Source organism: Geotrypetes seraphini, chromosome 12 (genome assembly GCF_902459505.1).
Source record: "Geotrypetes seraphini chromosome 12, aGeoSer1.1, whole genome shotgun sequence".
Taxonomy (NCBI): domain Eukaryota; kingdom Metazoa; phylum Chordata; class Amphibia; order Gymnophiona; family Dermophiidae; genus Geotrypetes; species Geotrypetes seraphini.
The window spans coordinates 66,762,770-66,884,665 of NC_047095.1; the positions used below are offsets into that span (position 1 = coordinate 66,762,770).

The following is a 121,896-nucleotide window of genomic DNA, read 5'->3' on the forward strand; positions in this document are numbered from 1 at the left end:
AACTTCACTGGGCAACACTGAATATTGAGGGTTATTGCACGATGCATAAGGTTAACGTTTAGCCTCTAACACTATCCTGCTGTCCACGGAGAACCTACGTTACAGGTAAGTAACTACACTTTATTCAGCAGAGATAACTGGTTATCTCACATTGCTTAGTCACGGTTAGTTGGCTAAATGTTTTTTTAACCACTCAGCGGCCATTTCTGGTTGCTTAAATAGCTTCGAATATTGGGGCTGCATTTTGGAAGATGAGAGAGAGCGGGCATTGGACCGGGGTGAAGGCAAGGGAAGGACATCCCGGCCCACAAGAGCCCTATGAAGTTATGGAGCCCAGAGCAACTGCCCCGTTTGTCCCCACCCCCACCACCCCCTGACACCGGCTCCTGCTTACACTCACACAGTACTTTTTGCTTTGCTGAAACACGAGTACTAGCCTTCAAGCAGAACCTTGTGCACACGTATCGAGAAGGCTTACCCTGATTATCACGTACGTTTCTGCACACTTCTGATTTAGCTTATTGCATGGAGGAGCAAAACTTTCTCATCACATTTACATTTGAAAAGCCATATTCTCAGCCCCTGGCACACAGCTCTGACACATGGCTTTCTTTGTCGCCCCCTAGTGTGCAAAAGAGCATTTTACAGATTCAAGTGTTGCCTGAAGTGAAAAGTAGGATCACACTTACTTTTCTGTGATCATGTGTAAGCTTTCCTGGTGACAGGGAAAGGGTGGAATTGAGAGAGGGGGAGGGGTGATTTTATAAAATACCAACCAATGTGCCTACCACCACATATACATGCTGTATATACCCTGTTTCCCTGAAAATAAGACCTATCCCAAAAATAAGCCCTAGCACGATTTTTAAAGATGCTCCCAATATAAGCCCTACCTCCAAAATAAGCCCTAGTTAATATCAACCCCTGAATGTCCCTAACACTAGTGCTGCCTGATTTACTGAAAAAAAATTGGACTCATCGATTCAGCGACGCCCACCCCTGCTACTTTAGGAGGCCTCGGAGTGGAGGTATGTCAGTCTCACAGTGGGAGGGTCAGTGGGGTTCTGCTGCACAGGGGGATGGGAGGGAGGGATAGAAAGATACTGCACAAGGGGAAGGGGGGGAGAGAAAGGAAAGAGGAAGACTCGGGGTGGAGGAAAGGAAGGGAGAGAGGATTGTTGTACATGAAAAAAATAAGACATCCCCGAAAATAGGCCCTAATGTGTATTTTGGAGCCATTATTTTCATTCCCTTCTGTAAAGGGATGTAAATATAAGAAATTTCAGGAACGACTGCTATCTTTTCAGGTAGCCTTATGGACTAGGGATTTAATTCACAGATTCACATTCCCAAATTCGTATCAACAATTTTGACGTGCCTTAAAGACGTATCTTTTTAGGGAATCTTTCGGAAGTTAGATATTGGATGTTTATTCATTTGTATTATTAGTCTTTGTGAACCGCATAGAACTTAATGGTATTTGCGCTATACAAGTGCGTTTTATGTTATGTATACGACACTGTCTTATTTTCGGGGAAACACGGTAGATAACTAGAACTATTATGTAGCAAGTGTAGATGTGACAGCTGCTTTCTTTCGGATAATTTGATAAATACATATGTGAACTTCCATTATCAGTCCAGCCTTCTTTCGATGTGAACCGCCTAGAAGTCATTTGACTATGGCGGTATAGAAAAATAAAGTTATTATTATTAATAACAGAACTCACTTTATGGGCAGACTGGATGGACCTTTCAGGCCTTTAACTGCCGTCAATTACTATGTTATTCTGTTAAACGGCAGAGGACGATGAGGATGTGCAGAAGGACCTTATGAGACGAGTCAACTGGTCCTCTAAATGGCAGATACGCCCAAGCGGTGGCATAAAGGGGCAGAGACGTTTTTCTCGCCAAACCCTTCCAATTCATTACTGTCAAAGCCTGTTTTCTAGACAAATATCTCCGTATACTGCTCATCGGCAGTTCAGCTAGATCTCAAGGGGGCCTATTAGAGGCGTGGTTTGGGCGGGTCTATGACCTGGACTTTTTTTCTGCCATAACTGAACATTTTTGAATACGTCTAGGGCACAAGTTAGACGTTTGGGTCTAGACTTGTTTTAATAAGTTTCAAGTTTCGAGTTCATTAGGATTTCATATACCCCCTATCAAGGTTATTTAAGCGGTTTTTACAATCAGGTACTCAAGCATCTATCCATCTAACGTACCTGGGACTATGGAGGATTAAGTGACTTGCCCAGAGTCACAAGGAGCAGCGCGGGGTTTGAACCCACAACCCCAGGGTGCTGAGGCTGTAGATTCAACCACTGCGCCACACATGTCTCCATAATAAGTGTCAAAAAAGTGCCCAAACTGACCATCTGAGCACCAAAGGGATCTAAGCATGACCCCCTGACACTCCACCAGTGGTCAACGAACCCTTCCCACCCTCCAAAGATGTAAATGGAATAGCACTGTACATACCTGTGGTGCAGTGGTTAAAGCTACAGCCTCAGCACCCTGGAGTTGTGGGTTCAAAGCCAAGCTGCTCCTTGTGACCCTGGGCAAGTCACTTAATCCCCTCCATTGCCCCAGGTACGTTAGATAGATTGGGAGGGGAAAATGCTTGAGTACCTGAATAAATTCATATAAACAGTTCTGGGCTCCCCTGGGAGAACCGAATAGAAAATTGAATGAATAAATAGTGTGAAAAGTTTCAGCCTCTGGTAACCAGAGCTGGTATTGTGACATCACAATGCCTCATTCCACCAATAAGAGCCAACCTCATCAGTGATGTCACAATGGCTTGATTGTCCTATACTTGGCCCACTTTTAGTACATTTTGATTTCTAGAGTGGTGCAGTGGTTAAAGCTACAGCCTCAGCACCCTGAGATTGTGGGTTCAAACCCACGCTGCTCCTTGTGACCTTGGGTAAGTCACTTAATCTCCTCATTGCCCTAGGTACATTAGATAGATTGTGAGCCCACCGGGACAGACAGGGAAAACTGCTTGAGTACCTGAATAAATGCATGTAAACGGTTCTGAGGTCCCCTGGGAGAATGGTATAGAAAATTGAAATAGTGTGACAAGTTTCAGCCTCTCATAACCAGAGCTGGTATTGCTTGTCCTGGAAATGAGCTATGAGAAACAGATCTATGTTTTGGATCTGATGAGTACTTATACTGGGAGTGGCCACTGTTGGAAACATTATACTAGGCTCAATGGACCTTGGTCTTCTTTAGCATGGCTTTTCTTATAAGCTAGTGGGAACTGAATAATGGAAAGGCCAGTAGGGTGAAAGGAAAACATTAGAAAGGACTTAGTTATGAACATAACTGGGTCAGACCAATGGTCCATCAAGCCCAGTAGCCCGTTCTCAATGTGGCCAATCCAGGTCAACCCAAGGAGTAGCAATATTCCATGCTAGCGATCCAGGGCAAGCAGTGGCTTCCCCCTTGTCTTTGTCAATGACAGACTATGGACTTTTCCTCCAGGAACTTGTCCAAACCTTTCTTAAAACCAGCTACGCTATCCACTCTTACCACAACCTGTGGAAATGAATTCCAGAGCTTAACTATTCTCTGAGTGAAAAAAATGATCCTCCTATTGGCTTTAAAAGTATTTCCCTGTAACTTCGAGTGTCCCCTAGTCTTTGTAATTGTTGACGGAGTGAAAAATCAATCCACTTGTACCCGTTCTACTCCACTCAGGATTTTGTAGACTTCAATCATATAGTCTGTGGGTCGCCGGGGTGCTGGTAAATTGTCCAATTTGAAAATGAGTTTCACGGAGGTCTACCATAATCCTATCCAATCAGTCGTAGGAGAACGCGACTGACACATGTGCAGAATAGCTGAGTTGCAGGGACTTGCAACTCGCTTATTGATCTGTATTGCGATATGTTTCATAAAAGTGAGGAGACCTTTTGGGCCTGTTCAAAAAAGCCAATGATTCTAATCTACCGGGCGCCTCTACACTATAGGTAACATATAACAGAGTAAATGACGGCAGATAAAGACCTGAATGACCCATCCAGTCTGTCCATTAGTTATACTCATTAGAAAATACATGATTAGATGAACTTGTCTCTTCTTTGATATTTCTGGGCCGTAGATTATAAAGTCTGGTTCCAAATGCTGACGTTGCCATCTAATCAAGCCATTGTGACATCACTGCTGAGGTTGGCTCTTAGGCATTGGTGGAATGAGACATTATGACATCACAATCTCAGCTCTGGAATGTTGCTACTGCCAGGTAACATAGTAAATGACGGCAGATAAAGAGCTGAACGGTCCATCCAGTCTGCCCATTAGTTATACCCATTAAAAATACACGATTAAATTAACTTTGTCTCTTCTTTGATATTTCTGGGCCATAGACTGTAAAGTCCACCTAGGGCTCCTTTTACGAAGCCGCGTTAGTGGTTTAACGCACGTAATAGCACGCGCTAATTTGCCGGCCGTGCTAGCCGCTACTGCCTCCTCCCGAGCAGGCAGTTGTTTTTCGGCTAGCGCAGGGGTTAGCACACGCTAAAAAGTCACGTGCGATAAAGCCGCTAACGTGGCTTCGTAAAAGGAGCCCCTAGCAGGGCAGGATTAACCAATAGGTCAAGTAGGCATGTGCCTAGGGCCCGAAATGGTCAGGGGGGCCCGATGAAGGAAGGCATCAACACTGTTTTTTCCACACGGCGATGGGCCCTTCCAGCATCGATCGGCAACGCGGGCCCCACCCAGATCGGCAACCCCCCCCCCCCCATTGACGGAAAGTAAGACAAGCAAGCAACGCGGGTAAGAAAGGCAACGGGAACTGTAATTTTGCAAGTGGTGCTGCTTGCCCAAAGCTTCCCTCTGACGCAGCTTCCTGTTTCCGCCTGGGCGCATGGTGGGGTGGGGCGGAGCAGAGGGCCCAGTGTACTTGTGTGCCTAGGGACCCTTAATGAATTAATCCTGGCTTGGCCCCTGGTCTTGTCCTAGGTTCCAAAGTTGCCATCTTTAAGCTCACTCCAGCCTATCCAAACATCCTGTTTGCAGGATATCCACCATAAAGTCTAGCCAGTACCATCCTCATGTCCCCATTGCTGCCCTCCCCAGCCCATCCTACACCAAATCACCACATATGAGACACAGACCGTGCAAGTCTGTCCAGTACCGGCCTTAGCTCTTTAATTGACATTCTTTGTTTCTAATTAGAGATTAGAGGTAAGAAGCTAAAAGCACTGATGTCCTAAAATCTTTGCTCAGATTGCTTCAGGGAAAGCGAGTTTCACAAATAGCTGCTTCCTGGTTTGTTCCCCCAAGAAGACATCCTTTGCAAACAGGACCCGTAAATGCCGAAGGAATGAGAAGCTTGATTCCTCACTCTAATACAGAGCAGCATAACAAAGGGCTGGACCCCCTGCCGCCATGTAATTTCACGCTGAGGAGCCTGATGGAGCTTCCTATGGACTGATCCTTTATGGATCACAAAACTCCCTTCCCCTTGCATTGAGAGGCCTACAGCTTATGCCATTAACGCTCCTCATGCAGGAATACTCAGAGGCTCGTCACCTCCCCAAGGAGCTGATGAATTCCTCAGAAATAACAAAAAAAAAAACAAAAAACATTATAACATACATATTTGAATGGCTCTGAAATAGGCGCTTTTCAGTTTTAGCTTTTTCTGTCTGTAATAGTGTTTGCTTTTTTTTTTATTCACACTGGAATGAAGACACTGTAAATTGTGTTGGGCCAAGGTTGAATGCAGTAATGGGGAGCATAAGACATCCCTACTCCCCCTTTTCCAGTCCAGATTTGTGGCCTTTAGGACAAAGCTAACAATAGACTACTGGGTTATTTGACATCATAGAAGTGCAATCCTGGATTAACCATTAACCTAAATAAGTATGTGCTTAGTGGGGTTGCCAGATTACCTCTTAAAAAAAAAAAAAGGGTGCCTGGCCCTGCCCTGCTCTGCCCCCAAGCCCCGCCTCATTCTGACTCTAGCTCCGCCCTGTCTTGCCCCAGCCCTGCCCCCAGCTGAACCTCCTGCCTCCTTCCACGAGATATGGAGGGCCTCTGCGCATGCACCGATGTTGACATGATGACATCACATGCATGTGTATGTAAATATGATGTCATCGCATCGACATTGGTGCATGCGCAGAAAGCCTCCAGACGTGGCCCTGAGCACGGGGATTTCCAAAACCTGGATAAACTGCTGATTTTGGGAAATCTCTCCAGGCATCTGGATAGTCCTCTAAAAAGAGGACACGTCCGGGTTTTCCTTGATGTCTGGTAACCCTAGTGGAGTAAGTTTGGACGTATTTGTTTCAAGGTATTGGAAGCCTCATCCCAGAATATCTCATGGAATCTTTTATCATTACCAAGTTTTTTGGCATTGGAGGAATCAATTACATCTCTTATTTTTATTTGAGAGTTGGGAGGTTCGAGGTTCGCCTAAAAAAACTCGTCTTTTTATGGACGTTTGGGATCCTTATATTCAGAATCTTTCACCAAAAATACGAAGTTTGGTTATCAATGATTTATTATGAAAATTAGGTTTAATAATTACATTCCAGTTATTTATTTTAATTCTTTATTTTTGTCAACTTTCATCCAGGGGGAGGGATTTCATTTAGGGGAAGATAGTGGGTAGGGGATGGAATTAAAGGGGGGTGTAGATAAGATTGAATTAATTCATATGGAAATTAAATTTGAAAGAATGATTTAAATTTGTATGAAATATTATTGTAATTCTTATTGTATTGAATGTATTTTTGTATTATCCTATTGTACTGATTATTTGATTCTTTCAATAAAAATTGTTATCCATATCATCACCAACTCCAAACATTCTAGGAAATCTCGTGCATTATTCTCTTTTCCATCTGTTAAATTCCAGAAGTGTCTTTTCAAGCGGCTTTACAGGCTAAGGATCTGAATTACTTATTTACATCTTCTAACTCTTACCAATAGTATCGACGTGCTTTAAAAAAGACATCTTTTTATTGAATCTTCTGGAAATGAGATATCTTGTGGCTGTATTCATCTGTATTCTCTATCTTTTGTCAACCGCCTAGAACTTAGCGCTATGTTATGTTCAAAATCTGATGAAGAGCACAGGCTGTGGCAATGCAGCAAACATGAACAGAAAGTTCATAATTCCTGCAAAATAAAAGACAGGGTGACAGGAGCACTTATTTCCTGAGGCAGTGGAACAGCAATTCTGAGTACAGCCGGTGGGACAGAGGCACGCAACCTGTGACCTGAAATTAGCAGGCTGCCTGCCTTCCTCTCTATAATTCTTGATGAAATAGGTACAGGAAAACAGAGTCATAAACCTGTATTAGATGTCACCCTTCCGAGAGAAGGAGTCCCAGAAGAAGAATAATTCCAGATAGTTAATCCTTTATTCATTACCCACTAGAACACTACAGAAACGCCCCTGGCATGGCTCAAGTTAAGAGTGAGTAATTTTTCTGTTGTAAGCATGGACTTTGTGGGGGCAATATCTTTCATCCTGCAGCAGACTGGAGCGTGGACAGAGGAGGACGGTGCTAATGAATCTGTGTCTTAAATGTTCTAGTATTCAAGACTTTTAGGGACTGTGGCATACTATATTGGAACAGAAGACATTAGCATGTACTGTATGGCTATGATCAGTCTGCATGTACATGTAAATGAGGGGACATCACATGCAAATGAAGTGTTAGCCCCATGCACAAGGATTTACTCTTTCTTCCAGTCACTCCCCCCCCCCCCCCCTCATAACTTTTAATCCTTTCCCTCTGTACCATCTCTTTCCCCACCCTGGCAGACACCAGATATCTAGCCTCCCAAACCACTGGCAAAATTACCCTTCAAATAATGCACATTCTCCATGAAAAAGTGCACCCCACCTCCTATTTCTCCAGAAGAAGGGATTACCATTCAGATAGTTCTAGCTTAATTGGCAGAAAGGAAGTGGAGGAGAGAGATCAGAAAATGGATCAGGATAGGTTTGGTCTATGTCAGGAGTAGGCAATTCTGGTCCTCAAGAGGCAGAGCAGGTTTTCAGGATATCCACAATAACTATGCATGAGGAGGCAGTGAATGCAAATCCATCTCATACATATTCATTGTGGATATCCTGAAAACCTGCCCTGGCTCCGGCTCTTGAGGACCGGAATTGCCTACCCCTATGTTGATAGAGGGAGGGGGCATGAGAAAGGGCTTTTGTAACCCCTTCCTGCCCATATCAGTTCTGGGAGGGTTACTTAACTAATAATTGTGGTTGACGGGTCCAGGTTGCAATCGGTATCAAGGGGGGGGGGGAGGAACGTTGGCAAAACAATCCATAAACTCCACTGGAATTGAATTAATCAGTCAGGGCCAGAACTGAGCTTCTGAATCAAACAGTTTATTTAAAAAAAGAGTCTTTAAGCAAAAAAACAAAATGAAAGACAAAGTCACAAGAGGAAAATATGGACAGAGATCAAAACTAAGAGGAAGCGGCCCTGATCCTAATAGAGACTCCGCTTTCTTTCTGTGCCTCTTAAGCAGCTCCAGGAGCTGGTTTAAACCAGTGGTTCCCAAACCTGTCCTGGGGGACCCCCAGCCAGTCAGGTTTTCAAGATATCTCTAATGAATATGCATGAGAGAGATTTGCATACCTGTCACTTCCATTATATGCAAATCTCTCTCATGCATATTCATTAGGGATATCTTGAAAACCTGACTGGCTGGGGGTCCCCCAGGACAGGTTTGGGAACCACAGGCTTAAATGAATGCTCTCTGCCAGAAAAGCCTCTCTCTTACCCCGGCAGAAAACTTCCCTCCTGCCCCCATATGGGAGCGCTAGACAGATTCCATTCAAATCCGAAACTGTCCTCCCCTCCAGCACACATTAGCCCTGGAGAAGGGTAGGACCAGCAATCCTCTCCTTAGACCAGTGTCCTTAGGCATCAGTCTGAGTTAGTCATGCTTCCCTGGGGAATTAAAAAAGTTACAGAAGGAGGGAAGGGTTAGAAAAACAGGCAGGGCAAGCTAGACTCAAATCTGCCGGTGAGACACCCAAGGGACAGCTCCCAGGGAAGGCAGTGGAAGCAGAAAACTTCCTAGGGTTTGCACGCTGAAAGGATCCTTAAGAGCGACAGGGATTTGCAAGGGGAAAACCAGGATCAGAAGAAGGGATCTAAAACCGCACGTCCTTAAAAATCTGAGGCCCGTGCATTGACAAGTCCGCCTTTTAGCTTATTCCACCGCTTTCCCTGCAAGCTCAGCTCAGGCCCCCCTGCTCTGCCTTCCCTAATGGCTAAGGAGGGAGGTGGCGCACCGTGACTTAAATTAGCCCGATCGTCCCTTCCTCCAGATCTCTCCCTCCGCGCCGGTTCCGAGAGCCCCCACAATATGACACTGGATGGCAAATAGCTGGGTATCGGTGGGGAAGTTAAAAAATGTGTGCAAAGGTCTGCAAAGCATCTGACCTCGCGGACCTCACGGATCTGAACTGCACATCTTAAAAATCTGAGATCTGACAGACCTCTATGACAATTTAGCTCTGACGGATCCTAATGCTTTTCCCTCCCTATGCTGAGACTAGCGGCAAAACATTTGCCCTGAGGTCCATGCCACTTTTAGTCTCAGCCTAGGTTCTGGCTCTGACAGACCTCTATGACATTTTAGCGCTGACGGATCCTAATGCATTTCCCTCCCTATGCTGAGCCTAAAAGTGGCAACGGACCTCGGGGCAAAAGTTTTGCCACTTTTAGTCTCATCATAGGGAGGGAGAAGCATTAGGGTCCGTCAGAGCTAAATTGTCATAGAGGTCCGTCAGAGCCAGAAACCATAACTGGCGCGGACCTCAGATTTTTAAGGACGTGCGGTTTTAGGTCCGCGAGGTTCGTAAGGTCCGTGTTTTACCCCTTCCCCGTTCTCTGTTTTTTTTCAGTTCTAACGAGGCGCTGCTGGATAATGAAAGTGGAAACGAGGGATTTTAAGGCAGAAAACTGAAACAACAAAGCCATCGTAAGTTAACAGAAAAAACATTCTTGTACCTAAAACCAAGGTCCCATTAAAACGTAACTATTATTTACACTTCTAAATCTTAAATCCATTAACAAAAGCCACTTAATTCAATTACTTTCCCTGGCTGATGCTGTTAAATTATTGTAGCAGAATAATTCCCCCCCCCTCCCCTCATCTGCTAGTGCCATTGTGCAGAGCTAATGGGGTAATGTGGAATGGTGACTGACCCCGTTGACAGCTTTATGAGAATTTAATAAAGCGTAGCCGGGATCAAATGAGAAATTACAACCCCTGTGCAAAGCTGATTCTCTCCTCCACATCAGCATTTTCACTCCGAGGTATTGACAAGTCCAAGCTGATCTCATCGCTCAACTGGAAAGACGTTTCTACAAGAGCTGAATCTGGGAGCTTTTTACAAGGTGGATGCCAAGATCGCCCTACGAGAGGTCAGCAGACGGAAGGGGCAGTGAAATCTTAGCTGCTACGAACATCACCATGATGGAACACCACCCCCCACCCCCAAACCAGCTGTACGTATGCCACACTCTGAGAAGCTATTTCTTAGACTAACTGGTCTGGTATATCACCCATAATACATTTTTTAAATTCTGTACTATGCTATAAATTCAAAGCTTTTCCTGGGGAAGGTGTTCACTGATTCTGATAAGTTCTTTATTGGGCGGGTGGGGGGGGGTGGAATTTTGATAGGTACTAGGCTGAATAACTGGCACTGGGATCTACAGAATGAGCCAAGAAGACGATCTTCATTTTTTTTTTTTAATAGAATCTTTATTCGTTTTAAAAATTACAATAAGTGTGACAGCAAGTTAAAACATTTTAACATTAAATATATCACTTAATATTCAGCAATAATTCAAATCATATAATATTATCTCCCTCCCTCCCCACCCTTTCATAATAAATATAAAATATAAATACCATATGATTTCCATATCATTCCTAAAAATTACCCCACTCCCTGAATATCTAACTTATAAATTTAAGAGAAAAATGATATCTATTCATTACAAAATTTTGTTAATGGCTCCTAGACATCTTGAAATTTCCTTAAATACCCTTGCTGTGTAGCTATTACTCTTTCCATTTTATATATATGGCATAACGAGTTCCACCCAAAATTATAATTCAGTCTACTCCAGTTCTTCCAATCACAAGTAATTTGTTATATGGCAACCCCTGTCATTATAAGCAAAAGCTTATTATTATTTGAAGATATCTGACTCTTTGCCCTCATTGACATGCCAAATAATATCGTATTATAGGTCAATGCCACCGGGTTTTCTAATAAACAATTAATTTGGCCCCAAATTGATTTCCAAAAAGCCATAATAAATGGACAATAGAACAATAAAAGGTCTAAAGTCCCTGCTTCAAGATGACAATGCCAACATCTATTAGACTTAGAGCAGGGAGCTGTAAAAAACCACAGAAGAATTGGACAAAACTGAAGGGAAAGACAAGGCTCAAGTGAGGCTGAAGCTAAGAGGCCATCACCCTGTGTTCGTGGGCATTCATTCACTAGTAATTTGCTGGGAAGGGCACACATGAAAACATGAATTGCCAGACTGGGACAGACCGAAGGCCCATCATGGCCAGGATCCTGTTTCCAACAGTGGCCAACACAGGTCCCAAGTACCAGACAGAAACCCAAAGAGTAGCAACATTCCAGAGCTGAGATTGTGATGTCATAATGCCTCAATCCACCAATGCCTAAGAGCCAACCTCACCAGTGATGTCACAATTGGTTGACTGTCCTATACTTGGCTCATATAAGAACATAAGAACTGATGTACTGGGACAGACCAAAGGTCCATCAAGCCCAGTATCCTGTTTCCAACAGTGGCCAACACAGGTCCCAAGTACCAGACAGAAACCCAAAGAGTAGCAACATTCCAGAGCTGAGATTGTGATGTCATAATGCCTCATTCCACCAATAGCCTAAGAGCCAACCTCACCAGTGATGTCACAATTGGTTGACTGTCCTATACTTGGCTCATATAAGAACATAAGAACTGATGTACTGGGACAGACCAAAGGTCCATCAAGCCCAGTATCCTGTTTCCAACAGTGGCCAACACAGGTCCCAAGTACCAGACAGAAACCCAAAGAGTAGCAACATTCCAGAGCTGAGATTGTGATGTCATAATGCCTCATTCCACCAATGCCTAAGAGCCAACCTCATCAGTGATGTCACAATGGCCTGATTGTCCCGTACTTGGCTCACATAAGAACATAAGAACTGATGTACTGGGACAGACCAAAGGTCCATCAAGCCCAGTATCCTGTTTCCAACAGTGGCCAACCCAGGTCCCAAGTAGTAAAACAGATTTTATGGTGTTTAATCTAGGAATAAGCAGTGGATTTCCCCATGCCATCTTAATAATGAATCATGGACTTCACTTTTAGGAAATTAGCCAAGCCTTTTTTTTTTTTTAACCCTGCTAAGCTAACTGATTTTCACCACATTCTCCGGCAATCAATTCCAGAGATTATAGTGCAAGCAATAGAAGGATGAATTCTAGAGTTTACACGTGTGAAGAAATATTTTCTCTGGTTTGTTTTCAATCTACTACCTAATAGCTTCATCGCATGTCCCCTAGTTCTCGTATTTTTGGAAAGAGTGAACAAGTGACTCCCATCTACCCTTTCCAGCCATGTAGCTGACTTATCGGGTTTTTTTTTATGTTCTCCAGCGGCTTACACGCTTTTGTGTATCTCACTTCAAGTCTGGAGCCTTTCATTTAGATGTTTTAAGGGCCTCAGCACCATCCTACTGGATTGACTCCTTCTCCCCTGAGGCAAGCTTCTTACTGGGGACCGAAACACGGACTGTGTCGGGTGAAAAAAGGACTTTGTATTTATGAATCTATACAAGCATTAGTTTGTATTTATGATTACATTCAATAAACCAGAGGTCTCAAAGTCCCTCCTTGAGGGCCGCAATCCAGTCAGGTTTTCAGAATTTCTCCAATGAATATGCATGAGATCTATGTGCATGCACTGCTTTCAATGCATATTCATTGGGGAAATCCTGAAAACCCGACTGGATTGCGGCCCTCAAGGAGGGACTTTGAGATTCATGGCCTATAGTCTTAGCTGTAGCTTTCAGCTAGTCATCGTTAGCAGAAGTCATGTCAAGATAAGTCCATCTAATAAGAAAAATACTGCATGGAAATTAATGAACAGAGAAGTCAACCACCACAGTTACTAATTAAACAGAGAGGGTGTGCGGTCAGCCAAGGACTTTCCAGGGGAAAGGCATCACCATGCCACTGCTGAATGGCGTCCAGAGCGACAAATAAGCTCTTGCCACATGGTAGGGCTAAAATAGGCACGTGCATGCCCGTTTCAGAAGGAGAATAGAAGTTTATGTTCTAGAGCACAGTTAAAGACCACAGTCCTTGAGGGCCACAACTCGATCGGATTTCAAGACTTCCATTGTATGCAAATTGATCTCACTGTGGAAATCTTGAAAATCCAGGCTTTGTTGTGTTTGCCCACTCCTGTCCTACGTCAAGGGCAGGATTTACAGCTGCTTCTGGGGATGTCTAGGTTTTACAAAAATGCTTGTTTTGCGTAGCAGTCAACTGGAGAGATTAAAGGAGGTCTCACCATTATTCCCCCCAGTGATTTTTGTCTATCCTGAAAGTAATACTGGCAGCTTGGGGAAACATAGATATGCCAGTTTCTAAAGCACGTGTACGAGGAGGTGCTGAAAGGTTCTCAGCCCAATCAAGAAGAGAATGACATGGATATGGTTCAATCAATGATCTGAAACAACGTCAAAACAGAGAATTTTGTTTCTGCAAATTGGCATTTAATGAAATAAGACAACCCTCTTTTCAGCCACAGTAGCAACATAACGCTCAGAATTTAGGAAGTTGGTTGGTTGGGCTGAGAACTTTTCAGCACTCCTTCGTATGTAATAAAAGTGAGCCAAGAATAGGACAATCAAGCCATTGTGACATCACTGATGAGGTTGGCTCTTATTGGTGGAATGAGGCATTATGACATCACAGTCTCAGCTTTGGTTGCCAGAGACTGAAACTCTTCACACTACCAGGGGATGCTGAAAAGTTCTCAGTCCAACCAAGAAGAGAATGACGTGGATATGGGTCAATCAATGATCCGAAACAATGTCAAAACACAGAATTTTGTTTCTGCAAACTGGCCCTTAACGGAATAAGATAAATACTCTTTTCAGCTACGGTGGCAAAATAATGCTTAGAATTTAGGAAGCTGGTTGGTTGGCCTGAGAACTTTTCAGGACCCCCTTGTATGTAATAAAAGTGAGCCAAGTATAGGACAATCCAGCCATTGTGACATCACTGATGAGGTTGGCTCTTATTGGTGGAATGAGGCATTATGACATCACAATCTCAGCTCTGGTTACCAGAGACTGAAAGTCTTCACACTACCAGGGGGTGCTGAAAAGTTCTCAGTCCAATCAAGCAATGTCTTTGCATGGAAAAACAATTTTTGGAGACTCCGTTGCGTTTGGAGTCGGAAAAAAAAAGAGTTTGATTGGACATTTTGAAAACATGTTTTGAGCATTTTAAGTGCAATGAGAATGACTTTTTTTGTGGTGTTTTGTGACTGTGGATGAGACTTGGGTTCATCGCTATATGCCTGAGACAAAACAACAATCCAAACAATGGACTACAAGAGACGAACTGACTTCGAAGAAAGCGAAAACATCTCTGTCAGATGGGAAGGCGATGGGATTTCCATGAGATAATTTATATTGACTATCTGGAAAAGAAAAAACCCGTTAAAAGTGAATTCTATGCTGGCTTATTAACATCTAATTGCTGAAATCAAGACAAAATATGTCCTCATTTGACCAAGAAGAATCTTATCTTCCACCAGGACAATGCACCAGCTCACACATCAACAAACGCGATGATGAAATTGCATGAATTGCAATTTAATTCCCCATCCACCGTACTTTCCGGATTTGGCCCTGTGCGACTTATTTCCGAACCTGAAAAAATGTCTTTCTGGGAAGAAATTTTCTTCACATTCTGCAGTTATAGATGCTGTAAATAGCTATTTTTTTTTCCAGTTTAGACGTTTTATATTTTACTGAAGGCATGAATAGTCTGGAAAAACGGAGCAAATGTATTGAGTTAAAAAGTGAAAAATAAATTTCATTTCCCGCCCTAGAAATGTTTTCTTTATTAACCTGGAAACTTCTCAGTTGAGTTAGGCACTGGGAGGGCTAAGGCAAAGTTGTGCTTCGTAGAGGAAGGTGAACAAGGGCTTTGCTTATCCAATCACCGCTAAGCTGGTTTGGTTCCAGGATTCCTTAGTTGCTTCTATGAAGCTAGCTCAGCAACCTTCTCTAGGACCCTGGCGATAGTTGATGGAAATCTCCTGAAGAATTTATTTTATTTTTCTTTCCAGCTTATGATTTATCTTTAATCTTATCTATTGTTTTGCCTTTTGTCTTTGTTTTGTTCTATTTCTATCATTTAAATTTCTCCAGAATTCTACTGTTCAACGGCTCCCCCTTCTGCTTCTATTCCTTTCTCTCCTCTCTTCTACCTTCCAAAGTATTTAGATCAATGCTGTCTTGTTAAAATGTTTATTTTATTTTTATTTTTCCTCTAACTCTACTTTTCACTTCTCTATTACCCTCCAGGTACTTTAGTTAGATTGTGAGCCTTCGGGACAGTAAGGGAATTTTTCAAGTACCTTTCTTATTTCTAATCTTAATGTATATTTTCTGTAAACCGCTTAGAACCTAACGGATGTAGCGGTATATAAGAAATAAATTACATTACATTACATTACAAGAACAAGTATTTCTCTCTGTCTCCAAGTGGATGGTGGATCAATCTTGCAGCTTCCTCTTGGTGGTTTCCTTCTGACTATAAAACAACTCCAAGTACTCCGCTAGCATTTTCATCACCCTGAAATACTTGTTTTCCACTTTAAAACTATATTGAACAAGGTATCAACTCTTTCCCTCTTGCACTCCATCCCCCACATGCCTCTTATCCTACCTGCTAATGCTAATCTTCTTCTCGTCTGTCTGCTCCATCTAGAGCGCTTTGGTATGTCCTGTTGAGTCTACTTGTTCGTGATGTGCTCTGTCTCTGGGGTACTGTGGTATTGGGTGAAGGCCCCTTGTTGTAGTCCATCTATGCATTTTGGGATATTTCTTTGAAATACGTAAACTTATGTTTATTGTTTGCTCTCCTGTGTATCTTATGTCAATCAGGTTTTCTATTCCACCTTTACCTATTCGGTTCAAGGTCGGACTTCATTACAAGAGGTTGGGTCAGTTGGACAGATTGACACAGGCATTCAATAGAGTTGCTAGTACAGGTGGATCAGTGCAATTACTAATACAGTTGGGTCATAGTTACAACTCTATAGTTACAAGCACAAGTAGGTCTTTCTATTTCATGTATTAGCAAAGGTGGAAAGAAGAGGAAATGAGAGCCGGCATGCTTAAAAGGTGAAGGGAAAGAGGCTACTAGAGGCAAAAAATCATCCTTTAAAGAATGAACATAAGAAGCGCCATCTCCAGATCAGACCGTCAGTCTATCAAGTCCGGCAATCCGCACACGCGGAGGCCCAGCCAGGTGTACATCTGGCGTAATTTTTAGTCACCCATATCCCTCTATGCCTCTCGTAAGGAGATGTGCATCTTGTTTGCTTTTAAATCCTAGGATGGTCGATTCCGCTATAACCTCCTCTAGGAGAGCATTCCAGGTGTCAACCACTCCTTGCGTGAAGCAGAACTTCCTGACATTTGTCCTGGACTTGTCCCCCTTTAGCTTCATTCCGTGTCCTCTTGCCCGTGTCATATTAGACATTGTAAATAATTTTTTTTCCTGCTCTATTTTGTCGATTCCTTTCAGTATTTTGAAAGGAATTTGAATGAAGAAAATAAGAAGAGACACAAGCACTGGCAAGTTAGGTGCAAAGCACTGATAAAGAAAACTAAGAAACTATATGAAGAGAAACTTGCCAAAGAGGCAAAAACTCATAACAATAATTTTATGTACATCAGAAGCAGAAAACCTGTTAGGGAATCTGTGGGACCATTGGATGATTAAGGAACAAAAGGGATGCTAAGGGAGGATAAGGCCATAGTGGAGAGACTGAATATATTCTTTGCTTTGGTCTTTACAGAAGAAGATGTATGAGATCTACCTGAACAGGAAATGGTTTTCAAGGGTGATGATGTGGAGGAACTGAAAGTAATCTTGGTGAATCTAGACGATGTACTAAGTCAAATCGACAAGTTAAAAAATGATAAATCACCTGGACCGGATGGTATACATCCCAGGGTACTAAAAAACTCAACCATGAAATTGCTCACCTGCTGTTAGTGATCTGTAACCTGTTGTTAAAATCGCATGTAGTGCCTGAAGATTGGAGGGTGACCAATGTTACGCCGATTGTTAAAAAAGGGTTTCTAGGGGAGATCCGGAAAATTACAGACCGGTAAGCCTGACTTCAGTGCCGGGCAAAATAGTGGAAACAATTATAAAAAATAAAATTGTGGAAACACATAGACAAACATGATTTAATGAAACGGAGTCAGCATGGGTTCAGCCAAGGGAGATCTTGCCTCAGCAATTTGCTTGACTTCTTTGAAGTTGTAAATAAATATGTGGATAAAGGTCAGTCAGTTAATGTACTATATCTAGATTTTCAGAAATCTTTTGACAGAGTTCCTCATGAGAGGCTCCTGAGAAAATTAAAGAGTCATGGGATAGGTGGCAAAGTTCAGTTGTGGATTAGAAATTGGTTATCGGATAGAAAACAGAGGGTAGGCTTACAAGGTCATTTTTCTCAATGGAGAAGAGTAAACAGTGGAGTGCCACAGGGGTCTGTATTTAGACCGGTGCTATTTAAGTTATTTATAAATAATCTGGAAATTGGAATGACGAGTGAGGTGATTAAATTTGCAGATGACACTAAACTGTTCAAAGTTGTTAAAACATGTGGATTGTGAAAAATTGCAGGCAGACTTTAGCGAATTGGAAGACTGGGCGTCCAAGTGGCAGATGAAATTTAACGTGGACCAGTGCAAAGTGATGCATATTGGGAAAAAGAACCGCAATCACAGTTACCGGATCCTGGGGGTTAGCACCCGAGAAAAGGATCTGGGTATCATTGTAGACAATACGATGAAACCTTCCGCCCAGTGTGTGGCGGCAGCCAAAAAAGCAAATAAGATGCTAAGAATTATTTAAAAAGGGAGGGTTAACAAGACTAAGAATGTTATAATGCCTCTGTGTGATCTCACCTAGAGTACTGCGTTCAATTCTGGTCTCCTTATCTCAAGAAAGATATAGCGGCGCTAGAAAAGGTTCAAAGAAGAGCGGCCAAGATGGTAAAGGGGATGGAACTCCTCTCGTATGAGGAAAGACTAAAACGGTTAGGGCTCTTTAACTTGGAAAAGAAACGGCTGAGGGGAGATAGGAGTGAAGTCTACAAAATCCTGAGTACAAGCGGATCGATTATTCACTCTGTCAAAAATTACAAAGATTAGGGGACACTCGATGAAGTTACAGGGAAATAATTTTAAAAACAATAGGAGGGAATTTTTTTCACTCAGAGAATAGTTAAGTTCTGGAGCGCGTTGCCAGAGGATGTGGTAAGAGCGGATAGTGTGGCTGGTTTTAAGAAAGGTTTGGACAAGTTCCTGGAGGAAAAGTCCATAGCCTACTGTTGAGAAATACATGGGGGAAGCCACTGCTTACCCTGGATCGGTAGCATGGAATGTATTTGGGTTTTGGCCAGGTACTAGTAACCTAGATTGGCCACCGTGAGAATGGGCTACCGGGCTTGATGGACATTTGATCTGATCCAGTAAGACTATTCTTATGTTCTTATGTTAAGTAGGTCCTTGTTGGTTCTTTTTGTTCTCTTGTAAACTGCCAAGAACTTTGGATTGTGTGGTATATAAGTATTAAATAAATAAATTATGGGATTTGATATATGCGGGTACTTTCTCTGTCCTTAGTAGGCTCACAATCTCAGTTTTCTACTTGGGACAACTATCGCCCCATTTCGCCCCTTCCCTTTTTATCCAAGCTACTTGAATGTGCTGTTCACCGCCATTGCCTGGACTTCTTCTAAGTCAGGGGTAGGCAATTCCGGTCCTTGAGAGCCAGAGCCAAGTCAGGTTTTCAGGATCTCCACAATAAATATGCATGAGATAGATTTGCATCTCAAGGAGGCAGTGCATGCAAATCCATCTCGTACATATTCATTGTGGATATCCTGAAAACCTGACCTGGCTCTGGCTCTCGAGGACCAGAATTGCCTACCCCTGTTCTAAGTCCATGCTATTCTTGAGTCACTTAAATCAGGCTTCTATGGAAATTGCCCTTATTCAACTTTCTAATGACCTGTTCCTGGCCAGATCCAAAGGTCTCTACTCTATCCTCATCCTTCTTGATCTATCTGTTGCCTTCAATACTGTTGATCATCACCTACTCCTCCATACATTGGCCTCGCTGGGATTCCAGGGTTCTGTTCTCTCCTGGTTTTCTTCCTGTCTCTCCCATCACACTTTCAGTGTATGGAGTGGAGATCCTTTGCCACTGCTATCCCACCATTTAATCATTGTACCCTAAGGCTCTGTCCTGGGACCTTCCCTTTCCTCCCTCTATATCCGCTCCCTCGGTGCTCTGATCTCCTCCCATGACTCCCAGATCTACCTCTCCACACCAGATATTACTACAGGAATTCCTGAGTCTCAGCCTGCCGGTGCGACATTGCCACCTGGAGGTCTCACCGCCTTTTAAAACTGAATTCGGTTAAGACCGAGAGCCTTATCTTTCCACCTAAACCCGCCTCCCCCCTCTCTTTTTCTGTGGACAACACTTTCCTCCTCCCTGTCTCTTCAGCTCGTAACCTCAGGGTCATCTTTGATTCCTCTCTCTCCTTCTCCATTCAGATCCAACAAACTGCTAAAGCCTGTCGCTTCTTCCTCTATAATATTACCAAAATCTGACCTCTTCATTCTGAGCACACTACCAAAACCCTTATCCGCACTCTCATCACCCCTCACTTAGACTACTGCGACTTGCTTCTCTCAAGTCTTCCACTCAACCATCTTTCTCCCCCTCATAATTCTGCCGCACGACTTATATTCCACCAGAGCCGCCATGCTCATGTTACCCCTCTCCTCAAGTCGCTTCATTGGCTCCCCCTCCGTTTCCAAATACAGTTCAAACTCTTCTTTTTGACCTACAAATGTATTCACTCTGCACTTATCTCCCTCTATGCTCTCACTGTGAATGCCATTCATCGGGTAAGTCCCTCCCATCTGCACCCTTCTCCTCCACTGTCAAATCGACTCTGTCCCTTCTATCTTGCTGCACCATGTGCATGGAACGGATTGCCTGAGTCATTACGCTAGTTTCTGTCTCTAGCAGTATTCAAATCCAAGCTAAAAGCCCACTTTGGGGGGGGGGGGGGCACTGCTTTCAACTCCTAACTCCCACTCACCATAAAACAGCCATGTCCATCCTTTCATTCTCTCTGCAATAAACTGTCTATTACATGTTAAATCTATAGCACTGTGTACGCCTTTCCGTTGTATAAAAATTATATCTAATAGTAGTAGTGAAGTGACTTGCCCAGAATCACTAGCAAGGAGCTGCAGTGAGAACTGAACAAGGTTCTCCAAGATCTCAGCCCACTGCACCAACCACTAGGATATTCCCCCATAGGCTATGCCAGCCACAGAGCCTCAGGAGATACACACATGACATTTGAAAGGAAACTGCAATGAGAGGGCCTAGGATGAAGTGAAGAGGTGATAGGCTCCGGGGTAATCTAAGGAAATACTTTTTTACAGAAAGGGTGGTAGATGCGTGGAACAGTCTTCCAGAAGAGGTGGTGGAAGCAGAGATTGTGTCTGAATTCAAGAGGGCCTGGGATGGGCATGTGGGATCTCATAGGGAGAGGAAGAGACAGTGGATGTTGCAGATGGGCAGAATGGATGAGCTATTTGGCCTTTATCTGCCATCATGTTTCTACGTTTCTATTGCTATAAAGCTCTATGACCTCACAATGCAGGTGTAAAGAGCCTTAGCCTATAGGAAGAGGAGATGCAAATGTTAAGAGCCTTAGCCAATAGGGAGAGGAGGAGATAGTGGATGCTGCGGATGGGCCATTTGGCCTTTATCTGCCATCATGTTTCTATTGTTATAAAGCTCTATGACCTCGCAATGCAGGTGTAAAGAGCCTTAGCCTATAGGAAGAGGAGATGCAAATTAGAGAATGACACGGTGACGGTTTACCCGCGGCCACCGCATTTAAGCCGCGGGTCACCGCCGAAAACGGGGAAGAAAACTAGCAGTCGCTGCGGTGACGGGGACAAGGCCATTCACCGACCGCAGAAACGGTGAACAGGTTTGTCCCCGCGGGCCAATGTACCCCCTTCTAGGAACCGCTATTTACCTGTGTTTCACCGTGCTCCTCATTTGTCAGATCAACCCTTCCTGCCAATCGCAGCAGAAGGGTACCCAACCCCTCCTGCCGGTCCTCCCAATGGCCTCCCCTAAGATCGCCGGCAGGAGGGTACCCAACCCCTCCTGCTGGACCCCCCCCCCAACGAACCCTCCCACCCCGGAACCCCCTTAGTCTTACTTTCCAAGTTGGACCGGACAGCTCCTCGCTCGTCTGGCCAGCAGGCCTGCCTCCGTCCAAATGAGGCGGGCCCGCCCCTCCCCTCCCCTGCCTAACCCACAGGATCCTAGGGCCTGATTGGCCCAAGCACCTAAGGCCCCTCCTATAGCGGGAGTGGCTTTAGGTGCCTAGACCAATCAGGCCCTAGGATCCTGTGGGTTGGGCAGGGTAGGGGCGGGCCCGCCTCATTTGGACGGAGGCAAGCCTGCTGGCCATACGTGTGAGGAGCCGTCCGGTCCAACTTGGAAAGTAAGACTAAGGGGGTTCCGGGGTGGGAGGGTTCGTTGGGGGGGGGGGTCCAGCAGGAGGGGTTGGGTACCCTCCTGCCGGCGATCTTAGGGGAGGCCATTGGGAGGACCGGCAGGAGGGGTTGGGTACCCTTCTGCTGCGATTGTCGGGAGGGCCGTTGGGGGGGTCTACAGGAGGGGTTGGGTGCCCTCCTGCCGTGATCGCTGGGGGGAGGGGAGACTTGCAGCCGTAGCCGCGGTCACTATGCTAATCACGGCAGGGAGATCTTTGCCGCGATTAGGTACAGGATTGCAGTGGCGGTGACGGGGCGGTGAATGGGGTGGCAGTGGCGGTGACGGGGCGGTGAAGAGGATGGTGAGACGGGGCCGGGGCGGTGACGGGGATGGTGAGACGGGGACGGGGCGGTGACGGGGATGGTGAGATGGGGACGGGGCGGTGACGGGGACCAATTTTTTCACCGTGTCATTCTCTAATGCAAATGTTAAGAGCCTTAGCCAATAGGGAGAGCAGGAGATAGTGGATGCTGCAGATGGGCAGACTGGATGGGCCATTTGGCCTTTATCTGCCATCATGATTCTATGTTTCTATTGCTATAAAGCTCTATGACCTTACAATGCAGGTGTAAAGAGCCTTAGCCTATAGGAAGAGGAGATGCAAATGTTAAGAGCCTTAGCCAATAGGGAGAGCAGGAGATGGTGGATGCTGCAGATGGGCAGACTGGATGGGCCATTTGGCCTTTATCTGCCATCATGTTTCTATGTTTATAGGATTCTAAAAGTTATAGGGGTGAGTGTGCTCCTTGCCACACTCCACCCAGACTCTGTCCATGTGAATGCCCACCTGCAAAATATGTCCTATTGAAGATATGCTGTACTTACAGAATAGCATGTAATGGTAGGCCCTTTGGGGAGGGGGCTGCAATCAGGGGAGGTGGGGGTCTTGATTGGGGATGGGGGTCTTGAATGAAGGACTTGGGGATGTGATGGGGGGGAGGGTTGAAATTTGATTGGGAGGAGAAGGAGAACAGCACAGGCCCTGTGCTGCAGATTTGAGACATGATGCTCCCAAGCTGCTGGCACTGCCATCCTGGGTTCATAAAGCCCAGTCTCCTGTTTGCAATGGTGGCCAACCTGGGTCACAAGTTCTTGGCAAAACCCCAAACAATAGCAACATTCCAAACAAAATCCCAAAGAGTAGCAAGATTCCGGAATCCCAGAGAGTAGCAAAATTCTAGAATCCCAAATAGCAGCAACATTCTGGAATCCCAGAGAGTAACAAGATTCTAGAATCCCAAACAGTAGTAACATTCCATGCTACCGATCCTAGGGCAAGCAGTGGCTTCCCACCCATCTGTCTCAATAGCAGACTATGGCCTTTTCCTGGAGGAACTTGTTAAAACCAGCTACATTAACCAAGGTCTGGAAAGTCCGTGCTGGCTTCCCAATTTGTTCCCTCTGGCAGTGCCATCTCTGGTCTTCTGTTCACCTCTTCACACAGAGGGGTCTTGTATTCAGTCCTTAGCTTCCCTCTCCTAGAGCTGTAGGTACAGATTTGCTAACCATTTCCCAGACTGCCTCCACTTCTCCCGCATGTTGTATTCACGTCTGAGTGGTTTACAATAATTAATTTAAAATATTCAAAGTAGCAAAAATGGGATGAAAGTTATAATGCTCAACAGAGATGAAAAATAAAGGAAAGAACAGTTATCCAAGTTATGTCCCCGAAAAAAGCTCACCTTGATTCTTATTGCCAACACTGCTGTGATAAAGCTAGTCATTATTAAAGATTTTATTAAAGACATAAGTTTTCAGTAATGCTTCCATTCGAAGACATAAAGGTAAATTGTCTAAAGCGAGGGGTCGATTACTGAAAATACAGCACTTCAAGTGAAATCCAAACTCATTTTGCAGAAAGCAGGGATTTGAAATAGACGCTGTGGATCTGCTCTACAGTTACTGGTGGGGACAAAAGGATTAATACTCTTAAAAGGACACAAAACCCCAGATGAGGTCTCCACCTGAAGCCCTAATTACTTGTATCCTGCTCACATGCACACCTGCATCAGTAACAAAGATGACGGAAGTAAAAATAAATATATATATCTGTTCGGCATGGCCAGATCTGATGGACCTTATACTCAAATCCATGAACTCATTTAAGAAATACCTCAAATAGTGCTTAGCCAGGTCCATTTAAGGATAAGTCTTGTCACCCAGCTGTAAAACAGCTTCTTTACCATTTGACAAACTCTTTCTAGTAAAGCGGTGTATTTGCTTCCTGCACGTTGACCCCTCTCTTGAACTCAGAAATATTGTACATTCTGCTTGTATTTGAATTTCAAGGCGGAGGCGCCCTCCAGTGGCCATGTGTAACCTTTCATCTGGCACCATTAAAGGGGGAGAGTTGGTGAACTGGAGAGCAGTTGTCGATGATGTCAAGAACAAACTTTATGCACACTTTGTTCTTCCAAAATTGAACTAGAATTTGCTAACCTATAGATGGGAAATTTACATAGGTGGGGATTTGCAGAGGAAGAGGGTGACAGTTTTCTCTTTCCCTCCATACCTCACCTGCGTTCACCTACAGGTACATGCACACACTTTCTACCTCGTTCCTTCTTCCATAGCTCCAACCTACCTACGACTGCCAACTTTTTTGAAAGAGAAAAACCTGCCACCAGCCTCACCTATGATTGCCAGATTTCCTCTTTTACAAAAAGAGGACACTAGGCCCCGCCCCATTCCACCCACAACCCCGCCCCATTCTGCCTTCAGCTCCGCCATGTTCCGCCCCCCAGCCCCGCCCCACACACAAACCTCACTGAGCTTGGGGCCGCATCTGAAGGGCCTGCACAGATATCGCCGCGGTGATGTCATCACGCATGCATGCATCGCGCCGATGTTCACGCAATGAGCAGAGGCCCTCCAGATGCGGCTCCGAGCTCAGTGACTTCCAAAACTCGGACAGACTGCCGGGTTTTGGAAATCCCTCCGGGCACCCGGACAGTCCTCTAAAAATAGGACATGTCCGGGTTTTCCCGGCTGTCTTGGAAACCCTAGCCTCATCCGTAGTCTTCCCCTGCCGCACCCTCCTCCTCCCCTGGCCTGTCCCCAGCAAAGAACTGCAACGAAGGCGGTAGTGTAGGCTTCAACCTTTCGTTTTACAGTGACAGCGGCACACACTCGTGATTCTTAGTATCAGATGTTCAACATTTCACTAAAGCATCTGTAATAGAAGAATATGAACATTGTTTAGTGATTCTCTCCTTATGTTCAGAAACTCCCCTATGTTTCCTTGTTCAATATGCTCCCTCTGTGTTCATATCCTTCCCCATGTTATGTGTGTTGCCGCTCTGGGTCCCTATTACCCTCTTCACTATCATCATCCCTGTTTCCTTATCCTCCCATGTCCAGCATCACCCCTCTGTGTCCTTGTCCCTCTGCTCCCCCCATGTACGACATCTCTGTTTTGTGTTCAGCATTTTCCCTCTGTTTCCATATGCCACCTATATCCAGCATAGTTTCATAGTTCACAGTAGAGAATGACAATGGGAAAAAAAATTATCACCGTTCCCGCCCCATCCCGTGAGCTCGTCCCCATCCCTGCCCTGTCCCCACGAGCTCGGTCCCCGTCCCCGCGAGCTCAGTCTCCGTCCCCACCCTGCAAACTGTCAGATCCCACCCGCACAAGCCTCAAATATTTATGATTTTATACTGAACTTATTTTATTAAAGTATAAAAAAGACAATATTCTGTATAATTGTCATTTTATAAACACAAATAATACAGAGCAAGGATCAACAAAACCCCTGTTTTCCCTCCCTTTCACAAATATCCCCTCCACTATTGTGAAAACTGAACAAACCAAATTACTACAGAATGCTACATAGAAAAATCAGTCACACATGGCGGGAATAATGTTAGGGGAGAGCAACTAGGGCAACTGCCCCCTGGTCAGAGAGAGCCCTAAGCCAGCTGGAAGCTAAAGAAGCACTGCCTGGGCTTTGCGGTCCCAGTTATGTCTAATACAAGCTCTAGCAGGATACATATTTCATATCTGAAATATTCTAATCACAAAATATAAAATAAATTAATTTTTTGCTACCTTTTATTGTCTGGTAATTTTATTCTTCAAATCACATTGGTCTCAGGCTTTGGCTTTGGGTTCCTTCTCTCTTCATCGTGGCATGGCTCGCTTCTGAAGATAAAATAGGTGCAAGAAGAGCTGGGGAGGAGATGCCGAGTCTGACATGGGCGCAATTTTTTTTACCACAGGAGCAAGACTTTTCACTGCTCCCGCAGGGCGGTGAAAGGTCTTGTCCCCATTCCTGCGGTAAACCAGTTGCATATGTCTCCGTTCCTGCGGATTTACTGCGGTGACCACGGTTTACCGCGGTAAACGGTTACTTGTGTCATTCTCTAGTTCATAGTTTATTAAAAATTTGATTAAACGCTTAACATAACATTCAAAGTGTTGTACAATTAAAAGCTAAATTATAAAATATAAAATAGGGGAACAAACAACAGATGATAGACATAATTGTCATACAATTGGACATACTTGACTGGGAAAAGGCGATTGTTAACAAGAGGGGAAAAAAGGGGTAGAACTACAATTGTTAGGCAAAGTAAACAGAAGGATAACACAATAGGATATGGGGAGGAAGGGATTAACTTCAAAATTAAAAGACTAGAGAATTTAAAAAACTCATTCGTAGGCACCCTTAAACAGAAAATACTTTAAACTTCTCTTGAATTTGTCCAAACTCTGTTCTGCTCTAATGAAAAGTGGGAGAGAATTCCAGATTAAAGAAGCAATAACTAAAAAAATGGTGACTCGACGAGTGCAAATTATTTTGAGAGAAGAGACGTTAAGGCTATGTTGATAGGCGGACCTTAGTGTTCTGGGAGGATCGTACGGTATTAAAATTCTGTCTAGGAAAGTGGGGGCATTAGTCTTTTGAGTTTTGAAAGTTCATAAGGCAATTCCTGTGTGTCTCTATCTCCTTGCCAAGCATCGCTCCTCTATGTCCTTGTCCCTATGCTCACTCTATGTCAGCATCTCTGCTCTGTGTCCCTCCCCATGTCCAGCTTCTCCCCTTTTTCTCACTTCTCCCTCTTCTGAGGCTGCCACCTTTCTTCCCTCCTTCCCCGGTGGTCCAGCATATCTCTCTCTCTCTCTCTCTTTCTCCCTTCTTTTCTTCCCCCCACCCCCGGCAACCATGGCTAAAGCATCTCTCCCCCTATTTTTCCTCCACCTTCCATGGCCTGTAATATCTCTTCCTGTCCATTCCCTTACTTCCTTCTCTCCCCTCAAAGGATCCAAAATTTCTCCTTCTTCCTCCCTCTACTCCCCACTCTCTCATGGGTCCAACATTCTTCCCTCTTTCTTTCCCCCTCCATTTCCAGGTCCTTCAAACTTGCCTCTATCTCCCAGGATCAGCAGCAGCAATTAACTCAGGAAGTCTCTGGCGATCACTGGAGACTTCCTTCTGCTGCATCCGCCCATGCAGATGCAGGAAGTTGAGTCAGAGGAGACAGGATGCAGCAAAGTGAAAGCTTCAAAGTCAGACATGAGCCTGCATTTAAAGGGCTCATACAGCGCTTGGTACTTTCATAGCCTTGGGCTCAGTTCAGTGGGAAAAGAAAGAAGAGAAAATGCTGGCCAGGGGAGAGGAGATTCTGCTCACCTGGGGGTATTAAAGAAAATAAGAGATATTGATTACTTGGGGGGGGGGGGGTAAAAAGAGAATGGTGGCCACCTGGAGGGGATAGGTAGGGGAAGAGAAGATACTGAATTATGAGGGGAGGAGGGAAGGGCTTTTAGCCATCCTAAGAGGGATGCACATTGAAAGTTTGCCTATGATACTAGACTCATTTGGGCTAGCCTATTGTGTTAGATGTGAGTTTTCCCAATGGGCGTCCATGAAATTATGGATGCGCCTACAAAGTGACATCCACATCCTTTGGACATCTATGTGCCAATTATCGCTCGTTAAGACCCTTAAATGGTTCATTAACCACTTAGTTTGGACGCCTAAGTCCCGCTCAGTGTTAAGCGGGATTCAGGCCTTTTGTTCAAATTGAAATCTGCTGGTTGTCTCGACATCTCATCTGCCTCTGTTATGGGCTGTATGGACTTTCTCTGTTGTGGCTTGTGGTTTCCTTTTTCTATCACTCTTCTTGATTTAAGGATACTTTGCGTTGAAGGCAATTTTTCCCTCTAACTTTTTATAAATATAGGCCTGACTTTAACTCAGCCTCCAAGCCCTTGTACCAGCAAAGAGAAAAGCTCGAGAGAGCTGGTAAACGTGCTCCTTTTTGCAGCCCTTCACATGCATCACTTCATTTTCAGTTCTACCAGAAGCCATTTCTCAGGCGGTAATGAGGTTTGCTCGTGCCCTGGATTCCTGGAGGCAGAAATCACTGCAGAGTATTTGGGCACTAATTAAAGTGTGTAAGTGCTAAGCATCCCTAACTTCAATTCTTCTCCGATTAAAAATGCAAATGGTTATTGTACTGATACCAAGGAGCGTTTATCTTTAAGATATCTCAATAGTTCAGAACATAATGATTGTAGATAGAAGCTATTGTGACTGAGAGTCCTTCTTCTAGAACTGTTTGCAAAGCTGTACATAGCAAAGTAAGCAACATAAAACCATCCTGTATGTCCAGTAAAGCGAAATAGGACTTGATATACTGTCTTTCTGTAGTTACAACAAAAGTATTGCACAGTGCAGGGACTTATTTTGATATGGATGCAAAAGTTGAACACAACGGAAACAAGACAGAAACAAGATTGATTCATTTGAGCTTTGGTGCTGGAGAAGGATTTTAGGCGTGTGTGGCGCAGTGGTTGGATCTACAGCCTCAGCACTCTGGGGTTGTGAGTTCAAACCCCGCGCTGCTCCTTGTGACCCTGGGCAAGTCACTTAGTCCTCCATAGCCCCAGGTACGTTAGATAGATTGTGAGCCCACCAGGACAGATAGGGAAAATGCTTGAGTACCTGATTGTTAAACCGCTTAGATAACCTTGATAGGCGGTATATAAAAACCTAATAAACTTGAAACTTGACCCTCGGCCACAAGAGGGCACCCGCTCAAACTCAGGGGCAGAAAATTTCATGGCGACACCAGAAAGTATTTCTTCACAGAGAGAGTGGTTGATCATTGGAACAAGCTTCCAGTGCAGGTGATCGAGGCAGACAGCGTGCCAAACTTTAAGAATAAATGGGATACCCATGTGGGATCCCTACGAGGGTCAAGATAAGGAAATTGGGTCATTAGGGCATAGACAGGGGGTGGGTAAGCAGAGTGGGCAGACTTGATGGGCTGGAGCCCTTTTCTGCCGTCATCTTCTATGTTTCTATGTTCTCTGTACCTTTTCTAATTCTGCTATATCTTTTTTGAGATGCATTGACCAGAAATGCAAACAGTATTCAAGATGTGACTCAAGTGGGTTCCAAAGTGATGGGCTGGATCAGAAAAAATAAAAGATGATGAGTGGAGAGCCTCAGGGTTCATTTGTGGGCCTGTCTCTGCTCAATTTCTTTGTCAGCGATATTGTAAAGAGATAAGGAAAAGTTTAACTTTTTGGCCATACGAACAAGAGCAGGAGAATACCCAGACCTATATTTTTGTGTGGGCCTAGGGGTGGACTGGGTGGGCATGGCCCACACATTTCCTCTTCAGCATTTCCCCCTCCTCTCCCTCAAACGGTATACATTAATACCTTGGCTGGCAGGGATCTCCAAGTCCTTTCTGGAGCCTCCCCATGCTGTCTAAATTTCAGGGCAGTCAGTGTTATCCTTCCATCCTCCAACGTTGAGAACCCCCATGCATGCTCAGTTCATGCTGCTGACTGCCCTGGGAGGCTCCGGAGAGGACTCTTTAGCTGGCGGGGCTTGGGGGATCCCTGCCATTTACACTAACAATGTACACTGCCCAAGGAACTTTTTCATCAGTTCTTAACTTCAGTCTTAAAATATCCAGAAACCTCAATGCCTCCTTTACAGAAATTATACTATCTAAATACTTCCAAATCAACGACTCAGGACTTAGAAAATCAACAGACTGAATTAGATATTACAAATATTCTTGAGTCCTCATATTCCGAAATCTCTGAAAGGGCTACGTTGCTTGTGACCTTTGGCTTCTTACAAGACAAAGAAGCAGTTCTTCGTTTATTCTTTAGGACTGAGAATGTTGAATTTTATGGTTCAAGAATAGCTATATTTCCTGCTGTTTCCAAATGGACGCAATTGCTTCGTAAAAAAATTTCTAATGCTACGTCAATCTGTATTGGGGTTAGGAGCTACCTTTCAGCTGCGCTTTCCATGTAAATGTTGTATTATTTGTCAAGCAAACAGATATGTTTTGTATGAACCCGATCAACTGCAATTTTTCTTGGAGGGTAAAGCGGCTTCCGTATCCCCTCAGATGCCCACCGAAGTCACCAACCAGACCGTATATTTAATATACAATCGTTGTGCTTTGTGTTTATCTTATGAATATTGTTGGTTTCTTGTTATAATCAGCTATCCCTGATTTGTGCTTGATTCTCTCTCCTTAGTTGTGGACTGCTATCATAATAATAATAATAACTTTATTTTTGTATACCGCCATACCTAGAAGAGTTCTAGGCGGTTCACATTGGTTAGAACAAATTACAAGCGGTTACATGCCAAATTCATCATAGAGTTGCGAACAGCAAGGAGAAAAGAAGCTACGAGTGGATACATTCCAAAATTGATCATAGAGTTGCGAACAGCAAGGAGAAAGTAGTTACAAGTGGTTACATTCCAAATTGATCATAGAGTTGCGAACAGCAAGGAGAAAGTAGTTACAAGTGGTTACATTCCAAATTGATCATAGATTTGCGAACAGCAAGGAGGAAGAAGGGGGAGAGGAGGGAGACGGGGTAGAGAAGTTTCGGTAGGAGGGAGGAAGAGGATTGAAGAAGGGGCATTAAGGGTCTTGGTCTCGGAATAGGTGGGTTTTAAGTGCTTTTCTGAAATCGAGGTAGTTGTATAAGTAATATTTAATATCTTATTACCTATTGGATATTGTTATGTTTCTTTATCAAAGAATTTCTTTTGATGTAAAACAAAGGTAAATAAATAAAAAAATTTTAAAAAACAACAACAATGTACACTGCCGCAAAGGGGAGCAGAGTACCCCCAGGAGCTGTCTTGGCGGGGATGCCGGCACCTCTCCGTCCACTCACCTCTTCAAATCTTTACTGGCAGCCAGCAGCATCCAATCGGAAAATCTGGGTCTCTAAACCCATCCCCAGGCCTGCCTAGTTCCACCCTGTAATGCCCCAATCTCGCCCCCAGCCCCAGCCCCGCTCTTGGCGGGCAGGAGGACATCCGCACATGCGTGGATGCCCTCCTGCCTAATAATGATTTCTTTGAAGCTTTTCAAAACCCGGACAAAGTGACGGGTTTTGAAAAGGCTTCCGGACCCCCAGACACGTCCTCAACGAAATGAAGTATGTTGTCATGTCCCATCTTTTCTTTCCGTCCCCCTACTGGGATGCAGTCGGGAATTAGAGATGGTCAGCTTGGCCCTATAGTGCTACACATTTAAACCAAACTCACCTACTCATCAGCTAAAAACATTACAATCAAATACTGTATTTGGTTAAAGAGATAGCATCGGGTCCAAGGCAGCGAGGACATTTGTACTTTTTATTGAGTCTATAGAAAATATTAGCTGTGGAGAACACGCTGTACTATTTCTATGGCTGGTAAAGGCTAATTTGGATTGAACACAGTGCGCAGCGGCTGCTAAGAGAGCGAATAGAGTGCTAGGAATAATCAAGAAGGGTATTACAAGCAGAACGAAAGAAGTTATCCTGCCGTTGTATCGGACAATGGTGCGCCCGCATCTGGAATACTGCGTCCAATATTGGTCGCCTTACCTTAAAAAGGATATGGGTTCAGAAGAGAGCGACACGCTTGATAAAAGGAATGGAAAACCTTTCATACGCTGAAAGATTGGAGAAACTGGGTCTCTTTTCCCTGGAGAAGAGGAGACTTAGAGGGGATATGATAGAGACTTATAAGATCATGAGGGGCATAGAGAGAGTGGAGAGAGACAGAAATAGAGAGAGAGAGAGAAAGGGAGAGATATAAAGAGAGAGAGAAAGGGAGAGAGAGAGACAGAGAAAGAATGGAGAAACTGGGACTCTTTTCCCTGGAGAAGAGGAGACTTAGAGGGGATATGATAGAGACTTACAAGATCATGAAGGGCATAGAGAGAGTAGAGAGGGACAGATTCTTCAGACTTTTGAAAAATAAAAGAACAAGAGGGCATTCAGAAAAGTTGAAAGGGGACAGATTCAGAACCAATGCTAGGAAGTTCTTCTTCACCCAAAGAGTGGTGGACACCTGGAACGCGCTTCCAGAGGGCGTGATAGAACAGGGTACGGTGTTGGAGTTCAAGAAGGGATTGGACAATTTTCTGAAGGAAAAGGGGATAGAAGGGTATAGATAGAGGGCTAGTATACAGGTCCTGGACCTGATGGGCTGCCATGTGAGCAGACTGCTGGGCATGATGGACCTCAGGTCTGACCCAGCGGAGGCACTGCTTATGTTCTTATTTACATTCACAGATTTAATAATAATAATAACTTTATTCTTGTATACCGCATTACCGTGGAAGTTCTATGCGGTTAACAGAAGAAGAGACTGTACAATTACAGTGAAGTTACAATTTTGTTAATGTTACATTAACATTTTAGACAATGCAATTTTTCAATCGAGTTACATTTACATTTTAGACGGTAAATTGACAGAGAGGTTAATTTTTTGCAGGTAGGTAAAATACTCAGAGTAGTTATGTTTGCTATGAGTTACATACAGCAGTTTTACAAATAGAAGTGTAACCTACGGTGGTAAGGGGTCTGGGGGAGAGTCGAGGTCAGAGGTGGAGGAGTGAGGGGATCGGAACATTCAGAGGAATTTGTCAAAAAGGTAGGTTTTAGTTAGCTTCCTGAAAGTTTGATAGGGGGGGGGAATTGGAGATGAGAGTGGAGAGGCATTTGTTCCATTTGCCCGCTTGGAATGCTAGGGATCGGTTGAGGAATTTTTTGTAGAGGCAGCCCTTCGGAGAGGGAAAAGAAAACAGGTAGGTATTTCGAGTGCGGGAGGGGCCTGCAATTTCAAGGTAGTCAGATAGGTAAATTGGTGAGGAGCCTGCTACGGTTTTGAAGCAGAGGCAGGCAAATTTAAAGATGATTCTTGCCTCCACCGGCAGCCAGTGGAGTTTGGTGTAGTAGGGGCTGACGTGGTCATATTTTTTGAGGCCGAAGATGAGGCGGACAGCGGTGTTTGATGGTGTTTTTATAGGCTCCCAGGTATACGATATTGCAATATTCCAATATGCTTAGGATTAGTGATTGGACCAGTAGGCGGAAGGAGAGGTGGTCGAAGTGGTGTTTGATGGTGCGAAGTTTCCAAGGGAACAGAAGCATTTTTTGACCTGGGCACTGGTGTGAGCTTCGAAGGTCAAGCTTCTATCTAGAATGACTCCGAGTATTTTTATGGTGGGGTTGATGGGGTATTCTAGGCCGTTCAGTTTCAGGGAAGTGTTTGTTATTTTGTGGGTAGGGCTTGCCAGGAAGATTTTGGTTTTTTCTGTGTTTAATTTCAATTTGAATTGTGAGGTCCATTGTTCTAGCTTGGTAAGGATAGAGGAGGTGAGTTGTTCCGTCTGTTGAGTGAATGTAGTTAGTGGAATGATAATGGTGATGTCATCGGCATATATGAAAGATTTAAGGTTTAGGTCGGCTAGTGTCCGTGCTAGAGGGGCCAAGTAAATGTTGAAAAGGGAGGGGGATAATGGGGAGCCTTGTGGGACTCCGCAGGAGTTATGCCATTGATGGGAGAAGGTTCCGTTACTGTGGACCTGATAAGTGCGGTTGGTTAAGAAGCTTGAGAGCCAGTCAAGTACTTGGCCGGAGATGCCGATAGAGTCAAGGCAGCGGAGCATGATATCGTGGTCGACCAGATCAAAAGCGCTGCTTAGGTCGAATTGGAGTACTAGGGCGCTTTTGCCCAAAGAGAATAGGTGGAGGAGGTAATTGGTTAGAGCGGCTATGACCGTTTCTGTGCTGTGGTTTGGGATTGAGAATCATGAAGGATGTTGAACTTTTCTAGGTAGTTCGTGAGGTCGTGGTTAATGAGGCCTTCCATGAGTTTCTGGAAGAGTGGTATATTGGCTATGGGTCTATAGTTAGCGGCGGAGGAGATGGGTTCTTTGTTGTTTTTGAGGCGGGGGGATACGAGAATGTGTCCGAGTTCAGTCGGGAAGAGACCTGTGGACAGGCATAGTGTGATCCAATTGAAGAGATCGGCTTTAAATTGGGGGGGGGGGCGGATTTAATAATGGCGGGTGGGCAGTTGTCTAACAGGCAGTTGGAGTTGGCGTATTTTGAGAAGAGTTTGAGAAATAGGCTCCAGTCTGGGCTTTCGAAGGAGCTCCAGGTCATGTCAGCCCTTGAACCTGTTGTGTCTATTGCTGGAAGGTCGAATATTGTCTCAACGTTGGGAGTAGTGAGAGATGATTTTAAGGTTTGAATTTTGTTGGCAAAGTGGTTAGCTAGGATTGTTGCGGGGGGCGGGAGTTCTGAGCTGGTTCGTTTGTATGGATCAGTGTCTAGAAGGGAGTTAACTAACCTGAAAAGAGCTTTACTGTTTAGTGAAGGGGTGTTAATGAGTTGGGAGTAGTATTTGCTGCGTTTTTCAGCAATTAGTTTTTTGTATTTGTTGACTTTTCGTCGCCAGATAAGTCTATCATGGTCGGTCCCTGATTTACGCCATATTCTTTCTAGTTTCCTAACTTCGCGTTTTAAGGCTGAGAGATCCGCATCGAACCATTTGTTTGGGGGCCGAGGGGTTTTCTTGCGAAGTTTTAGGGGGGCGATGGTATTGAGGACTTGGTTGCTGAAGTTTTTCCAGTCAAGGTGGAAGTTGGGGTTGGGGTCGGAGTCAGGAGAGAGGATGTAATGAGACCAGAAATCTACTGGGTTGATTTTTTCTCTTGTCCAGGTCAACGTCTTTGTTAGGTTATTTGTTTGTTTCGTGTCTGGTTGTTTTTTGAACCAGGATAGTTCAAATTGACATAGGAGGTGGTCGAACCAGGGGGTATTAGACCAATTTTGTTTTGTGAGATTTATGTTGGGGGTGGTGGAGGAGTTAGAAAGGAAGGTGACCATGTCAAGTTGGTGTCCTTTGTTGTGTGTTGTGGTAAGTGGGGGCTTGGTGAAGCCTATTGATCTGAGGAAGGAGAATAGGTCTGCAACATTGGGGGTTTCTTTTTGCTCTAGGTGAAGGTTAATGTCTCCCGCTAGGAGGTTGTGGGTGCCGGCTGCCGAGTTCGAGAGAAGGAATTCGTAGTAGTCTTCTTTAGCTAGGTTCCATTTATTAGGGGGAATGTAGAATAGTGTGACGATGAGATTATCAGTGAGGTCGGTTTTGGAGATTTTGCAGGTGAGGATTTCTAGGTCATTGGTTAATTTGGAATCTAGGATTTGGAAGTGAAAGTGGTCGCGTAGTATGATGGTCAGGCCACCTCCCCTTTTAGAGTTTCTTGAGAGGGGGATAGTTTTGTAGTGTGGTGGGAGAATGTCCGCTATGATGGCATCCTGGTCGGAAATGAGCCAGGTTTCAGTTAGGAGTACAATGTCTAGGGGGGTTTCTTCAAGCCAATCTTTGAAGAGTTGGGCTTTATTTCTGACCGATCGGATGTTCAGGTAGGCACCAGAGAGAATGGATTGTTCTAAGGGGGGCGAGGGTTCCGTGAGTTGTAGATTTTTTAGAGATCGTTTTTTGTTTTGTGTTGGTCTGGGTGGGTGACGGGTGGTGTGGATTACAGGGATGGGAAAAGGACCTGTTTCTGTGACATCGTGAACGAGTCTGTGGGCTCGGGGGAGTTTGTCAGGTCCTGGGATTCTAGTCCATGCGATGTAGGTAGGTATGGGTTCGAAGGCTGAGGCTTTAGAAATCCAGCCTCTTGTGGTGAGCAGGTACAGAAGGAGAAAGGCAATATGTTTGTGAGTAGGGCTAGACAGGTTTGGTGATAGGTAGGGTGGCGAGGGGGGCTGGGCAGGGAGAGGGGTGAGGGCAGACAGGAGGTGCAGGGTGGAAGGACAGTTGAACAAATTAGGATTGAGAGCTAGATAGAGGTACAAGCGGAGAGTTATAAAAGACAATGAACAGATCTATAAGATGGTATATTGGTTTAGGCGACTAAGATTAAAGGCATGAGCAAGGAAGAGTCCTGGGCATGTAACAATTATAGATCTGTAAGATTTTAAGGAAGGTGCTTCGGTCCGAGTGCCCGTGTGTAAGAGGCAGGGATTAGGGTGCTTGGCCCTAAGGATTATTATATTAATTTTTTTTATTTTTTTAACATTAATCCCCAAATTCTATCGAGGTCATCCAAAGTCAGGTGCAGATCTCAGATCTCCACACAAACTAATTAACTGAGGCATTAAATATCAATCATTGCATAACATAAGACCATCTAGCCCAATATCCTGTTGGCGGCTCGATTTGTTGTTGTTGAAGTCTTTTTGCGTTTATTCTGTGCGCGTGCCCATCACTATCGCCAGCGATGGGCACGCGCAAATTTTGCGAACCTTCACTACTCTCCGCCAACCTCATTTGCATGAGCGTTTTTAGGAGAATGACTCACCATTTTTATTTTATTTTTTTACGATAATGGCTACGACGGCGGCCCGTCGGTTTTTAACGCAAATTTTTGAGAATCTAGCCCTAAATCCTCCAGTGTCTGCTGCTTTGAATGCAAGCTTTGAAACGGCGAAGCCACCGAAAGGCGGCATACAAGCCCTCCCTTTGCAGCCCTTTAAATCAGAATCATTAGAGCCCACCGATAGACTCAAGAGAGAGAGAGTTGTATCATCATGAAAGATATTTCCAGAGGAAACGCAATGGGTCTGCAAGTTAAAGGCTTTCTGAGTGCTTTTGCCAGCCAAGCAGCTCTGCTGTACGTCTACATCAAGTATGAGTCTTTGATGCCCTATTTACATAGTCTGAGGCAGCATCTTGAAGTAATCACAAATTGCCTACGCTGTAAAGAAGCTGGTCCTGCTGATGAATGCAGTCAATACCGAAAGAGTTTTATGTATCATTAATTCCCTCAGCGCTCGGAAGGAACTTTCTCTGACTCCCGATGATACAGCAATCACTCACGATCGTCAACACAATTATCTCCACTCAGCTGTGTAAAATAGCAGCCGTCGTATTTTTAGCTATTTACATTTTTAATGTTCAGAGCAAATGCGAAGCGATTGACTTGGGTTATAAGAGGGAAATGCCGCCTAGGTGAGCCCTGCAAAGAGGGCCAGATGCCTTTTCCAGGTCTGATGTCTCCGCTGCGTGTTCAAAACCTTCAAGATTGGCTTCTAGAACCAGGTGCAAAGTTTTCCCGAAAGCATCAAATGGAAAAAGATTCAGCGGACAGATACCACTCAGGACCACTGTCACTAATCGCTTCCATGGCACTGTACGTAAGCATACAGCAGACGATCTCTGCTCAACAGAGTTTGTAATCTAATCAAGACAGGCAGGCTCCCGAAGCACGCCAATAAGACGTTCACCCTTCAGATTTAAATGGAGCTCAGTGAAAGGCGAGTGTTCTGGCCGGTTATGAGTAATGTTGACTTAGGCACCAGGACAAGTGGTCCAAGGTGGTTGGCCGATGTCCTGTTCTAGCGGTCGATGACAAGAAGTCCCAGAATTCAAGGGCCTGTTCCCTCGCTGTGGGAGCAAATGATCTCTTGGACCTCCGCAGACCTAACTACGAATTTTTTTTTAAACACCAACCTTTTAAATATCCTGCAAATGTATTCATTTAAAATTGCTGGAGTTAGAAATATATATGTTTTGAGCTCACTAGACTGAATGAATACTCTGGAGGTGGAAACAATCTCAAAAGGAAACATCGAGGTGACTGTGGGACCCTTTTATTAAGCCCATAGAATATAATGGGTGCCTTAGAATTTAGCACGCGATAAATCGTTTAGCACACCTAGCTTCTAACCTTGTTAATTCTAATTAATTTGTAACTGTAATTGTAAACCGCATAGAACTTCACGGTCCTGCGGTATATAAACTGTTATTATTATTAACAAAAGGACCCCTGTGTTAGATATATTCTGACTGAGGACTTATGTATTTTTTCTTATTTTAAACTTTCTTTGTATTTCAGCTTGGGTCCCCCATAGTGAAGGTTTGATAAAGGGAAATATTTTCTTAAATTTTTCGCATTAACATGATGGTAGATGCAACACTGAAGGCATCAGCACAATGCGCCACGGCCTCAAGGAAAGCAAACAGAATGTTGGGTATCATTAAGAAGGGTATTACAACCAGGACGAAAGAAGTCATCATGCCGCTATATCGTGCAATGGTGCGGCCGCACCTGGAGTACTGCGTCCAGTACTGGTCGCCGTACCTCAAGAAAGACATGGCGGTACTTGAGGGAGTACAAAGAAGAGCAACTAGACTGATAAAGGGAATGGAAAATCTCCCATATACCGACAGATTGAAGCAGTTGGGACTTTTCTCACTAGAAAAGCGGAGACTTAGAGGAGACATGATAGAAACCTTCAAGATCCTGAAGGGCATAGAAAAAGTAGACAGGGACAGATTTTTCAAATTAAGGGGCGCCACAAGTACAAGGGGGCACTCGGAGAAATTGAAAGGGGACAGGTTTAGAACAAACGCTAGGAAGTTCTTTTTCACTCAGAGGGTGGTGGATACGTGGAACGCGCTTCCAGAGGCTGTTGTAGACAAGAAAACATTAAATGGTTTCAAAGAAGGTTTGGATAGATTCCTAGAAGAAAAAGGGATTGAGGGGTATAGATAGGTATAGACCATTGCTCAGGAAATGGGCCTGATGGGCCGCCGCGGGAGCGGACTGCTGGGCAGGATGGACCTAGGGTCTGCTTCAGCGGAGGCAACTTCTTATGTTCTTATGTTCTTATGTTCTTAACACTGTTTTTTATTACAAGAATTGACTTGACTGACTGATTGATTGGAAAATACAAAAAAAAATGAGATGGACTGTCATAAATAAAGCTCCGCATGCTTTTCATCCTTATAATCGTTCCTCATAGCTTATCTTCTAGAAGAGTCCCTGATGCTTGGAAGAAGGACATTATCCAGCCAGTTTTAATGAAACCCAGCCTTGATTGCCTGGCTGTTATTATCTAATTCCCAGTCCCTTATCTATCGTATCTATCTAAGCCGACTAAATTAGCAATTGCTCAACTTTCGGACTACTTTGAGAAATTGAATATTCTACATCCCCACCAACCTGGTTTCAGGTCTGGTCAGAGCACTGATCTTAATAATGATAATAACTTTATTCTTGTATACCGCCATACCCAGTGAGTTCTAGGCGGTTCACATTAATTAAACATAGTTACATGCAGTTAAGTATGAATTGAACAGATTTACATAGAGTTAAGTGTTAAATTGAACAGGGATGCAGGCAACGAAGTAGATGAAATTGGGGGGCAGGATAGAGTGAATCGGGGGGGTGAGGGGGGCGTGATAAAAAGGAGGGGAGGGGGGGAGGGGAGGTTCTTTGAGGAGGGGGCAATTAAGTGTCGTGGCGTTGGAAGAGGTGTGTTTTGAGTAATTTTCTAAAGCTGAGGTAGGTTGGAGCCTCGAGGATTAATTGGGCTATCCATGGGTTTAGTTTGGCGGCCTGGAAGGTGAAGGTTTTGTCGAAGAATTTATTGGAGTGACAGAGTTTTAGGGAGAGGAAAGCAAATAGCTGGATTCTGCGGGAGTTCTCGTTTCTGTGATTCAGGATGAAGTGTGGGTTGATGTAGTTTGGGGCTAGGCCGAATACTGTTTTGTAGCAGAAACAGAAACTAACTTCCATTGTCACTCCATTGCTGAGGGCGTTACACCGGCTTCCGGTGTATTGGAGGGTCCAGTTCAAGTGTGCTAGTGTGGTATTTAAAAGTCTATATGGGATTTTTTTTTCCCCCATTACTTACACTTGTCTTCAATTTGCAACACCCCTTCTCTACTAGAGGAATACATAAATTTAAATTAGCATTTCTGTCTATTAAGGGAATTCGACCTTTAGGAAGGCTCTCCCACTCTCTGGCATGTGCCTTAGTAAAGATCTGGAATGACCTTCCGCCAGAAATTAGATCCCTTTCCTCTTTGACTTGTTTCACAAAAACTTTGAAGAAGTATTTGTTCAAGAAATTCTTAACTGATGAATATTGTAATAGTTGTACATCCTGTTTAATTATTGTTTTCTCCTACCCTTTTGGGTTAATTTTGTGAACCGGATCGAGTCCCCTTCAGGGAAATACCCGGTATATAAAACTAAGGATTGGATTGGATTGGATTAGACTGCGCTGCCACCTTCTCTGGACCTTCCTGCTACCTTTGATATAATAGGCCAACTCAGAGAGATCAGATTGATCAGGTTACTCCTACTCTTTTAACAAGCTTTTAATTGGGTTTTAATGGCACGATCAATTACTGTGCTAATTAAAACCAATTAAAGCAATTAAATTAGGCGGCAGCAGGTCGCCTAACTTATGGTGCCATTTCTAGAATCTGTCCCTAAGTGCGCGCTAATCATTAGTAAATGACGGCAGATAAAGACCAGAATGGTCCATCCAGTCTGCCCATTATTTATGCCCACTAACAGGTGCTAAATCGGCTAGTACCCCTTGATTAATTCCCCCCTTGGTGCGCCTAACTTGGGCATCAGCATTTACACCAGGTTCCGGAAAGTGTAAGTCTGTCACCTAAAGTTAGACACAGGAATCAGCGCTAAGCGCAATTCTATACCTGAGACACGGTCTTAGAGCGGATATTTTTTTTGCCACCCAATTCTGAGCACCGTCTTCTGAAACAAGCCCTGTGCACCAACAAGCTCCTCGTTATTAAATTAAATTACGTGCACAGCTGACCGTGCTCTGTAACTTGTGCGTGCAAATATACGCCCTAATCAGAAATTTGCGTGCCCAAATTTATAGAATGGAGGAGGGGTGGCGGTTCCTTTATTGAATGCTTGAAGAAGTGAAGAAAGAAAGAGAAATTCTGTTGGAAGGTTTTTATGCTATAAAGATTGCTTGTTGAGGCTTTTAACTTCCATAGAGGTTTTTTTTTAAATATATTGTATGAAAGACTTTTTAATAAAAGACAGCAACTGTGAAAACTGTACACTTTTACACTGGACTGTATTTTATAAGAAGCTATATACATGTGGAGATGACTTTATAAAATGACTCTCTTATCCCCTCTTTTACTAAGCCCGATAGCATGGGCCGACACGTTAAATCGGGGGTAGGGTACTCCGGTCCTCGAGAGCTGTATTCCAGTCGGGTTTTCAGGATTTCCCCAATGAATATGCATGAGATCTATTTGCATGCACTGCTTTCAATGCATATTCATTGGGGAAATCCTGAAAACCCGACTGGAATACGGCTCTCGAGGACTGGAGTTCCCTACCCCTGCATTAAATACTCCAACACTCAGAATGAACGAGCATTTGCCGCACCACACTCGCTCCTATGCCTTAATCAAAGGGGATCTTAATGTTCAACATGGAATGGGTCATGTGATGAGTCACATGACCCAGGGCAGAGACTATTTTCCCCCAACATATCCTCTGCAAATAAGAGGAGATCCAAGAAATTGATGAATACGTATTTATCATGTGTGATCCCAGTCCAGTGAAACCATCTTCCTTAAGATATTAAGGGCTCCTTTTATCAAACCGCGATAGAGCATTTTACCGCAGGCCGGCAAGGAAAATGATCCGACGCTCATAGGAACTGAATGAGCATCAGCGCACTTCCCCCCCCCACACCCCACCCCCTCCCGAGTAGGACTGGGCTTGGCACAGCAGCTTTGGAACAGTTAGAAAGCTGGCTGTCTCGGAGCGAGAGGGAGTTCAGGGAAGTTCCCATGTGGAAGGAACCTCCACCAGCCCAAGAATCCATGGATGTGGAAATGATAGGTATTGGAAGACATGGAATGGAGTGCTCTGCCAGAGCTTGCTTTTCCAGAAGCCATGGAAGTGAGCTGATCTGACTGGGTGTTTGACTTGCAAAGTTGTTGGGGTGTTTTTTTGATCTTTTTGTTTTGTGTTGGCTGTCTCTCTGCGGGGACATTGCTGAAGGACAGTTAAGCAACGTTGATAATGCATTTTTGGAGCGCTGTGAAAACCCTGAAGGTCGGGTGCCGGTTTGCCTGACATCCAAGTAGTGCGTTTTGTGAGTTATATTTTTTTCTTCTTTGCCTTGCCAAGGAGCTGAACTGGCAAATCCATTAACTTTCCACTCCTTAATGCTCGGAGAGAAGGGAGAAGCACTGCAACATTATACATCTCTGAGTTTTGTGTTTGGACTAAAGACTGCCTGGGACTCATTTGTACTTTGTGCTGTTATTACTCCTTCAAAGTAGGACTTACCTGGGACATAAGTGAAACACTGGAGCATGAACCATATTATTTTGGGGCACATTATAGTTGCTGTTACTTTTGGACTTTTGTTTTTCTTGCATTTTTGTTTTGCCCTATCTGGATGATTAATAAATATTATTTCTTTCTTTTGATACTTACCTGAATTGTGTCATTCTGACTTTTGTACACAGAGTAAGGTACCCCTAACAAGGCTTCCTCCTTCTTGGGGAAACACACCAGGGCAATATTGTAGGGGTGTGCCAGGCCCTAAGGGACGGCCACGCTACAATTAGCAATACAAACAGTTCCATGACCAAGTCTAAGGTGACTTATATTTTCCGTCATAGCCTTTGAAAACCACATGGTCTGCTTTCCCCTATGCTACACTCTCTGTCAGGATAGACCATAAGGCCACCTTGCTCCCTACAGATCTCTGGGTCTGACTATAGACAGAGGTTGTGAAATCACAAGTTTTACGTGTAACACAGGAGGGCAGTATTGCTTAGGGAATTTGTGCGAAAAGTTGGAGATCCCTTTCGAAATTAAACTCTCGGGAAGCGTAGAGGCAGCAGGCAGATACTCTCTGGTTTCATTCTTCCTATTTATGGCCCATCGCAATGCAGCGTGTCCATCTTAGCTTTCGCCACTTGGAGGGTGGATTCCCTCATTCAGGTATATCCAAAAGTGGAACTGGAACTGTCATCTATCATTAATGCTTATGCTCTAATACCTAATTTTAATCAGACCTTCTCTTCTAGGCTTATCCATGCTTTCACGATTATTCTTTATTACCCTCCAGATGTATTTTCCCTAAATGTTTCTTTATTTTCTTTAAAGATTGTAGTTCATCCCCCCCTCTCCTTTTGTATTGATAATTATTTGTACATATATATTGTATGTTTATTTGTATAAAATTGTTTTATTTTTGTTTCCTATTTTTAAATTGTCATACGCATTGAAATACTTGACATTGCGTGTACAACAAATTTTTAATAAACTTGAAACACTGAAGGCTTAACAGATCAGAAGGAGGGGATGGGAAAGGGAGCCTAGCAAATTCCACGGTCAGGGCAGAGAGCCCCATTTCATACAGACTGCGGCGGTCGGAATTGTGACATCCGGGTCAGGATGTGGCGCGTTTCACTGGGAATGGAGAACAAAATCTGCTGACATGGAGGCTGTTCTAGAGTACCTCAGAAATAGATGTTTAGGTGTCTAATGCAGGCAGCATAAACATCCATTTCAGAGACTTTATATATGACTAGTGTTTAAGCCCGTTAGATTAACGGGTGCTAGATGTCTCCTGCTTTTGAACCTGGGCAGGGGCAGAGGCAGAGCCGGGGCGGGAGGGAGTGACGGTGGGAGAGCAATTTCAAAGCTTCAGCAGCGGCGGCTCCTTGACCAATCCGCGCTTACAACGTCCCCACACTTATGGTCTGGCTGGCTCCCCCACCAAAGCCCTTCGCAGCGGCAGCCCCTCCCACATCCGTCCCCGCGTCCCAAGCCTCTCTGAAGGCCGGCTCCCACGAAAATGGTACCCCTCTGTCCAAAGCCGCGGCGGAAGCCTCCCTCAAGACACATTTCAAATCTGACATATTGTAATCACAAAACAGAAAATAAAATTATTTTTCTTACCTTTTGTTGTCTGGTCATTATTCATATCATGTAGGGGTCCCAGGCTATGGTTGGCTTTTGATAACTCGCTTGCCAGGGCCCCTTCTTTCTTCTTCCCTCCCTCCATCCCTGCAGCTGAAGACAGGCACCTCCCCCCAGTGGTCTGAGACAGGAGGGAGCAGTTAGGAGAGGGTCTGAGGGCAAAGAGGGGCTCAACAGCACACAACCACCTTTCCTTCCCTCCCTCCATCAGGTGCAGTGAATCCACCAATGTTAAAAGGAGCCGCGTCGAAATCGGAGGCCTGCCACTGCTGTAGCACTTTCCCCTCTGCCTTGGTCCCGCCCCTTCTCGGACATATGGGACCGCGGCAGGTTTGTTTCTTTAGGCAGCCCCGGTTGTTTACTTGGATTCAATGTGAGCCGGGTGAGAAGGCAGCCGCAGCCTCGCGGCTAGGTAGGGGGACAACAATGGCGCTTTTGCTCAAGCCCCCGCCGCAGCTCCTCTCTCGATCCTGGTGCGGTTCGAGAGGGGAGTCGTGGCGGCGGCTTGAACATAAGCGCGATTGTTGGCCCCCTACCTAGCTGCAAGGCTGCGGCGGGGTTTCCATGGCAACCCGATCGCGGATCTCAGTGTAGGGCCGGGTCTGGCGGCGCCGTTTAGTGCGGAAGCGGGAGGCGGGACCTCAGCACAGCGCCGCCGGCCCCCAGGAGCTCGAGGCCGGCGGCGGACATGCCTGGTGTGGCATGGTGCAGGAGGAACAGTGGTCGGTGGAGAGCAGGTGATGACAGTGATAGGTGGCGCGAGGTGGAGAGTAGGTGATGACGTAAAACGTGCGCATGCGCACTCGTGTTTTCGCGACGGATCAGGGAACACATTTTTTTTAGTGCGCATGCGCGGCCTAGCATTTTATTATATTAGATACCTAGATTTGCACCCCAAAATCTGAGTGCGCCCCTGAGACATGAGTGTAAATTCATTGGCTAACAAGCCAATTATCATTAATAATTGTGAGCTAATATAGAAATGTAGAAACATGACAGAAGATAAAGGCCAAATGGCCCATCCAGTCTGCCCATCCGCAGTAACCATTATCTCTTTCTCTCTCTGAGAGATCCCATGTGTCTATCCCAGGCCCTTTTGAATTCAGAGACAGTCTCTGTCTCCACCACCTCTTCCGGGAGACTGTTCCAGGCATCTACTTTAAAAGTATTTCCTCAGATTACTCCTGAGCCTATCACCTCTTAACTTCATCCTATGCCCTCTCATTCCAGAGCTTCCTTTCAAATGAAAGAGACTCGACTCGTGCACATTTACGTCACATAGGTATTTAAACGTCTCTATCATATCTCCCCTCTCCCGCCTTTTCTCCAAAATATACAGATTGAGATCTTTAAGTCTGTCCCCATATGCCTTATCACGAAGATCACACACCATTTTAGTAGTGACCGACTCCATCCTTTTTATATCATTTTGAAGGTGCGGCCTCCAGAATTGTACACAATATTCTAAATGAAGTTTCACTAAAGTCTTTTATAGGGGCATCAATACCTCCTTTTTCCTACTGGCCATACCTCTCCCTATGCAACCTAGCATCCTTCTAGCTTTTGCCGTCACCTTTCCATTAATTGGCACATTAAAATTTGCACACATCAATGAATGCCGTTCTATAAGGCATGGTACCTAACTCAAAATGGGTGTGGCCATGGGAGGGGCATAGGCATGTCAGGTGTGTTCCAAAAAGTTGGCTACACTTGGCTACCTATTACACAATCGCACCTAACTTTAAACTTAAACGCCTGTTCTTTAGGCCAAGGTCTTAAAGGCCTACATTATAGGCACCTAAGTCCTTTAGAGAAACGTGCCTTATGGCGCCCAATCCAGCTCTGCCCCTAAACACGCCTACTTTGGAGGTAGATTCCATTAGGTGCCTATTACCCATTTAATTAGAAAAGGTACAGAGCAGGGCGACAAAAATAATAAAAGAAATGGGACGACTTCCCTAAAAAGAAAGGCTAAAGCTATTCAGCTTGGAGAAGAGACGGTGGAGAAGGCTTCATCAAAGGCAAGACAAATGATGGGTTGTATCCGTAGGAGTTTCGTCAGCCGGAAGCCTGAAGTCGTAATGCCGTTGTACAGATCCATGGTGAGACCTCATCTGGAATATTGTGGTCCAGTTCTGGAGACCACATTACCAAAAAGATGTGCTGAGAGTTGAGTCGGTTCAACAAATGGCCACCAGGATGGTCTCGGGGCTCAAAGATCTCCCGTAAAAAATGATTTCCTCCTTTCTTGTGTCTCTTTATTGACATTGGGGTAAATCCAAATACCCTGTCCCATAGAAGGAGCCTGAGCTTTGAGAAAATATAACTTCAATACGGCGTTGAGGTCTTGCTGAAATAGAAATGAAGTAAGCAAGGTAGCTCTCTCCTCAATTTTCGTGCTGGTTGTTTCTAGATGGTCTTCATTTCTTATGACTAGTGTGTGTGTGGGGTGGGGGGGGGGGGTACTGAGCATATTCATTATGATTCACCACTTTATATATGATCTTTTTTCTGTTTTATGTTTTTTGTATATACGTGAATATTTTATGGTGTTTAGGCATTATTGCATTGAGATACGTCTTATTTTAGTCACACCGTCAGAAGAGAGAGATCGCTGGAGAAGTGATTATGTTTGGGAAGATCGAAGGAACCCAAGTGAAGATGGCGACCAGCAATCAGATGGAGGACCTTTATCAGATGGCTGAAGGTCTTTATTCTAAGTTGAGATGATGCTGGAGGACCTTTCCAGACTAGCACAAAACCGATTTCTTTTTAGATCCGCAATTCAAATCGCAAGGACTCGAACACGAGTCGATGGCAGTGATGTAGTATGGATAGGAGGTGCCCAGGGCAGTGACAACCCCTCTGCGACCCCTATTCCACACTTGCACTCTCCCTCCCCCCCCGTACCTCTTAATCTTCACCAGCACAAGTGGCTTCTGCAGCATGCTCCTCGCGCCAGCGTTGGATTTCCCTCTGACATCACTTCCTGGCCCCGTGACCCGGAAGGGGTTTAGGGGGGGTATCGGTGGCAGGAAGGAGTGGGCATCCCTCTTGCCACTCTTTAATTTAAATGAGGGAGGGGGGTCAGGGGGATTTCAAGTGTCCAAGACAGGAGGGCTGGTATCTTGAAACAACTTTTCTTTTTCTTTTTTTTTTTATGGGCACAGATGTGCATGTGGAAGCTTTACCACGGTTTAGCAAAAGGGGGAGTTAGGTAAGCAAATTTGAGTGCCCTTTACAGAATCTGCCCTGTGCACTTCCCACCCCGGACATGCCCCTCTTGTAGATATGTTCTTACTCATATACATCACGTCCTACAGATCTGCATATTACCCCTGTGTAAAACAGCATTGAATGCACAAACCTTGATAGGCACATGAATGTGTCCTTTTTATAATAAATCTTTTTATTGAAGAAATGAAGGAACTTCAAAGAAACCATACAAGATCTCCAAGTTTCTTTTTGACTTCCTAAACAAACCAGTTCTAAACTTAACCTGTCCCAAGCCACCCCCATTCCCTCCCATAACATACAATTCATAAAATCTTTATGTAAAGACATCAGGCAGCGACAAAATGGGGAAAAAAACAACAAAAAACCCATAGGAAAATAACATACCATAGGTGCAAACCATCTGCAGGCCAAACCCCACAAAACAGAAATTCCACAGTACAAAGCAGTAGAACTATTAAGTCCACAAGAGCAAAGTAACTGTACTCTATTAGCTATTAATCCCTTCCCATGATCCCACAGTCTTATCTCGTTCTGTTCCCACCTAAACATACCTACAAATCACTTCAGGCCAGAACAGTATAGTTAATTTTAACCACCCCTTTTACTAAGCCGCGGTAAGAGCGCTAACTGCTCTGACTCTGCTCCGAAGCTCATAGAATTCATATGAGCGTCGGACCACTGAACGCCCTGGGCCGTGGTAAAACGTTCTACCGCAGCTTAGTAAAAGAAGGCCTTAGTAAACGATCACATACTGTAGGATTATATGCCATTTTTATACACATGCACGCCAAAGACCCACCGCTGGTCCGGGATCCGGAGCAAACTCCTGGTATTTGCGATACCAATACTGGCGTAGCAGTGGCAAAGCAGTTACTTGTACCAGTTCAACCAGGGGAGATTGCTGCCCCATTTGGAGGAAGGCCGGCGTTCTCCCGTCGCAGTAATCGCTTCCTCCCGAAACAGGATATCATCCCTGACACGACAGATTTCTGCAACCCTTACTGAAAACCCGCTGCGCTCAGTTTGGATGGCACTTGAAGCCCTGCATAAGGTTTGTAATTCTTTTGTCTCTGTATTCTTAAAGAGCACAGTACAAGTCAGAGGGGTAAAGGAACAAGGTGATTTAATTTTGGCTAAACAGATGGCTAGAAACGGCAGTGCCCAAAATTCAATAAAATCTTGCTCAGATTGTAGGTGATCTTGTCAGGTGTTTGTGACCTGGATTGGCCACTGCTGGAAACAGGATACTGGGCTTGATGGACCTTTGGTCTGTACAGCAATTCTTATGTGAGCCAAGTATAGGACAATCATTGTGACATCACTGGTGGAATGAGACATTATGACATCACAATCTCAGCTCTGGAAAGTTGCTACTCTTTGGGTTCTGCCAGGTACTTGGGACCTGGGTCGGCCACTGTTGGAAGCAGGATACTGGGCTTGATGGACCTTTGGTCTATACAGCAATTCTTATGTGAGCCAAGTATAGGACAATCATTGTGACATCACTGGTGGATTGAGGCATTATGACATCACAATCTCAGCTCTGGAATGTTACTACTCTTTCGGTTCTGCCAGGTACTTGGGACCTGGGTCGGCCACTGTTGGAAACAGGATGCTGGGCTTGATGGATCTTCGATCTTTCCCAGAATGGCAATTCTTATGTGAGCCAAGTATTGGACAATCAAGCCATTGTGACATCACTGCTGAGGTTGGCTCTTGGGCATTGGTGGAATGAGGCATTATGACATCACAATCTCAGCTCTGGAATGTTGCTACTCTTTCGGTTCTGCCAGGTACTTGGAACCTGGGTTGGTCACTATTGGAAACAAGATACTGGTCTTGATGGACCTTCGCTTTGTCCCAGTATGGAAATTCTTATGTTCTTATAATAGTTATTTTTTTTGTTTGTTTCTACATACAGTACCACATTCTTGGTCAATAATCAAGTAATGCAGTTTAACAGAATAGACAAAAATAGAAAATAAAAGACTGAAACATCCCCTAAACCATGTTCCCACAAACCTGGAATATCCATTCCCACTTTTTCCAGTTCCCTGCCTCTCCACACCCCTTCAAACACGAGTCTGATTCCGTTATCTCCTTGTCTTCTTCTCCTGGGTCAGCCTCTCCACCTCTTTCATGAACCGCAGGCACAGTTCCTCCTGCCACGGCAATGCCACACACTGAACGGCCACGGGCAGCCCCACCCCTCCTTCCATAGCCTAAAGAGAAAGAGACGAGTTACACTGTAGCAATCCAGGAAGAAAAGGCTGAAGGAAGTCTTGGCGACTTGAGGAAAATGGTACATAAGATGTGTTAAATAAATCAAATACAGTGTTTCATCCTTTTGATCCTGGCCTATTTTCTGTTAAAGGCGCAGACTGCCCTATGACATGGTTTTGATAAAGTGATAGACGGTAAAATACACTTGAATAGTGTTATAAAACTCAGATAAGCGCCAACATTGAAATCTATTTGTATTTTATTATTTCCTTCAATAAAATGTTATAAATTAAATTAATTTCTCAAAAACGGTAGCTTAGGTTGTTATTTTGACCACTATATAATATAGAGAATTTTAAACTATTGTGTACATAATTTTTTGATTTTAATTCTGTCATGCAGAATTCCCCTGAAGTATATATTGTACCAAAATAAAAATTATTCAGAGATGATTCTGTAGTGTACAAGATCCCACAGCCCCCCCTCCCCCCCCCCGGTCTGACAAGATTGGGCCTCTGTGGTCTGGAAAACTCATGAACCGCAATATTTTTAAGTGAATTCATAACTTAGTCCAATGAAGGCTCCTTTTATAAAGCTGTCGTAGTGAGTCCTGGCGCGGCAAATGCGACGCAGCCCCTAAGAACTGAGTGAGCTGCGCTGCATTTGCGACACGGGAATCGCTACCTTGCCTTTACAAAAGCGGGCCTCGCTTGTACAGCAAATGCTCTACAAGCTGCCTTTTCATTGGTTACATGCACTGATGGTATGGATAAGGCAGTTGGCGGAAAAGTTGTTCGCCTTTTCCATTCCAGTCAAGCCTGTACGTTTCTGCCCACTTCTTCTTCCGCATCAACCATGACATCGACTAACCTTCTTGTACTCCTTGTCCCAGAAATCGTTATGACACCCTTTGAAATACTGTAGTTCCTTCTCATCCTCCTCGGTCACCGTACTTACAGGAAGAACGCCGGCAGGAAAGTTCAAGAGGTTATACAGCGCAGTGGATGAACACGTAACTGCCACAGAGAAGATGGGTCATTTATTTATTTATTTAATGTTCAATAATTTTTATTGAGTTTTAAAAATAAAATATACCTAACAAAAATCTTACCAAGAATATCATCTCGACTCAGTTAATACATTGTAGATATATAAATTCAAAGAAATCATCAATTATCACCACAATACAAACACGATAAAGCACCTCCCAACACTCTCGCCCCCTTCCCATCCCCCCATCCCATTTCCAAATATTACTAATAAATAGTGCTTTGCTTTATGATTACAAATGTAACGAGTTCACTCCAAAACTGCGTCCTCTGACTGATAATTGCTGTATATAAGGTTCCCAGGTCATCCCAAATTGAATCTGATTTTTATAAGATGGGGAGGTCGCCCTAGTTTCCATAATCATAAGAGCATGAAATGCTGCCCTCCAGTGCCAAAATGAGGGTGGACTTTCTTCCAACCAATATTTGACCTATAATAAAGGGTTTACGAAATAATTCCCTAACCCCTTTCTTAAAAATCCTGTCCCATTGAAGAAATAATACCATCTGGGGGGAAGGAACCACAATTCTAGAAATAATTGATCTAAGAAAAACGATTTGTAACCCGCCTATCTACAAATCTAGGCGAGGAACGATATAAAATCAGCAAAGGACAAACAACAAAATACAAAGACACAACACACCAAAAATATCATTAAAAGTCATCTATAAGGCCAAAAAAATTGACCACGTAACTCTTCTGATAAAAGCCCATTGGCTTCCGATCCATCACCGTGTCATTTATAAAACTCTGTTATTGACTTTTAAAACAAGAAACACTGGACAGCCAGAATTCATTAATACATTTTTGATACCGTACGCCACATCGCAATTTCTTCATTCCTCGGAGCAAAATTTATTAGCAATCCCAGCCTTGAACCATATTAACACTAGAAGAAACACTGTCTTTTCAGTAGTTGCCCCAAACCTCTGGAACTCAGCACCAAATGCTCTGAGATAACTAATCTTGAGAAATTTAAATCTTTCCTTAAGACTTTCCTTTTTAAAGATGCCTTTCAAGTGTAAATGTCCTTTTAAGGATTTTTATTTTTTTAAAAACGAAACTTTTTTATCCTTTATGAGCCACTTGTATTGGACTTACTTGTTTTTAACCTCACCCTTTTGTTTATACCTTTATATCAGGGGTAGGGAACTCCGGTCCTCGAGAGCTGTATTCCAGTCGGGTTTTCAGGATTTCCACAATGAATATGCATGAGATCTATATGCATGCACTGCTTTCAATGCATATTCATTGGGGAAATCCTGAAAACCCGAATGGATTGTGGCCCTCAAGGAGGGACTTTGAGAGCACTGCTTTATATCAGGGGTAGGGAACTCCGATCCTCGAGAGCTGTATTCCAGTCAGGTTTTCCCCAATGAATATGCATGAGATCTATTTGCATGCACTGCTTTCAATGCATATTCATTGGGGAAATCCTGAAAACCCGAATGGATTGTGGCCCTCAAGGAGGGACTTTGAGAGCCCTGCTTTATATCAGGGGTAGGGAACTCCGATCCATGAGAGCTGTATTCCAGTCAGGTTTTCCCCAATGAATATGCATGAGATCTATTTGCATGCACTGCTTTCAATGCATATTCATTGGGGAAATCCTGAAAACCCGACTGGAATAAGTCTCTCAAGGACCGGAGTTCCCTACCCCTGATTTATATCTTACTTTTCTTTCATCATTGTAGTTCTCCCCTTCTTTTCCACTCGTACCCGTTTGTCCAGTCGTGTATGTCAATGTTTTATCTAATCGTGTACATTTGTTTTGTTAAAGTTATGTTAAATTATATTATCTGTTTCTGCCCTATTTTAAAACGTATAACCACCTTGAAATAAATGATAAGGTGGTATATCAAAATTTTATTAAACTTGAAACTTAAAACATCATCAAACATCTAGGCATCATTGCACATTCACAAAATATATCTTCAGAAAGACAGTTCAGTGCTAGTACAGCCACAAACTATCCCCAAAAAGCAGAATCTCATACACACCCACAGCGCATTCCAAAAACACTGTTTTTACTTCTTTTCTAAATTGACAAAGCATGGTCAATTGACGCACTGAAACCGACAGGGCGTTCCACAAAACCGGGGCCCTGGGACAGACAGAACAGATTTACGATTGGCGGTGAGTTTCACAGTTGCTAGAGATGGAATTTCCAATCTCAGGCTGTCAGCGGACCGAAAGTCACGGGAAGGCGAATGCCATCGGAAAAGTGAACGAACAACTGACGGACAAATTACTTTGAAGCACCTTAAACGTCAGACGCAGAATCTTAGATTCTACCCGGGTACTGTAGAAATACACTTCTCCTTCCGTATTCACTGTGATAGGGGATTAACAGACCTGCAGATAACTTTTTCATGTTATTCGCTGTTTTCTATTAAAAAGCATCATGAATATGGTGAAACCGCGAATAACATGGTGGGAGACCTGGCCTGTTCCTGAAGGAGAGGCAAAACACGGTGAAGAAAGTGCTGGGAATCAGCGATTTTCTCTGTAAACGCTTGGAATCAGCGATTTCTCTTTGCAAGCTGATGTAATTGGTGGGGGGGGGGGAGGGGGAGAGAGAAGCCAGCAAGCTAAAAACCGCGACTAATCAAAACCGCAATTGCTGAAACCGCGAATATGGAGGGAGAAGTGCAGCTGTTTCTCCTTGTCTCCAGCTCAGTCTCTGTATTTCTGGAGACAACTTTAGAGCGGCAGGCTTTTTTCATAAAAGAACACCAGTCGGAGGGAACGTCTGGGCCCTGGGTTATGGTTGTGCCGTGGCTTTCCATAAAACCGCATGACCTAACACGTTTTGGCCCTTAAAGAAACTTGTCTCTGAAAAGAAACATGGCTGAAACTGGGCTGAATGGTCCACTAAGCAAATCCATTCCCAGGGCAGGATTAATCAATAGGCCAAGTAGGCAGGTGCCTAGGGCCCGAAATGGTCAGGGGGACCCGATGAAGGAGGACATCAACATTGTTTTTTCCAAACAACGATGGGCCCCTCCAGCATCGATCGGCAACGCGCCCCCCCCCCTACCCACCATTGACAGAAAATAAGACAAGCAAGCAACGCGGGTAAGAAAGGCAACGGGAACTGTAATTGTGCAAGCGGTGCTGCTTGCCCAAAACTTCCCTCCGACGCAGCTTCCTGTTTCCAACTGGGCGCATGGTGGAGTGGGGCGGGCCAGGGGGCCCAGTGTACTTGTGTGCCTAGGGGCCCTCGACAAATTAATCCTACCCTGTCCGTTCCCCTTCCTTCCTGCAGTATTTTTAACGGACGTCTCGAAGCAGTGGCGTTGTAAGGGTGAGCACTGCTCAGGGCGGTGGTCCCCCTCCCCCGCCACGCGCCCGCCCCCCCCTTCCCTTTCCCAATGCCTTTTTAACTTCTCCAGCTTGAGCAGCTTGCCTACATTGGTGTCGGCTCACCCTTTGACATTGCTTTTTAGGCGCGGGTCCCAGAAATGACATCAGAGAGCGCGGCGATGCCGACGTGGGCAACAACCTTGTGCCGGGGAGGCAGAGAGGGATGGAGAGGAGAAGGGGAGCATGCACCGGCGTTCTTTTTCCTAGTCAGACTATTGCTGGTGTCGAGCAGTGGATTTTCCTCAAATAAGTAAGTCTAAGTAATGGTTTTTAATACTTCAGCTGTGTGGGTCGGACCATCTTTTATACGGCCGATTTCTTGTTTTGTAGATATCCCCTGTACTTTAGACCCTTGATAAAGCCGAATACAGAGGCGAAACGGGTCCCTTCGGGGATCGATGTAGCAGTCACCAGGCGCTAGCAGGCATAGACTAAGATAAGTCCCACTGTGCTTGTTTAGTAATTCTCAAAATCAAGAGTGTTACATATTTAAATGATCAATAAGTTATTGGTTCAAAAAGAACACAGAAAAAATATAAATATATAAAAAAAGCTATCAGTGAAAAATAGTGAATTATCTGGAGGTTTTTTTGACATTGGAACCCCTCACAAATACGAACTTATAGTATCCTTTATGGCTGGTTCGTGGGGTTACTAAGACTCTTTTTCCTCCATTTTAATTACTTATCTTTGGCTTTACACAAAAAGGTTGTGTGTCTTTGGGTTATTAGCTATAAATTACCTCTGGGTCCTCCACTGATGAGTTATTTAGTTAAGGCTTAGGCATCCCCACCAGAAAAGGTAAAGGATGCTGTCGTTTTGGAGCAGGCCCGAGTCCAAAATGAAAAGACCTACTGTAATGTCATGCTCCATCCCTAGCAGTGGTCAAATCCAAGCTAAAGGCCCATTTTTTTTTTAAACTGCCTTCAACTCTTAACTCCCACTCACTGCTGCCTGATATCTAGACCCACTGTATCATTTCCTCTACCATAATATCCCCAACCTGTCTAAATTAGATTATAAGCTCTTCTGAGCAGGGACTGATACCTAGACCCACTGTATCATTTCCTCTACCTTTCTAAATTAGATTGTAAGCTCTTCTGAGCAGGGACTGATACCTAGACCCACTGTATCATTTCCTCTACCATAATATCCCCAACCTGTCTAAATTAGATTATAAGCTCTTCTGAGCAGGGACTGATACCTAGACCCACTGTATCATTTCCTCTACCTTTCTAAATTAGATTGTAAGCTCTTCTGAGCAGGGACTGATACCTAGACCCACTGTATCATTTCCTCTACCATAATATCCCCAACCTGTCTAAATTAGATTATAAGCTCTTCTGAGCAGGGACTGATACCTAGACCCACTGTATCATTTCCTCTACCTTTCTAAATTAGATTGTAAGCTCTTCTGAGCAGGGACTGATACCTAGACCCACTGTATCATTTCCTCTACCATAATATCCCCAACCTGTCTAAATTAGATTATAAGCTCTTCTGAGCAGGGACTGATACCTAGACCCACTGTATCATTTCCTCTACCTTTCTAAATTAGATTGTAAGCTCTTCTGAGCAGGGACTGATACCTAGACCCACTGTATCATTTCCTCTACCATAATATCCCCAACCTGTCTAAATTAGATTATAAGCTCTTCTGAGCAGGGACTGATACCTAGACCCACTGTATCATTTCCTCTACCTTTCTAAATTAGATTGTAAGCTCTTCTGAGCAGGGACTGATACCTAGACCCACTGTATCATTTCCTCTACCATAATATCCCCAACCTGTCTAAATTAGATTATAAGCTCTTCTGAGCAGGGACTGATACCTAGACCCACTGTATCATTTCCTCTACCTTTCTAAATTAGATTGTAAGCTCTTCTGAGCAGGGACTGATACCTAGACCCACTGTATCATTTCCTCTACCATAATATCCCCAACCTGTCTAAATTAGATTATAAGCTCTTCTGAGCAGGGACTGATACCTAGACCCACTGTATCATTTCCTCTACCTTTCTAAATTAGATTGTAAGCTCTTCTGAGCAGGGACTGATACCTAGACCCACTGTATCATTTCCTCTACCATAATATCCCCAACCTGTCTAAATTAGATTATAAGCTCTTCTGAGCAGGGACTGATACCTAGACCCACTGTATCATTTCCTCTACCTTTCTAAATTAGATTGTAAGCTCTTCTGAGCAGAGACTGATACCTAGACCCACTGTATCATTTCCTCTACCTTTCTAAATTAGATTGTAAGCTCTTCTGAGCAGGGACTGATACCTAGACCCACTGTATCATTTCCTCCACCATAATCTCCCCAACCTGTCTAAATTAGATTGTAAGCTCTTCTGAGCAGGGACTGATACCTAGACCCACTGTACCATTTCCTCCACTATAATATCCCCAACCTGTCTAAATTAGATTATAAGCTCTTCTGAGCAGGGACTCAAACCTAGACCCACTGTATCATTTCCTCTACCATAATCTCCCCAACCTGTCTAAATTAGATTGTAAGCTCTTCTGAGCAGGGACTGTCTCTTGTCTGTTAAATGTACAGGGCTGCGTATGCCTTTCAGTGCTATAGAAATGATAAATAGTCTCATTCTGCCTAGTTCAGACATGAGTTGACATTACTCGTCAGTTTCCCAGTGTAGCCTTTGTTGAAGGCGGGACCCAAAACAGGGCAGAGGACAACATCCAGATCCTGCTTTCTCCACGCCGCAGTGAATTCCTCAAAGTATGCCTGGAATGAAAAGATCACATGAAATGGATTATTCGTGAGAACAGATGAGCCAACTGCTGGCATTTACTATGGGGATAATATTAAAAACGATTCAAATGGCCAGGAGAGGCTCCGGACCATTTAAATGGCTTCTCCGGGGCTCACCACAAAGATTCACGCAACTGAACTGGTAGATAGTCCAGGAGCGGTCAGCACTTATCTGGTTAAGTGCAAGTATTCATCCCTTAACTAGATTCTTAAGCTGATTAATAGGACTGCATAAAACACAGCCTTATCTTCATCCAGTTTACAACTGATCCAGTTAAGCCCAAAATATTAAGCTTTGTATCCCAGATATTTTATGCCAGTGCCAAGACTTGGACCAGCATTAAATAACCTATACACACACATATTCAAATATTGTATATATCCATATATAAACACACTAAAGATAAGAACATAAGTACATAAGAATAGCCTTACTGGGTCAGACCAATGGTCCATCAAGCCCAGTAGCCCATTCTAATGGTGGCCAATCCAGGTCACTAGTACCTGGCCAAAACCCAAGGTGTAGCAATATTCCATGCTACCGATAACGGGGCAAGCAGTGGCTTCCCCCATGTCTTCCTCAATAATAGACTATGGACTTTTCCTCCAGGAACTTGTCCAAACCTTTCTTAAAACCAGCTACGCTATCCGCTCTTACCACATCCTCTGGCAACGCGTTCCAGAGCTTAACTATTCTCTTGAGTGAAAAAAAAAATCCTCCAATTGGTTTTAAAAGTATTTCCCTGTAACTTCATGGAGTGAAAAATCGATCCACTTGACCTGTTCTACTCCACTCAGGATTTTGTAGACTTCAATCATATCTCCGTCTCTTTTCCAAGCCGAAGAGCCGTAACCATTTTAGTCTTTTCTCATACGAGAGGAGTTCTATTCCCTTTACCATCTTGGTCGCTCTTCTTTGAACTTTTTCTAGCACCACTATATCTTTCTTGAGATACGGAGACCAGAATTGAATGCAATAATCCAGATGAGGTCGCACCATGGAGCAATACAGGGGCGTTATAACATTCTTAGTCTTGTTAACCATCCCTTTTTAAATAATTCCTAGCATCCTGTTTGCTTTTTTGACCGCTGCCGCACATTGGGCGGAAGATTTCATCGCATTGTCTACAATGACACCCAGATCCTTTTCTTGGGCGCTAACCCCCAAGGTGAACCCAAGCATCCAGTAACTGATTCGGGTTATTCTTCCCAATGTGCATCACTCTGCATTTTTCCACATTAAATTTCATCTGCCACTTGGACGCTCAGTCTTCCAATTTCCTAAAGACCGCCTGCAATTTTTCACAATCCACATGCGTTTTAACAACTTTGAACAGTTTAGTGTCATCTGCAAATTTAATCACCTCACTCGTTGTTCCAATTTCCAGACCATTTATAAATAATTTAAATAGCACTGGTCCCAGTACAGACCCCTGCGGCACTCCACTGTTTACTCTCCTCCATTGAGAAAAATGAACATTTAACCCTACCCTCTGTCTTCTATCTGACAACCAATTCCTAATCCACAACTGAACTGTGCTACCTATCCCATGACACTTTAATTTTCTCAGGAGCCTTTCGTAAGGAACTTTATCAAAAGCTTCTGAAAATCTAGATACACTATCAACCGACTTATGTTTATTCACACTTTCAAAGAAGTCAAGCAAATTTGTGAGGCAAGATCTCCCTTGGCTGAACTCATGCTGACTCCGTCTCATTAAATCATATTTGTCTACGTGTTCCACAATTTTATTTTTTATAATTGTTTCCACCATTTTGCCCGGCACCAAAGTGAGGCTTACCAGTCTGTAATTTTCCGAATCTTCCCTGGAGCCCTTTTTAAAAATCGGCATAACATTGGCCAACCTCCAATCTTCAGGTACTAAAGACGATTTTAGTGACAGGTTACAGACCACTATCAGCAGGTCAGCAATTTCATTTTTGAGTTCTTTTAATACCATGGGATGTATACCATCCGGTCCTGGCGATTTATCACTTATTAACTTGTCGATTTGGCTCAGTACATCTTCCAGATTCACCGAGATTTCTTTCAGTTCCCCCACATCATCACCCTTGAAAACTATTTCCGGTTCAGGTAGATCTCTTATATCTTCTTCCGTAAACACCGAAGCAAAGAATTCATTCAGTCTTTCCTCTATGGCCTTATCCTCCCTGAGCGCCCCTTTCACTCCTTGATCATCCAACGGTCCCACAGATTCCCTAACAGGTTTTCTGCTTTTGATGTACCTAGAAAAATTGCTATGTGTTTTTGCCTCTGATGGCGTCAGCTTCCTCCAACCAGGATCGGATCTGAGAATAGTTCCTCAGATTTATTTGGGATAATCAGAACCAGTACTGGGCAAATGCAAATTTAGCGAGTCCGCTACTCTCTGCCAACCCATTTGCATGAGCAATTTTTTGAAAATGACTCACTTTTTAAAATTTGCTACCAGAATGCAGCCCGTTGTTTTTTAATGTGTTTTTTAAAAGAATCTAGGCCTACATTTTTACTCTTTCAATTATTACAAAGATTAGGGGGATACTCAATGAAGTTACATGGAAATATCTTTAAAACAAATATCTTTAAAACAAATAGGAAGAAATAATTTTTTACTCAATGAATAGTTAAGCTCAAGAGCTCGTTGCCAGAAGATGTGGTAACAGCGGTTAGCATAGCTGGATTTAAAAAAAGGTTTGGACAAGTTCCTGGAGAAAAAGTCCATAGTCTGTTATTGAGACAGACATGGGGGGGGGGGAGCCACAACCTGTCCTGGGATTGGTAGCCTGGAATGTTGCTACTATTTGGGATTCTGGAATCTTGGTGTTCTTTGGGATTCTGTATGGAATGTTGCTACTATTTGGGTTTTTGCCAGGTACTTGTGACCTGGATTGGCCACTGTGGAAACACGACACTGGGCTAGATGGACCATTGGTATGATCCAGTATGGCTGTTCTTCTGTTCTTAAGTCATTGATTTACAGTCAGGAGATAGAGATGGGAAAAACCAAGTAAAGTAGCGTGATAAAAAGCCTTTACTGATGTTTAGTTAATTTGATGGTACAAAAGTCACCTGCCTGATGTGGTCATGTCTGGCTTGCGCCTACTTCAGGGGCAGTTAATTGCTTCAATGAAACGCTGCGTGAGCCACGTGGGAATGCCCCTTTGCCCACTGCATTCTTGGAACCGCAGAAAGAAATTGACTGAAATCTTGACAATTGAATTTGAGGTTAATTTAATCTAAATCTTAGACTTAGATACCGTGTCATCTCCTAAACGTTAGGGGCTCGACTCGTTTGCATAGTAAGAATACAAATAACTCTGTTTCGACATGGAGTAATTCTACCGAGAGAGACAAACCACTCTTTACACCTTATAAAGAAACCTATTAGCACTCCTTGAAACTATTACCTTAAAACCGTTGGAATAACACCCTGGTACGGTAACATCATATGTCCCTGAAGCAGGCACAAGCAGAAACATAGCCACATTAGGCAGGTAACTTTTCTAAACATTATTCAAGATTTTAATCAAACCGCTTTGTTTTATTGATTTTTTTTTTTCCAACTCTCGCTTCTGACCGTGGACTGTCTGTTGGGGTTTTTTTCCACCTCTCTTATGGTTTGAAGCCATTGGTTTAAGCTGAGATCCACAAAGAAAAACATATCTCCATATCCTATGTACATCAAACTAAACTAAACCTTAGATTTGTATACCGCATCCTTTCCACAATTGTAGAGTTCGGCACGGTTTACAGAAGTTGGGAGAGAAAGGAACTCCAATGAAGGTTAAAGGATAAAGTATGAAGAATATTTGGAGGGCTTAGTATGCCAGAGATGGAGTAAGTATCACATTTTTGAGAATAGCCAGGTTTTCAGATGTTTGCGGAAGAGTTGGAGAGAGCTCAGGTTCCGAAGAGGGGAGGTAAGGTTGTTCCAGAGCTCAGTGATTCTGAAGGGGAGGGAGGTCCCTAGTTTTCCTGCAAGGTAAATGCCTTTTAATGAGGGGAAGGATAGTTGTAATTTGTGGGTGGGTCTGCTGGTATTAGGATTTGAGGAGTTGAGGGATAAAGGGAGGGAGGATGCCGTGTAGGATTTTGAAAGTTAGACAGGTGCATTTAAAGTGGACACTAAAGCAACAAAGATAATGAAGACGGAAGGTGAGGTACTGAACCAAATCGCAACAATAGCTGCTCCTGCCCTGAGAGTGAGAGGACACATGATTAAGTGCCCCCATAGGAACCCTCGAAAAAGCCTTTTGAGGCGAAACGGGTCCCGTCGGGCCTTAAATTTGGGGCAAGCTATCATTGAATATAATAAAGATAAAGATTAAGAATATACCACAGTTGTCTGTCTGGATTTTTGTAAGAGAAGAATATCTTCGATGGAAAGTTTCCTAGATTTCCCTTATGAGTGAGGAGTTGTTTTGTTGCATTTAAAGTGGACCCTGGCGATTATTGGAAGCCAGTGAAACTTGGACAGGAGCGGTGAGACATGGTCAAATTTACTTTTTGCGAAGATAAGCTTAGCCGCGGCATTCTGAATCCGTTGAAGTCTATGAAGGTTTTTCTTAGTTAGGCTTAAGTAGATAGAGTTGCAATAGTCCAGTCTGGAAAGGATGATGGGTTGGACAAGGACGGTAAAGTGATCATACTTTCCTCAGCATGTGAAGGCTGAAAAAGCTTTTTTTTTTTTTTACCACATATAGCACATTTACACATATAGAACATTTCAGTATGCAGGTGAAGGAGAGCCTCATTTGTAATACAATCAAAACTTATTTGCTTGGGAAGTCATCTAAATGTATTTATATACTAAAAAAAAGTACATACCTGGATAGCAGTATTCATTTCCCAGAGTTCCTTCACAGACCTAAAGATTCATTAGACAGTACAAAAAACAATGAAACTCACAGGTAATCAATGCACGAAACGTATGTCTCAGATTGCAAACTTAGATTGCAAAAACTGAAACTATCATTCCCCTCTGCAAAAGATACATCCCGCTAGGAAAACTAGGAACATCCCTCCCCTTTAGAACCACAGAACTCTGGAACAACCTCACATCCCCGCTCAGAGTTTCAAGCTCCCTCCAATCCTTCCGCAAACACCTGAAAACTTGGCTCTTTTCAAAAATCTAACACCTCCCGCTCTTTGGTTCTTTATCTTCCTAGCTCCTTTCCTATAACCCTTCATTGTAGCTCCTTTTCAAACTAACCCTGTAAACCGTGCCGAGCTCTACGCTTGTGGAGATGGCGCGGTATAGAAACCTAAGGTTTAGTTTACTTTAGTTTAGAGCTGATGGACTGAACATTGTTCAGTGTTTGTCTGGCTTTCGTGGTTACATTATACCTGGAAATTCAGCAGCGCTAGGCGGGTATTTACTGGTGTTGACTTTCCAGGTATAGCAAGCAAGGCTAATTGATGGATATCAGTGATGTTAAGTTCTGTTGGCCAAATAACCAGCTTTTCAGCTCTCCTATGCTGAGTGCCACCGGTCTCTAGGCAACTTCCAGCTCCACCCAGGTTCTGTCTCCAGACTACCAGCGTGCTCTCCTCATCGCCCAAGGTCAGCCACCCAAATTTGGGTGCGGATCCTCCGTGTGCAAACTATGTAGCCAATTAAATGCTGATGATCAATAATTGATGTTAACAAGCAGGAATTAGGCATTATCTGCTCTAGGCCCTATTCTTTATGCCTACATTTCATAGTGCACAGCTCGAAAGGGGGTGTGGCAATGGAAGGAGTAAGGGCAGGTCAGGCATCATGGATTTGAGCACCCAACCACCGTCAGTTGGGCATGAGAATTTACACCAGCTTATGGCAGGCAAAAGTCCTGGTGCCCACAGTTACACATAGGAAGTGCATTATGCTAGTAACACAGAAACCTGATGGCAGATGAAGGCCGAATGGCCCATCCAGTCTGCCCATCCGCAGCATCCACTATCTCCTCCTCTCCCTATTGGCTAAGGCCCTTAACATTTGCATTTCCTCTCCCTATTGGCTAAGGCTCTTAACATTTACATCTCCTCTTCCTATTGGCTAAGGTTTTTTACACCTGCATTGTGATGTCAAAGAACTTTATGGTTATAGAAACCTGATGGCAGATGAAGGCCGAATAGCCCATCCAGTCTGCTCATCTGCAGCATCCACTATCTCCTCCTCTCCCTATTGGCTAAGGCTCTTAACATTTGCATCTCCTCTTCCTATAGGCTAAGGCTCTTTGCACCTGCATTGTGATGTCATAGAGCTTTATGGTTATAGAAACATGATGGCAGATAAAGGCCAAATGGCCCATCCGTAGCATCCACTATCTCCTCCTCTCCCTACTGGCTAAGGCTCTTAACATTTGCATCTCCTCTTCCTATAGGCTAAGGCTCTTTACACCTGCATTGTGATGTCATAGAACTTTATGCTTATAGAAACAGAAACATAATGGCAGAAAAAGGCCAAATGGCCCATCCGTAGCATCCACTCTCTCCTACTGTCCCTAAGAGATCCCACGTGCCTGTCTTATGCTTTCTTGAATTCAGGCACAGTCTTTGTCTCCACCACCTCTACTGGGAGAGTATTCCACCCTTTACAGATTTTAATGGCATCTGACAACTTTGGGCACCATTTACTGAATCCGGGCCATTGCGTTAGGATAGTCTGCTGAGATAACGCTACTGAAAATGTAGGTATGGTCCCAGACAGTGGCACTTGTCTGGTAGTAGAACCGGGTAACTGCATATTGGGCTGGTAATGTTCAAAAGTCTTTAAATTGCTATTTCTGTGATCATTTTCAGTCGCATCCTTCAGGAGAACACATGGGAATCACCTAATTTAACATTAACACTCTGTATTGTCTTTTGAAACAAAGCTGAATCCCTCTGGGCATATTGAGCTCTCAAATAAGCTTTGCATATAGCTGATTTAGGGTAGCCCCTCACCAAAAACCATTCTTTCAAATCCCCTGCCTAAGTTTCAGAATCCTCCGAGGCAGAACAGATCCTTAAAAAATGGCAACTAGGCAGACTCAAATGCAGTCAATACGGGGGGAAACTCTTAAAAGACACCATTTGAAAATCACTCTGCTCTCAACGTAGAGAGCAACAAAGGGTCCCCACTTACATACAGAAGAGAATAGAAACAGTGGGAGAAAATGGGATCTTTATTGGCAAATAATAAGACTCAATGATGTCAGCATTTCAGTACTTAAAAAAGTGCCTTCCTCAGGAGTCTACAAACAAAACATGCGTGCTCAAAAGCATGCACAGAAATATACACAGAAAGCCAATAAAAGCAAGATACTAAAATGCTATAAAAATACACATTAAAAAACGTAACAATATATAAAAATGCAAATGACAGATACAGTAAAACCTTGGATTGCAAGTAACTTGGTTTGCAAGTGTTTTGCAAGACAAGCAAAACATTTGATTACAATTTAACTTGATAAACAAGCGAGGTCTTGCAATACAAGAACATACAGTATGCACACGTCACATCATCGCAACTGAGGCGATGGGTTTTCTCTCTCTAACACTGCGAGACTGTAGTGACTGTTCTAAATGTGTGAGGTCTTGCAATACGAGTACATACAGTATTTTGTATTAAAGTTTTTGGGTTTTGGAACGAATCGTCTCAGTTTACATTATTTCTTATGGGGAAATTCGCTTTGATATACGAGTGCTTAGGATTACATGCATGCTTCCGGAGCGAATTATGCTCGCAAACCAAGGTTTTACTGTATATGTAGCAAATGCATATAAAGGAGCATGCAAAATCATTTTAAAAAAACAATTTCACAGTGCAAGAAACAAAAAATTAAGATGAAATAAAACAGAGATAATGAATGATAAGGATCCCCGCCGTTTGCAGGCATCTCGTTTTCTCTAACCGTTTGTATTCTCTTCTGAAAATCGCTTTATCTAAATAACAAAAGCAAACCAGTGATGAATGAGTCACGGGGGTTTTGGTCCCCCGGGCGAAATGAGTCACCAGCTGAGGTTTGCTGAAGAAGAATGTTGGATTCATTCCATTTGAACGGCAACGATAAAGTTCCTTTCTTATGAATTAATACAAGCTGTTGGGATTTGTATTTTTGTGTTGGGAGCCCCTGCGTTATCAAGGCTCAAACATATATGGGGACTTTATAACCAAGGAACAGAAAACAAAAGGCCATGAAGCTCACCGGGGAATCTATTTGTTTCTCTCCGGAAGGTTTTACGGGTGATAAGGGCATTTGGACTCTTGTGAAACAGAAACATTTTATCATAACATGTAACACAGAAAGATATCCATGGCATCAGTGAATCTCCAACTGGACATCGCCCAGCTTTGGCCAATCTTCCACAAGATTTAGTGGTCAGGAGAGGTTTGCGAAAAGCACATGGTTTAGAGAGAGAGGTTAGAGTCAGCTGTATCAGACTTCAAGTTCAAGTTCCATTTATTTAATATACCACAAATGTAAAACCAGAAGGCAAATCTAAGCGGTTTACAATAAAAAATTAAAATGAAAAAAATTAAATAGGGTAAGAACAAAAGGAAGACAAAATGTAAAGAAAAACAGTAGAGAACTTGGGGAAAGAGAGAATCAGGGATTACAAGAAAAATAAAAAGGTTGGGGGAAAGGGATGAGCAATGTGGTAAGGGAGGAAATAAAGAATTTAATTCTTCCCACACAAAAGAAAAGTAGCCATGAGGAGGATGTAAATTAAGGTGTGCTAGGGCTTTAACACGCGAGACCTTAATGCCAGCATTGAGCTGGCATTGGTTCTAGAAGCGTAGCGCCCGGTAATTTCCTGCTTGCGCTAAAAACGCTAGCGTACCTTCGTAAAAGGAGCCCTGAGCGCTAAAGGCCATGTCTCCGTGAAAATCTCCCAGGACATTCCCCGGAAAGAATGTCAGAGCAAAACTGCAGCAATTGGGCTTTGTGGCGAGCCCTTGATCAATCTGCCCTGTGGGCACGGGGGAACTGGAGCTTTGCTTCCCCCACTCTCCCGAGCTCAGTGGAACCCCGAAGAAATTCCATTACGATGTCATTGTGCGCGAGGGTTGAGAGCAGGAAAACACCAGGGTTGGCGCAATTTTCATTCGCCGGGCTACGTTCCGCACAGAGCGCATCCGGATGATCTGCGCGCTATCTGTGCCGAGTACCTCTGTGAAAGGGGGAGGAACTGCGGCCGGCGCCTGCGCACAAGATCTGAGCGTTAGGCACAGCTCAGTTCAGCGTATACGGATACCGGGGTCGGAAGGCAAAACCAATTTGTGGCCTCTAGCCAAGAACTGTCACTATAACGATTGGGCTGGTCGAAGGGAAAAAGAGTAGAAATTTCACAAAACCTCAGGGAGTTCTGTATGAAGAAATCCCGGTGCTTAAGTGTTACTAGAAAGCAAGAGGAACAGGAGAAACAGGTCTTACCTTACGCCACACGATACTTTCAAAACTTTGGAAAGGCGTGGAAACTAAGGACAAGAAGATATTTGACTTAATTAAATTTTGCCATTAAACAACTGTCGTGCAGTTACAGATACAGTGTACAAACGCTCACCAAGATAATACGTAAGGACGCCAACATGACCGGCGCGCACTTTATAAGTGGAGCACTGGCTAACTCATATTATTACCTAGCTACTTTCTCGATCATTTTAAATTTGCGAATAGGAAAAATTAGCAACGCAAAAAGGTTATTTTAGTAAATTTCAGAAAATCTGGGGACTATTAACAGATTTTTGTAATGAATGATTAACTTTTCCCATGAGAAGATATTTGATTAGGGGGGAAATGAGTGGCCTTTATTTGTTGTTATTTCATAATACATGATTATTTGAATAGTTTCACAGTAATGATACTTCTATGTATTATTGGGTAGGGAGGGAGGGGAGGGGAGGTTATTCTATTCAATAAGAATAATTTATATATTAGATTTCTTACATAATATTTAAAATATTACAGAATATTAATTTGTAATGAAATGTTATACTTAATGCATATATGAGAGTTAATCAAGTGTGTTTCTTTAAGTTCATATGAGTTTAACTGCTACACTTGTTGTAACATGCAAAAATGAATAAAGAATTTAAAACCAAACCAGGATTACAGATATTTGATTTTCCTACTATTAATGGGTGTGTTCATAAACGGTTTCTTAATAAAATCCAGTCTTATCAGGCTGGCAGGTTGGACCAACAAATTGATCATGTCCCCAACCGATCCCTGAGATCTCAAACAGAAAAACGGCTGATCCTGCCACCTGGCCGTTCGCTCACGTCTGAGACAGCCCGAAAGACGCTCTTATTCTCATTACATACCCAGATCATGGCACATGTTATGTTATGTTATTTATTTCTTATATACCGCTAAATCCGTTAAGTTCTAAGCGGTTTGCAGAGAAATATACATTAAATATACAATAAAGGATACAATAAAATAAGATGAATTAAATAAAGAATGGGTACTTTGAAATTCCCTTACTGTCATGAAGGCTCACAATCTAACTAAAGTACCAAGGACAAACAAAATTTGCAAATAGTAGATAAAAACATAAAGATAGCGGAAATGAGATATAAAGCATCCTAACAAGAATACATAGAACTCTCAATATCATACTGTTAAAAAACAAAACGTACATACCAAAATAATAAAGTAATAGAAAGAAACTAATTAAATAGAAAATAATTTTAAGAATTAATCAAATATAGAAATATAGGAAGGAAATAAACATTTGAAGTGAGGAGAAAAGAAAAGGTAGAGGACGGCATATGAATAGAATGGAATGAAAAACAGTTAAACAATAGAATTCTAAGAAAATTTTTAAATGAAAACTAAACAAAATAACATAAACATCATCCCCACCCCACCCCCCATCCATTAGATCAGTGATTCCCAGCCCTGTCCTGGAGGAACACCAGGCCAATCGGGTTTTCAGGCTAGCCCTAATGAATATGCATGAGAGAGATTTGCATATGATGGAAGTGATAGGCATGCAAATTTGCTTCATGCATATTCATTAGGGCTAGCCTGAAAACCCGATTGGCCTGGTGTTCCTCCAGGACAGGGTTGGGAACCACTGCATTAGATCACTAGACAGAAAACCTTTCTCTTGACAAACCCAGCTCCTTAACGACCTGCGTCTACACCCCGGACGGATGGATCTCAAAGGCACCGCCTAATACACCGGACGACATCTCTAAACTCACAGGCCACCGCAAATATAACCTGAATTGCCACCACATTCTCCGCCAAAAAAGATACACCCATCGATGTTACCCCCGTGTTATACCTACACTGTAAACATTGCAATTTAATCCACCCTGTGCCTACTAAGGGCTCCTTTGACGAATCCGCGCTAAACCGCCGGCCACGCTAGCCACCACGCCTCCTCTTGAACAGGCGGTAGTTTTTCGGCCAGCGCAGGGGTTAGCGCGTGATGAAAAGTCACGCGCGTTAAACCCGCTAGCGCGGCTTCGTAAAAGGAGCCCTAAAGTCTGTATGTTATGTCTTTACTGTAAATACTGTAAAGTCTGTATTAGAGAATGACACGGGGATTAAAATCTGTCCCCTTCACCGCCCCGTCCCCGCCGTCCCCTTCACCGCCCTGTCCCCGCATCATCCTCCTTTCCCTCTCGCCACCTCACCGCCCTTCAGCGGCCTGAGAATCTCCGTCCCTCTCCCTTACCTTCGCAGCACGTTAGTAAAGAATTGAAACTTAAGGGAGGGAAGGCGCGTGGTCACCGATCGTACGCGGCCCCCCTCCCTCCCTCCCTCCCTACGGCCAAATCTATCTCCCTCCCTCCCCCTTACCGTCACGGCGCTTTCGTAAAAAAACTTACTGAAGCCGGCGGAGACTGCCTGCCTGCAGTCGCATGTGGGCGGAAGCTTCTCCTCTGACGCCACCGGAAGTTGCATAAGAGGAGAAGCTTCCACCCACACACACATATCTCGAATAACTGATTGTGAGTCACCGTGGATGATCCGCAATACTATTTTTTGTTAACCACACAGAACCGAGAGGTAGCTGCGGTATATAAGCATTTTTATTTCTTTATTTAAAAAATTTATATACCAGTTACCGGCAACTGCGACGCTGCTAGTACAGTTCGCTATCGACTCTGACAAAGAATGGATGCTTAAGCTGTTTTTCAAGTTTAAAGACATACCATTTATGACTAAAACGGTGAGAATGTATCCTGATGTGTCAAGGACGACCCAAAAGAGAAGAAAACAGTTTCTCATTTTGAGACCAAGGGTCCTACAGTTGGGTGCTACGTTCATACTCAGATACCCATGTAAATGTGTGATGGTCTATCAGGGGAATAGACATGTTTATTTTGAACCTCAGCAGCTGATAAAATTTATCTCTGCGAAAGAGCAAACTTAATATTCTTGAGAGAATTGTTGTTCCAACCTGCTTAGTTTAATTAGGTTCTTTTCCCCACTTAACGCTATCTTTATTTTCTTAGTAATATTTGATTGAAAACTCAGCGAATGTAGCTTTCTCCCCCTTCATTGAGGTCTAATTTTTTCCATTTTCCATTTAAATTTTATCATTTTGACTATTTTGTTAACAATGGTTGAGACTGGTATTGGAATATTTCTTTGAATTGACTGTTTATTATGTCAAAACTATAAAATTAAATTAAAAATTAAATTAAAAAAAAAAAAATTTATATACCACATAAAAACTATGCGGTTTTCAAAATTACATGCATACATATTAAAAATATTTCAACAAGACAAACACAATAAAACATCTACTGGCAATATCATTATTAAGTTCATCCTACAAGATGGAAAGACAAAATCCCATAAAAACATTTACAGGACGGGAAAGCATTAACAGCAAATAGCGTTACCACATGAAAACATTGACAAATAAGCATTTTTGTTATGTTATGTCATGTTCTACTATCGTCAACCGCTGGGCGGCTGTTTCCGGAGTGTGCACGGCTGTTCTTGCGCATTCCAACACACAGGAACGTGGGAATCACCTGCCGTTACACCCTGGTGTAAGGAAGGGTTCTGAAATGCAACTTGGGATGCGCATAATTGAAGGTATTCTAAAAGTCATGCATGTAAGTGGAAGCCCCGCCCATGTTCTGTCCAGGCTCCACCCCTGTGTACACTCTCGTTGCATTTATTTGATAGGCAAGTTAGGTAGGCTGGTATAGGACAGTGTTTAGCTGCTCTATAGCACCTTCACGGTTGTACCATAGTGTGACAGAGTAGGTTTACCAGACGTCCGTGAAAACCCGGACATGTCCCGGCAGAAACCCCACCCCCGCCTTCTGATCTCCCTGACCCCTCCCACATAATTCTGGGGTCTAGTGGGCTGGGAGGAGTTTGTATCAGACCCCCCAGCTTGAGAACCCTCCACCCCCGACACAGCTCACCCTATACTTGAAAGGCGGTGTCGGCGGTGGAGGGTTCTCAGGTTGGGAGGGAGTCTGATCTAACTACCCCCGACCCACTAGACCACCAGGATATTGTGGGAAGGTGACGGGCGATCGGAAGGCATTGGGTGCTTGATGTCTGGGGGGATGCCAGGGGGTCCCGGTTTTGGTGGCGGGGGCAGGGAAGTGCGTCTCAGGCGCCCCCTACCCTCGCTATACCACTGCATGCTAATAAGTATGAGCAGAATTCAATAAGAACTCGGTACCAGTGAGATTTAGCCTGTGACTTGCTGCGGGCTCGGGCTGTAGTTACTAAACTGCGCCAACCCACTACCATTTCTTAAAGCCACGTACACTTGTTTTTGGGAACTAGGTTGCATTGGTCTGGCTCTTCTGCCAAGCCGGTTAGGCAGCAGAAGGCATCCTACCACCGCCTAATTTAATTCTTTTAATTGGTTTGGTCAGTACACTAATTGACTGTGCCAATTAAAAACTGATTACAATCTCATTTATGGTTCATAGTCAGTGGCGCGCGAGACACCAATGCGCCAACAATCCAGTGCTGACAATTTGGCGCAAGAAAGAAGTGCACCACGGGAAAACTTATTTTATAGAGCTCCGACGGGGTTGTTGGGGGAACCCCCCCCCCCCACACACACACTTTACTGCATAGTGTTCACACTGTTGGGGGGGGTTTGTGGGGTTGAAACCCTCCATTATAGAGAAAACGGAACTTTTTCTGATTTTTTTCAGGAAAAGTTCCGTTTTCTCTATAATGTGTGTGGGGGGGGGTTGCACCCCCCGACGGCAGCGCGAACACTATGCAGTAAAATGGGGGTTCCTCCCCCCCACACCCCTGTCGGATCTCTTTAAAAATAAGTTTCCCTGCGGCGCGCTTCTTTCTTGCGCCAAATTGTCAGCGCTGGATTGTCGGCACGCCGGTGTAACTGCTGCGCAATTATCCCGTCACCTTCATTTATAGAAATGGTCGGTGATCACAGGCGTCTACTAAAGGGGGGCTTGGATCAAGTCTACAGAGGCGCCTACAGTCAAAGTAGACGTGGTTTGAGACGGAAATGACCAGAGGCGCCGTTAGGCATGATTCTCCATCAAAGGTAGGTGCCAGCAGTGCAGACCTTTAAAACCCAGGTCTACATTTCCGGCACCTACGTTACTGGCACATGCTAAAAACCTCTAGCACAGCTTGATAAAAAAAAGGGGGGAGGGGTGGATAAATGTGAGGAACACTTAGGGGTCAGTATTTAGCGAACGGCATGCAGCGTTTTGCTGCCCACATAATTCCTCAATATTCACTGCCAGGCCCTGTCCGGGCTTCAGCAGTGAATATCCGTCCAATATTTAGCAAATCAACCAGCTATAGGTTTAGGGTTGCCAGATTTTACTATAGTAAAATCCGAACCTCCCTAAGCCCGCCCCCCTGGCCCACCCAGTTTTACCCATCCGCACCCCATTATGCCCCAGTCCCACCCCCAATCCCACCCTAGCCCCACCCCCCCGCTGCCGGGGGAGAACATGTCTGTGGAAATCCGGACGTCTGGTTACCCTAAACAGGTTACCACAAAGATAGGACTAACTTTTACGTGGGCCCGTTTCCGCCGTTAACCAGGCCGGTTAAGTTCTGAATATTGGCACTTAACAGGCCAAGTGCGAACTCTGTCCCCAGAATGCCCTCATAATAGACAGTTTGCAGCTAACTGGTTATTTTCACCAGTGCTAACTGGTTAAGTACCATTGAAAATGACCAGTTAGCCCTTCTGGTCCATTAATTTGTACAACGACCGGTCAGTGCACGCAAAACAAACAACACTTGCACACAAACTGGCACACGGCAATGGCCTAAAACTGCTGTTTCAGCACCGCACAACATATGCCAAAGCGAACTACAGAGAGGCACAGAACTCACCACTGGTTTCGCCACTAAAGCCAGAATCCTCTTTGCAAAATGGAAAGTTTTGTAGACGAAAAATTGGTCATTCAAGGTAGGATCAATAATATTCTGTTTTCTGTAAAAAGAACATAGAATTGCCATTCTGGGACAAACCGAAGGTCCATCAAGCCCAGTATCCTGTCTCCAACAGTGGCCAATCCAGGTCCCAAGTACCTGGCAGAAACCCAAAGAGTAGCAACATTCCAGAGCTCATATTGTGACATCATAATGCCTCATTCCACCAATGCCTCAGAGCCAAACTCATCAGTGATGTCACAATGGCTTGATTGTCCTATACTTGGCTCACATAAGAAAAATTAGAATTGCCATACTGGGACAGACCGAAGATCCATTAAGCCCAGTATCCTGGTTCTAACAGCGGCCAACCCAGGTCCAAAGTCCCTAGCTAGATCCCAAGTAGTAAAACAGATTCTATGCTGCTTATCCTAGAAAAAAGCAGTGGATTTCCCCAAGCCATCTCAATAATGGCCTATGGACTTCTCTTTGAAGAAATTATCCAAACTTTTTAAAACCCTGTTAAACTAACTGATTTCACCACATTCTCCGGCAACAAATTCCAGAGTTTAATTACACGTTGTGTGAAGAAATATTTTCTCTGGTTTGTATTAAATCTACTACTTAGTAGCTTCACCGCATGTCCCCAGTCCCTAATATTTTTGGAAAGAGTGAACAAGCAATTCACATCTCCAAGGGAAATGGTTGGGGTGGGAGAAGTAATAAGAGGGTGTGTCATAGAATGTCATGTGACTAGTCAATTAGACAAGCCACTCAGCTGTTTGAGGCTTTTTTCTTTTTTTAAATGTGGACAGATATTGTACATGTGTAAAACACGCACAACATTTGTGCCATTAAAAGAAAAAGGAAAAAAAGTCCCAAACAGTTGAGTCGCAGAAGGCGAGCATTCAGATGGGATTACAACTGTCCTTTGCATGGGCATCTGTTCAGAAATCGGCCAAAAAATCTGCCCATAGCGACCCGCACGGTCTTAACGACCATTTTTAATGCATCTAGCCCTGAGTCGCCTGTGAAAACTGGCCCGCCCACCTTCTTACCTTGAACCATTCCTTGCAATGTGAGGGATTCAAGCTCTTAAGGCAGGGGTGTCCAATGTCGGTCCTCGAGGGCCGCAATCCAGTCGGGTTTTCAGGATTTCCCCAATGAATATGCATGAGATCTATTAGCATACAATGAAAGCAGTGCATGCAAATAGACCTCATGTATATTCATTGGGGAAATCCTGAAAATCCGACTGGACTGCGGCCCTCGAGGACCGACATTGGCACCCCTGTCTTAAGGGATTACCTGCTCCCTCTAGAAAAGGGATGCTATCATACGCTTCATTAAGTGTGTCAGTGCAAATTTGGAAGTGGGCCACATTTCTGCAAAACTGAACACTGCCCCCCAACTCTGAAATGATTACAGTATCAATGTCTTCACTACGGATTTCATGACCCTTCTCTCATGCACTTCATTTCATTCTTAATATCTAGCACAGGGGTAGGGAACTCCGGTCCTCGAGAGCCGTATTCCAGTCGGGTTTTCAGGATTTCCCCAATGAATACACATTGAAAGCAGTGCATGCAAATAGATCTCATGCATATTCATTAGGGAAATCCTGAAAACCCAACTGGAATATGGCTCTCAAGGACCGGAGTTCCCTACCCCTGATCTAGCATCTAAGCACACACAGCCACATACTATAGATAGATAGATTTATTTATTTTTTTTTACCAGGGTAAACCAGATGGCACAAGCATCAGTGCCATGTGGGAGACGTTAGTTCATTTTCTGAGGGCCCAGTTCCTGCTCCCTAGGCTAACCAGAGGTGAGGATATCACAGAGGTAAATGTTTTAGGCTAGACCAGGGGTAGACAATTCCGGTCCTCGAGAGCCAGAGCCAGGTCAGGCTTTCAGGATATCCACAATAAATATGCATGAGATAGATTTGCATCTCAAGAAGGCAGTGCATGCAAATCCATCTCATACATATTCATTGTGGATATCCTAAAAATCTGACCTGGCTCTGGCTCTCGAGGACCGGAATTGCCTACCCCTGGGCTAGACTTATTTGCACACACACATGTGGTTTGTGGCCACTGACCTAGAACTTTCTCTACAATGCCTGGTCTAGGCAGCAGAGAAAAGGAGGAAGAGGGTTCTTTAAAAGAAAAATATCCCTCTTTTTGTGATTGAACCATAGCCTAAAGGAGCAGAAAGAAATCGCTCTATTCATTATTTACTTACAGGTCTTCATATAAAATTTGGCATCCATCAGCAAACAATACTTTAAAGTAAAGATCCTCCATGACATAATCAATCCGTGGTGGTGTAAAAGGAATCAGCTGTGCGGGAAACAAGATTATTCTGTTAATACTTTTTTTTTGCTCTCTTAGGTAAAGACACTGCTAAAGATGGTTTCCTGCCACAGTGAGGTGGGGCATAAGGACTTTCCTGATTTACCCTCTTCACAGAACTTTTCTCTCCCTCTTTGGCAGCAATCACCTTCTTATAATGATTTATCCCTTGATAATAGTGGGAAGATGAGATCATGGATTGGCGCCGTTTATAACGCAGCCATCTGTTTACAGCTAGAACTGAGATTTGCCATGCGCCAGCCAGCTTGAATTAGCGGATGTACTGTGGTTGCATCAATGTGTGGTGCTGTCGATTCTGTCGGATTATTGGGGGGGTTATGCATGCTCAAATTACATTACATTAGTGATTTCTATTCTGCCATTACCTTGCGGTTCAAGGCGGATTACATAAGAATTGTTGTGAAATTAGGTAATACATGTTGGGTAATTTGAACATTTTAGATTTGATAAGGAGTAGACAGTGTTGTAGGTGGAGCTTGGGAAGGAATTGGTCGTGTTAAATAGGTTTTATGTATTTTTTGAAGAGTAGATTTTTTGTTTCTTTTTTGAAGGTTTTGTAATCTGTGATCAAAGACAGCAGATTAGTGACTTGTCTGTCTAGTTTTGCTTCTTTGGTGGCCATTGGGTTGTCATATAGTTTTCTTTGTTTGACATTTTTGGTCAGCGGGTGTGTGAATAGTGAGTGGATTCTCCTGTGTCTGGTTGAGGTGGATTGAGTTAGTCAGTTGTTCCAGTAGGTTGGGCTGATTTGCACTGTAAATACTTTTCATAAAGGACAAAAATTCTGTTTAATTTTATAAGTATGGATTACTCGCAGGCTGCAATTTCTTCCATTGGAGTAACATAGGAATTGTCTAAGGGCCCAGTGGCGTACCAAGGGGGGGGGGGCGATCCGCCCCGGGTGCATGGCTTGGGGGGGGTGCACAGCCGGCCAGGTCCGGATCCTCCTACTCTTCCTTTCCCCCATCCGCGTCGCTACAATCTTACCTGCCCCCGCCAACAAGAAATCTTTCCAACGTCAATTCTGACGTCGGAGAGGACGTTCCTTGCCAGCCAGGCAGTGATTGGCTGGCCCGGAACGTCCTCTCCAGCGTCAGAATTGATGTCGGAAAGACTTCTTGTCAGCGGGGGGAGGTAGGATTGCAGCCGCACGGACCGGGGGAAAGGAAGGGGAGAGGCGCTTTTTCTTTTTCTGCGGCAGGGAGGGCAGGATGTAGGCAGGCAAGATGGCTGGCTTTAGCACGGCAGGGAGGGAGGGAGATAGGTAGACAGGCAGGCTGGCTTTGCGGGTGGCCAAAATCTGGAAGGTAGTGGGGGGACATAAGAAGGAGGCACTGGGGGAACTAAGGACTCAGGAAGGAGGCACTGGGGGCACTATGGACACGGGAAGGAGACACTGGGGTCACCATGGGCACGGGACGGAGGCACTGGGAGCACAATGGACATGGGACAGAGGCACTGGGGGCACTAAGGACACAGGACAGGGCACTGGGGGAACTAAGGACATGGGAAGGAAGGAGGGAGGGTATAGAAAGGGACAATTGTTGGGCCTGAGTGCAGAAAGAAAGAAAGGATACACAGTCAATTAATAGAGGTCCCCTTTTGATGAAAAAAATAAATGGTCACGTTACCTCTGACTTACTTTCGCTGCAGCAGAGTCAGCAGGCGTGCTGAGGTACAGGAAGGTCCCACGCTGATTCGTCTGCTGGCTCTGCTCCGGAAGAAGTAAGTTATGTCGGAGGGGATGGACCCAGCAGACACAGTCATTGCGGGACTTTGCCACAACTCCCTGTGTCTGCCGGGTCCACCCCCTCCGACGTAACTTACTTCTTCTGGAGCAGAGTCAGCAGACGAGTCATCGTGGGACCTTCCAGCATGCAGCTGCTGAGTCCGCTCCAGAGCAAGTACGTCGGAGTGGGGCGGACTGGCACCCGGCAGCTACAATCATCGTGGGACCTTGCTGCATGAAGGGAGAGAAAGGAGCAGGATTACTGGAATGGAAGAGTTGTGGAGGAAAAGAAAGGGGGCAGGGTGGTATGGAAGGGTGGTGCTGATAGAATTGATGTACAGAGAAAGGGGAGAGATATAAGGGGAAAGGATATTGGAGGGAGAGAAAGGGGGCAGATGCTGATTGAAGAGGGGTGGATGGTGAGAGAAAGGGCAGACATTGGATGGTAGTGGGGAGCCTATGCTGGATGGAAGTGCAGATGGGAGAGATAAGGGAGCAAATGCAGGAAGGAAATGGGAGGAGAAAAAGAGGGGAGCAGACACTGGATGGAAGTGGACAGAGAGAGGAGAAGGTACTAGATGGAAGGGTTGGAGAAAGAGGGTACATGATGGAAGGAGGGGATAAATAAAAGGAGGGCACATGATGGGGAGAAAGGGATTGAGTTAGGGAAACACTGGAGGGGTGAGGGAAAGAGGTGGCAAGCTTTAGGTAGACAGTAAAAAAGGACATTGATGAGAGGGTAGTAAGAACGTAATCTAGACAGATGCAGAAAATAAATTGAAAAGGAAAATGAGGGGAAAAAGGGAAAGGGATTGCAGAGGAAAGGTGTGGGAGAGGGAAGAAGAGGAGAGAGAGATGCCAGACCAATGGGGGGTGAAAGGAGAGATGGAAGGGGGAGGCATACAGTTTCTGGAAGGGGCATAGAAGGAGAGAAGATGCCATATAGGGGAAGAGAGACAGCAGACAGTGGATGGAAGGAAAAGAGTTACAAGAAGATGAGGAAAGCAGAAACCAGAGAAGACAACGGTAGAACAAAAATTTTCTATTTATTTATTGCTTTAGGAGACATGTATCACTGTTTCTGTGGTGTTGCATTGTATGCAGAGTCCAGTTTATTGCTGGTTCAATTTAACCTTTGTCTATGTATTTCTATTTTATCCCCCCTTTTACAAAACTGTGGAGTGTTTTTTAGCGCCAGCCGTGGTGGTAGCAGCTCTGATGCTCAGAATTCTATGAGCGTTAGAGCTGTTACCACCATGGCTAAAATCCACAACTACAGTTTTGTAAAAGGGGGAGGGGTTAGTTTGTGATGACATATTCCATACTAGGCAAAGGTATTTTCTGTGTTCTGTGTGTTCAAAAGACATGGTTTTCTGTTAGGATTGACGGTGTAGGATTGATCTGTGCTGGTCTGGCTTGTTTAGTTTTACAATGGGTGTATTGATGTTGTAATGCTTACTGCATATGTAAGATGCTGCCTTTTCCTAGGTACTCATGTGTGACGTGTGGCTTGTTACTAAAAATCATGTTTTTCGTAGAGATGGCGGGGTGTCAAAAAATGATGGGCCCCGGGTGTCACATATGCTAGGTACGCCACTGTAAGGGCCTCTTTTATCGAGCTGCGCTGGAGGGGCTGGAGGGGCTGTTGGCTCAGCTGCGGGGTTTGGGGGTTTTGTGAGTGTGTTGTGCGCGCAGATCATACACTTACACAACAGCTACCATCAGGTCCAGACCTGCCGGAAAATTTTGCCCCATGAAAGGGGGGTGGGGGGGAGCGGTCCCTTTTGTGCATCACAAGGAGAGCTCATTTAAATACTAATGAGCTGCTTGTAATGCATTTGCATAGAGTTCTCAGGTGGCTGCTACAAGGATCGGTAACAGCCCCTGAGAACCCTTTTGAGCATCAGGACCTAAAGTCCCGCCCCTAGACCCACCCAGTTCCACTCACCCCTGCCCCATTATGCCCAAGTCAAGCCCCCCCCCATCTCCACCCCCCTCAACCTGTTCTCGTCCTAGAGTCCACGTCGGGAGGTCATCCGCCCATGCGATCCCGAGGTGGAAGCTTTTCAAAACCTGGACAAAGTGCCGGGTTCTGAAATGCCGTTCGGACACCTGGACATGTCCTCTAAAAAGAAAACATGTTCGGGTAAATCCAGACTTCTGGTGACCCTAAGTAAGACTGATTTAACGAGTTTTATCAGCACGGAAAGCTTTCGAGCATCGGGACCCAAGTCTTTTATGCTAACTCACAGAGTTCTGCTGTGTTGGCACAAATGAGTAATTAATTGATAAAAACTGTAAAGCAATATTATGCCTTGCATTTAAAAAAGATAAATGTGTTATTGAGCTTGAGTTACATCAGGGGTGTCCAACCTGTGGCCCGAGGGCTGCATGCAGCCCCATGAAGTATTTTGTGCGGCCCCGGTCAAGTGTTTTCCTCTGCTGCTCCTGGATGTTTACCGTCTTGCTGGCTCCCTTCTCTGTTTTGCTGCAGCGTTTGCACGGCCCCAGAAATTTTTTTTTTCGGACAGTGCGGCCCAGGAGAGCCATAAGGTTGGACACCCCTGAGCTACATGTTATGGAGTGTAACATACCGTGTGCCCCGCCTCCTGAAGCAGCTTTCGGGTTTCATGGAGGGCCCGTCTCATGCAGGGAGCAGGCTGGGTATATCCATCTGTGTCATAGTACCCAATTCTCAGGGGTGTCGTGCTGAGGTACAGCTGGAAAGACAGGAAAGCTGTCACAAATTGAAACCCGTGCCCTCTAGTTTTTACCATTTTCCTTTCTCTGGAAAAGATTGGGTTCTAAATTAATACCTTTCAAGTATTTAAACGTCTGTATCATATCTCCTCAGTCCCTCCTCTCCTCCGGAGTATGCATATTTAAGTCTTCCAGTCTTTTCTCGTACTTCTTTTGGTTCAAACCCCTTCTTTTGGTTCCCCCCTTCTCTTAAACTCAATTGTATTCTATTACAGCACACACTATATGTACTCCGTATTTAGCCCTTCCCTCACCTAAATTGTTAATGTAAACGAGTTTGACCCTACGATTGCCTCGTTATGTTCTTCTTTTTTTTTTTTTCAATCGCACTGTATGTAATTCATCTATCTGTTGTGAACCACCTTGAACTCCCTGGGTATGGCGGTATCCAAAATAAATTATTATTATTATTACCATTTTCGTTGCCTTCCTCATGGGGGGAGGGGTGCACCCACAGAGCTGGCACCTACATCCCCCCCCCCCTGGAGGAATTCCAAAAGGTCCAATGGGCTTTAAGATGGCCCGGCAGCAACCAGATTGTCCAGCCCTAAAGTATCAGGGGGGGATGGGCATTTTAACTCATCGTGAGCAGGGCTGTGTATTGAGCAAACCCCCACCTACCTAACTGACAGAATTTCCATTGCATCCCACAAGCATAATAGGAAAACACCTGCCCTCTTTGTATTTCCCACTGTTAAAGGTTGTAAAAGCAAGAAATACCATGACCATCTGCTTTCTCTTCAAGCGGCTTCTCACGATAAGGTTTTTCGTCTTACTCTTATGAACACGTCAGAAAACAACTGAAGCCCTATCTTTTCTCTAAATATCTGGCCGAATAGTTATTTACTAATCTTTTCCTTGTTAATGATGTAACTTTTATAAACCACATTGAACTCATGGTTATGCGGTATAGAAATATGGTCTTATCTTATGTAGAAACGAATGGCGTAACCATGGCATCTCCTCTTCCTATGCATCTTGAATGCTATTCTGAACTGTGCCCTGCCTGAATAAACCCTTTTATAGCAGACTCCCAATCCCTGCCCAAGGTGGGGGTTCAGAATCCAAAGGGTTCGTGCCCTCACCTCGTCTCTGAAGGGGACGGGAGGCACACTGGGGTCCAGGCGGAACATGTGGTCACACAGAAGCGCTTTCATGCACAGAGCCAGGCTGTCCACGTCCCTCGCCATTGGTCCTAACGTTATGGGCACTGAGAGTGGAGAAACAGCTGCCGTTAATGAGTTGATTAGACAATTTGATGACATTATTTATTATACATCAATAAGATTTATTCGATGGATTATACAGCTCAAGTGTTATGTCCAGACTGGCAACACACACTGAAGTGGAACATAAGAATAGCCTTACTGGATCAGCCCAGTATCCCATCTTCACGGAGGCCAATCCAAGTCACAAGTACCTGGCAAAAGCCCAAACAGTAGCAGCATTCCATACAGAATACCAAAGAACAGTAAGATTCCAGAATCCCAAATAGTAGCAACATTCCATGCCACCAATCCAGGGCAAGCATCCTCTGCCAACGCGTTCCAGAGCTTAACTATTCTCTGAGTGAAAAAATATTTCCTCCTATTGGTTTTAAAAGTATTTCCCTGTAACTTCGAGTGTCCCCTAGTCTTTGTCATTTTTGACAGAGCGAAAAATCAATCCACTTCTACCCGTTCTACTCCACTCAGGATTTTGTAGACTTCAATCATATTAGAGAATGACATGGTGACAAAATTAATCACCGTTCCCATCCCCGCGGATAACCGTGGGATTATCCCATGTCATTTTCTAGTGTCTATTTGAACCTCAGTCCTTCTACACCAGCATTCTTCAAAGCAAAGCTTGCGGGTCAGTGGTTGTGGCCATTCATACTCTGATTCTTATGTGAGCCAAGGATAATGAAGCCATTGTGACATCACTGATGTGATTGGCTCTTAGGCACTGGTGGAATGAGGCATTATGACATCACAATATCTGCTCTGGAATGTTGCTGCTCAATCTCAGCATTCTTCAAAGCAAAGCTTGCGGGTCAGTGGTTGTGGCCATTCATACTCTGATTCTTATGTGAGCCAAGGATAATGAAGCCATTGTGACATCACTGATGTGATTGGCTCTTAGGCACTGGTGGAATGAGGCATTATGACATCACAATATCTGCTCTGGAATGTTGCTGCTCAATCTCAGCATTCTTCAAAGCAAAGCTTGCGGGTCAGTGGTTGTGCCCAATTATACTCTGATTCTTTCCTCTCTCCTTAAAGAATGACATGAAGATGGTTTCCCGCGGTTATCCGCGTGGACGGGAACGGTGATGAATTTTGTCACCGTGTCATTCTCTAAATCATATCTCCCCTAAACCGTCTCTATTCCATGCTGAAGAGTCCCAACCTCTTTAGTCTTTCCTCATATGAGAGGAAGGAAAGAGAGAAACAGGAAGCCTTCAAAGGCAAAGGCACAGGAGGAGAGTGAGGCCTCAGTCCCAATCCCTTTCCCTTACATAGCCCAGTCCTTATTCTGTTTTCTCTTTAATGCAGGTGAAAGGATTTTCACAGCATCCTGAAAGCAGAGTGAAGAAAGGGACAGGCTGCTCAGTGGAAGTAAAACTTGGATCCTGGAAGGTTAAGACAAGAGCTGCCCTGAAAAGTAGCAATCCAAGACTGTGACCCCAGACTCCCATTGTTTCCATGATTTCTATCATCAGAGAACTCAGAAAGACAGTGAAGTCCTCATTAAAGATGAACTACGGTAGCCCATGAAGCCCAACACAAGTGCTTTTGAAAGAAGCAAGGGGTGAGGGCCCATCTGGAATTCAAGTGTAGGCAGGGGATGAAACAACATATGGGGTCTTGTTGAGGGCAACAAGAAATTTTGGAGGGAGAGAGTGAAGCCCCCATAAAGGAGATGCTTTGGGAAACAGAAGAATAATTTTCTGGCTAAAATAAACATTTTGGAGGACAAAAGAGAACATTGTCACTGGCACGGTCTGTTCTCCTAACAGCAGCATTGTAAAGTAATAATCTACAAATTGATCAGTGAAGAACTTGGGCAAGGGAGGCAGCAAGGGGCAGAACATATATACAGTCATGAGCAATACCAACTGCAGAAATATGAATATCTATATTTTAAAATCCACCACCAGTATTATAATTGATATAACTTTTGTTAAATTCAGTTTGCAGATGTTTGACAGATGACCATGCCTACTTCCAGTCATAGCAGCCAATCAAAATTGAGGATCTGCCCTGGCCCTGCCCCTTTTGATGATGCCACCAACTATGATGTTATAGCCCCACCCCTAAAATCTGCCCCTTATGCATACCCATGTCACAAACCCCACCCACCTTTTGCGTAACTCCACCTCAGACCCTGCCCCTTTAGGTGACATCATGGGAAGTGATGTCATAGCTCTTGTCTTGGCCATGCCCCATTTTCAAGATGGCGGTGAGTAGTGGACACCCCTATGGGCATTTTCTGTTCACTCCACTTGCCACCATTTTGGATGAGTCATGTGACAGGAAGTGATGTTAATTGTCTGGCATCGCCCCCTCCAGTTCCAGAGGAGCATGTACAGCGGGGAGGAATGAGGCAAGGTGGGAGGTCCAGAGCTCAGGCAGATCATGGGCATAGAGTGATCAGGGCTAGGGTGGATTCCCTATTCTGATTAGCTGCTGTGACCAGACGTGGGTAAGGTCAATTGTGAAAAAGGCGCAAATTAGCTTTGACAAAAGGTATATAACTTATACTTCTACCACCTATACATATAAATCAGACCATTCTATATGTAGAACTGCCTGATTTATCTATCTGGAAAAGAGGTAGGATTTGGGACGGGATAAGGGCCATAGAAAAAGCTCTTCATTTAGTAGTGAAATGTATTTACATGACATATTAATTGCCTGTTCTATACACCTATAGTAATACAGCACGCTGCCCCCCTCCCCCATCCGAACTTCTCCCCATCCACTAATCCCCAAATTCTATATATGGCGCCTCACTGTGTGTACAAATCGGTGTGCACAGCCAATTTACATGCGCAACTTAATTAATTGGTCTAATCGGAGCCAATAATTGGCAACCAACATCTAATTGACACTAATTAAAAGTTACACACACAGCTTGAAAAGTGCGATTCTATAAAAGGTTTATTTCCTTGTCTTCTAGGAACACACTGAGATCCTCTTAAGCTGCCTGCTGTGACTTCAATCTCAAGCGACAAAAACGCCATATTTTCGCTATCTGCCCATCGATGAAAAGACCGGATACCAGGAAACCTAATAAAACCCAGGTCCAAGATGTGGCGTCACGTTTCTCCTGTGCAAGAAGGAAAGACAAGACAGCAAAATATGTCCGGAAACGGGACTTGAAGAAGACCAAGTTTATTACGCTCGATAAACCGTATATCGCAAAGCATCAATACGGTTTACAATATAATGGCTATAGATAGTCTTAGGGGTCCTTTTACTAAGGCGCGCTAGCGGATTTTGCGTGCACTAAATAATTAGCATGTGCAAAAAGCTAACGCCCATTATATTCTATGGACGCGTCAGCATTTAGCACGGTAAATCGGCTAGCACACCTTGGTAAAAGAGTGAGAAAAAAAAGAGGAAATAAGAGAGAAAGAGGAGCAATTGCTGACGGGACAGGAAGAGTTAAAATAGGCAAGAACACTGTGCAGATATGAGATATTCCTAACGCAAAAATAAATATAGGGTTGTTTGTTTATATTTATTAAAATCTTTATATACCACATTTACAGTCAAAACAGGATCAGAGCAGTTTACAACATAATTCAATCAAAATTATAAAAAGAATTCCATTTCAATAGAAAAGAAATAACATTTCTAATTCATAATATTATATAACATCGAAATTAATAAAATTAAATGATTAATTATAAGAATACAGTGCTCCCCCGGTCATTCGCGGTCAGCGATTCACGGTCCCAGTCATTCGCGGTATTTTCTGACCGCGAATGACCGGGCAAGAGAGGGCAGCCGGAGCACCGGCAATTGACAGCAGCTCCTGATCGGTGAGGGCCGACTTTAGTGCAGGAAAAGGCGGTCGGAGCAGTACCACGAGTGATTTCCTTCACTCGCCGGCGCTCCGGCTGCTCTCTCCTGCTTCTCCGGCTGCCCTCTCCTGTCTCCCCCCCCCCCCCGCTAAACACCGTATTTGCGGGTTTTTAGCATTCACGGGGGTTCCTGGAACGGAACCCCCGCAAATATCGGGGGAGTACTGTATATAAAAGCAGGCTGCAGTCCCAAATTCGCATCCCGTCAGTTTAAAAAGGCCAGCTGAAAAAAAGAAATGCCTTTAAATGTCTTTTAAAATTTTGGAAAAGATTCTTTCTGTCTCAATTCTACCGGCAAGCTGTTCCATAATACTGGAACTCTTCTAGTTGAGGCAAGATGAGCCTTTGAGATATGGGGGTACAACTACTCTGTTATCGTTCAAAGGTCTTAATAGACGCCTGGGCGCATAGAATAACACCAATTTAGAAAGATATAACGGTTATTCATTCATGTCTTTTTATTGATGTTCTATTCTATTTCGGATGTATTTTGTTATGTCGATGCCTTTTATGTAACGTGCTTTGGGCCTCCCATAGACGAGGAAGGCAGTATACTGTATATTAGAATCCTAAATTAGGAATAGAATTAGAATGTACAACGTATGCAAAACTGTCTAGGATCTAAATTGTTTTACCTGATAATAAGCCACTTAAGGAACCAGACACGCCAATCGTACTACAGGACAGAAACAAAGAGAACACATTCAATGGAGGACATGATACAATAACAAGACATTTTAGGAATCTGACTGGCAAGGTAGAGCAATGCAATGGAGCATCAAGAGAAGCAATTGGCCACCCGTTATATTCACCTCATTCCTGTGTGGTTTAGGCAAAGGGTCACCGGGGCCATGGCCTGACCAGTATTTTACCCAACACGGCGTCAGCGGTTAGAGAGCTTGGGAGGGTGCAGGGATTCATTTCTGTGGTCCTTCCGACCCATAAAGGTGTTCCACTAAGGGCTCCTTGTACAAGGGCCTAGCGCGCCAAATCGCGTTCTAAATTGCCCCGTGCGCTAGCCGCTACCGCCTCCTTTGGAGCAGGTGGTAGATTTTCGGCTAATCCGGTGCGTGACCTGAAACCGCTGGCGCATCTTCGTAAAAGGAGCCCTTAATGAAGTCGCCTTTCGGCCAGCATGGCCACCCATGTTTTTAAAAAACTTTTGAATTTCGATTTCTAGCGCATAACACCACGATAGCATATAACATAACATAACTTTATTTTTCTATACCGCCTTAATCAAAAGAATTCTAGGCGGTTTCCACAAAAAAGAAAAACTGGACAATCAGCGAAATACACAATGGTAAAAAAAAAAAATGAATACAGCCTGTTGTATAAAAGACATTAAAATTTAAAATTGATAGGATAAGATTGATTATATTTATAAATGAAAATAAAAACACGGATTAAGAAATGAATTTATCAAATAATATTATCTTGATTTCTTTTCTAAAAGCGCCATAGGACAATATGGCTCCGCCGATAAAGTTACCCAACCAGGACTGTTGTTTGCTTGCTTGGAAAGCAAACATCCTGTCTAAATAAGACCCGAGTTTGCAGCCTAAAATCTTCGGGTACGCAAATAGGTTGCAGTTCCTGGTTATCCGCACAGGGTTATATAACACAAAATGAGATAGCAGATATGTAGGTACCAATCCCCCAAATGACTTGAAACACAGGCATGAGAATTTAAACATTACTCGTTCCTCCACTGGCAACCAGTGCAGCGATTGGTAAAAAGGGCTGATATGAGCCGTGTTCTGCACTATTCTTGATTTTTTTTTTCACAACCCTCATCGCAACCCTCATAGACAATGTTACAGTAGTCCAAAATGGATAAAACCGATGTCTAAAAGCTAAGAAATCATTTTTGATAGTCTTTAACTTCCATAATATAAAAAAGCACTTTTTCCACCACCAAATTTGTGCGCTCTGCCAAAGTTAAATGGTACAGGCATCGGTGCTTCCTGTAGATTAACACGTATCAGTATAGACGGAGGCACTAAATATATGTGCTGATAAACGTATGCCTGCATTGAACGGGTGGAAATGCTCATGCCTAGATTCCAGAGATAGTGTCAACCTCTGGCATTATTTCAAAACTACTTAAATCCACTTATTCTATCCACCCTGGACTACTGCAACATTATTTACTTGGGGGATACCTAAAAAAAAATGTGAGAAAATTGAGAATAGTTCAAAACACGGCCGTCCGCTTAATAGTCGGACTAAAGAAAAGCGATCATGTTAGTCCCTTCTGCAAACTGCTTCATTGGTTACCAATTGAAGCACGAATTCTATTCAAATTCTCCTGCCTTTGCTACAAACTAATCTGGGGATTGGCCCCCAGCTACCTACTATCTCACTTTGAATTCCACTCCTCTACCAGGCCTACCAGAAACCGCAACCTCTGTACTTACCCGAATATCACAGGCTGTAGATATCATACCTTTTTAGACAGAACATTCAAGTTCCAAGCCGGTAGACAGCAAACTTGGCTAGGCTACTTCACTGATGCCACTAGAGAGACATACAGTGTCTTTAGGAAAGAACTGAAAACCACCTTGTTTAAGAAATTCATACCCTAGCCAGACTTTTTACCCCTAAAATCGGAGCTTCCTTCCATCCGAAGTCCTTCTTTCACCATAATAGGAGCCCGTTAATCTTCATCTGCCATAATCGTCCTCACCACAATCGTTACCAGTTTCCCGCTGGTGCCCGTTTATCGTTAATGTATCATGGAAACAATGTAAATTCTTATCAACATCCTATGTTATCTTTTTCATCTATTCCGTCTTGCACCTTGTAATTCATTGACCGCGCAATGTTCTCTTATCTACTTATGTTTTGAATTCCGCTGATTGTATAGTGTTACTTATTGTGAACCTTGTAATTCACTGACCCTGTAATTCACCTTGTACTATCACTGATTGTTCAATGTTCTCTCATTAACCTATACTCTGTAATTTGCTGTCTGTACAGCTTTTCTTTATTGTGAACCGCCTAGAAGTCGCAAGACTATGGCGGGATAGAAAAATAAAGTTATTATTATTATTATTAAATGAAGAGCTGTCTGTAACTTGGATTTAAATGTTAGAATTAATCCAACATTTGTATGTCGCTTCATACCATTAGCCGGCCCACCAAGCACTCAACTATCTTTCACGGTGCTTGGCTTTACGCTCCAAATCATCATCGGATCCTTGAGCTTTAATTATTTATTTATTTTTTTAATAATAATAATAACTTTATTCTTCTATACCGCCATAGTTGAAAGACTTCTAGGTGGTTCACATTCGAAGAAGGCTGGACAATCAGCGAAATACAGGATGTAAGACGAGAGGGTTACATAAGAATTAGGTAAAAAAAAACAGCAAAATTACATCGAGGTAGAGAGAGGGAGAATATATCATTTGGAGGCTTCTGTGTAGGAGATGAATTTGTCAAACAGAATGGTTTTGATTGATTTTCGGAATGCGCCGTAGGTCAAACTGGCTCTGTTTATGTAGTTGGCTTTTAAATATTTTTTTAAATAAATATGCACTAAAAAGTGACTTAGCTTGCAAAGTGACGCCTCATATGGGGGTAGATTCCAGAGATATGCATGTATCTTGTGGTACTCGTACGCATCCGCCCGCGCTGTGCCCATCTGTACATCTGCCTTCAAACTACATGGTATCGAAGATATGCTCATCGATGTAGACGAGGACATGGCTGGAATATGGTCATATCGGGCCAGATTCAGTAAACGGCACTCAAAGTCAGGTGCTGTTACGATCTCTGCTAAGAGCCAGTTCTATACGGGCAGCCTAGCGCTAAGAAACCTTCACAGAATGGTGCGTAGAGTGGATATACGTGCCCGACTTTGTACACGAGGACTTCCACCTACTGAAACCTGGTATAAATCCTCAGGCCCAATTGCCGTCACTTGGGAATGCAAATCCAAGCATTCTCTAATGTCATACCTAAGCTCTGGGAACGCCGTGCCGCCCTTTGAGTTGCGTGATTTGAAACTTAGGCATGGCTGTCACAAAACAGTGAGTAGGACAGATGTGCTTCAATTGGTGCCAATGAACTCCAAGTAACCCCAATAATTGGTTAACACCTAGTTGAATAATTAGTTTGCATGCGCATGTTGGATCCACACCCAAATCTGAGTGCACAACCCCTGAAAGTTTGACAGCTGCTGTACCGTGAATATTGGTCCTCAGCTTTTCGCTAATATATTGTACGTAGTTCAAACGGTCTCCAGAGAACATAAGAACATAAGAACATAAGAAATGCCTCCGCTGGGTCAGACCTAAGGTCCATCGCGCCCAGCAGTCCGCTCACGCGGCGGCCCATCAGGTCCAGGACCTGTGCAGTAATCTTTTATCTATACCCCTCTATCCCCTTTTCCAGCAGGAAATTGTCCAATCCTTTCTTAAACCCCAGTACCGTTCGCTGCCCTATAACGTCCTCTGGAAGCGCATTCCAGGTGTCCACCACACGTTGGGTAAAGAAGATCTAAGTTGGAACTTTCAGGGACTATCCATCAGAAAGAATCAACCGTCCACTCGTTACTGAAATCCCACATTGGTCTTATTCTTGTAAGTTATGACAGACATTGTAGGACAGGGGTGTCAAAGTCCATCCAGTCGGGTTTTCAGGATTTCCCCCAATGAATGTGCATGAGATCTATTAGCACAGTGTTCTTCAACCACCGGTCCATGGACCGGTGCCGGTCCACAGAAATTTCCTGCCGATCCACAGGGCCGGCATGTGCATCAGGCCCAAAACTGTGTTCTTTAACTGCCGGTCCGTGGTGCGATCGATGCGTTGTTAATAAGATTATATTGTGTGTATATATGAATGGAAAAAATATTGTTACAATTAGGACTATGGGGGCAGGGTCTGGGGTGGAGATTGGGTATAGATGGGCATGGTCTGGCCCATGACTTAGCCCTGTGTTCTTCAACCACTGGTCTGCGGACCGATGCCGGTCCACAAAATAATTATTTTATTTCTGCCGGTCCATAGGTGTAAAAAGGTTGAAGAACACTCTATTAGCATACAATGAAAACATTGCATGCAAATAGATCTCATGCATATTCACTGGGGAAATCCTGAAAACCCGACTGGATTGTGGCCCTTGAGGAGGGGCTTTGACACCTCTGTTGTAGGAGAACCATAGATTTTCTAATCAGATTGATTTCAATATACTCAGACAGCCAGGTCATCGGTGTCGGAGAATTTGGTTCTTCTGGTGGAACTAGGGCCTCGGTGACATGCTTTCATATCATTTCATACCGTAGACGTGTTTAAGTTGCCAGAAATATAAGCAATGAAAAGAATAATAATTCTCTTAAAAAGCTGGATGTTATCCCATCTTATCTGAAAACATCTATTTAGCATTAGTTAACAGGTATTACACTAAGGAAAATATGTTTCTTCCATGCAAGATGTGGCACAACATACCTGACTCTAGGTGCGGTTGGTTTGAACGCTGAGATGCCACAGAAGCTGGCAGGAATGCGTATGCTACCTCCTAAATCAGAGCCAATCCCCAATAAGGAGCCTCCACCTCCAACGAGAGCCCCCTCGCCTCCTGAAGATCCCGCAGGAAGCTTTGCATGGTTCAGAGGATTTAGAGTTAGCCCAAAAATGGGATTAGAAGTTGACATACTGAATGGGACAAAAGCAGAAACTCAGGTAAAGTTATGTCATTCAGAATATAAAGCAGCCAAGTTGATAACAGTGAGGTCACCTGGAATATCACCATCGGATAGGAATGCAGATTTCAAACAGCTGCTCCTAGGCCTACAGGGGAACAGGGGAGCTAGGATGTAATGTGATTAGGTGGAGAGGAAAATAGTGACACAATTCAAAAAAGCATGGGATAAACACAGAGGATCTCTAATCAGAAAAGAAATGGTATAAATTAAAGTACAGGGCCAGTATTGGACAGACTTGCACGGTCTGTGTCCCATATTTGGTGATTTGGTGTAGGATGGGTTGGGGAGGGCAGCAATGGGGACTCGACTAACTTGGAACATGAGGATGATACTGCCCAGACTTTATGGTGGATATCCTGCAAACAGGATGGTTGGATAGGCTGGAGTGAGTTTGGACGGCAACTTCAGCATTTGGAACCTAGGACAATACCGGGTGGACTTTACAGTCTATGACCCAGAAATAGCAAAGAAGAGACAAGTTCATTTAATCATGTATTTAATGGGTATAACTAATGGGCAGACTGGATGGACTATTCAGGTCTTTATCTGCCATCATTTACTATGTTACTTGGCAGAAACCCAGAGTAGCAACATTCCAGAGCTGAGATTGTGATGTCATAATGCCTCATTCCACCAATGCCTAAGAGCCTAACTCAGCAGTGATGTCACAATGGCTTGATTAATGGCAACTTCAGCAATCAGAACCTAGGACAATACCAGGTGGACTTTACAGTCTATGACCCTGAAATAGCAAAGAAGAGACAAGTTAATTTAATCATGTATTTAATGGGTATAACTAATGGGCAGACTGGATGGGTCGTTCAGGTCTTTATCTGCCTTCATGTACTATGATACTATGTTACCTAGGAGAAACCCAAAGAGTAGCAACATTCCAGAGCTGAGATTGTGATGTCATAATGCCTCATTCCACCAATGCCTAAGAGCCTAACTCAGCAGTGATGTCACAATGGCTTGATTAGATGGCAACTTCAGCATTTGGAACCTAGGACAATACCAAGTGGACTATACACTCTATGACCCAGAAATATCAAAGAAGAGACAAGTTAATTGAATCATGTATTTTTAATGAGAATAACTAATAGGAAGACTGAATGGACTGTTCAGGTCTTTATCTGCCGTCATTTACTAAGTTACATAATGATGGTTGCTAGATGGAATTCAGTAACTCAAGGGAAAAATGATGTGTGGGTTGAGCAGAGGGGGATACAGTCAATAGGGGGTTCCAGCGATCCATGAAGTGCGGGTTCAGAGGAAAACACCATGAACCTTGAATTCCCCATGCTGACTCCCAATCTGTTGCTTCAAGGAAATGACCTGATGCCACCCAGCTGCCAGAAAAGTACTCAAATGCATTCTCTTCCGCTGGCTCAACTTCCTGGCTCTTATTATGAGACTTGGCATCAGCAGCAGGAGATGATCCGGTGAAATTTCAGTTCTATTTAACCGGCCAGGAACAGCTCCTGGCTGGTTAAATGACACTTACCGGTAGCCATCTAAGCACTAATATTCAGCGTGAGAGGGTTACTGAATGTTAGCACTTAGAGGCAAGTAGGCTATCCATGAAATTTAAAGCATCAAATCAGGCTAAGTAAATAGAAACATAGAAACATGATGGCAGATAAAGGCCAAATGGGCCCATCCTGTCTCCCATCTGCAGCATCCTCTACCTCCTCCTCTTCCTATTGGCTAAGGCTCTTTACACCTGCATTGTGAGGTCATAGAGGTTTATGGTTATAGAAACACAGAAACATGATGGCAGATAAAGGCTAAATGGTCCATCCAGTCTGCCCATCCACAGTAACCTTTATCTCTTTTTCTCTCTAAGAGATCCCCCGTGCCTATCCCAGGTTTTCTTGAATTCAGACAGTCTCTGTTTCCACCACTTCTTCCGGGAGACTGTTCTACGCATCTACCACGCTTTCTGTAAAAAAAAGTATTTCCTTCGATTACTCCTGAGTCTGTCACCCCTTAACTTCATCCTATGCCCTCTCATTCCAGAGCTTCCTTTCAAATGAAAGAGAATCGACTCATGCGCGTTTAAACGTCTCTATCATATCTTCCCTGTCCCTCCTTTCCTCCAAAGCATATTTTTTTTTGTCTGCTATAAATTTAACTGGCCAGCACACAATATCATAGCCAGCTAAGTTTATAGCAGCCCAAAATAAACTGGATATTCAATGCTGGACCCTGGAAATGGCCCGACGTTGAATATCCAGGCTCAGCGCTAACCACGGGAGTCGGCCAGGCTAACTCCAGCAGATCGAATATCAGCCCTTATGTATTTAAGAGCTTCTCCAGCTGCAGGTGGAATCAAGGAAGTGAACTGAACTGAAGCAAAAGATCAGCAAATGGCATGGCTTCATGTATGGAATAAGTAAGAGAATAGTTAAGCTCTGGAACGTGTTCCCAGAGGTTGTGCTAAAAGCAGATAGCGTAACTGGTTGTAAGAAAGGTTTGGACAATTTCCTGGAAGAAAAGTCCATAGTCTGTTATTAAGACATGGGGGAAGCCACTGCTTGCCCTGGATCAGTAGAATGGAATGTTGCTACTCCTTGGGTTTTGGCCAGGTACTAGGGACCTGAATTGGCCACCGTGAGAACAGGCTACTGGACTTGATGGACCATTGGTCTGACCCAGTATGGCTGTTCTTATGCTCTTATTTGTGCCAAGTATAGGACAATCAAGCCATTGTAACATCACTGATGAGGTTGGCTCTGAGGCACTGTGGAATGAGGCATTATGACATCACAATCTCAGCTCTGGAATGTTGCTCTCATTGGGGTTCCGGAATCTTGCTATTCTTTGAGATGCTGGAATGTTGCTACTCCTTGGGTTTTGGCCAGGTACTAGTAACCTAGATTGGCCACTGTGAGAACGGGCTACTGAGCTTCATTGACCATTGGTCAGACCCAATATGGCTGTTCTTATGCTCTTACGTGTGCCAAGTATAGGACAATCAAGCCATTGTAACATCACTAATGAAGTTGGTTCTGAGGCACTGTGGAATGAAGCATTATGACATCACAATCTCAGCTCTGGAATGTTGCTCTCATTGGGGTTCTGGAATCTTGCTATTCTTTGAGATGCTGGAATGTTGCTACTCTTTGGGTTTTGGCCAGGTACTAGGGACCTGGATTGGCCACCGTGAGAATGGGCTACTGGGCTTGATGGACCATTGGTCTGACCCAGTAAGACTATTCTTATGTTATAGTAGCATGAATAGACATTAGTAGGGTTACCATATGGCTCCAGAAAAAAAGAGGACGAATTGAGACATCGAGGTTTTTTGGGCCAGCATAAACTAACTGGCTAAGTAAGTATTCAGCACTGACTGGTAGAATTTAAAGCGATCAAAGACAAGGATTGCTATTTGTGTGGCCCGATTTGGCTGCTGAAACTAGGCTGGTCAGCTTTGAAAATTGCCACTAATCGCACGATATAACTGGTTAACGTTTAGCCATTGACTATGAATATTCTCATGCAGAATATTTGCATTTAACCGGCTAAGTGTAATTTAACCATTTCTGGACGGTTAAATAGCTCTGAATATTGACTGGACAATTTTCAGAATAGAGGTTAATGTGAACCTTTGCTTCAGTTACACACCATAGTTACGCTCTTCCCACCTGCCACTAGGGCGCCTAAAATGAGGTACCAACTTATAGAATTGCCACCTACATATCTATGAGGCTACTTTCTGCTCACATACACTGCCAGTTAACTCGATACGGCTGCTTGAGAGGACAGAATGCCTTCAAGGAAATTAACAAAACAACATAAAGACTAAGACGCCCCATCCAATCTGCCCAGTTCTGATTCATCCACTTGTATAGACATTGCACAACTGCACTTGAGATATTCCCAATGCAACTCAACACCCTCTCCCCTTTCCTCTTTTGTTCCACCCAACCTCTCAACCCTCCTCTCATACCTGTTCTAAGCACACCCAAACTCCAGGAAAAAAGATCTAGGTGTCCTTGTTGACGATACGTTGAAACCCTCAGATCAATGTGCAGCGGCAGCAAAGAGAGCAAATAAAATGTTAGGAATTATCAGGAAAGGAATGGAAAACTGAGATGAAAATGTTACAATGCCCTTGTATCGCTCTATGGTACTTTGTACAGTTCTGGTCGCCATATCTTAAAAAAGACATAGCGGAATTAGAAAAGGTACCGAGAAGGATGACAAAAATGATAAAAGGGTAGGGTCTCCATCTAATCCCCCTGCTTTCCTTTTCTCCTATGTGTACATATCTAGGTCCTTCACGATCTTCTCATAATGCCTTTAAGAGTGTGGTGTAGTGGTTAGAGCTACAGCCTCAACACCCTCAGGTTATGGGTTCAAACCCCATGCTTCTCCCTGTGACCCTGGGCAAGTCAGAATCCTCCACTGTCCTGGGTACATTAGATAGATTGTGAGCCCACCAGGATAGACAGGGAAAAGTACTTAAGTACCTGAATAAACTCAAGTAAACCATTCTCAGATCCCCTGGGAGAACAGTATAGACAACTGAATAAATAAATAGCGTGACAAGTTTCAGCCTCTGATAACCAGAGCTGGTATTGTGACATCATAATGCCTCATTCCACCAATGCCTGAGAGCCAACCTCATCAGTGATGTCATAATGACTTCATTGTTCTATACTTGGCTCACTTCTGACATTGTATTCCAGGAGAGTGTGGCACACTGGTTAGAGCTACAGTCTCAGCACCCTCAGGTTGTGGGTTCAAACCCCATGCTGCTCCCTGTGTCCCTGGGCAAGTCACAATCTTCCACTGTCCCACTTATATTAGATAGATTGTGAGCCTACCAGAACAGGTAGGGAAAATGCTAGAAGTACCTGTATGTAAACTGTAGAATACAAGTCCCAATCCCTTTCCCTACTTTTTGGTTGCCTTTTCTGAACTGTCTCTAGCCTCTCTCTACCTTTTTGAGACGTGGTCTTCAGAACTGACCAGAATATTCCAAATCAAGCCTCATCAACAAACCTACAGGGGGCACAGTTGCCTCCATTTTTTTCTGCTGGTCATGCTCTCCCCATGCACCCCAACTTTCCTCTCCCCTTGGCCATCACATTATTACACTATCTCATCAACTTCAAATAGTCAGAAACTATCAGCCCGAGGTCCCCCCACAGTGCACCTCAGCTTTTCACCCCCTTCAAATTTCTGTACTTCAAATGCATGATTCTGCATGTTTTGAATTGAGTCTCAACTTTCAAGAATTGGACCATGTGACAGAGTGTATGAAACCCTGCCACTTCCCCTGCTTGACACAGCTGCTCAGACTTAGAATAAACCTCAGGAAAATCAGGCACTCCCCCTCCTGGCTAAATTGTCTCACAACCACAGCATCAGTGAGAAAGAGGGGGGAGGGGAGAAAAGTAGGAAACTAGGAAGTGGCTCAGGGGAACTTAAAAGGTCGATCCAGACCCAGGAGGAGAGGTGTGCTAGAGGGAACCTAGGAGCTGGAGAAGCTGCTTGGAAGGGCTTGGCATTGACAGAGTTTGTAGGAGATAAGACTCTACTGCATTTAAAAACCTGCCTTTGTTCAGTGCCTGCTAAGACCTGGATCCAAATGCTGCCTAACTGATTCCTGCACCTAAGATAAAGACTGTTTGGGGCGTGTCAAGCCCTATGGAAAATGTGACTTGTGATTGGGGAAAGACCGGGGAAAAGCCTACTTGTTTTCTTGGAAGAAGAAAAACTTATAGGAGCCTGTGAAGGGGTTTGTTTTTTTCTTGAATGCTCAGAGTATGGTCTATCTGTCCGTCTGTGCAATCCTTCTCCAGAATACGCTGCCCACCTCTATCACAGACCACCAGCAGGAGAAAAGAATTTACCTGTAGATGCCCTGCGGTATGTTGGTTTTCGCAAATACAATGGCCCCCTGTTTCTTTAAGACTTGGGCAATGACACTGTCCATTTCTGCTTCAATGTTGAGATACTGCACCAGGCCACATGAAGTTTCATAACCCTACAAGGAAACCCAAAAAAAACCCCCCAATTATAAGTGGAATAATATTTTAATACAAATAGGAACTGAGACATGTAGGTCAGGACTTCTCAAGTTCTGCTAGCATTTTACAAAAGGATCGTCTGACAAAGAGCCTGTAGAAATGGATGCCTTGTGTTGGCTATGTCCATTTTAGAAACGGAGCCAGCACCTGGGCTTTCCTACTGCTTGATTACCTGAAATGGTTTCTCCGACACAAGCTGTTGCTTTTTAGTAAAGCGGTAACTAGTCGAAGAGTGATTGCTAAAACGGAAGAACAATAAGACATCGGTTACGATATATCTCCTGATGAAGCTCTTAATAGAGTGAAACGGAGACGCTCCATAGAGCACATGACTCTCAACCACTTTCCAATACAATCAAAAAATATCAGCGCATGTGTCTCAGCAGCGCAATACAAGCTAAGTACCATGAGTTTTCATAAGAAAACCTGGATAAAAAATTAGCGACACTGTTCTGAAAGCTAGCTGATAGATTTCTATTATTACAAATATTAGGTTAAATTGACTAATGAGTGAAAAAAATATTTTAAAAAGAGTGTTTCAAACAAAATAAAGGCAAATAAGACCAGTGATAGTTCACAATAGGCCGTCTGGGCAGATTCATCTCCGGACCACGATAGCTGTGAACACTTGAGGTCTTCTAGCCTAAAAATACATCAAATCTTACAATATTATATTAGAAGGTTTTTTGTCCAATAACTCTCCTACCACCATCTATTTTCAAGGGATTGTTGTCTTAGACTTTATATACGGAGGATTAGGGCATTTTAGAAAAAAAACAACCCATCCGAACCACCCCCACCCCCTTTTACTAAACTGTGGTAGAATTTTCTACCATGGCCATGTTCCAACGCTGCTCTGGTGTTCCTAGTGTTCTTATGAGCGTCGCGCAGCGTTGGATTATTTAGCGCCCAGGGCCACGGTAGAAACCTCAACTGCAAGTCAGTAAAAGAGGATCCAATTGACCACGTTGCAAATGGTCATAAAAAACATAGAAACATAGAAAAATAACGGCAGAAAAGGGCCATAGCCCATCAGGTCCGCCCACTCTAATTACCCACCCCCTCGACTTTACCCCTCTAGAGATCCCACATGTGTATCCCATTTACTTTTAAAATCTTGCAAGCTGGTTGCCTGAAACACCTGCAGTGGAAGTTTGTTCCAATGATCAACCACCATCTCGGTGAAGAAATACTTCCTGGTGTCGCCATGAAATTTACCTCCTCTGATTTTCAGCGGATGCCCTCTTGTGGCCGATGGTCCTTTAAGAAAGAAGATATCATCTTCCACCTCGATACGGCCTGTGATATATTTAAACGTCTCAATCATGTCTCCTCTCTCTCTACGTTCCTCGAGTGAGTACAGCTGCAATTTATTCAGCCTTTCCTCATACGGGAGATCCCTAATCCCCGAGACCATTCTGGTGGCCATTCTTTGAACCGACTCAACTCTCAGCACATCTTTTTGGTAATGTGGCCTCCAGAATTGAACACAATATTCCAGGTGAGGTCTCACCATGGATCTATACAACGGCATGATGACTTCGGGCTTCTAGCTAACAAAGCTTCTGCGGATGCAACCCATCATTTGTCTAACCTTGGATGAAGCCTTCTCCACCTGATTGGCGATTTTCAAGTCTTCACTGATCATCACTCCTAAATCCCGTTCTGCCACAGTCTTGGCTAAGGTCTCGCCATTTAGAGTGTAAGTTCTGCACAGATTTCTGCTGCCAAGGTGCATGACCTTAAATTTTTTTGCATTGAAGCCAAGCTGCCAAGTCGAGGACCAACGTTCCAGTAGAAGTAGGTCCTGCACCATGCTGTCGGGCAAAGGCTTCTCTCCATCATATAATCAAAAATGTTCTATTAAAATATACAAGGGGCTCGCTTACTAAGACAAACGAGAAAACACGAGGTGAAATTGCACTAAGCATCGTGCTGATCACTGCCCATTTTCGGGGTGCTTGAGTGAAGCTAAATGTATTCTCTGTATTAGAATCACCAAGACTAGACCCTTGCAGGTATTGGTAGGTAAAATGTCTTCTGATTACCTGACAAACCTCTCCTGCCAAAATTCTGCTCCCGAGCCTCAGGGGGCCACACCTTCCTCACATGCAATTGTAGAATCTTTCACAGAGCGTAAACTCCAAACAGGACGATAGCCTGAGGTTCAGGGCACAGTCAGTTGGGTTGTGGTTGGAAATTATTCAGAGGCAAACATAGAAACATAGACATAAGTAGTATATAGTGCATAATGATTTCAAAACATAGGAAAAAGACCTCAAAAAACCCTTGGAGTCCGATCAATAGAAGGACACCAATTTAAGGTTAAGGTATCATCATAGGTCAACACCTCTGTTAAGGCTCATTAAATAATTTAATCTATTTTTAATTTACTTTTCAAATACAGTCAAACCTCAGTTTACGAGTACCGCCGTTTGCGAGTGTTTCGCAAGACGAGCAAAACATTTTCGCAAATCGTGACTCGCAAACTGAGCCTTGACTTGATTTGCGAGTCCCCCCGCCCACGAACCGGCATCGCCTCCCCCCTCCGCAAAAGCTGCCTCCACCGCAAAGTGACATGGTCCTCCCTCGCGAATGTCCCCCCCCCCCACTGCGCGTACTGGCATCCCCCGCCCGCCCAAACTGAAGGCTTACCCCCATGCAGCACCATGCCACAGGAGGTATTTGTATTTTTTAATCAAATATCAATTTCTCCCATGTTTAAATAGAGAATAAAGAGCTGGCAACCATCAAGATATAACAAAAACAATATTGAATCTGGCATTGTGATCAAACTTAGCATTTTTTTTGCTACTTCAGCTTGTCTGCGGTGTTCTTTGCTCACAGGTTTAAAGACAATAGACTGTTTTCAGTCCAATTCTTTATATATGAGTTTGCAAACCATTGGACCCGCGAGGAAGGCGTGTTCACCGAAACACGGGCCGTGTAGGGTCCGGTTGGATTTTTATCACTGTATTTTTTATCATTGTACTTTTTTAATTGAATTTTTATGTTTTTGTATGTCAGAGTATAATAAATTATCTCCGGAACATCTGTATCCAGGTTTTTGTTTTTGTTTTCATCGGTGGATTGTTTTCACTGTGGATTATTGGGTCTTCCCATTTTTCTTTGTTGTACTGTGATCAAACTGACAACAAGCACTTATCTTTTAGACCCGACGGAGTCCAAATCCGTTTCACACCAAAGCCTTCTTCAGGGGAAATACCGAAGCTTGTTTAAACACCAGTATCAATAGATAGACAGTTGCTCAGATATTTCTGACATAGTTGCCATCACCTATCTCGGGGCAGGGGAAAGCATCTTATAGGGGAACCTAGCAAGTAAAATGAATAATTCCTTGACTGTTGGTTCAAATGAATGTGAGGGTTGGGCCGACTGGACGGACCATGCAGGTCTTTATCTGCTGTCATTTACTGAACGACTATGCATTACTGTATTTATCTTCAGCGTTCTCAGGAAGGTAGGCCATGATTATCTCTCTCTCTCTCTTTTTATTTTTTTTTCTTTCTTGGATGTCAACTCAGCACTGAGGTAAGATAAGTCGTAGCAGTCATTTAAGGACAAATAAGAAATATCATTTCAGGTCATAACAATCTTGAAATAAGCACGACTGCAAAATGTCTTCTTTTTGTTTTTTTAATCCAGTGTAAGTTTCTTGCACTATGCAGCTTGAATCATGTGAGAGCCTCGGGTGCAAGTGTAGTGTTATTGCATATAGTGTTGGCAATTTAAGTAGCATAGGGGCAGTGCCTCGACTGTTGGTGAACCTGTCTCGCACATTCATTGTGAACGGCCTGAAAACCTGACTGGCTAGGTGTATCCTGGGGACTGGGTTGACAACCTTGCACAAGCACATTATGCCATAAAATGAATTTTAATCTGAGTATTTATACTGCTGTACATAATCCTCTATTGCCTAAGTTCAACATATCCTTGCTGTATATCGCCTTGGGTGAATTTTTTTTATTTTTATTTTTTTCAAAGCGACGGTAGGTAAATCCTAATAAAGAAATAAAGCTGAAACTAAATGGAACTAGTTTCAGCCCGGCTAAGTTTCAGACAAGGGGGCAATGTCTGGAAAGCAGTATATACTAATGCTCAAAGTATGAGAAACAAGATTCTGGATCTAGAAGATGAGTTGGATATAAGAACATAAGAATAGCCTTATTGGGTCAGGTTCATCAAGCCCAGCAGCCCATTCTCACGGTGGCCAATCCAGGTCACTAGGACCTGGCCAAAACCCAAAGACAAGCAACATTCCATTATCTCAGAGTAAGCAAGATTCCGGAATCCCAAAGAGTACAACATTCCATGCGGAATCCCCAAAGTGTAGCAACATTCCATGCTACCGATCCAGGGCAAGCAGTGGCTTCACCCATGTCTTTCTCAATAACAGACTATGGACTTTTCCTCCAGGAACTTGTCCAAACCTTTTCTAAACCCATCTATGTTAACCGCCGTTACCACAACCTCTGGCAATGCGTTCCAGAGGTTAACTATTCTCTGAATGAAAAAAAATGTCCTCCAATTGGTTTTAAAAGTATTTCCCTGTAACTTCATCAACGGGGATGTAGTTTTACCAGGCTATAATCTGTTCAGAAAGTTGTTACATTTTAAAGATCATATTAAGGACACAAAATTGCAGGATCTGCAGAGCAAGGAAGAGGGTCAATCTGGAAAGAAGGACACTGTGGGTCAATCTGGAAAGAAGGGATGGAAAATGTATTTACATATCTGTGATATACAGGCCTCCTTTACCAACAGAAGAAGTGAACAGAGATTCAAAATATAGAGTAGCTGGAAAGGGGGAAGTCTTGCTAATAGGTGATTTTAACATGTCGGATGTTGATTGGGGAATCCCTTTTGCAGGGTCTCCAAGAAGTAGGGAGATCCTAGATTCTCTACTAGGAGAACTTGAGCAATCCATACAAATATTGGGTGTAACTCTCCATAAACATCTGACCCTGGAAAAACATATTGATCTACTGTTTAAGAAATGTATTTTGGTCTTATGGAAGCTCCGCACCATTAAGAAGATTTTGATGAACCTTTTTTTCGTTTGCTGGTGCAGACATCCATTTTGAGTATTTTGGACTATTGTAATATTATACATTTAGGGGCCTACAAAAAAAATAGTCAAAAAATTGAGACTGATTCAGAACACTGCGGTTCACCTCATTTTTGGACTAAAAAAATGGGAACACATCACCCCTTTTTATCAAAAACTCCACTGGCTGCCAGTGGAGTCCAGAGTTCTGTTTAAGTTTTCTTTTTTTCTTTTTTTTCCATGAAAATTTTATTGATTTTAGAAAAAAAAACAGTGTAACAGAGGCACAGAGCAGTACAAACACAAGCAATGTTACATAAGAGTACAAATCAAATACAGTCATACATCAGAGGTTTGCAAATAGGTCAGTAAAGGGGACCAACAAGAATTAGCAGAACGAAGTTGACCTTTACATTCAGAGAATGCTATTTCAAATTTATAATGTTGTAAAACTAAATTCCACCAATGTTGGACATGAAGTAAGTTCGCAGATTTCCAATGAGTTAGAATCAATTTCTGAGCAAGTATGAGTAATATATCAAACAATTTTCTTTGAGAGTCCAATAAGTCGATATGTATGGAATGTGATTTAAACATTATAATAGATAAAGATAATTGAGAATCTAAATGAACCATTGATTTCATTATAGACCAGACATCTTGCCAGAAGGAGATTACAAAAATCATGTGAATCAATGAACCTTGACCTGTCTTGCAGTTCCAACAAACATTAGAGGATAAGAGACCTGCAATACATAATTTATGGGGGGTCCATAGCGCCTTATGATACAAAAACTACATAGACTGTAAAGTACTAGCTGATGATAGGGACCTCAGAGATTTAGACCAAAGAAGCGCCCATGCTTTATTACCTAATTGATGTTCACAATCTTTTTCCCAAATACTCTTAAGTGTGTTGTTAGATGAATTATCCCGGATAAGGGCCAACTTATATATTTTAGAAGCAATGTGTCCTGTTGCCAATAGAGCTGAAGCAAGGTTAGAGATGGTCGGTTGGTGAGCGGTGATAATTTGAAGAGAAGCATTGTTTGAAATACAGTGATGAAGCTGCATCCATTTAAAGTAAGCTGAGGATGGAAGAGCATATATGGTTTGGAGGGTAGGAAAAGGAAGTAATTTAATATTAGTATCTACAATATCTTTCAGTAAGAAGATTCCTTTGTCTATCCATTCTTTCCATAAGAAAGGCTTTTTGTCTATGAGAATATTCGGGTTAAACCATAGAGAGGTATATAAAGAAGTAGCATAAGAAATTTCCAGAGTTGAATCAAAGTCTAAGAGACATTGAATTGTCGATTGTAACAAGGGATATATAGATGGGCTGCGTGTTGCAGTTACATAGGCAGAAGGAGGGAGAGGAAACAACAATTGTTTTTCAATCTCAAACCAAACTGGTGAGTTAAGGTCTTGGTTGGAGAACCAGTATAAGCCTTGATGAGTGATGAAAGCTTTGTGGTAGGTATAAAAGTCGGGAAAGAGAACTCCACCATCTTCCTTTTTCAATTTGAGTTTTTTTAAGTGCTATCCTGGGTTGTTTATTTTTCCAGAGGAAGGAAGACAAAAGGGAATCAATCTTTTTGTAGAAAGCCGGAGGAAAAAGACAAGGGATCATAAGTAAAATATAATTTATTTTGGGCATGAACATCATTTTTATTGTTTCCAGACGTCCCCACCATGAGAGGAATAGAGGATGCCAAGATTGAATTAAGGTTCTTACAAGTTTAAGTACTTTCTGTGTGTTAACCTCAATAGTTTCCGAAAGGGATTGAGTAGGTTGAACCATAGCTGAAGTAGCATAATGATTTAAAGGAAGAGATTCCGTTTTATCCTGATTAAGTTTGTATCCTGAGAAAGAGGAGTAACTAGCTATAGTATTGAGAAGTTCTGGAATTGAGGTTTCCGGATTAGACAGATATAGGAGGACATCGTCTGCATAAGCAGAGAGTTTAACTTCAAAAGAATTGCATATTACGCCAGAAATATTTGGGTTCTGTCTAATTTGGATGAGTAAAGGTTCTAGGGAGAGGTTGAACAAATATGGGGAAAGAGGACAACACTGTCTGGTTCCTCTATAAAGCTGAAAGGTGGAGGAGAGAGAATTATTCGCTGTTATTCGAGCTGATGGAGAAGTATAGAGCACTCTAATCATTTGAAGAAAGGGGGATTGAGCTCTGAACCATTCTAAAATATGAAACAAATAATTCCATTCAATTCTATCAAATGCCTTCTCGGCGTCAAGAGATAAGGCTATAACCGGGTCTGAAAAGTTGCTTGTTACATGTGAAAGATGGAAGAATAGTATAGAATTATCTGCAATGAGTCGATTAGGCATGAAACCAATTTGATTAGAATGAATAACTTTATGAATAACCTTTTTAATTCTGTTTGCCAATATTTTAGCATATATCTTATAGTCTACGTTCAATAACGATATAGGTCTATAATTCTGAACTTTCAAATGATCTTTGTTGGGCTTTGGGATAACAGTAATAATTGCCTCGCTAAAACGGCTTCGTTGGACTAGATCTGGGGAGATATATCGAAACATCTCTAGAAGATGATGCAAGAGTTCGTTTTTAAAAATTTTGTAAAATTCTACAGGAAGACCATCTGCACCTGGTGATTTATTTGAATTTAGTTGCTTCAATACAGTAAGAATTTCCTCTGTAGTAATGGTTTGATTTAAAGCAACATTATCCGAATCAGACCAAACTGGTTGATTCAAGTTTGATAAAAAGGAATTTAAAGAGGTTAAATCAGATGATTTTTTTTTTTATATATATATAAACCCCTTATATATATTCCTATATATCCTTATTTCTTTCCCCTTACCTGTTCCCTTTAACCCATAGTAGAAACAATATCCCTAAATCATGTCATCATAAAGAAGACAGAATAAACTGTATCAGAAATGTCTAGAAAAAAGATGGGGGAAAGAAACCAAACCACCTACAATATCATCTTAAAGAACATACAGTTAGGGTAATTCTCCTTTTTTTCCCCCCTTTTTATTTATAATTATAATCAAATTTATGTTCATAAAACCCCTAAACTTATTCCCACATATCCTCTTTTCCCTCCCCTCTTATTCTCTCACCTTTACATATTAAAAACATAATCCCCATAAGTGTGATCAGAGAGAAAATATATTAACAATAACAGAAATCTTTAAAGTAAGATGGGGAAGAAGGACACATCCCTTTTTATAGTGTCAACATCCGAGAGAACATACCACTTACTATAGACAACAAAATCCAAAAATACTGTGGGGAGAAAAACAATAAATCTAAACTAAAATACAGGACATATTAAACTATATTCAAACAAAGCACATGTGTGAAAATAAAAAAATAAGGAAAACTGAGCTTTTGATCAGCAATAAAAACGAATCAAGTAAACTAAAGAATAAGCCATCAAATAAAGAAAGGCCATGACTACCGAAAAGCTTGTGCAAGCTCATATAGTGATCTTCACTTCTTAGAGAAAAAGATTCGGGATGTAGCTGAAGTAAAGCTTAAAATTGTCAAGAGGAAGACATGCCCTGTGACTGCAGACCATCCAAAAAGGACTGAAGTTGCTCTGGAGATTCAAAATGCCGAGTTGAATTATTAATTGTCACGATCATCCGGGCAGGGTATTGCAGCCCGTATCTTGCTCCCAGCGATTTAAGTCTCGCCCTCATTTCAAGAAAGGACTTTCTCTTTCGGGCAGTCGTTTTTGCCAGATCTGGTACAATTAAGGACTTCTTATCCTCGAATTTCAGGTCTGATATGGACTTTGCAGCAGTTAAAATTTGCAGAGCCTGGAGATAGCGTAGTAATTTCGCTACGATGGGTCTTGGTCTCGTAAACCCTTGCTTCAAGGAAGATGGCGTCCTGTGGGCACGCTCGAACTGCAAAGGTAAGTCAGATGATAAATGCAGAATTTTCGGCAGTTGGTCTGTAAGAAATTTGACAAGATCTGACCCGTCCGCACATTCCGCTAGACCAATGATTCTGATGTTATTTCGACGATTACGATTACAAAGGTCTTCCAACTCCTGATCAAGTTTTTTAAATCGCTGCTGAACCCGCTCCTCGAATTGTGCAGAGAAGAGCGCCGCCAAGTCTGCCCTGCTTTCCAATGCTTCAACACGCGTTTTGCAAGCCGCAAATGAGACAGAGAGTGAATTTATTTCACCTCGCATTTCACAAGTTATGTCATATTGCTTTGGTATCAGATCTTTTAGTGCCCGAATCTCGTCCAACACGATATCGGAGGAATCCGAGTGATGTTTACTCACCGACTGCTTCTCCGGAGTCGGAGGATCGTGTTTGGATCTTTTCGATCCTGATGATTGTGCCAACTGCGAAGGCGTTCGACAAGGTTCCACATGAACGACTACTTCGGAAAATTGCAAGCCATGGAATTGAGGGTGAAATACTCACGTGGATTAAAAACTGGGTGGAGCATAGGAAACAGAGAGTGGGGGTAAATGGACAATACTTGGACTGGAAGAGCATCACCAGTGGGGTGCCGCAGGGCTCAGTGCTTGGACCTGTGCTCTTTAACATCTTTATAAATGATCTGGACATAGGTATGATGAGCGAGGTGATTAAATTTCCGGATGATACGAAGTTATTCAGAGTAATAAAAATGCAGGGGGATTGCGAAGATCTGCAACGTGACATAATCAAGCTCGAGGAATGGGCATCGACATGGCAGATGAGATTCAACGTGGATAAATGTAAAGTGATGCATGTCGGTAACAAAAATCTCATGCATGAATACAGGATGTCAAGGGCGGTACTTGGAGAGACCTCTCAGGAAAGGGACTTGTGTGGCGGCAGCAAAAAGGGCAAACAGAATGCTAGGAATGATAAAGAAGGGGATCATGAACAGATCAGAGAAGGTTATCATGCCGCTGTACCGGGCCATGGTACCGCCCTCACCTGGAGTACTGCATCCAGCACTGGTCGCCGTACCTGAAGAAGGACACGGTACTACTCAAAATGGTCCAGAGAAGAGCGACTAAGATGGTTAAGGGGCTGGAGGAGGTGCTGTACAGCGAAAGATTAGAGAAACTGGGCCTCTTCTCTCTCGAACAGAGGAGATTGAAAGGGGACATGATCGAAACATTCAAGGTACTGAAGGGGATAGACTTAGTAGATAAGGACAGGTTGTTCACCCTCTCCAAGGTAGGGAGAACGAGAGGGCACTCTCTAAAGTTGAAAGGGGATAGATTCCGTACAAACATAAGGAAGTTCTTCTTCACCCAGAGAGTGGTAGAAAGCTGGAATGCTTTTACAGAGGCTGTTATAGGGGAAAACACCCTCCAAGGATTCAAGACAAAGTTAGACAAGTTTCTGCTGAACAAGAACGTGCGCTGGTAGGGCTAGTCTCAGCTAGGGTGCTGGTCTTAGACCAGAGGGCCGCCGCGTGAGCGGACTGCTGGGCATGATGGACCACTGGTCTGACCCAGCAGCGACAATTCTTATGTTCTTATGTTCTTATAAGAAGAAGTAGTTTTGCGACATGGGGGGCATGCCCCCAACCCCCTGGAAGAAGGAGCAGCTTAGCAGAAAGGACCCCCATAAAGGAAGAAGCTTACCCCCCCCAGAAGAAGCAGTGCATATGCCTACTCCTTCTCTTCCACCTCCTGCGCAGTTATTCACATATCCGCAGGTAGCAGCAGACCCAAAAGCCTTCCTTCTGATGTCAGAGGGTCCCTGTGATTTCAAAGGGAAGGCTAAGATAATCAGGGCATTAGGCCCCTCCCAGTGCATCCCAAGATGCACTAGGAGGGGGAAGGGCCACCATTATGAACAGGCGGCCCTATCGGCAGGAAGGGGTGGGCATCCCTCCTCCCAATGTTTCTTCAAAAGGTACACGGGGTATGCGGTTGATAGAGGAGTGTTGGGAGGAGGTGCCTTGAAGAGAGGCTGTGGGGATGTGGGGGGGGGGGGGGATGTCAGGTTTCTGCAGAAATTTATAGCAGGCAAAGAGTCAGCCTATGTAGACCGCCTGTGAGAGAGGCCCCCTTCTGTTCCAATGCTGTTCTAACAGTGTTCGGATGCCGGCCAGAGGTACACACCTGACAAAAGAGGGGGGCCTCCCTTTCCAATGCCATTCCAACAATGTTTGAATGCCAGCCAGAAACACACACCTGACGTTCGGATGCCAGACAGAGGTACACACCCAACAACTGATAGTAGGATACGACAATTGGGTTGTCTTTGCTATAAAGTCATGTATGGTATTGCTCCAATCTATATGACTGATAGATTTCTTATAGTATCTTACAAACACAGAGGAGGATCACACACTTTGTTTATTTTTTCATCTGCTCAAGGTTGTAAGAGTACGAAATCTTTGGAACATACATTAGCATTCCAGGCTGCTTTCTATGAAAGGCAATTTCGACCATTGTTGTGTAATGCTTGTTCTTATGAGCATTTTAGAACTCAATTGAAAACTTATCTCTTCTCAAAGTATCTGGTGAATTAAGCTATAGGTTTCTTTATTATTAATCTTTTGTTAACCGCATTGAACTTATGGTTACGCGGTTTATAAGTACGATGTTATGTTATGTTTTGTAGGAAGATCCTACCAATTGATGTATCCTACAAATTATCTTCCTACCAATTTCATCCTACCAATTGTCAGGATCCCCTTGTAATTGATTCTAATTAGTACCAATAATTGCTGGATGAAACAGCAATTATTGATTTTAATTAGCTTGCTATTCTATTAAATTCCACATGCAAATTGGATATGCACCCAAATTTGCATGCCCAGTAATCTACACCAGGCCCAGTACCAGGCAGGACCCACTAAAAACAGCCACTATAAATCAGGGGTTCTCATTCGTTTCAAATGACAACCCATCCCTACTGCCTATGCCACCACCATTACAGCTTCAGCCTGGCTCAGGCCCCATGTCTGAGCTTGCATATCATGTTGCTTACCCCAGATGCCAAACTGCTAAGCTCTGGCCCTGAAAACCTCTGTCTGACCCTTCTATTTGCAAAATTGTACCTTGTAGTTGATGTGCTCCTTGATGCTGACTGGGACTCCATAGAGCAAGCCCTTCTCGTTCATCTGCTTCACTTCTTGGAGCTGCGCTTCGCAATCTTCCATAAAACCTGTCACACAGCTCACCTCCTGGTCCAATTCTATGGCCTTTAAATTGAAACACAGTAGGAGGGGAAAAATAAAATTATTCATGCATCAAGTATCATCTCTTCATCAATATTTCCATCGCCTTGAATAACTTCTAGAGCAGTGGTTCCCAACCCTGTCCTGGAGGACCACCAGGTCCATTGGGTTTTCAGGCTAGCCCTAATGAATATGCATGGAGCAGATTTGCATGCCTGTCACGTCCATTATATGCAAATCTCTTTCATGCATATTCATTAGGGCTAGCCTGAAAACCCAATGGGCCTAGTAGTCCTCCAGGACAGGGTTGGGAACCACTGTTCTAGAGAGTCTGACGCTGGCATGGAGATGGTGCAGTACAAGTGCCCTTCACTCACCTTTCCCACATAGGCATAAAGTACGCTCTCTGGAGACAGGGAGCCTTCCTTCAACTTTTCCGTCAGCTCCAGAAGAGAGAGGGAGACGATGGATTTCAGGTCAACAGTAGGATTCTGGAAGACATACAAAAAAACTAGCATTACATATGAATAAGATTCAGATTAAAAATTCTGGAATGGAATTGTTTGTTTATTTTTTTAACATGGACTGAGAACTGTATTATTGCTTTAAAAGTATATTGCGGCAGAAAAGCAAAGATCTGCTGGCATTAGACTTCATTTGCATATTTCTCATGGAGTTGCTCTAAACTACATGTTTGGGATTATGCCAAGAGACATGGGAAACTTGGGGATTTCAAACTTTAGCTAAATTACTGTCAGTATATTACTAAGTGGTGGTTGTGCCGCTAAAAAGTTTCGAAACTTATTTATCAGTTCATCCTGATTGAAAAAGGAGGAAGTAAGGACCTCTTCAAGTTGAGAGCTGCATTTTTACGAATTCTTCTGCCCTGAGAGCTGATTTATTTTTCCTGACTCTAATCTTACCTTTCCATGCAAAATATCAACATTTTTTAACATTCTGCAGTTTATTTATTACAAGTCTTAATATTGAAGTCCTAAATCAATTTAAAATGTGTAGTGAAATAGAGCACAAAATTCTGAACACGTCAGTATATAATATGCAGCAGTGGGCGTCAGAAATATTGCTCTGATCCAGCAAGAAAGGCGGAGCAATGTATTACTCAAAGGTGATGCAAAACTTTTGCACGGCTCTTGTACCTCTCTACACCCAAAATTTCACCTAATGTCCAAGAAGAAATCTCTGCCTGTTTGGCTGACATTGCTGCCTAGATGTCCTGCCGTCATCTTAATTAGCGTGCTATTCTATTAAATTCTTAATTAGCTTGCTATTCTATTAAATTCTCTTTGTGAAGAGAGAGCAATTTCCAGCAGTGAAGCAATTATACATCACCAATTCTAATATTATTCAGAGTTTTAAAGGACTTTTATCAAATTTATGATTGGGTCTCCTGAGGAAGAAAGCGAAACGGGGCCACGTTGGGACCCCGAACCCTTCATAAAGTTAAGTTATTAACTGTTTTATGTTCCACCAAAAAAATGGAACCTTGCCAAGGATGACTTCTTTGAATTCTTACTAACTAACTCTCTATCTAGCCCTTACAACCTACTATGTGGAGATATTAATATCCACCTTGAAAAAATAGACCAACCTGAAACCACAGAACTCTGGTCACTCATCTCTTCACTAGGGTACCTCAAACCCCCCCCAGTTAAAACCCATCAAAAAGGCCATCAGTTAGATCTTGTTTCCTTCTCCTCTCGAGAGCTACCTAACCCCAAAATAATCTGGAAACAAGAACACTGGACCGACTCACTATGGTCGGATCACAGTCTCTGCAATTTTGAACTTGATTGCCAACTAAAAACTATGAGTCCAACAAACTATATCCCAAACACAAGAAATAAAAAATTCCATACCAGCAGAGGCAAGATAAATCCTGTAGAATTCTGGTCCCACTATGAGATCATATCAGAAGAAAACAAACAAACCGAACAATTCATGAACTCCTGGATTACTGATAGCACCAATATCCTAAATAAAATGGCCCCTATCAAAACCCGCAGAAAGAGAGTTAAAAACCTAGAGGGCTGGTTTGACACAGAACTGCTAATGCTAAAGAGAGACCTAAGAAAATTGGAAAGACTTTGGCTAAAATCAGGAACGCAAGAGCACAGAACCGCCTGGAGATTAAAAGTAAAAACCTACAAAAACCGAACCAAAGAAAAACGCAAATGAAAGATTGAACTTACTGTTATTGTTTTGGTTGCTGTTTATTGAAAATATAATAAAATATTTGAACTTAAAAAAACTTCTATGCCCTCAAAATTGGCGACATCTCAACCAACAGCAACAAGCTTTTTAAGCTGGTAAATGATCTATACAATATAGAAACATTTATCAACACACCCGAAGAGCCCACTCTAACAGCAAACAGCTTGGCGGATTTCTTCACCTCCAAAATACAAAAACTAAGATCCTCTCTTACCGACCCAACCAAGCCCCACTGGTGTTACCCTATTCTACTAGACTCAGGCAATTCCAGAGCTGACCTGTTCTGGAACACATTCTCACCCATAGACTGGCAAACTTTTAATAAACACTACAATAAGTATGCCAACTCCTACTGCAGACTGGACACCTGCCCCCCTAATGTCATGAAATCGGCCCCAGTCAATTTTAAGGCCAAAATGCTGACTTGGATCAAGTCTCTACTATCCTCGGGGAAGTTCCCAGTAGAACAAGGGCACATAATGATTACACCAATTAAGAAAAATACTAAAGAGCCTTCTAACATGGCTTCCAACTTTAGACCTATCGCCAATATCCCCCTAGTTACCAAAATAGCAGAAGGGATAGTAAACACCGAACTCACCACATACTTAGAAAAACACAATATCTTGCACGACAATCAATCCGGCTTCCAGTCAGGTCACAGTACCGAAACAATTTTAGCCTCCCTGCTCGACTACCTTCATCAACTATTCAGCCAAGGCTCTTGTGCTCTAATATTGCAACTCGATCTAAGTAGCGCATTTGACTTGGTTGACCACGACACTCTACTAGACTGTCTGACTTCTATTGGAATCTCAGGTCATGTTCTCAACTGGTTCCATGGATTCCTGACAACAAGAACCTACAAGGTGTTCAAGGACGATACTACCTCCTACAGCTGGGACAACCCTTGTGGAGTCCCACAAGGCTCCCCCCTGTCCCCCACCCTATTTAACATCTACCTTGTCTCCCTAGGAAATCTCCTACAAAGCTTAAAGCTCAAATTTTTCATCTACGCTGACGACATCACAATAATCATTCCGCTCTCTTACTTTACCTCAGAGTTTCTAAACTCGCTATCCTTCACCCTAAATCAGATCGAACTTTGGATGTCTGCATTCAGACTAAAGCTAAACCCAGAAAAAACTAAACTCCTCTTAGTATCTCCAAATGACAAAATTAAGGAAACTACGATACCCATCAATGGACTTGACTACTGTATTGAGCAATCATTAAAAATACTAGGAGTCACTTTAGACAAGCATCTCACTCTGGAGAAACACACTGACCTAGTGTTTAAAAAAAGCATCTCAGTACTCTGGAAACTCCGCACCATTAAAAAATACTTTAATGACACCTCCTTTCGTCTGCTGGTCCAATCTTCTATTCTTAGTGTGCTAGACTACTGTAACATCATTTATCTAGGCGCCTTCAAGAAAATCACCAGGAAGCTGAGACTGGTCCAAAATACCGCCATCCGCCTTATCTTTGGCCTGAAGAAATGGGAACACATATCCCCTTTCTACAACAAGTTGCACTGGCTGCCATTCGAATCCAGAGTTCTATTTAAGTTTTCTTGCATCTGCTACAAAACCGTATCTGGTATGTCACCAGCCTATCTTTACCCCCACTTCAACCTGAACTATAATAAGAAGAGCTCCCGCAGATCAACTTTGTTCGCTTTTCCCTCACTGAAATCGTGCCATCTTAAAAGATTCTTCGAACGAACCTTCTCTTTTCAAGCGGCCAAACTAAATTCATGGCTCGCCCAAATCATACTTGCCTGCTCTTCATACCCCCCCTTCAGAAAAAAGCTCAAAACTCTACTTTTTAACGGACCAAATCCCTAACGCTCCCCTCTTCCGCCATAACGTTTCCCCATCTCCACCTTAGAAAACAGATTAAAACACTCTTTGCAACAGACCTATCCCTTAACGCCCCCTTCCCCATCTCCCCCCCTCTCCTCTTCCTTATTTTTCCCTTTTTTCCAGCTAATATGCTTGGTTCCCCCCCTCTCTTAAACTTAATTGTATCCTACTACAGCACACTCTGTATGTACCCGTATTTGGCCCTTCCCTCACCTAAATTGTTATTGTAAACGAGTTTGACCCTACGATTGCTTTGTTTTGTTCATCTTTTTTCTAATCGCACTGTATGTAACCCACCTATCTGTTGTGAACCGCCTTGAACTCCCTGGGTATGGCGGTATACAAAATAAAAATATTATTATTATATATTATTATTATTATTATAACTTACCCAGTTTCAGTGATGTTAACCTAATACTATTCATGAAGAAAAGAAAGCCCTGACACATTGAAGCATTGAAAAATGGTGATACATTCTTTATTTATCTGCATCCTAGCTTGAAGTGTGATCTTTATTGAAGTGACCTCTGTTCCATTCTTGGGAGGGTCTATCCCTTCCTTGTAGAGTTTCATGCCTCTGAGTAACCTGGAAAAAATCTTGATCACACCATAGATAGGTTACTATTGTGACAGCAAAGTCAGTTCACATTTATCAGAAAGTCATCTGAAACTAAACATGTCCAACACTGAGCTCCTCCTTTTTCCATCTCTGTAAGTAATACTGTCACCATTCCAGTCTCCTCTGCTCACAACCTTGGAGTCGTTTTCAATGTTGACCTCTCATTTTCTACGCACATCCAACAAACTGCTAAGGCCTGTCACTTCTATCTCTACATCACCAAAATTCGCCCCTTCCTCTCTGAGCACACTACCCAGGGCCTTGTAACCTCACGCTTCGATTACTGCAATCTATTTCTAACTGGTCTCTCACAGTGCCGCCTCTGCCCCCTGCAGAACTCTGCTGCACGACTCACCTTCTATCAACCTCACTTCACTGGCTTCCAATCGGCCTTCGCATACAGTTCAAGCTCCTATTGCTAACCTACAAGTGGGTCCATTCTGCTGCCCCTCAAAGTCTCTCCTCGCTTCTCTCTCCTTATACACTTCCTAGAGAACTCCATTCCTCAGATCAGCTGCTCTTATCTGCACCCTTCTCCTCCACTGCCAATTCCAGACTTGCTTCCTTTCCTCTAGCTGCCCCCTATACCTGGAATAACTTACCCGAGTTTGTCTGCCAGGCCTCTTCCCTTTCCTTGTTTAAAAGCAGACTGAAAACCTGCCTTTTTGATATAGCCTCCAATCCATAACCCTACTCCCCACCAACCTAGCCAGCAGATTAACTGTTTTCCTTAACTGTATCCATGACATCCTGTTTGTCTGTCTTGTCTGTTTAGATTGTAAGCTCTTTTGAGCATGGACTGTTTTATGGGGGAGGGGGGGTTGTGACTCTGTACACCGCTGCGTACACCTGGTAGCGCTATAGAAATAATTCATAGCAGTAGTAGTGTGAAGAGTTTCAGTCTTTGGTAAGCAGAGCAGAGATGGTGATGTCATAATGCCTCATTCCACCAATAAGAGCCAACCTCCTCAGTGATGTCACAATGGCTACATTATCCTGTACTCTCCTCTGCCCTCCAACCCAGTCAGCTGATTAACCTTCCCCTTAACTGGATCCATGACATCCTGTTTGTCTGTCTTGGCTGTTTAGATTGTAAGCTCTTTGGAGCAGGGACTGTCTTCTTTGTGACTCTGTACAGCACTGTGTATGTCTGGTAGTGCTATAGAAATAATTCCTAGTAGTAGTAGTGTGAAGAGTTTCAGTCTTTGGGAAGCAGAGCAGAGATGGTGATGTCATAATGCCTCGTTCCACCAATAAGAGCCAACCTCCTCAGTGATGTCACAATGGCTTCATTATCCTGTACTCTCCTCTGCCCTCCAACCCAGTCAGCTGATTAACCTTCCCCTTAACTGAATCCATGACATCCTGTTTGTATGTTTAGATTGTAAGCTCTTTCGAGAAGACAGTTTTTTTGGGGGGGAGGACTCTGTACAGCGCTGAGTACATCTGGTAGCACTATAGAAAGAATTAATAATAGTAGTAACATGAATGAGCAGCCTGGATAGGTCATATCATCTTTATAAGTTGTCATTTTCTATAGGGTCAAAATTCAGCACTAACAGTATAGGAGAGGCTTTACCCAGTTAAGTAGCACTGAGTGGGTCCCTACAGGACATTCAGTATCATAAAACCAGAGAAGGTTGCTGAATACCCTCTCTGACCACCACCACGCTCTCTGCCCACCTGGCGGCGAATCAACACTCCTTACCTTACTTTGAGATCCCTGGTCTAGAGCATTGGTTTCCAACCCAGTCCTGGAGGACCACCAGCCAGTCAGGTATTCAGCATTGCCCTAATGAATATGCATGGAGCAGATTTGCATGCCTGTCACCTCCATTATATGCAAATCTCTCTCATGCATAGTCATTAGGGCTATCCCCAAAACCTGACTGGCTGGTGGTCCTCCAGGACAGGGTTGGGAACCACTGGTCTACAGCAGTGGCTCCCAACCCTGTCTCGGAGGACCACCAGGCCAGTTGGGTTTTCAGGATAGCCCTAATGAATATGCATGAGAGAGAGATTTGCATACCAAGAAGGCAGTGCAGGCAAATCTCTCTCATGCATATTCATTAGGGCTATCCCCAAAACCTGACTGGCTGGTGGTCCTCCAGAACAGGGTTGGGAACCACTGGTCTACAGCAGTGGCTCCCAACCCTGTCTCGGAGGACCACCAGGCCAGTTGGGTTTTCAGGATAGCCCTAATGAATATGCATGAGAGAGAGATTTGCATACCAAGAAGGCAGTGCAGGCAAATCTCTCTCATGCATATTCATTGGGGATATCCTGAAAACCTGGCCAGCCAGTAGATCTCGAGGACTGGACTTGGGCAGCCCTGCTCTAATGAATATGCATGGAGCAGATTTGCATGCCTATCACTTCCATTCTATGCAAATCTCTCTCAGGCATAGTCATTAGGGCTATCCCAAAAACCCGACTGGCCTGGTGGTCCTCCAGGGCAGGGTTGGGAGCCACTGCTCTAGAGTTTTTTCCTTTCTAAGATGCGTCTGTTGCCCTGCTTTCCTGTCTTATTTTGGGGGGGGGGGGAGGTTCCACATGCACTTGTTGTCCGAGCTGCCTTCCCAGTTTTCCACATTTTCTCTCTTGGAGCCTGTCCACTGCGTTTATTTTCAGTTCCCTTTCTGAGGTCCATGCTGGGGTCTTTTTTTTTTTTTTTTTTTAATGGGAAATACGTTTGACCTACTGTCTTTCGATGGTAAAACCAAAGTGGTTTTCATTAGACACAGGGATAGAGAATGACATGGGGACACTTTTTTCCCTGTCCCGTCCCTGAGGGTTTTCTTTACTTATTTATTCAATTTTCTATATTGTTCTCCCAGGGGAGCTGAGAACGGTTTACATGAGTTTATTCCGGTACTCAAGCAGTTTTCCCTGTCTGTCCCGGTGGGCTCACTATCTAAGTTGTTATGTACCTGGAGGGTTATGTGACTTGCACAGGATCACGAGGAACCTCAACCTGGATGCTTGCTCTGCTCATGCATTCTTAGCGATTTCAAGTAAGATTTACTGCACTTGGTTTTCCCCATCCTATTGCTGTGATCCTTATTGCTTTTCTTTTTTAAAATGGGCAGTTCTACCCTCTTCCCTCCTGTGTCAGGTTCGTCTATGTCTGCGTTTGTCTTAGTATTTTAAACAATCTTGTTTCCCCCTTTTTTAAATATGTACACTGCTTAGAAATTTCTTATAAGCGTTTGTATCAAGTTTCAAGTTTATTAAAATTTGATTAATCGCTTATTCAAAGTTCTAAACGATGTACAAAAATTAAAGATTACAAATTTCAGGGGGACTGATTAAACAATTTGGTCTAACCAGAAAGAAGATACCAAACAAAATGGAAAAAAGGGGAAAGAAATACAATTGTTGATAGTAAATAAGACAATAAGGGAAAAAAACAACAGGGAGGGTAAACTGTGTAAACCGTAGCTGGAATTATGCCCATTTTCCCCTAGTTCTTAGCTCACTGCGCTAGCCATTAGGCTACTCCCTAAGAGCATAAAAACTTAAGAACAACTATACTGAGTCAGCCCAATGGTCCATCAAGCCCAGTAGCCCGTTTTCACGGTGGCCAATCCAGGTCCCTAGTACCTGGCCAAAACCCAAAGAGTAGCAACATTCCATTCAGAATCCTAAAGAGTAACAAAAGATTCCGGAACCCTAAAGAGTAGCAACATTCCATTCAGAATCCTAAAGAGTTACAAAAGATTCCGGAACCCCAAAGAGTAGCAACATCCATTCAGAATCCTAAAGAGTTATAAAAGATTCCGGAATCCGAAAGAGTAGCAACATTCCATTCAGAATCCTAAGAGTTACAAAAGATTCCGGAAACCCCAAAGAGTAGCAACATTCCATTCAGAATCCTAAAGAGTAACAAAAGATTCCGGAACCCCAAAGAGTAGCAACATTCCATTCAGAATCCTAAAAAGTTACAAAAGATTCCGGAACCCCAAAGAGTAGCAACATTCATTCAGAATCCTAAAGAGTAACAAAAGATTCCGGAACCCTAAAGAGTAGCAACATTCCATTCAGAATCCTAAAGAGTTACAAAAGATTCCGGAACCCCAAAGAGTAGCAACATTCCATTCAGAATCCTAAAGAGTAACAAAAGATTCCGGAACCCCAAAGAGTAGCAACATTCCATTCAGAATCCTAAAAAGTTACAAAAGATTCCGGAACCCCAAAGAGTAGCAACATTCATTCAGAATCCTAAAGAGTAACAAAAGATTCCGGAACCCTAAAGAGTAGCAACATTCCATTCAGAATCCTAAAGAGTAACAAAAGATTCCGGAATCTGAAAGAGTAGCAACATTCCATTCAGAATCCTAAAAAGTTACAAAATATTCCGGAACCCCAAAGAGTAGCAACATCCATTCAGAATCCTAAAGAGTAACAAAAGATTCCGGAACCCTAAAGAGTAGCAACATTCCATTCAGAATCCTAAAGAGTTACAAAAGATTCCAGAACCCCAAAGAGTTGCAACATTCCATTCAGAATCCTAAAGAGTAACAAAAGATTCCGGAATCCGAAAGAGTAGCAACATTCCATTCAGAATCCTAAAAAGTTACAAAAGATTCCGGAACCCCAAAGAGTAGCAACATTCCATTCAGAATCCTAAAGAGTAAGAAAAGATTCCAGAACCCCAAAGAGTAGCAAAATTCCATGCTACCGATCCATGGCAGACTATGGACTTTTCCTCCAGGAACTTGTCCAAACCTTTCTTAAAACCAGCTATGCTATCCGCTCTTACAACAACCTCTGGCAATGCTTTCCAGAGCTCATTGCTCTTCCGGTCACTCCTTTTACTTTAAACCAATGTTTTTCTCCTTCATTTAGACCAGTGGTTCCCAAACCCTGTCCTGGGGGACCCCCAGCCAGTCGGGTTTTCAAGATAGCCCTAATGAATATGCATGAGAGAGATTTGCATACCTGTCGTTTCCATTATATGCAAATATCTCTCATGCATATTCATTAGGGATATCTTGAAAACCCGACTGGCTGGGGCTCCCCCAGGACAGGGTTTGGGAACCACTGATTTAGACGTTTGTACCCTGCCAGCACCTCTCTGAAGTATTCCTTCATCTCAACAAAATTGAAGTCCAGCATACTAACTTATTGTTCCCTCTTTGTCTTTGCTCTGTCAGGGCATCACTGACCTTTCTGTCTCCTGCCCACCCACCCCTCCCTCTTCCTATCCCCGAAATGCTTTCATGCTTTCCTTATATATACTGATATTTCTCAACATTTGCTTATTTCTGATCTGAAGAAGAAGGGTAACCTTCGAAAGCTCACCACAAAATGCATTGAGTTAATCCAATAAAAAAGGTATCACCTATTTCCATTGGGGTTTTTGTTTTATTTCCTTATACTGTATTACTTTGAGTGACATTAGAAATAATTTCCAATTGAAGTCTCAGCATATTCACATTTGGGCTCTGTTACATCAGAAGGGATTGCTCTGCCTGCAGCTATTTCTCAGATATATTGTTTCCATGGAGTGATTAAGTAAACACTCTTACTTTTTCCTATCTACATCTTTATGTTTTGGGGGACTCTTGTTCCTAGGAGAACCTATGCTACAGGTAAATAACTACACTTTCCATGGAGTGATTAAGTTAAACACTCTTACTTTTTCCTATCTACATCTTTATGTTTTTAGGGACTTTTGTTCCTAGGAGAACCTATGCTACAGGTAAATAACTACACTTTCCATGGAGTGATTAAGTTAAACACTCTTACTTTTTCCTATCTACATCTTTATGTTTTGGGGGACTCTTGTTCCTAGGAGAACCTATGCTACAGGTAAATAACTACACTTTCCATGGAGTGATTAAGTTAAGCACTCTTACTTTTTCCTATCTACATCTTTATGTTTTGGGGGACTCTTGTTCCTAGGAGAACCTATGCTACAGGTAAATAACTACACTTTCCATGGAGTGATTAAGTTAAACACTCTTACTTTTTCCTATCTACATCTTTATGTTTTTAGGGACTTTTGTTCCTAGGAGAACCTATGCTACAGGTAAATAACTACACTTTCCATGGAGTGATTAAGTTAAACACTCTTACTTTTTCCTATCTACATCTTTATGTTTTGGGGGACTCTTGTTCCTAGGAGAACCTATGCTACAGGTAAATAACTACACTTTCCATGGAGTGATTAAGTTAAACACTCTTACTTTTTCCTATCTACATCTTTATGTTTTGGGGGACTCTTGTTCCTAGGAGAACCTATGCTACAGGTAAATAACTACACTTTCCATGGAGTGATTAAGTTAAACACTCTTACTTTTTCCTATCTACATCTTTATGTTTTGGGGGACTCTTGTTCCTAGGAGAACCTATGCTACAGGTAAATAACTACACTTTCCATGGAGTGATTAAGTTAAGCACTCTTACTTTTTCCTATCTACATCTTTATGTTTTTAGGGACTTTTGTTCCTAGGAGAACCTATGCTACAGGTAAATAACTACACTTTCCATGGAGTGATTAAGTAAACACTCTTACTTTTTTCTATCTACATCTTTATGTTTTTAGGGACTTTTGTTCCTAGGAGAACCTATGCTACAGGTAAATAACTACACTTTCCATGGAGTGATTAAGTTAAACACTCTTACTTTTTCCTATCTACATCTTTATGTTTTTAGGGACTTTTGTTCCTAGGAGAACCTATGCTACAGGTAAATAACTACACTTTCCATGGAGTGATTAAGTAAACACTCTTACTTTTTTCTATCTACATCTTTATGTTTTGGGGGACTCTTGTTCCTAGGAGAACCTATGCTACAGGTAAATAACTACACTTTCCATGGAGTGATTAAGTTAAGCACTCTTACTTTTTCCTATCTACATCTTTATGTTTTGGGGGACTCTTGTTCCTAGGAGAACCTATGCTACAGGTAAATAACTACACTTTCCATGGAGTGATTAAGTTAAACACTCTTACTTTTTCCTATCTACATCTTTATGTTTTTAGGGACTTTTGTTCCTAGGAGAACCTATGCTACAGGTAAATAACTACACTTTCCATGGAGTGTTTAACTTAATCACTCTTACTTTTCCTATCTACATCTTTATGTTTTGGGGGACTCTTGTTCCTAGGAGAACCTATGCTACAGGTAAATAACTACACTTTCCATGGAGTGATTAAGTTAAACACTCTTACTTTTTCCTATCTACATCTTTATGTTTTGGGGGACTCTTGTTCCTAGGAGAACCTATGCTACAGGTAAATAACTACACTTTCCATGGAGTGATTAAGTTAAACACTCTTACTTTTTCCTATCTACATCTTTATGTTTTGGGGGACTCTTGTTCCTAGGAGAACCTATGCTACAGGTAAATAACTACACTTTCCATGGAGTGATTAAGTTAAGCACTCTTACTTTTTCCTATCTACATCTTTATGTTTTTAGGGACTTTTGTTCCTAGGAGAACCTATGCTACAGGTAAATAACTACACTTTCCATGGAGTGATTAAGTAAACACTCTTACTTTTTCTATCTACATCTTTATGTTTTTAGGGACTTTTGTTCCTAGGAGAACCTATGCTACAGGTAAATAACTACACTTTCCATGGAGTGATTAAGTTAAACACTCTTACTTTTTCCTATCTACATCTTTATGTTTTGGGGGACTCTTGTTCCTAGGAGAACCTATGCTACAGGTAAATAACTACACTTTCCATGGAGTGATTAAGTTAAACACTCTTACTTTTTCCTATCTACATCTTTATGTTTTTAGGGACTTTTGTTCCTAGGAGAACCTATGCTACAGGTAAATAACTACACTTTCCATGGAGTGATTAAGTAAACACTCTTACTTTTTTCTATCTACATCTTTATGTTTTGGGGGACTCTTGTTCCTAGGAGAACCTATGCTACAGGTAAATAACTACACTTTCCATGGAGTGATTAAGTTAAACACTCTTACTTTTTCCTATCTACATCTTTATGTTTTGGGGGACTCTTGTTCCTAGGAGAACCTATGCTACAGGTAAATAACTACACTTTCCATGGAGTGATTAAGTAAACACTCTTACTTTTTCCTATCTACATCTTTATGTTTTTAGGGACTTTTGTTCCTAGGAGAACCTATGCTACAGGTAAGTAACTACACTTTCCATGGAGTGATTAAGTTAAGCACTCTTACTTTTTCATCTTTATGTTTTTGAGGACTCTTGATCTTTTCTTTTAATCGAGTCGAGCTCCAATGGGAGATGACCCGGTATATAAATTGAAGATTAGATTAGATTAGAGGGGAAACTATTCAGTAGTGATATATTTCTTCCAGGCTGGCAAGAATCTGATTACAAGGGGCCACTGAAAAGGTCTCAGCCCAACCAGCAAAGCTGGGGCAGTCTTCGTCGAGGGCTTTACACTCAGAGATTTTCTACTTTTTTGTTCTGTATTTTTCTGGCAAAACAAACAAACAAACAAAAAAGTGGAAAATCACTGGACTAAGTTCTAGCCCTCGATGGAGACTGCCCCAACTTTGCTGGTTGGGTTGAGAACTTTTCAGCGGCCCCTCGTATAAGGTCACATACCTGTTTCATAAAGCGCTGGACGGCTTCTTGCCTTTGGATCAGGCTCTGTTCTCGCTTCCTTTGTCTGGCTTCCGTTTTCTTCTTGATCTGTCTCCGTCTCATCCATTTCACAATCACAACACTGGCCACCGAGCAGCAGACGAGGGCATATGCAACGTGGGGGCTTGTGTTGAAGAGGTGAAGAATCTGACTGAGCTTTTCCAGGATCATCGCAAAACCAGTCTGTGGTGTTTCAGGCAAAGGTCGCTTCTCTGAACTGCTCAGAATGTGCCCCAGTAAGGCTTTTGTTTCAGCCCAACTCAACCTACTTGGCATCACTAAGCCCAGCCCAAAATGCAGAACAGAGCGTGAAACCTGAACTGGATTTCCTGACCTCAGTTACTCCGATGGTAAATAATGCCATGCAAACTAATTAATACCTATATCCTGTGATGAAAATCTTCTGCAATATTTAAAATATTGACTTAGTTTGGTATAAGATTTACGTTTAAACAGAATTAGATATATTATAAGATATCCAGGTTTTTAATGTCATTCGGGTTAATAAACATTTGTTTTTATTTGTTTTTAGTATCAGTGTCCCTCCCTGACGAAGACACGAAACTCGGGTCGGGGGGACAGGGACTATAGATTGAATGGCACACAGCAGCTTATTTT

The 121,896-nt window shown here is 43.3% G+C and overlaps 1 protein-coding gene across 1 annotated transcript; it reads right to left on the reverse strand.

The window, feature by feature from the left end:
* Positions 1 to 49,377: 49,377 nt before the first annotated feature.
* LOC117346129 (vitamin D3 hydroxylase-associated protein-like) lies at positions 49,378 to 121,554 on the reverse strand. Its single transcript, XM_033915534.1, has 15 exons — positions 121,240 to 121,554; positions 108,340 to 108,453; positions 107,843 to 107,986; positions 95,560 to 95,693; positions 89,439 to 89,645; positions 84,617 to 84,657; positions 79,993 to 80,117; positions 78,742 to 78,867; positions 74,288 to 74,385; positions 71,999 to 72,098; positions 66,104 to 66,147; positions 61,530 to 61,569; positions 56,566 to 56,674; positions 50,378 to 50,523; positions 49,378 to 49,506 (listed from the first exon to the last, which is right to left on the reverse strand). Exons 1-15 carry the CDS (start codon positions 121,552 to 121,554, stop codon positions 49,378 to 49,380), a joined length of 1,872 nt encoding a protein of 623 aa, XP_033771425.1.
* Between the last annotated feature and the right edge of the window lie 342 nt (positions 121,555 to 121,896).

Coding starts and splice junctions, on each gene's coding strand:
- LOC117346129 (XM_033915534.1), bottom strand. CDS start 121,554: ATGCCAAGTAGGTTGAGTTGGGCTGAAACAAAAGCCTTACTGGGGCAC. Junction 89,646..95,559: donor ATACCGCAGGGCATCTACAG/GTAAATTCTTTT, acceptor TGTCCCATTCAG/TATGTCAACTTCTAATCCCA. Junction 80,118..84,616: donor CTTAAGTGGCTTATTATCAG/GTAAAACAATTT, acceptor CTCCACTCTCAG/TGCCCATAACGTTAGGACCA.